This window comes from Rattus norvegicus, chromosome 7 (genome assembly GCF_036323735.1).
Source record: "Rattus norvegicus strain BN/NHsdMcwi chromosome 7, GRCr8, whole genome shotgun sequence".
Lineage (NCBI taxonomy): Eukaryota > Metazoa > Chordata > Mammalia > Rodentia > Muridae > Rattus > Rattus norvegicus.
The window spans coordinates 113,487,136-113,607,191 of record NC_086025.1 but is presented as its reverse complement, the minus strand read 5'-3'; the positions used below and the strand labels follow the sequence as shown (position 1 = coordinate 113,607,191).

The 120,056-nt window shown below is 49.8% G+C and overlaps 3 protein-coding genes, 4 non-coding genes and 1 pseudogene across 12 annotated transcripts; 5 read left to right on the top strand and 3 right to left on the bottom strand.

Moving 5' to 3' along the window:
* Positions 1–19,840: 19,840 nt before the first annotated feature.
* On the bottom strand, positions 19,841–51,035 carry Tab1 (TGF-beta activated kinase 1/MAP3K7 binding protein 1). Of its 2 annotated transcripts, none has more exon segments than NM_001109976.2 (11): positions 19,841–21,496; positions 22,665–22,821; positions 23,800–24,022; positions 26,010–26,154; positions 27,939–28,050; positions 29,161–29,274; positions 31,509–31,647; positions 32,110–32,196; positions 33,011–33,164; positions 33,464–33,600; positions 50,989–51,035. In NM_001109976.2, coding segments are annotated over 11 exon segments (1,509 nt in total). In that variant the 5' UTR covers positions 51,022–51,035; the 3' UTR covers positions 19,841–21,288.
* Positions 30,399–30,528, top strand: Snora24 (small nucleolar RNA, H/ACA box 24). Its single transcript, XR_005487665.1, has one exon. It is a non-coding gene; the product is annotated as a small nucleolar RNA SNORA24 (small nucleolar RNA).
* A 7,772-nt stretch (positions 51,036–58,807) lies between the features above and the next one.
* On the bottom strand, positions 58,808–59,661 carry Ube2s-ps3 (ubiquitin-conjugating enzyme E2S, pseudogene 3; annotated as a pseudogene).
* A 4,612-nt stretch (positions 59,662–64,273) lies between these two features.
* Positions 64,274–90,946, bottom strand: Syngr1 (synaptogyrin 1). 2 transcript variants are annotated; one of them, XM_006241971.4, is made up of 4 exons: positions 90,777–90,946; positions 73,108–73,345; positions 72,053–72,198; positions 64,274–70,692 (listed from the first exon to the last, which is right to left on the bottom strand). In XM_006241971.4, exons 1-4 carry the CDS (start codon positions 90,873–90,875, stop codon positions 70,600–70,602), a joined length of 576 nt encoding a protein of 191 aa, XP_006242033.1. In that variant the 5' UTR covers positions 90,876–90,946; the 3' UTR covers positions 64,274–70,599. The 2 variants fall into 2 exon arrangements, with proteins under 2 accessions (XP_006242033.1, NP_062039.1); NM_019166.2 differs by having other exon boundaries at positions 67,551–67,926; positions 90,777–90,926.
* An 8,130-nt stretch (positions 90,947–99,076) lies between these two features.
* Positions 99,077–115,249, top strand: Rpl3 (ribosomal protein L3). 4 transcript variants are annotated; one of them, XR_010052961.1, is made up of 11 exons: positions 99,077–99,231; positions 99,978–100,170; positions 100,844–101,012; positions 101,755–101,890; positions 102,177–102,363; positions 102,847–103,007; positions 103,659–103,760; positions 104,033–104,128; positions 104,240–105,237; positions 111,159–111,327; positions 115,219–115,249. XR_010052961.1 is itself a non-coding variant. In NM_198753.3 (10 exons), exons 1-10 carry the CDS (start codon positions 99,229–99,231, stop codon positions 104,526–104,528), a joined length of 1,212 nt encoding a protein of 403 aa, NP_942048.1. In that variant the 5' UTR covers positions 99,202–99,228; the 3' UTR covers positions 104,529–104,587. The 4 variants fall into 4 exon arrangements, 2 of the variants coding, with proteins under 2 accessions (XP_063119390.1, NP_942048.1); XR_010052962.1 differs by having other exon boundaries at positions 104,240–105,011; positions 105,102–115,249; NM_198753.3 differs by lacking the exons at positions 111,159–111,327; positions 115,219–115,249 and having other exon boundaries at positions 99,202–99,231; positions 104,240–104,359; positions 104,484–104,587.
* Positions 99,643–99,706, top strand: Snord43l1 (small nucleolar RNA, C/D box 43 like 1). The gene has a single exon (XR_005487657.1). It is a non-coding gene; the product is annotated as a small nucleolar RNA SNORD43 (small nucleolar RNA).
* LOC120094021 (small nucleolar RNA U82P) lies at positions 101,700–101,754 on the top strand. Its single transcript, XR_005487712.1, has one exon. It is a non-coding gene; the product is annotated as a small nucleolar RNA U82P (small nucleolar RNA).
* On the top strand, positions 103,864–103,957 carry Snord83b (small nucleolar RNA, C/D box 83B). Its single transcript, XR_005487707.1, has one exon. It is a non-coding gene; the product is annotated as a small nucleolar RNA U83B (small nucleolar RNA).
* Positions 115,250–120,056: the final 4,807 nt, after the last annotated feature.

Here is a 120,056-nt window from a genome sequence, read left to right as displayed (position 1 = left end):
TCCTGAGTGAGCAAAGTACAGAGGCAGATGTCCCAAGAGTATCTTGGAGTCAGATAAGGGATCTCTGGTGTCTTTGAGTCATAACCTCCAGGGTGTAAGGTAGACCATCAAGTGGGGCCAGATAAGGGTATTTTCCTAAAATCCAGGGGTAAATGCTCAGGATTTGCCTGGGAAAGCTCAGGGAGAAGACATAGATGATTCATAAGAAAATTCCCATCAATCCAATATCCCAAGTTGTACAAATATTAAAAGACCCCCAAACATGCAACATGTGGAGACCCAAAGGAAATGTGGAAGACGGCACGACAGTGGTCATAGCGTGTGGCTCAGCTCTGCTGGATCTTGGTCAAGGAGATGGGCTGGCTTTATGACTTTCGCCTTTCCCATTAGACATGACTGTGCCAATACTTCTTCCCACAAGGTCACACCTCCTCATCCTTCTCAAATAGTACCACTCCCCAACCAGTAAGTGTTGACGTGTGTAAGCTATAGAGACCATTCTTATTCAAACCACAGTAGCCTCTGAGACTCCAGCTATCTGTTGCCAACTTCTGGGTGTCAATGACTACCCATCACCTCAAAGACCTGATCTTCTGGAAGTCTTCCAAAGCTGTAACGCCTCTCAAAGCTAATTCTCGCTCCATTGGCATCCAAACGCCTTTGAGAGCTTCGAGATGTACATTCCCAGAGCTGTATCCACTCTTGGCTGGCACCCCACTGAGAATAAAAATCTGTCTCATATAAATACCATGCTGCTTTATTACCATCTGCCCACTCTGTTCTTTGAAGCGGGTGTGGCGAGCGAGGTCTTAGTTGGAAACAGGAGACAACTCCACAAACCTCCTCACTGGGTGTGATCAAGAAGGCATCTTCTAGATCTTTTACCCATGCAAGTCAAGTTGTATCCTTTCCGGAAATGGCCCTCACTTACTGTCCTTGTAACCACATTTAATAAATGTTTAAAGAATATTTATTGAATGCCGTCTGCCTGCGAGGTTCAGTGCCAGCCCCTCCCGCCATGCCTGTGGCTCCTTTCCTTGTGGCCCTCACCTTCAGCTGCCACAGCAAAATCTAACCAGCAAAATCTTCCCAGAACGCAGGCAAGCTCGGGGAATAGCCCAGGGAATAGCCCAGGCCAAAATCAGCCTCCAAAGGTGGCAAGAAGGTCCAGCAATAGCGTAGTGAATGAAGGCGTGTGTACACACACACACACACACACACACACACACACACACACACACACACTCACATACATGTACAAAGTGTAATTAAACTTTCGTTTGCTTTTGAGAAAGGGTCTTACTATGTGTGGTGCTTTGAATATGCTTGGCCTATATAGAGTGGTACTGTCAAGAGGCGTGGCCTTTAGGACGAGTGTGCACTATGGAGGTGGGCTTCAGAAGTCTCCTCCTATGCTCCAGCTCCACCCACTGCAGATGAGAGCTTCCTCCTAGCTGCCTGAGGATGCCAGTCTTTCCTGGTTGCCTTCAGATCAGGGTGTAGAACTTGTCTCCTCCAACATCGTGCCTGCCTGGGCACTGCCATGCTTTCTGCCTTGATAATGGACTGAACCTCTGAACCTGTAACCCAGCCCTAATTAAATGTCTTCCTTTGTAAGAAAAGCCTTGGTCATAGGGTTTCATTGCTGTGAATCGACACCAACTAAGACACTATGTAACAACTTTGGCTAGCCTGAAACTTCCTATGTAGATTAGGCTGACCAGGAGCTCACTGAGATCTATCTGTTTCTGCCTTCTAAATATTGGTAAGGTAGACTGCCATTACAGTCTTCCGTGGGTTCCTAGCTCTGCCACAGAAGGGCTCTAATGCACAGCCAGGTAGGGGCTAGGAAATATGCCCCTCCTTCAACCGGTAAGTGAGGTCAAAGACAGGAGACAGCTAAAAGCAAACACCAAAAGGGAGGTGGTAGCCTGGTGTCTCTGTAGTTCAGTGCTTTTGGAAAGGTTCATGCCAGTAGGTTCTTGGGAACCCAGAGAGAGAGAAGGGCCAGGTCAGGAAGAACAAGAGGGCTCAGATGGGGAGTTGGACAAATAATTCCTACAAATGGAATGTAACCTCGATCCTATGGGCATCCCACACTGCCCGGTGGGACTAACATTAGCATGTCCATGCTCAGGCAATGGGCAAGTATCCAATGAACGGGAACAGGTCATTAGCCAGAGGTGCACCTTGGAGAACACCTAGAACATCTGGAGGGCTCTGCCCGCAGATACCCTAAGTCCACAATGCTTGTTTAGATCCCTCAGTTCCAAGCTGCCGCTTCTAGAAGCGTCCTAGCTGGGAGGAATAAGGCAGCAGGAAGGCTACACGGGGTTGTCCAGGCCTTCTCCTTCCCCACAGAGGGCTCCACTTTAACAGGAACCAAAGTTTTGTGGCACATAACCTCTAACTTCATAAAGTAACTGAGTAATTAAGGTTTGTGAATGGTCTCTATTGCTCCCGATTTAATATTTGTAGAAAAGATGAAATTATGTGCACCAACAAGCATTTCTACTTAAGGCCACATGAGCAAAACTATTTTAGGATCTCGTTAACTATGTAGCTATAGGCAAAGCTGTGGCCCTTGGTCTGCTCCACACTAGACCATGGGAGAGGTCACGGACAATTAAATCCTACACTTGTCTCCTTCTGAGAGGTAGAGATAGTAACTCCTACCAAATGGGGTCCCTGTGAGCATCTTTCTGTATCGTGAAGCTGCCCTCTGGAAGGTCAGTGTTCCCCCTCGGGGATGGAGAAGGGAGGGAAAATGTAGGAGCACTGGGTGCTATGCTGAGAACCATTCATTTATGTATTTACTTGGTCATCCACATTTACCAAAGGCCTCTTCAGTATGACACTGACTGACTATTGAAAACACATTAAAAACAAACATACCAGGGCTGGAGAAATGGTTCATTGGTTAGGAGCTGCTCTTCCAGAGACCCAGATTTAGTTCTTGACACCCAGGTCAGGCCACTTACAGCTGCTTGTAACTTTGTAACTCCAGCTCCAGGGGATCTGACACCTTCTTCTAGCCTCCTCAGGCACCAGCACACACAGGTGTGTACACTCACACAGGTACAGACACATACACAGAAGCACAACTAAAAAGGGTCCACATGTAGACAAAAGCACACAAACACGCCAAAGCAAGATGCACATGCTCTGTGGATGGACAGAAAGGATCGGGACCCACACTGGTTTCCCTGATACCGAAAGATTCAAGCTATGTGAACAAGAATTAGTCAGTGTAAACAAACTGTACCTCGATGTGCCCCTCTGAATAAGGGGCTTCTCTGGCACTCCTGGTATGGGTTACTATAAGGACACCGTATACAACTATTAACATTTTCATGGTCAGGGGCTGAGGCGATGGCTTAGTTGATAAAGAACTTGCCGTTCAAGTGTGAGGCTTGCCTAAGTTTGACCCCTAGTACTGATATTATTAAAAAATAAATAAATAAATAAAGCCAGTCCTAGGGCATGCACACTGCCTGTAATCTGATGCTGGGGAGGCAGAAACCAGTGGGTCCCTACAACTTGCTGGCCAATTGGCATAGCCAAGTCAGTAGCTCCAAGTTCAGTGAAAGACTTTATTCCAAAAAATAATGTGGACAGGTTGGAGAAATGGCTCAGCAGTTAGGAGCACTGAGCGCTGTTTGGTTCCCAGCACTCACAGGATGCTCACAACCATCTGTAACTCCAGTTCCAGGGGATCCAATGCCTTCTTCTGGCCTCTGGGAGTATCACACAAACTCACAGTGCAGACATACATGAAGGTATGGGTGCTCCCATACACACCACTTAAAAATTTTAAAAAGAGAAATAAAGTAAAGTGGGGTTGGTTGTTGAGGAAGCCACACAATGTTAACCTCTAGCCTTTACATGTGTGCGTGTATATAGACACAACAACATGAATACATTATACTTATGCATATGCAAAATTCCATGAGAAAGTTATACACGTCTGAGGATGTTTGAGGGCACAGATATCAGTAGCAGGAGTGGGCTGGTCTGACCTGGGGTTGAGGGCTGGCATTGTGAAAGAGGTATATGAGGAAGTTGCTGATAGATGATCAGGCATTGATGGTTAGAAAGAGGTAGTGAGGGGTTGGGGATTTAGCTCAGTGGTAGAGCGCTTGCCTAGCAAGCATAAGGCCCTGGGTTCGGTCCCCAGCTCCGGGGGGAAAAAAAAAGGAGGGGGAGGAGGGGGAAGAGAGGGAGAAAGAGGAAGAGGAACAGAAGAAGGAAGAAGAGAAGGGTAGAGGAGGAAGAGGCAGCGGCCAGGTCAAGATGGAGGGGACCCTTGTGAGAGCAGCTAGAGCAGAAGAGAGTCAGGTTCAGCGATGTGGGGGAATCTCAGGAAAGAGTCCCTTATCTCTTCATCCACTCTCCTCCATGGCAGATCAGGTCCCTGGGGATGAAATTCTGCCCCCAGCCCAGAGGCCTGGACAATCCCTTCTGGTAATGCTCTTACCTATGGCACTGTCTCAAAGCTCCCCAGATTCTTCTCATCAATAGCCCCTGGCCTTTTCTCTTTCATCAACCGCCCTTATTAGGCACCACCTGGATGCCCATCCAGGCACTGAAGCCGATGTGTACCACCTCCCACCCGCCACTGCTCAGAAGATGTACAACACAGAAACTGACCAACACTAATTATCAGGGGTTTTATTTCACCAAATGTCCAGATGTCGGCATACCGGTCGCCCCTGCCCGAGTGTGGACACGGAAAGGCAAGCCAAGTTTCACGCTAAGAAGGCACAGGAAATGGCCAGCAGAAATCATACTAAAGTGCCCAAATGACACCATATGCACTGTCCCCACTTGAGAGTCAGGGAAGCTGAGGTCACAGATATAGTCACAGATTGAGAAGTGGCAGAGCCACCATTCAAACCTGGCCACTGGTTGGAGAGTCAAGGCATTAAGTAATTATGCCTGGGTCCCTGGCAGCCAGCACAGGGCTGGGCAGGTGCAAAGTGCCCAGGGGAACCTATTAACCTGCTAGATCCTAAACTGAGAAAAGGACTTATTTTCTCTTTAGCCCTTACCCCTCACCTGAACACAACGTGTTTCTTGGCCTGAACGTCTGAAGAAACTTCTGAAGGGAGCCTGGGTCTCCAAGTAGAGAGCTAGATCTGGCTGAAGGAAAAGGGAAAGTGTCATACAGTACTGGGGACAAAGATGCTTTGTGTGCACAGCACGCAGGGAGCAGAGCAATAGGTGTGTCTCAAGATGAGCTGTACGGTGGTGGTACCCAGAGGGGCCAGAGGACTCTTCCCTGTAGAACAGCCTCCTGCCAGCCACTCCTCACCCCTCACCTCTCACCTCCTCCTAGAACCCCAGAAGAAAGTCCCTTAGCTCTCCTGATCCTCAGCACAGCCTGTCCCCCTCATGAGACTGGCCTCACAGCCAACTGGCCTCAGATGGCCTCATTTTACAGGTAATAGCACCAATGCAGCAGCCAGCAATTTCCCAACGTGGTTCCGGTGTCAGGCATCCTTACGTGCCTCGTCCTCCCAGTCCTTGCCAAAATTCTGGGGAGGACTCTCTCCACTTCACAGAGGTGAAAGCTGAGGCTCGGAGCACCAACTTCCTGAAGTGAGATGCTATGGCAGAAGGGGTAACGGATGGGTACTGACCACAGGACACACAGAGTCTCAAAAGAGGCAGCCGGGGCCATTTGTTCGATCCCTGCTGCAAACAGCTCCCAGCATCCCCAAGAGCCCGGTGTGATCACCCACGGCTTCTTCACCTGGACTCCTGTTCTGAAACCTTGGCTTCCCTCTCCAGCTGTTGGCAATCAGGCTTGCCCAAAGGAACCTAACAGCAGTTTATGCCAGATGTGTACAGGTTGTGCTAGGTGCTGCCCATAAAATGGGCTCCAATCACCCCAGATCTCTCTCATCTCTGTCTCCCTGTGTCTGCCTCTTATCTATCCCTCGTGTTCTCACCCTGAGGCACACTGAGGCACCAACCTGCCAAAAGTACCCCCCACCTCTCGCTGCATTTATCCTATCACTGGTGTTGGGACTCGGATTCGAACCATGGTTGTTGCAGCCATATCACGCAATACTAACTACTGTACAATCACAGCCAGCCAGCCACACATGGTTACCCACTTTCAGCTCAGTTCTCATAGTGGCTCAGTGTCCCACCATCCTACACACCATCTCTCAACACACCAGAGATTCACACCTCTAGGTCTTTTCTCTTACTATTCCTTCAGCCCTGGGAACTTTTCCACCTCCCAGTAGGTTCTTTCTCCCTAGGGCAAAGAGCCCCTCTTTCTAACTTTCCCAGAAACCCTGCCTATCTCCTTAGCGTTGGGCAGCACTAAGAATCCTAGAGTTGCCAGCTCCGGGGAAAGAGCCTTGTCTCGCTCTCCCTGCCATCCTCACAGCAGGCTCAATGCCTGGACCTTTAATAACTGTCCCTCCAGGTCAATCCCCCATGAAGGCGTCTCTGCACCCATGTCCCAGAGATGATGGAGGACCACAGAGCAATCCCAGTAGGGGAAATCTTCCTGCCTACATCCCCACTCTGGGTTCCGAAGGTTAAGGAGCATCACCAGATCTCAGGCCATCAGAGCTGGCTGGGGCGCAACATCGCCGCTTGCTGCACCCCAGCTCAGGCGCCCTCGCCACTAGCACAACCAAGCAAGCTCCCCTCCCCACCCCACCCCGGTTCTAGAACTATTTGTAGATATTTATAGCGCTCTCCCCCAGCCAGGAGCCCTCCTCCGCCCTGGGCAGTGCAGCGCAAAGAGACGGAGACCCCTCCCCAGTAGAAGGTGGGGGCCTCTCATCCTAAGCTTTTCCCAGTTTCCCACTAAGGCAGCTGTAGTTACAGCTCCAGCCACAGCCCCCACACCCGACCAGCACCCCAACCGCGCCTGGGCCTCGGCCAGCCGCCGCAGCAACTCGGGGTCGGGGGTGGGGAAGGCAAGAGCTGAGGCCTCGCGCCCCCAGCCCCGAGCCGCGCCGGAGGTGGAAGGGAGAGTGCAGCGCACAAAGCATGGCTGGAGCTCCGCGCCTCGGGACGCCCCCACCCCACCCCACCCCCGTCCAGCCAAGGGAGGGGGTCGCTGCGCAAGGTTCTGCCCCGCGGCCAGGAAGAGCTGCGGAGAGCAGGCGGGTGGGGGCAGGGGGCGCCGGCTAAGCAGTCCCCCCACATCTAGCCCCTCCTCGGCCCCAGGCCCCCGCCCCCGGTGCTGCGGGACCAACACGGAGGGGGGGCGGTGGTGGGGACGCGGAGGCGAGGCCTGGGGTGCGGGGACGAAGCAGAGCTGCGGCGCGGGTCCCCAGCTCCAGGGTCAACTCACCCATCGCCCGCTGGGTCTCAGCAGCGGCGGCAGTAGCAGCGGCGGCGGCGGCTCCGGGGCCCCCGGGGTCCCCGGCGGGGAGATGCTGGCGTCCGCCGCAGCCTCTCCTCGCCCCATCCCGGGCTCCGGCGGCGGCGGCTGCGGCGGGCGCCGGGCATCGCAGGCAACGCGGCCCGGGCCCGGCCGATCCCCGCCCCCCACCCCACCTCCACCCGGTCCCGCGGGCCCGGCGCGGCCGCTTGACTGCACCCCGGGGCGGTAGCGGGGGCGCGGCGGCGAGGCCGAGCGCTGCGCTGGAGGTGCCCGCTCCCGCCGGCCCCCGCCCCGCCCCCGCGCGGCCGCGTCCCCTCCCCCGCCAGCCGGGCTCTGCGCGCTCGGGGCCGGGGGGCGCCTGGACCGCGGGCTCCCGCCGCCGCCCCGCGCCTCTCGTGTGTGCAGCGATCGGACGCGCGAGTGTGCGCGTGCCCTGCCTGTGACCGTGCGTGCGCCGGCCCACGGCCCGGGCGTCCAGTGCGGGTGTGTGTGCTTGTGAGGCGGAGCTGGCCAAAGTGCTTGTCGGGCTCTGCGTGTGAGTGGACCTGCGTGTCTGTGCTCTGCAGCTTGTGGCAGGTTGGCCCTTGTGTGCATGGAGTGTGTGGCTAGATCTGTGCTGTGGCGTGATTGTGTGCATACTGTGGCTGGGGGCACAGGCCTCCTGTGCGGTGGTGTGACAAGGTCCTGACCGATGCGATTAAGAGTACACCCCAACTGGGCTGGAGAGATGGCTCAGCCGTTAAAGGCTAGGCTCACAACCAAAAATATAAGAGTACACCCCAACGTAGCCCGATGCAGAGGCCTGGTACTAGGAAGTGTATAAAACACTGGATTGTCACAATGTCCATGCTGGTTTGTGTCTTGCTCAGATGTGTTGGCCTCTGTACATCCTTCTGCCCCCAACCCCCTTCATCAATACACAAAGCCACCCATGAGGCTCAGATGGTGAAGGGAACGGGAATGTGATGAATCTGGGATTCATCCCTAGACTTGGAGATTTATTTCCCCACTCTTCTCCCCGCCCCCCCGGATGCTCACAACGGGCAGTCTCTAGCATTTGGGTCACCCGTGGGAGACTTTTATTTATTTATTTTGGATTTTCAAGACAGGGATTCTCTGTGTAGCCCTGACTGCGCTGGAATTCACTCAATAGACCAGGCTGGCCTTGAACTCACAGAGATCTACCTGCCTCTGCCTCCCTAGTACTGAGATTAAAGGAGTGCGCCACCACTGCCTGGCTGAATGTTTAGCAATTATGTTATGTGTGGGTGTTTTGACAACATGTATGTACATTTTGTGCATATGGCGCCCATGGAGGCCAAAAGAGATCATCGGATTCTTCATAACTGCAGTCACAGATGGTTGCTTGTAAGCTGCTATGTGGGTGCTGGGAACTGAACCTAGGAACTCTGGACAAGCAGCTCCTAACCTCTGAGCCATCTCAGTAAAGCCCCTAATTAGTTTTCTTATTCATACCTTTTTAAAAGATTTATTTATTTTATATGAATGTTTTGTCTGCATCTATGCCTGGTGCTCATGGAGTTCAGATGAGGGTGTTAGATGCCCTGGAACTGACGTTATGGATGGTTGTAAGCTGCCATTTGGATGCTGGAAACTGAACCCCAAGTAGGTCCTCTGAAGAGGAACCAGTGCTCTTAACTGCTGAGCCATCTCTCCAGCCTTCGGTTTTCTTCTTACTATTATGTAAAGTAATTTTATTTCTTAAGAACTATTCATCAAGAAAAATTCATGTCACTGGGGCAAACTCATTTCCACCTGGCAAGGAGAACCCTTTTGATATATTTTTTTTTTTTTTTGGTTCTTTTTTTCGGAGCTGGGGACCGAACCCAGGGCCTTGCGCTTCCTAGGTAAGCGCTCTACCACTGAGCTAAATCCCCAGCCCCCCCTTTTGATATTATAGTGAAAAAAAGTTTTTAAAAACTTTTGTTGTAGGGGTTGGGGATTTAGCTCAGTGGTAGAGCGCTTGCCTAGCAAGTGCAAGGCCCTGGGTTCGGTCCCCAGCTCCGGAAAAAAAAAAAAACAAAAAAAACTTTTGTTGTTCCTGGCATATGTGTGCATGTGCGTGTACTGGCTCAAGAGACCATGTTTGTTGCCTTAGAGAGTGCACAGGTGAGAGAACACCTTTTGGGATTTGATTCTTTCCTTTCATAGTGGGTAGGATCCACGATCAAACTAAGATTTTCTTGGTCAGGTTTTCTTGGCAAGTGCCCACTGGCTGAACTACCTTCAAAGATCCCTCAGGTTTTTACCATTTTGTTTATCTGAGATAAGGTCTCATGTGCCTCTGACTGGTCTAGGACTCAGTGGACACCCAAGGATGACCCTGAGTTCCTGTTCCTTTGGCCTCCACCTCTAGACAGCAGTGATCACCTATGCCTGCTTTCTATGTGGTGCTAGGAAGCTACGTCAGAGTGTCACAGGTGCCAGACAGGTGCCCCACTACCTGAGCAGCAGCCCCAGTCCCATGTCCCTTAATTTCCAAATGACTTTAAGTGAATAGATTATTGTAGCACGCAGTCTGGAACTGAAAAATTATCAAAAATGTGGTTTCCAAATGGTAATTTTCATTGTAAAGGAAGTCTACCCACGGCCCCCACCTCTCAGTTCCCTGTAAGCCTCAGCTTTATGATACAATGTTTTCTTGTAGGGTCCTCTCCAAGGCCAGAAAAGGGCCTTGAATTCCCTGGAATATGGTTCTAAGCCGCCTACATGGTTTTAAGCAACTATGTACGTGCTGGGAATCAAACCCAGGTCCTCTGTTAAGACTAACAAGTGTTCTTAACTGCTAAGCCATCTCTCCAGCCTCACTTTCTTTCTTTTTAAATATTTACTTTTATTTATATTTATATTTGTGTGTGTGTGTGTGTGTGTGTGTGAGAGAGAGAGAGAGAGAGAGAGAGAGATTGAGATTGCAGGTGCCCTCAGAGCCAGAAAAGGACATCAGACCTCCCAGAATGGAGTTAATGCCAGGTATGAGCTGCCAGATACAGGTATTGGGACTCGAACCCTGGTCTGGAAGAATATCAACTGCTCTTTTTTTTTCCCCTGGAGCTGGGGAACGAACCCAGGGCCTTGCGCTTGCTAGGCAAGCGCTCTACCATACGGCTGAGCTAAATCCCCAACCCCAGCAACTGCTCTTTAACCATCCCCCAGGACACTTTTCTTTCTAAATAATTTTTAACTCTTATTTTTATGATTTACCCAGACATGTGTATGTGCCTTACGAATATAAGCAATATATATGTGGGAGTGGGATCCCCATCCCCAGAGCCCTGCTGGATTGCAGGTAAGCCACCTGACCTGACATGGGTGCTGGGACTTGATTTCAGATCCTCTGGAAGAGCAGCAGATGTTCTTAACCACTGAGCAGTCTCTCCAGCCCTGACACTTTTGATATGAGGCATTTTGTGACCTAAAAACTAATACACCACCTCTACACCTTGACTCGTTCTCAGGGTGGTCAACTTGTCTGAATGTATTTATTTATTGTGGCGCTCAGGATGGAACCCAGGCCCTCCCATATGCCAGCCAGTTGCCATAGGTTATATCCCACACACAACTTGCATGGCCTTTGATTTCAACATAATGCAAAATGCTCCCATCCCCTGTCCTGAGCCTTCAGTGTTAGAAGGCAGCGAGAAGTACACTCTCCCAGTGCCACTCCTGCAGTTGTGTAGATGACAAGAGATGGCCATCTGGAAGGTTCTGGAGACCTTCTGTTTGCGCTTTCTCCCCTACCCCCACCCCCACCCTTGGGTCTTTGTTTTCCTCCCTTTTCCAGATTCCCAGGCTTCTTGGGAGGCCTCTGGGAAGGAGGAGGAGCTGACTCGGTTAGGGTCATACCAAAGTACGCCTCCGTTTCTCAGGGTTTCTGTGGAGGTCTTTTGGGACAGTGTGGTGAGTACGGATTTCCCCAGCTCTTCAGAGATAGCAAGTGACTTCCTTGGCCACATTCAGCCTGTCCCGGGTATGGCCCAGGATAGCAAAGCCCCTCCCCGTCTCAGCCCAGGCCCAGTGAGAGGAGGAGCTCACCTCCCCTGGAGCTGGCAGGAAAGAGAGCCTCTAGTTCCCCTTCCTCAGACCCCTTTGAGTTCCTTCTCTTCAGCAAAGCAGCTGGAGGCAGGAAATATGGACTTATTAAAGCCTGGGTTCTAGTCCTGCCCCACTGTGAACCCTTCATTGTAGAGTAGCAAGCTTGCACGGATCTTCCTACAGGCATCAGCAGCATCTGGCTACCCCTTCAGTCACTTCCTGTATGTGGGTAGGGAGGGGCTTGGTAGGTGGTCCTCCTCCCCTCCCCCTCCTCTAGGGACAGGCTGGTAGACTTGGAGGCTGTGGGAGCTGGAGTTCGGAAAAGGCCAGATACAAGATTATCCTGCCCCCAGCGTGTTGCATGGTGTCACCTTACAGCTCAAGCCGGCTCTTTTCTTTCTAGAACTGATTTGGCTCAGGGAACAATTGCTAGGTCTGTTAGTCAGGCATTGGCTCTGCCTGCTAGGCAGCTGCATTCCCCTCCCTGGGTCATCTTACCTGGCCTCTGGCTCTATCCTTCAGGATCTAGTCTAGATAGCCCATCTTTCTGAAGGGCTTTCTAACTTCCAGAGACCTAGCCCAAGTTCTAGTTGGAGAATCCCCACCTGGGTGACCCTAAACAAGTCGCTTCTCTGCAAGCCTCAGTTTCCACCCTGGTCAAGCCTGGGGCAATGGATAGACAGGGATCCGTTATTGTAAGGTATCCAGGAATATTCCAAAATTCTTGGAAGTATGTGTGCTTATAAGCATATGTCTGCATGTGCATGAACTCATGGGTGTGACTTAGATCTATGTCTAATACAAAAATACAAACACACACGTAGACATAAGCATACTCAGTGTTTGTGTTCCTGGGAAAGGCTCAAGACTATCGTCAAATCCTCAAAGGAGTCAGGACACGCATTTAGGAATCCTGGGCTCTTCAAGCATCTCAGGGACCATCTTAGGCTGATCCAACCCCTGGTGCCTAGGCCTCCTACTCAGCCTCTGCTCAAACCCCAGTCTTCCATCATTCTGTGAGCATAGCCTCCCTGGGCCCCCTGTCTACCCTTCTCTTCTTCTGCCTTCTCCCCTCCCACTTCTCCTCCCCCTTGATGGACTTTTCACCTGCAAGCATAGCAGATAATTTACTGGGTTCCTGTGGCCTCGCCTGCCTGCCTGCCTATCTCCCCGCTGGGAGGCGGGGACCTTTGCTGACTTTGCTTGTACCCAGCACAGCCTGGCACATATATACCACAGGAGCCAAACCCTGCCAAATGGCCAGGAGCCTCAGGCGCCCTCCCTGGTTGACTTCTGTCTTCTTTTTGAGAAAAACCTCTCACCAGAAGGGTCTGTGGGGACTACTAGCAGGAAAGGGCCCAGAGAAGAGTGCCAGCCCCTTGGTGAGGAAGGCCTCTTCACTGGGAAGTTCTCTCAGTGGGCCAGGGTTGGTATGTGCTGCCAAAACACGACCTGGGATGACAGTATCAGTACCCCCCACTCCCACCCTGCTCTATCTTCAACTCCAACAGGGCACTCTGGCCCTGGGCTTTTCTGAGCAGCTCCAAAGATCCCACTCGGTGACAGGAAGAGACCATTGAGTGTCTGAATAGCAGAGCGAGGACTACAGGCCAAGTTCTAGATCCTGAGCCACCAGGCTTTAGCCACCAGGACAATTCCACAGGGACTACATGTCAGCTCGGACTCTGGGCTGTCGTGGGAGGGGATGAATGAGCCTCCTACCTGTCACCAGGAAAAAAAAAATCTAGGTCTTTAAGAGAATAAGAAAAAGGGAAAACAGGGAAGCAAGGAATGCTGGGTAGCAGCTCAGCCTGGCCTTGGAGGTCGGCGCAGACCTGGAAATAGCATTGGAAGGGAACAGCATTCAGGCTGAGGAAGATCATAAGCAAAAGCAGGGAGTTCACAGTGCAGCCCAAACCACAGCCTGGAGATGGGGTGTGGGGGTGTGGGATGGGTGCGGGGATGTAAGGAAAGGAAAAACTCAGGTGGAGGATCCAAGGAGCTCTGAGGAAGCTCCAGATGCCAGAGTGTCTTCAGGCAATTGGAGATGTCCCCTACTGGCCTTAGTGGGGTGAGGACAGATGACTGTGAGGACAGGGCTGGGTCATACCACTGTCTCCATCTAAGCTGCTTCTTGCCTCAACACCCTTGGAGGGAAGCAGACACACCCACTGCTGTATGTATGCATCTGCAGGCACCCAGAGACCCATCCCCAACCTGCCCCAGATGTAAAAAATGGCTGTCTCCGTACTCATTCTGCCTCATAGTCACGTAGCCTTGTATACACAAATACCACATGTGCACACCCAGGTCATACCTCTGAGCCCACAAACCCCTGCTGGGCACTCCTTAAAAACCAATACCACAACATTCCACAGAGTCACCACAGGGAGAAAAGGGCTTGAACCAAGCATGAGGACCTGACAGAGGTGATACAGAGTTACCCAGAATCCCTCTTTTGCCTTTATGTCCCCCTTGGATACATAGCAATGCCTGCTTCAGAGAAGGGGCCCCACAAGTCAGAGGTGAGGATGCAGGCCACCTGAACTCAGGTTCAACAGTTGGCTGGCCAGTGATGTCCGATGTCCTTTCTTTTGGTAACTGAGCTGGCCCTTACCCAGTAGTCTGTTGTCTCCAGGAACAATGACTAGGCTGGGCTTGAAGGTAACCTCAGGAATATCCAGATTTTGCTTATCTGAGCCTGAAAACCACGGGCTCAGAGGTGACCTGTGTGGCTCAGAAGCTTCTCTGGTCCGTTTGGTGAGCAAAAACATAATGTGCCAAGTGCTGCTTCAGTCCTGGTCAAGGGCCCAGGCCATGTATCTGTAGCCCGGATGGAGAGGAGAGCTGGACGCTCAGCTGAATTCATCCATAGATCCAAGAGCAGCTACAAAAAGGCCACAAGGCCTACTGTCTGTCTACAGCCAGTTCGCAGAATGACCTATAGCATAGCACAGCACAGCACAGCACAGCCCAACTGTAGAGTAAGAAAATGCATTGAGGGTGGCCAAGATGGCTCAGCAGATAAAGGAGTATGTCACCAAGCCTGGAGACCTGAGACCCACATGGTGAAAGCAGAAGGCTGACAGGTGCCCTGATTACCATGTGATTCCACACAGGTGCTGAGACTGATGTGGCTACTTATATGCACATGGGTGCCAGTGTTCACGTATGTTCAAGACCAGAGGCATAGAACCTCCCTGGAGTTAGTTACAGATGGTTGTGAGCTCTTGTACCTGTCACATGGATGCTGTCATCGGGAGGCACAAGTAGAAGAGGGTCTGTTGAAATGGCTGCCTACCAGCTCCCCTGCCTCCTGTGGGCCATGCTTCCTATGGTTTCTCCCAGAACCTGGGCTGTCTGTGACTTGATCTGATCATTATAATGAAGTGAGAGTGACCACAACATTCCTAGGCCCCAACCTCCAAGCCTCAGGTGACTGTTTTCTCCAGGAAGAAATGAAGCCATGTGATCCTCCTGCTACCGGGGAGAGAGTTCAGCAGTCTGACACCACAAGACAGGTCGAGGAGGGTGTTGAGATGCCAGTGTGCAGAGCTGAGCTCAGGTTGGCCCAGGGTGATGCTCTAGAAATAGGAGCAATTTCTGCTATCAGCCATGTGGCCACTTGCTGTTTCACAGAGGGGAGCCAACAGTCCTATCCCACCATGATGGCCGTATCCTGTAGTTTCTCTACCAGACATGGCAGACACTGGCTACTTTCCCTTGCACTGACTAAGGATGGTGCAGTTGCAGAGAGAGAAAGCCATTCTGTTTCAAGAAAACAAACAAAAATCTCCCTTAGGGCTTACCCAGGTATAGACTTCCTATGGACCTTAACCAGAGCTGCAACAAGGGTTACAGTTGCGGGGACAGGATGCTACTTTGTGCCAAGACTAAACAGGAACAAAGGAACAAAGACCCTGCTTCCCAGCCTTTCAAGGATCTCCTCTCCTGAAGTATAGGGTGCAGCCCCATGAGAGAAGGTTGAGACTGAAGGAGCTTCCAACCCAGACATGACCCACTGTGACTCAGTACTGTTCTTGCATGCGTGTGCACGCACACACAAACACACACACACACACACACACACACACACACACACACACACACAAACCTCTTTGTGCTTCCCTGTTCCAAGGGAGAGGAAGGTGAGCCAGGCTGACCCTCATCTGCAATGCTGCCTCCCCACCTAGAAGGCAACTATTAAGAGCTCAGCTAGAGCAGGGAGGGATGACTCCTTCCCTAGACACCAGCATCCATGAGAACCTCCTAGGCCATCATGAGAGCCAGGAGTCCACAAAAACAAACACACAGAGAGAGAGATAGAGGGGGGGGGGAGAGAGAGAGGGGGGGGGGGGGCGAGAGAGAGCACTATGCAGGAAGGAGTGATGCTCATTCCTTACCTCTCTTCCCACCATGCATTAGGCTATCTCCTTTGAAAAACCCTGAAACATCTGGGCTGAGGGGAAGGTGAATTCTCAGGGAGCATTTGGGGGTTTTTGTCGTTTTTTAAGACAGGATTTCTAATAGCCCTGGCCATCCTGGAACTTATTCTGTAGACCAGGCTGGCTTCAAACTCCCAGAGATCTGCCTGCCTCTGCCTCCTGAGCGCTGGGTTGAAAGCCATGTACCACTGCACCTGGCTCAGCAAACATCTATTTTTGTGGGACCTGGGATTGAACCCAGGGCCTTGCACGCAGACAAGCTTTATCACCACTGAACTTATCCAGTCCTTTTATTATCTTTTAAAATCTCTTTTGATCGTGTACTGAGGAACCTGTCCAGAGTTGGTTTCTTCCTTCAATGTGTGGGTCCCATTGATCAAACTTAGATCTTCACACTTGTCAGCAGACACATCCACCTGCTGAACTATCACACGATTTTGTTAATTCAAAAGGGCTGGCCTTGAACTTGATGTACAGCCAAGGACAATTTTCAGTCTGATCCTCCTACCCCCACCCTTTGGGTGCTGTTTTATGAGATGCTGAAGTTTGAACCCATGGCTTTGTACACGCTAGGCAAACATGCCACCCCTAAGCTGCACCTCCTATTTTTATTTTACTCAGGGTTTCCCTATATAACTTAAACTGGTCTCAAATCTGAGATCCTTGTGATGTGGCTAGCTTCCTGGGATTCCAGGGGTGTATTGTCTTACCTGTGTTCTGTCCCTTATTTTCCTTTAGAGATAAGATGGCCATCATCGAGGTCACGTACATTATCCAAGATCACTCAGAGGCATCTAGGTGAAGAAATCCCGAGCACCAAACCAAGATGGCAGGCAGGAAGGCGGGTACTTGTCTGCCCATCCTTCTTATATACCTGCAGATGCTCCTGGGTCTTGCTGAAACAGCACTATCCTCTCTGATGGCTTTGCAGATCCAAAGTAGAGCCAGGAAACCTATATTTTTAACAACCACCCACTTTTGGTTGCCAAAGGACTTGGCTGTGTACAGCCAGGCTGGGGCCAACATCACAAGCCTCGCTCCCGTTAATGCCAGCTGGTATGCACCTGCTCATGCCCCGCCTACCACAGACAATCCCTTCCAACCTCCACAGGCGGCTGTGAGGCACTCTTCTGACATCAGCCGGAATGGTCTCCTCATCCCTCACCCAGCTTTGACCTGAGTTACGCACTGCAAGCTCCCAGCAGCCACCAGGAACACGGGCATTTGATTGACATCACCGGGATCCTGAAGTCTTGGGCATCATAAACCAGGGTAGGGTAGGGAAGTGTTATGAATGGGTTTAAAGTGTTCATCTTGGTACATCAATTTATCTGAGACTTTTTGTTTCTTGAGGTCGTCGGTCAGAGAGAAGGCTCTACAGGTTGTTGCCAATCTTGACCATGGGAGTTTAACCCTTAGGACCCACATGATGAAAGGACAGAACTGACTCACACGAGTTCTCCTCTGACCTCCACATGTGTGTTATGGCACATATGCCTCCACACTTATACGCCTAATAAATAGGCAAATGTGAAAATCATTAGAAAGTTCATGAAACATCTAAAACTCTTGGCAGGGCACGGCAATTTTCTGTAGGTATTTGCAGTAGCCACATTGTGGGAGGTGGCTACAAAACTATAGTGTCTACAGCTGTCACTTTTATCTTTTTAAAACATGGTCTCATTACGTAAGCTTGATTGGCCTAGAGCAGCGGGTTGGGGAAGACAGACACAGGTTCTAAGTCCTATTCCTGCTCCAGGCCTCCAGACCAACACAGTAAGAGAGAAAACTGGCTCAGTCAGTCTCCAAAAGCAGAACTGCACCCAGCCCATGGGTCAATGGTGGGAAAAGCTGGCTTCAAGACAGTCTGTCCTCTATGAGGCCCCCATGTTGTTGAAATGTCAAGAGCTTGTTTGCGTGGGAACAAAACGCATGCTCATGCTGAGCTTGTTGGGGGAGGGGCGGGGGGGGGCCCCACGGGGTGTCTTGCAGTGATGTGTTCTTGTTTGGTTTCCAAATAGGGATCCAGAAGGAAGAATCGTGAGATTTCAGTGTCGCCAGAAAGATTTGGGAGCATGGCCAAAGGCGTCCATCTGGACTTCAGCTTAGAAGCCACTGCCCCTAGATAAAGCTGCAGGTGGTACTGCCTAGCACCTGTGCAGGTGACAGTTCTGGCTGAGCTGCCACTAGACATGTCTGGGCTTGGCACATGGTAGATCTTCTCTGACACTCTTGTGACCTGTCCCTGGCCCAGGTGGCATTGCATGGCAGGGTGTGGTCTTGCCTCTCACTGTAAGACTACCCATGTTGGTTAGACAGTCTTATTAGGAAGCCCTCCTTACCTCATTTGGAAAACTAAAAGGAAACCAAGACTCATCTCCAGTGCCTGTCCAAGGTCATACAATGACAGCTTCCCTTCATTTGCTCTAGCTGCTTAACCCCTGTGAGGGATGGCTGTATGCTGGGCACTGACCTTACAGCAGCTAGGTATACAGTGAATTTATGGGTGGGGCAGGCCTCCCACAGGAGCTGGCTTTTATGCTGAACCCCATGTGACAAGGGCACCCAGAGTACTAAGAACACAACTGATGGGGCTGGAGAGATGGCTCAGCGGTTAAAAGCACCCGACTGGGGCTGGGGATTTAGCTCAGTGGTAGAGCGCTTACCTAGGAAGCGCAAGGCCCTGGGTTCGGTCCCCAGCTCCGAAAAAAAGAACCAAAAAAAAAAAAGAGCACCCGACTACTCTTCCAGAGGTCCTGAGTTCAATTCCCAGCAACCACATGGTGGCTCACAACCATCTGTAAAGAGATCCGATGCCCTCTTCTGGTGTATCTAAAGACAACTACAGTGTACTTATATATAATAAATGAATAAATCTTAAAAAAAAAAAAAAAAACACAACTGATTTTCATTGAAATCCAGGCAGGTCTGTGACCACTGCCACCCATGTCAGGCTAGTGAGAGAAATGGAAGCTAGACCTGGCCCAGGAAGCCTGGTGAGAGCCAAGGGCTGTAAGGATCTGACTGGGCCCAGGGACACACTCACTCCAACTAGTGTGATTCAAGCAGGTGCCTCAGTTAAGCCAGGGACTAAGTTCTGTATAAAGGACTGACACTGTGAGCTTTCCTGTCTGATCTAGCCTTAGGAAAGGTAAGTCGGAAAGGGGAGAGGGCCCTAGCTCAGCACTGGCCATCTGCCTGGCTGTGACACCGCTCTGCCTAGCTTTTGGGAGTCTTTTCTGGTCTTAATACCGAGCTCCTCCTGAAGTTTAAAAAAGACTCCCAAACTCTTCTAGCCTGTCCCAAGCCATCTCTCATCAAAGGGAGCCTGGGCCTTGAGAACATCCCACCCTCACCTGCACGACAGGTACACATAGAATAAGTGGTACAAAGTCAGAGTGTCCAGTGCCTCAGCCCTGTGGGACAAAGCAGGCCCTGAATGGCAGGTCTACTGTCTCCCTTGAAGGAGTTGAGGGTCACAGTAGTCCTCAGGACACCTGAGGGCCGAGCTTGCTGACAGGGAGCTCTGCAGAGGGGAGGATGTGGGGAGCCCAGTGACCATAGTGGACAGAGCCCAGCTTGTTCTTGGGCAGAGAGCCTTTCAGCCTGTAAGCAATCGGTCCACAGAGAGGGATGAGTAAGTCCTCAGATGAGGAAGAGGAGGCATGCTAAAGAGATCTTTCAATCAAATAAAACCAACCAGCTGGGGGTGGGGGGTGGCAGGTGAGGGAGAGACAAGGCCCCTGACCTGTGACCCAAGCCTCATGCAGTTAGACACCACCCCAACCCCTGCACTCACTCCCTGGGGAGCAGAAGAGCACTGCCCTCTTTAGCTCAGACAGCAGGCCTGTGAGGGCAGTAGTGTCTGCAGCTAGGAGGTTCAAGTTCAAATCCCAGCACTGCCACTCAACCAGTCTGGCAGGTCTGGTTCTCAAACTTCCTGAGGCAACCACCTCCTGGGTGGCTGGGTTACAGACAGACAGGATGACACATGACATCTTTACTGTACTGCATTAAGAACATGGTTCTATTTCTAGAGACCAAACAGCACCACATCCCCAGGGGAGGCTCTCCATTGTCCCAGGTCTTTGTGCATCGGCTGAAAGCTGCTCACCTGAAGGGCAAGGTGACTTCCTAGTGGGAAGCAAGAAGGCTTCTTCCTCTTCTCCCCACCATCCCACGGTTTCTCCTCAGCACTGAGCAAACAGCCTCCTTACGGAAATGGAGTCTGAGTGAGACATGCTCTAAACTGGCCTTTGCCAACAGGAGACACTGGACTCACCCGCCCACTAGCTGCACCGTAGAAAGGGTTGCAGAATACCAGTTACAAGGCTACAGATTTGAGCTTGGACTCCAATCCTGATGGGAGGGCTCAGGTAAGGGGGAGCACCCAGCCTGCTTCCTCCTCTGAGCATAGGGGCAGCCACACTGCAGGCAGCTGTAGTGACCTCCTGTCTGATGGTAGGAAACATGTCAACAGGTCCAAGTCAGAGCCTGACAGGCACAATCTTTCCCCAGCATGTCCACACCATCACATCTGATGCCCTTGGTCTTTCTGGGTGGGCGACTCAATCTCTTCCGTCTCACAGCCATCTTCTACTCCTCTTTCAGCAGAACCCAGAGCCAATCAGCTTCCTCATCAGAGTGAAAGCTGTTGACTCAGCACCCCTATCACCGGCTTCCCAGTACCAGCTGGGAGAAAGGCACTGGCTTCTGACTTGGCCTGCCCCACCCCAGGGCAGGATCTAACAGAAGCAGACACTACAGCACTTGGGCCTGTCCTGCCATCTGTACCCCACTGGGAAGCCAGCTCTCTGGGTTAGCTCAGCTGCCAGCTGGCTGACCTGCAGCCCAGGACTGACATTCCTTGGCCAGCTCTCTCTGGTCCAGTCCTTCCTTGTCCTGCTCCCCTGTGACTGTTGCAGGCCCCTCTGCTTCCCTAGACTTTTCCAGTGACATCCAATGACAGGCACCTACTCCCATTACTCTGTACTCTGGATCTAGGAGTTTAGGCTGAAAGATGGGAAAGGGATAACCACCCAGAAGCAAAGGGCACTAGCTATTCCAGAGGAACTCAGCTAAAGCAGAGGCCACAGGCTATTCCAGGGGAACTTGAGGCAGGTAGAGCAGCCTCGAGGGAGCAGTGTCTGTCTGGCCTGTAGTAGATGGGGTCCACAGGATGGCTTCCTTCTTTGAACTTGTCAAGAGGCACTCTTGATGGTTTGTAAGCCACCTGCGGCTTTCCCGTTGGCCCTGCCTAAGGTTGCCTGTAGTCTGGACTCTAGCTTCCTGTGTGGAGCAGCAGTGCAGTCAGTACTCAGGCTGCAGTACATCAGTGACACACTGCCCACTGGTTCCACGGCACCTGCAAAGGTTAAGAAGCTTGTCTTGTCTTGTCTTGTCTTGTCTTGTCACTCGCCCTCTGAGGCTAGACTAAGGTGCCGTCATCACACTCTGCTCGCCATGGTCCACGCTCCAGAGTCGGTAAAACTCAGCAAAGTCCACATAGGGCTCGACCCTGCCATCCTCTCCAGGTGGAAGTGAGTGAGCCGGTCTGGAGCGGAAGAGGCCCCCGTCCGAGCTGGAGCTGCTGCTCTGGGTGTGGGTGTTGGTAGACTGCAGGGTCAGAGTGGGGCTCTGGCTACAGAAGAGGGGAGGCAATCAGTCTGGGGTAGCTGCCTCAGGGGCCGTCAACTTCCCACCCACCCAGTGAAAAGAGTGGCCCTTTAGGCTCAGGCCTCTCTGCCAAATATCCATAAAAGCCAGTGGGGTGAGATGGTTTTAAAAGACAGGCTGACCTAGGTGACAGAATAAGGCTCAGAGCCAGAGGAAGAGACCTGTGAGGTTCAGGCAGTCAGACAGAGAAGCATGAAGTTTGCCTGGTTGGCTGTGTGGACACAGCTGGCGGTTCCCTGGGGAAGCATGGTGGGGGTTGGGGGGAGGCTATGTTGACTGTCCTGGGGACACCACACGGCTACCCATGATGCCCAGATGTCTACACCAGGCCCTCCTATCCAGAGAGGTGGTGGTGGAAACAGCAGCAGCAAAGACTTGGGGACAGATGGGAGGCCCTCTGAAGAGGCAGAGGAAAACAGGGACACTCCCTCCCTGCCAGCCCTTCTAATTGGCCACATCCGGCTAAGCTCTATCCTGAAGAGGGGCTGGGTGGGGCAGCTGTATTATTCCACCAGTGCAGGGCTGGAATGTGGAAACCAGATCCCCCTGGAGAGGTGGGGTGGGGGCAGAGTACACAGTCACAGAAATGAAGGGGGCGGTAGATAATAGACCTGTCAGGCAGGTCTGCACCATGCCCTCCTCTCAGACCATGCCCTCTACCCTCCGTGCTCCTTAAACTAGACAACTGACAGCAATGGTCCGTCACAGTGAGGGAGCCGCAGCTCTGAAGACCCAGTACAGGCCAGGCAATGAATCTGGCCAACTACAGATTCGTGAAGCCAGTGACCCTGTTACAAGCTCCAAAACAGAAGGAGCAAACCAGAGAAGCTGCCATGGATGAAAGCTGGCCCGAGACATCAGTCAGCCACCTTGCTCCTTGCTCGGGGCCCCTTGTCCACCTTGCCCTGAACCTCCACTTGCCCCAGGTCCTGTTCAACACCTACTAGAATTAACAGTATTGCTCCTTCCTACCTGTGTCTAATAAGACTCCCTACCCAAAGGGAAGGGGGGAATTGGAGGTCAAAGACCCCAGGGTCCCCACACCCCAGGCCTCTTACCCACCCTACTGAGCCCTAGGCCTTGGCTGTACAGCGGTTTGTCCCTCTCCAGGTACCTAGAGTAGGATAGCTTACTTAGTGAGAGTAGGAGTGGCTTCATCCAAGGTGGAGGCACTGTGAGAGCCGTTGACCATCTGGCCCTGAGAAGGCATGACGAGGGACAGAGTCACACTGGTCTTGCTGGTGCTCTGGGCACTTGAGTAGGGCACAGAAACAGGGTACACACGGCCCCCTGCAATAGGAAAGAGGGCAGGGGAAAGGGAAATTGGTCTGGAGGAAAGCAAGGTAGTAGGCTCAAGGCTACTCCTGAGTGATAAGGGTTATCTCTCTCAAGTTCCACTGTGGCCCTCCACTCTTGGGGCAGCCCAGGGTAGATGTCCCTTGGTAGAGTCTCTTCCAGAACAGCAGTGGGACCTCCCTCCAGCAAGGAAGCCCACTGGGGATCAAGGTGGGGGTGGAATAAAATGCTGGGTGGGCTCAGAAGGGTTACTGCACAGCATTGCATGTGTGGACAGACAGACACCTTAGTACAAAGGGCACACTGTTTCTTGTTGAGGCAGGCCCAATGAAAATATGGTTGTAACAGCAGGCCAGGAGGACTCACATCCCCAGTGTCCATGGGAGAACAAAGCCATGGGGAGGAGGGAGCTCCACGATTTGTTTGTTTAAAGCAGAAAAGGAAATGCAGCCCTTGGACCAGTACAGAAGGTCTTGCCTCTGCCCAGGCAACTTGACTCAAGGACTAAAAAGGAGAAAGGGAAGGAGCGAACTGTCTCCACAGCCCCAAATGGTCAGACAGTGCCAGGTTCTGGGGTGGACCATCTGTCCAACACCTGACCTCATCCAGGTCCCTTCATGCTAGAGCCTTTCTCCTTCCTGTTAGGGTTGCTAGTAAAGGTGAGAAGTGACCACACTGACCATAGGCTAACAGGGACTCCACCATCGATGGTGGCAGCTGTCACCTCTACCATGCCTTTGTGACTGATGTGCTCATGCAGCAAGACTTCCAGGGTGGCCAGAGCAATTGATCCTTCTTTCAGAAACGGAATAAAGATTTGCAGCTCAGAGTCAGCCTGTGTTGAGCAAAGCCAGGCCACTGGCTCCCTCTGCATTCCAAGCAGCGAGCTCATGTTGTCAGCTCATGTTGTGCTGCCCCCAGCCCAGGACTCATCTCAGGTGCTTCTACCTGTACAGTACATTGCATACGTACCTGGGGCCGGGGTGGGTGTCGGCTGGCTCATTTCACCTAATGGATAGCCAAAGTTCCTCACCAGCAGGGTCATGTCTTCATGCCGTGGGCAGAACTTGGCCCGCTCCCCACCGCTGGCAAAGGTGTCACTGTGGATACGCTTTACACGGTCTACCACAGCCTGGGCAACTGCATCGAGGGAGGTCTGCTTGGCAAATTCGGTGTCAATCATTGCGGCAACCTCCTGGGGTGTGGAGGGAGAACCTGATGAGGAAAGGGGGCGGGGTAGGGGGAGGGGGGATCCCAAAGGCCTGTGTAGGAGACTTAGAGATCGCTAGCCCAGCAGGTGAAGGAAGTCTCTGCCAGTTGAACTGTAACCTGAGCTTCCCAAGCCGTTAGGGATAATCCTTCTGGAACGCATTGATTAGAAAAGGTGTGGGACCTTGTGTTCTCTACTGGCTTCCATACCTCACGGGGTTACATCCACCTCAGTGGGTTGTCACCAGGGATTACATAACACATGGGTACAAGGGCACTCTGAGGACTGCTAAGAAACACAGGGAAAAGGTTTTGCCTTCTTCCCTGGATAAAACACCCACACTACATGCAAGGCATTTTGCCAGGAACTGCCCTCCAAGATGTCCTGCGTCTGGTGTATTCTAGAACCTAGTAGATGCTTCTACTGTGAAGACCAAAAGTGAAAGAAAGAAAAAAACAACAAAAAAGAAAAACAAACCCACACTGAAGGATCAAAAGCCCAGCCAAGTGTGGTGATGCATACTTGCACCCCGACACTCAAGACGCAGAGGCAGGGGGATCACTACAAGTGCCAGGCCATACATAGTAAGAACCTGTCTCAAAGAAAAAGAAAAAAGATAAAGAACAAACAAAACAAAAAGATCAAAAGTACAAACTCAAGTCTCTACCTGAGCACTGGCTGTAGCTCCTGGAACCAAGAGCCCAGGGGAAGGGAAGGGGGAAGAACCTGAACCCGGTGCTGAAGCCTGGCTCTGTGGCTGGCAGCCATACTGCCTGAGACAGGACCCTAGACCTCGGTGATGATAACCACTGGGCCCTCTATGCTCCAGGCTGCTGAAATGAAGGATAAAATAAAGTGGGTGGGAAACCTTGAACACGGGTCAGGTGACAGCCAGGCTTTAGTGAGTGGAGGAGGCAGAGCTGAGAGCCAGGCACACACTTGTAATCCCAGCACGCAGAAGGCAGAGGAGAAGAATTCCAAATCTAAGGCCAGCCTGGACTGTATCACCAGTTTCAGGCTAGTCTAGGCTACAGAGTAAGACTCCATCTCAAAAAGAAAAGAGAGGGGTTGGGGATTTAGCTCAGTGGTAGAGCGCTTGCCTAGCAAGCGCAAGGCCCTGGGTTTGGTCCCCAGCTCCGAAAAAAAGAAAAAAAATAAAAAATAAAAAAGAAAGAAGGGGTTGGGGATTTAGCTCAGTGGTAGGGTGCTTGCCTAACAAGTGCAAGGCCCTGGGTTCGGTCTCCAGCTCCGAAAAAAAAAGAAAAAAGAAAAAAAAAAAAGAAAAAAAAAAAAAAGAAAGAAAGAAGACCAGAAAAAGATTATCTTCTTACACGTACAAGAACCACATCCAGAGAAGACAGACAATACCTGAACTCGGACACACAGCAACCCGAGGTACAGGCGGCCAACCTCCGAATGCTAGGCAAGCACTGTGGCAAGGCCTGTAAACTTGAGAAGCTGGGCAAGAGATGCTGTGCTTGAGGCCTGCCTGGGCTACACAGCAAGTTCAAGTCTATCCCAGGCAACTGCTTTTCTCCAAACATGAAGACAGAACAGAGGCGTGGGTGTAACCTGCTGGAAGAACGCCTGCCCTGCAGCCTCGATAGGCAGAACACACAATCCTGTGACCCTGCTATCTTTAATGGCTACTGTCTCTGTAGCTCTAAGGCATAGAAAATCATGGGGGCTCCCACTGGTTGAAGAATTGAATCCTCTCACCCATAACCACAGAGGGAGACTCTGTCACAGAGGAGGCAAAGACAGCCCCTGAGGTCCCAGTAGGAAGGGGAACTGAGCCTGAACCCAGGCACGGCTGTGGGCAGCAGGTCACTGCTCTTCCCTGCAGCCCCAGGGTAGGTTAGTTCCCAGCTCCCCTTTGCTTCGGGCCCTGGCTTCGGGCTCTAAAAGGAATGTCTGGTGACAGGATCTGAGAAGCAGGGCCCCAGACACCGGCCTAGCCTGCTAAGCTCACCTGGTTGGCCTGCCCAGGCCCATGGGCTGCCTCCAGGGCCTTGTACAGCCCCTCCGACATCAGTACCAGGAAGCCCGTCACGCCATCCAGAGGCTGTGCGCCGTGGATTTCGGGCTCTGCGATGATGGGTTTGGATTTGGCAGTGCTATGGGAGAGAGGAGGGACGGCTTTGTGTGGAAATCCCCCAGTGGGCACTGCTTCTGCTGCGGGTAAGAGTCTACCTCACAACATAAAAAATAAAGCATCTGACTTGCTAAGAGGGAAAGGGACAGAAGGAAAGAGAGAAGCAGACTAGACCTGTCTTCTGAGGCTGTCCACTAAAGTAAAGCCCCGGGGCCACGCAAAGAACAGTCAGATGCCAGATCGGCCTCCACTCTGCACTTCGGGCACAGCCGATCAGAATGGGCACCAGGAAGGCTGTCTCTAGTTGCTTGGTCTTGGATAAGGTCCCATATAGCTCCGCAGAGCTCCAACTATGTAACCAGGAGTAACTTTGGGCTCCTAACACTCCTGCCTCTACCTTTCAAATGCCGGATGGCAAACTTATGGTATGATTGCCCCTGGCCAGGAGGCTATCTCACAAAAGCCTGTATGTCAGATGGGTGATGTGATGATGCCTATCTTCCCAGTGCTTGAGCAGCTGTGACAGGAGGATGAGAAGTTCAAAGTCAAGATAGCACAGGTCTCAGTCTGGGTTACTAGTAGAAAGCCTCTTTTGGAATAAAAATAAATTAAAAAAAAAAGCCCATCCACTTGCTATAACTTGGACAAGATAGGTGTCTATTCCAATTAAGATCCCATATAGTACACTGTCTGCATGGGATCAGGGCTGATGAGTATCAGTCATTAAATGTCAGAAAGCTCTAGTGCACACTCCCTGTGAAGATACTTTTGACCAAATACTGAGGAGGAAGTCTGGAAAAATCCTGAGCCACTCTCTCGGGGCTGCTCAGGTAGATGCCAACACAGCCCTCTGCTGGAATCAGGGTGTCTGTTACAAGGCAGGACAGCAGCTCAGGGCAGGTGTGCAAGGGTGGAGGGACAGACTCCGCTCATGACCTGTCCTACTAAAGGAGCCGCCATGACAGTCTGATGTTAACAAAGTGGCTCAGAGAAGCGAGAGGGTAGAGCCCAAGGAGTTTGTGTGTGCACCTCAACTCTCACGACGCACACAAGCACACAGTGCATGTGCAAAGACACCTAGGACTGGACAGATATGGGCTGTTAGCCTCTGGGTGAGAGAGGTCTGGTTTGAGATAGAAGGCCGTATGCACCCTTTCTGAAGTGCTCTGTCACAGACCTCCTACCCAATAAAGTAAACTGAACCCTGCAAATTAGGGGCAAAGCTTTTAAGTACTGGATGTTCAGACTCTGGGAGGGGAAGGAGTGTTAACTTTGCCAGACCTGCTGTGACACAATGTTGACCTGGCATCACATAGGCACTCATGAGGCGGTCCTCACCCAAACTAGACAGCAGTAATGGACACATGTTCTAAACTGAAGATGCCTGGGTTCAGCACCTGCACTATGACTGGCCAGACTCCTGAATGTCTCCATACCTCACTTTCCTCTCATGGATAGGCTTGTGGGGCAATGACAGCAGGCAGTTTAGAGGGCCTGAATAAGCACTTTGGATCCATCAGTTCCTTTCATTCTGACACCTCATGCTATTGCTGGACCCTCCAGCCAGGACCTGTGGCGCTTTTGCTTCCTGGACTTGTTGAACTTCCACCTTGACCCTTGTGGGCCTAGCTTATAGGACCAGCCTGTTGACCTAGACCCTACTCCATGCCCAGCTCTTGGGAGGCAGGCAGTATCTCACTGGGCCTGGACTTTGAACGGTAGCCCTGCCACTGCAGTCGGGTGTCTGCTTCTAGCCCAGGCCCTCTGGTCTCACAAGGGGCTAGGGCTGCAGAGATGGCCACCTACCTGAGCAGGTCAATGTCAGTGTAGCCATATTTGACCTTGTAATCCCCAATTCGCCTGGTGCTCTCCTGTCCACAGATGACGCCCACCTGCTTGATCTTCCCTGCGTCTAAACCTACCAGAGAGAGGACAACATGATAGGCCCATTTTCCCTCAGTGAAGAGTTTAAGGGAGATGTGGCTGTGACGTCCATGCACATGGTGAGTGAGGACAAAATAACAGAATGGAAACAGTTCCAGAGCACCACAGAGGACAACCCACGTGTCCCATGTCCTCAGTCCCCCATCCTTTTTCTTTTTTCTTTTTTTTCGGAGCTGGGGACCGAACCCAGGGCCTTCCGCTTGCTAGGCAAGCGCTCTACCGCTGAGCTAAATCCCCAACCCCTCAGTCCCCCATCCTTAACAGAACAACCCTCACTCGGGCCCTGCTATGGTCTGGAGGTGTCACGTCCCCTGGGCTCATGTGTCTGAACATTTACTTCCTAGTTGGTGGTGCTGCTCTGGGACCCTTTGAATATGGGGTCTGGCTGGAAGTAGGACGGTAGAGTGGGCTTTGCAAGGTGTAGGTCAACCAGCTTCTTGTACCCCTCTTCTCTTCCAAATTTGCTAAGATTTAATAATTAGCTGTCACAAAATGCTGCCACCACCAGTGGTGGCTCGGCTGCCATGCTTCCTTGTCACATGGATATTTAGAGCTTTAAAGCATGAGCCAAAAAACAAAACTAACAAACAAAAAACCCTTTTCTCCTTCAGGTACTTCTGTCGGGTATCTGGTTACAGCAGTAAGGAAAATAACTATAACAGGCCTCTCCCTACAGGCACAGCAGCACTAGCCTGTACAGTCCTGTCTGCTTGTGCCCAGAGCCCAGAAGGCAGCAGTGTCTGCAGAACTGGGAGGGAAGGGAGGGAAGGCAAGGCAAGGCACCAGAGACACTGGGATTGCAGGACTTCTCTGCTCTCTTGATCTCTATCAGGAAGAGGGACATGTGCCTAGTATGTGCCAGGCATTGAAGGGAGCCCACAAACATTAACTCTCTGAAGGGGGTTCACTACCCATACCACACAGATGAAGAGTTTCCCAAGTCTCAACTGTCCAGCAACGGATCCAGCCTTGGCACCGACCCAGTCCTTTAGCCTATACTTCCTTACCAGAGGAGGGAACAGAGGGAGCCCAGGAGCCAGCCTCACTGTCCCCACAGGTCCCTCGGCCCAGCCTCTCTACGTACCCAGTTGTGAGAGACGGAAGAGCTCGTCCTCATTCTCGGCGGTGTGGTCCACGTTCAGCTGTGTGACCTGTAGCCCGTCCACGGTGGATCTGCACAGAAGGGCCCTGTTCGTACCTGCAGCGTGATTTGACCAAGATTAAGCAGAGGGAAGAACAGGAGCCACTGACACAACAGAAAGACAAGCAGATGTCGCACACACTAAGGGGCTCAGAGGACAGGGGTAAATCACCAGGCAAGGACAGCCACCTCAGCAGGGAAGCAGGTTTTGAGCTACAGTGTGATCACAGGACTGAGTTCAATAAAAGACTTTTCCTCAGGGGTCCATACCAAACCTTCAGATTATCTTGGCACAATGTCTGTGGTGGCTTCAAAACAACTTATGAATACGGGGCTCTGGATGAAGCCAGACTGCACAGGACAGGAAGTGTTGGGGCTAGAGTGGGGCATGGAGATGCACTAACTACTTATCAGCTGTTTTATGGTTTGCAAGTTGATCCCTAAGAAAATTTTAAGAGGAGGAAGGGAGTCAGGGACACCATGAGTGACAGCTACTGAGTCCTTACAGTGACATGTATCACACACGTTCTTGGGTCCCCTGATGGCCCCTCCTTTGGTCTTAAATACAAATGTCCCCATCATCCAGCTTCCTGCTGTTTTTAAGAATTCAGAGCAGGTCTTCACTGCAAGCAAATTGGCCTTCTAAAGAAGCAGCCATGGGGCTGCAGATACTGGGCCCACAGATAAACTAGGCAAACATGGGATGTTGAACACGCAGGGCTGTCTCTTCAAAGGGAGAGTTACATAAGCTGCTTTTCACCCACAGGCCTGGGAACAGAGGTGTTAACAGCCTAGGTGACCTCTGTGCTATCTGTATGACCAAGATCACACCAGATCCTCCTGTAAGGCCTGAAGATCTTAACACATGTACTTATCTATTTATAGAAGTGACGTGTACTTTGAAGGGTTTCACTGTGTATGGTGCAGGCCTTTAAACCCAGCACTCAGGAGGCAGTGGGAGGGATCTCTGCAACTTCATGGCCAGCCTGATCGAAAGAGTGAGTTCCTAGACAGGCAGAGCTATGGAGAGAAACCCTGTCTCAAAAAAGGAAAGGAGGGGGTTGGGGATTTAGCTCAGTGGTAGAGCGCTTGCCTAGGAAGCGCAAGGCCCTGGGTTCGGTCCCCAGCTCCGGAAAAAAAAAAAAAAGAACCAAAAAAAAAAAAAAAAAAAAGGGAAAGGAATCCATGTATCTTTGGGACCTGCCGCCTGTGGCAGTTTCCCTTCCTAGCCATGGAAGAGCATGTTCTTGTTATTGGCAAAGCTGTCACCATTTCATTGGTACTACATTCTGAGTTAAGCAAGTAACATTCTAAGAAGAAAAACATAAGAAAAAAAGGAAAAAAAAAAAGGAAAGGAAAGGAAAAGAAGTAAGAGTCTTGATGTAATTATGTCTTATGGCACCCATAAAACTATGTGATACCTGGAACTTATTCCAAATTGTACTCTGACTAAAATAAACTGCCTACTGTCTGTCAGACTCTAGCCCACTGGGTCTCAACCTTCCTAATGCTCCTACTCTTTAACACAGTTCCTCTGTGGTGACCCCCAACCATAAAAGTATTTTTGTTGCTACCTCATAACTGTGATTTTGCGACTGTTATGAGTCATAATATAAACATCCATGTTGGGGTTGAGGATTTAGCTCAGTGATAGAGCGCTTGTCTAGCAAGCGCAAGGCCCTGGGTTTAGTCCCCAGCTCCGAAAAAAAGAAAAGAAAAAAACAAAACAAAACAAAAAAACATCCATGTTTTCCGATGGTCTTAGGTGACCCCTGTGAAAAGGTCATTTGACCCCCAAAGGGGTTGAGAACTGCTGCTCTAAATGTCTGAATCAACAGCAGCTACTAAATCATGTTGAGTTGGATTTTCTTCTTGCCTCACATGCCAGCCCTACTGTATGCAGAGACACACACCCCCTCCCCCAGATGGCCCAGCAGTTAAGAGCACTGGCTGCTCCTCCAGAGGACACAGTTCTATTCCCAGGACCCATGTGGTGGCCCACAACAGTCTGAACTCCAGTACCAGGGAGTCAGATGCCTCTGCAAGCACCAGGCACACATGTGGTAGAGACAATACGTGTAGGTAAAACACCTATACACCTAAAATAATTTAAAGACAAAAGGACAGACACAACTAACTCATCACGAGCCAGGACACCCACCTGCCTACTGCTGTCCTTCTACCTGGATTGACATAGACAACAGAATGAGGAACAGGCCCAAGTCACCCTGGGAAGCTTGGGGTACGCACAGACAGAAAGCAGACTGGTATGGGGCAGGTTGGTAGCTCACCAACATTGGCAACGTAGAGCTTGTTGTTGAGAAGGACCGCCACAACAGCCATGGCCCCTCCCGAGATCTCCTTCTCCAGTGCCTTGAGTCTCTCCAGGATCTTCTGATACTGAGGTAGCAGCTGGTGTTGGGGCACACCCTGCAAACCATCATCAAGAGATCAGAGCATCATGGGGGCTTGAGTACCACCTTACCATCCTCTCTTTCCCTTTAGATAAAGTATACAAGGCCCTTGAGCAGCCAAGACAGACAGATGACCATAGGTGTGGCCAGGCTGGATACCTGTAGGCTGCCCTGGGAAGGTCACTGTTGCTTTAACTAGGGGCAGCCTGAAGGTGACCCTGGCTCTGGACTGAACCAGATCACAGAACCTGGACAGGCCTTTCCTTCCACCTATCCTGCCATCTAAGGATGAGCCTCCGAGAAAAGCTGCCCACTGCTGGGCTGGAGTCTCTACAGGGACATACCCAGTGCCACCCCAGCCTGCCCATCAGGATGCTGCCTCATGATTCCTGCTGCAGGCCTTACTGTGCCTGTGGGTGGCAAGTGATACAGAGGTGAGTGCTGGCACCCAGCAGTACTAGTACAGACAGTCGGTTACCTCCGGCAGCTGGGACTGGAGGCTTGCTTTCTCAGCCAAGGCATCATCGATAGACTCCAGGAAGCTCCTCTCCACCACATCGAAGGCCTGAAGAGACACAGGGCAAGGCAAGGGTTGGCTCAAATAACGCCATCACCTCCTGTTAAGATGTCCCTATGGAGAGTAACAGATCCATGGCATTCATGGATGGCCTCGTGTGACAGGTGACATATCATTTCTGCCTCATATGTGTGCCTTTCTGTCCACTGTTTGACAAAGACCTTTACCTGTGGGACGGGAAAAGGTTGCTACTTATGCAGCCTGCAAGGAATGAGAGAGAAAGGGCCAGGCCCTGCGCTCAAGAGTGTTGGGTGTGAACAGCAGTGCTCCACATTTGGGTTCATGTGAAGTGAGACAGTCCAGGAGTGCTTGGTCACTGAGTCTGTAGGGGCATGACAACCTCGGGCCTTGATCAGGACTGGCTGGACACTGGTGAAGCAGAAAGCTTCCTCCTGGTCTAGCCTCTGCAGAGCTCCAGTCTAGAAGCACTGAGACCACAGAGAACAGAAAAAATCTAGGGCCAATTTCTCAAAGACCAAGAAACCTTCCTAGGTAGAAGAAATAAAGAAATCTCAAACAAAGGTATCTATCTCTACACAGAGCCTCTGTTCCCAGTGCTGCCTTCTCCCAAGTCAGTCCTGCTACCAATGGAAAAGCTGCTGCTCCCTGCCTGTCCTGGACTCCTTGTGGCCAGGAGCCCCTGCCACCATGAAGTGTACCCAGAAATGATCTTGGTAGGGGATGAAGAAGCAGGCAGTCTTCAGATCAGCCTGTCTACACTTACAGATGCAGGGCCCAAGTTCCAGGGAGTGGAGGACACACGAGTCAGTCAGGCTGTTGTCACCTAGCCCAATCCTCTTACCTGCAGCAGGACCCGTCGCACATCAGCATCTGTGTGTTCGGTGTTGAGCTGGCCCAGCAGGAGCTCTGCAGAGAGTCTCTGCGCCACAAAGTTGGTCACGCGGTTGCCATCATAGCCATTGAAGACCCCATACAGGAAGCAGTTGTTTTCACTTCTAGCAGAGGGAGGGTGGAGGGGGAGGGCTGAAACCAGGGGCATGCAGGTGGTAGAGGAAGAAGGAAAGGAATTGGGGAGGGACTAAAGACAGGAAAGGTTTCAGGCACACATCTGGGACCCTGCACTGGGTCCATCATCTCACCAGGAATCTTCCCTGCCAGCCTCGTCCACCCCTGTCCCACAGCAGTCGACACTTCCCATGGGCCCTACTGCACAGGCAAGCCTCATACATGCAGGTAGCAGGACAGTATCTTCTTGCTCATGAACTGACTTCCTCTGCTCAGCCCACCCACCTACCTGAACTTGAGCCAGTTGTCCTCCGGAGGGTGACTCTCAGTGCCCTTGCCATCAGCAGAGTAGCTACGGTTGGAAGCTGAACCAACGCCGGAGAAGTGACAGAGTGGCAGGTCATCTGTCCAGCTTGGCTGCTGCTCCTGGGAAGCATCAGGAAACTGAAAACCACCTTCTTCCCTCAGATCCCACTGCGCCTGCTTCTACAACAGGGGCAAAGGCAGGCCTGCAGGCCACAAGATGGTTACGTCTGGGAAATAATGTGTGTCTGAAGGGACACTGACAAAAGTCTTTCCTGTTTTTATGATGCATCCACAAACTGGCTCCCTGGGGAACCTGAAAACTACGGCATTCCCAAGTGGGGACTTGGCTACTTAGAAAAGAGAGCAAGCGACGCTACTGTAACACACGAATAAGCCCAACTTACAGGAAACTTCTCCACAGAGGTCCTCATTGGACAGCATAAAGGAATCTTTGGGTGCTGCTTCCAACTGTGGACTGCATGCCCCACCACACAATGCCTGACCCGTGTGCAGCTTGCGCTGTCTGTGCTATAAACAGCTTCCCGCACACGTTCTCAGGAAGGTAGCTTCGCCCTGGCCTTCAGAAACTCCAGCCTGCGAGTCAGTCTGTCATACTCCCCAGTTGGAGGCCTTCACTGTGTCCTGTCTCCTTCAAGCTGCAGCTTGAAGTCCTGTGCACCCCCCTTTTTTTGTTGGGCAAGCTTTCTGGGACTGTCAACTCGGGGTCACTGCCTTGTGTATTCATACCGCACCCTGATTCCATCTCTCTTACCGCACTCACCCTTTCCCATCAGATTTGGATCTCAAACCAGTATGTTTTGCTTAATCACTGCTGAGATTTACACACACCTATGCATGCGGACATGCACACTCACACACGTCCAAGTCTTGGCTTAAATACCCCAATTCTTCTTAATTTTGTAAGGTTCCTGGAGGCGGCCCCTAGGCATCAACATTTTCTCTTGGAACGTAAGCCTTATGTAAGCATGATGCAGTGATAAGATACAGTGCAATGGATGTCCTCCTGGCTGCACGACTCAGGACTATCTGATCCCATAGCCGCTGGGGCAGGCTCCTTCTCAGCACGTCATGCTCATAGGCATTAAACATGGTAAGACCCCACTTCTTTGAGATGTAGATCTTCTGGCAGACAGGGAAGCTGGTCTTGTGTGGGGCTTCAATTACATGTTTTCTATCCCGTATCTTGGGAAGGATGAACCTGAGGACCCAGCCAGTGTCCTGGAGGTTCCCCAAAGCACCTTGCATATGCAAGCCTAGCCTGTGAGAACATAGTATCAAAGACAAAACACCCACTGGGAGGCCATCTCAAATGTCCTGCAAGCGCCTGTTCAAGACGGGTGTCAGAGCTGTATGTGGTACACATACATACGTGCAGGCAAAAACACATGGATAAAGTAAAAGTACTCTGAAAAGAAGGAGAAGTTGGAAAGTTTTATTGAAATATTAAACAATTATGACCACCAGCTGCAACTTCTTACAAGTTAACAGTAATGATCTTTAAAAAAAAAAAAAAAAAAAAAAAAAAGATGTAAAACAGCCGGGTGGCGGTGGCAGTGGCGGCACTCGCCTTTAATCCCAGCCCTTGGGAGGGAGAGGCAGGTGGAGCTGAGTTCCAGACAGCCAGGGCTACACAGAGACACCGTCCTGAAAAAAAAAAATAGGTGGGGGAGCATAACACCACTGCAGCTGGCTGCTCCAATCAGCTATGGAAAGTCTCCGGCTACCTTCTGTTGCAAATTTCATCTGCTTATTTACATGGCAATGAAAGTCGCTAGATAGACATGCCTCCCAATTATAATTGCTTTTATGCCACACACATCGATTTCAAAGCTTTTGGAGCTACTACTGCAGGGTGTAGGAGTTTTATTTTGAATGTTCATGTAGTAAAATCGATGTCTTTGGGTATGCAATCATGCTGGTACCTTCACAGGACACAGAGCGCCCTGCTGAAGTCCTTGGGAGTTGCTCCACCCACCCAGGCCTGCTGCATTGGCCTGCTCTCCATCCTGTGGTTTTTTGCCTTTTTAAGAATGGCATGTGTCAAAGCGTGTGGTGTGCAGCCCCGAGAGAGAGGCTGGCTTCTTTCGTGCATTCTGCCCCTGAGACTCAGCCGCACTGTTGCTTGTGTGCGTTAACAGCTCGCTCATCTTTCCTGAAGCATTTGTCATTCTCCTTTCCCACTGTTGAATACAGTAAGTAATCTGCTTATCCCGGCATCCTCCAAAGCACGTCTGTGCTATCCACAGTCTTCAGTATTTAGACCTGCTATAAATGTTCATGTCCAAGCGTTTGTCTGAATTCTCTATTTAGGGCTCGGGCTGCTAGGTCACGAAGATCTACTGAAAGGCTGACAAGCATAGGGCACACAACCATACATGCAAAAAACAAAAGCACCAGGTCCAACTAATGGTTGTTTAGCTTTTTCTTTAATATTTCTTTATTGGGCCGGGAGTGATGGTATACAACATTAGTCCCAGTATTTGAAAGGCAAACCAGCCAGAGCTATACAGTGACCCTATCTCAAATAGGAGAGATAGGTTTTTAATATTTTAAATTTACATATTTGTGTACGTAAGCAAACATCCCATGTGTGTGGGTGCTCCTGGAAGAGGGTGTCTGATCCCCTGGGAGTTAGAACTCGAGGTGTGGTGAACCACTGGACACCCCTGCCAGGAAAGAAACTTAAGTCCTCTGAAGAGCAACAAGGTTTTAACTAGTAAGCCACTTTCTGGCCTCTGGGTGTTTAGCTTTAGAAGAAACTGCTAAACCATCTCCTAGGGCAGCGAGCACTCCAAGTGGACAGCATTGTGTTCATCTATAGGTATCCTCTGTCTGCCCTTTACCTCACTGTAAGGCATGCCTGATCGCAGGGGTAATTTGCATGTTCCTGATAGTTAATAAACTGAACGTCTTTTCAAGTGTTCACTCGCCACCCAAGGTTCTCTCTGGCAAGTTTTTATTTTCTGCCTCCTTTTAAATTGGGCTGATTAACAACTGAGTTTGGAGAGTTCTTTATATATTTGCAGTAGAGTCCCTTGTTGGCTACATGATTTTAAAATGTCTTCCCAAGTCGTACTTGCCTCATATTAGTTTTGGTAAAATAAACCTAAATTTTTGTGATTTCTATTTTAATGATTTATTCCTTTCGTGGTTTGTGGCTACCCTTCCCACCCCCAACTCCCAAGTCAGCATTTCTCTGTGTAGCCCTGGCTATCCTAGAACTAGCTGTGTAGAACAGGCTGGCCTCAGAGATCCACCTGTCTCTGCCTCCCAAGTGCAGGGATTAAAGGCATATTCCAACATTCACACCTTCTTGGTTTGTGCTTTGAGAGTCACGCCCAAAGCTCTTATGCAGAGCAGGTCACAAAAGCCTCACATTCACCTGAAGTTTTACAGTTCCATGTCTACACCTGAGACCTCTGTTGAATTAATTTCTGCAGAAGGCAGCTGTAGGTTGATGCTCCCCTGCAAATGGCTGCCTAGCCGTTCTAACACCACCTACTGGAGAGCAGCTTCCCCCAGTGAGTTACCATCACACCTCTGCAAAACGGTCCTGCTGTTTCTGGACTCTGTTCTGTTTGTCTCTGTGATGAACATTTTCTCTCCAGCTTTGCGACAGTGAGCCTTAAATTCACACAGAGCAGCGGTTCTCAACCTTCCTAATGCTGCAACCCTGTCATAATAATGTTATAGTGATCCCAACCATAAAAATATTTTGCTGCTACTTCATAACTGTAATTTTGCTACTCTCATGAATCACAGTGCAAATATCTGACACAGAAGCTGTCTAATGTGACCCCTGTGGAGGTTGTGACACACCGGTTGAGAACCACTGACCTAGGTGAATTTCTTGAATATATTTTCTTTCCAAGAGTGTTTTGGCTAGTTTAGTTTCTCTACCTTTCCATCTAAATTTTACACTTACTTTGTTCACATGCTGCGCACACACACAAAAAGTCTTGTTGGGAATCCAGGCATAGGGATACATGTCTATAATTCCAGCATTTGGGAAGCTGAAGCAGTAGGATCACAGTTTGAGACCAGGCTGGGCTACACAGTGAGACCTTGTTTCAAAAAGAATGAATAAATAAGTTTTTTAAAAAAGGCTAATGGGGGGGGGGGGGGTTGGGGATTTAGCTCAGTGGTAGAGCGCTTGCCTAGGAAGCGCAAGGCCCTAGGTTCGGTCCCCAGGTCCGGAAAAAAAAAAAAAAAAAAAAAAAGGCTAATGGGATGTTGGTTGCAAGTACTTGAATCTCTGGGCCAGCCTCTGAGCTCTGATGTTACAGGAACTTGAGTATTATACGTAGAAAACCTAATTGTTAGAAAACACACAAGTTTGGAAGACACTGCCTTTGTCAGATGCAGTGAGGTGTGTCCTGTGGAGGTGCAGTTTGGGTGCCTCTGAAAGTCTCCACACACAGGAATCTTAAAGAATGGAAAGACCCTGCCCAGTTTAAGACGAGGTGCTTGGGAGAGGCAGAGTCAGCTGGATGGCCTTGAGCTGCCCCATCGAAAGGTGAAATGGCTCAGCCCCTTACTGATTTGGCTTGCAGATCCCTCTCTCTCCTTTTAGGCTTGGAAGAACCTTCATGGAAGGAGCTTGGGTAAGAGATAGGGATTTTCTCTTTGGGCTTGCAGGAACCACAGAGAAGCAGCTGGCAGGACACAGGTTAAAAACAAAACAAAACAAAACAAAAAACAGCATTTTAGGAAAGATAGCTAAAGAGCCCTCTTGGGTTTGGAAGAGCTCAAGAGAAAGGTAGATTAGCTCAGCAGAATGACACAGAAAGATTTCTAAAGAACTAACAGTTCAGTTGTAGGATCAGGCTCGTAAATAGATATCTGATACAGTGAGGAAAATAAGCTAACTCGCTGACCTGACACCTTACTTTACGCCTTTACTGGCATAAATATTGGATAGTCTGATACATTAATTACACTCTGACATCTCGAGCACACCAATCTTCTGTCCATGAATAAGATGTGTCTCCGCCCATTCGTGCTCCCTTCATGGGACGTTTGCTTCAGTCAGTTTGCCACAGGATCTGAGGAACCACTAGAGCCTTCTAGTAGTCTTTCAGAACAGACACCATGTCTAAAAGCTACAGTGTCAACGAATAAAATGACTGAAATCCTGCTCAGCTCTAGTGACGTGACATTGGGTCAAGGGAGGATGAAGGACAAAGTGCTTCCTGGTAACAGAAACACTTTCCAGCTCTGTTCTTGGCTCTGACACACATGGGAAGGTACCTCGATTAGCCATACATCTTCCATTTTCTCCGAATGTTCAGTTAACATACACACTCATTCAACAAATTTACCTGCTGGTGCTTAAACCATTGGGCATCACACTAAGTCCCAGGAACTACACCACAAAGTAAAACAAGAAAACTCACTGTTTAAAGCCTCCCTTCTAGGGGAAGAAGATACCAACCACATAAGAGTGAATTGGCATAACAGCTTTGGCCAGGGATATGGGCTGCAGAGAAACACTACGGAAACCAGACAGAAAAGTGATGGGTGAGCTTGGTGACTAGGCAGTAAGAAGAGCAGGTGACCTGTAAGCCAGACCTCAGTGGCTGAAATACTGGTCTCTCTAGAGAACAGGGATGAGCTCTTCAAGCAAAGGCAAGATTCTGAGGTGGAAGAAGAACATGCTTGACAAAGGGAGCTGAGGGGCCGGTACGGTGTCTATGGTGAGCGTGAGGGAAAGCAGCTGGAAACCTGAGGATCCGGACAGATGTGCACACCAGCTTGGAACAGTGCCAGACTTTGTGGGCCATGGTAAGGAGGTAACATCTAGGGGATTCATTTTTCGGGAACTCATGTCTTACCAACCATCTCTGCCCTTAGATTTGGTGATTATGTCTCTACTCCAGGACCCTCACTCAGGGCTCAACCAACCTGATAAAGGAAGTTCCTTTTCTAGGCTCTGTCTAATGCCTGTGGTGGGAAGAAACTAAACCAGAGACACACATAAACACATGGGCAACTTTCAGCCAGGAGTATCCTGTTGTGTGAGGAAAGATGGGTGAGAAGGTACTATTCAGCACCCTACAGGCTGTAGATGGATCCTGTCTGCATGAACGATGAACTAATTCGATAACACGAGAAGTGCAATCTGATGTACACCCTCATTTCAACCCGCGCTTCCTGTCTTGCACCAAGACAGACATAGGTTTCCCAGGACTGGGACCTTTCTAACATCCATAGTGACCGGCAAGAGTAAGTATAGTCCAGGCAACCCATTCGTGTTAGAGATACAGTATTAAGAAGGCTAGTGGCTGGGCCTAATAGTACACACCTGCAATCCCAGCAGCCTGGCGCTCAAGTTCATTCTGGAATACTCAGTGTGGACCAGTGAGATGGCTCAGTGGATAGAGGTGCCCACTGCCAAGCCTGACAATTTGAACTTGATCCCAAGCTCACGTAGTAGAAGTAGACAACCAACTCCTCCAACCTTCACATGCACGCACGTGCACACACACACACACACACACACACACACACACACATAACTAAAGAAAAAGGCTTGCTCTTACCATGTGCAAATGACGGACAGGCACTTGATTGAAGGACTTGCCTTGGTCTTGCTTAGGAAGCAATGCTTAGTGGGGACCCAGAAAGATGTGATGGGGTGGGAAGATGTTATATTGACGACCAAGGCCAGATGGGAATAACAAACTCTCCAGAAATCAGAAACCCGTGAGCATGACGACATTAATGTACGTAACTGGTACCCCGACCTTAAGTAATTACAAGTACTATCTGGAGACTCCTACACCAAACTACATTTTTAAAAACTCTCTTTTTCAGGGGGCCGAAGAGACAGAGAGTTAAGAGCACTGGTTGGAACTGGAGAGATGGCTCAGTGGTTCAGAACACTGACTGCTCTTCCAGAGGTCCTAAGTTCAATTCCCAGCAACCACATGGCAACCATCTGTAATGAGATCTGATGCCCTCTTCTGGTGTATCTGAAGACAGCGACAGTGTACTCATATACATAGAATAAATAAATCTTTAAAAAATTAAAAAAAGGGGGCTGGGGATTTAGCTCAGTGGTAGAGCGCTTACCTAGGAAGCGCAAGGCCCTGGGTTCGGTCCCCAGCTCCGAAAAAAAGAACCAAAAAAAAAAAAAAAAAAAATTAAAAAAAAGAAAAAGAATTCTCTTTTTTTTTTTTTTTTTTTTTTTCCCCCGGAGCTGGGGACCGAACCCAGGGCCTTGCGCATGCTAGGCAAGCGCTCTACCACTGAGCTAAATCCCCAACCAGGAATCCTCTTTCAAGAAGGGGGAGGGCAGGGTCTGGCTGGCTGGGCGGCGGTGGCCAATGCCTTTAACCCCAGCACTCAGGAGGCAGAGGCCAACCTGATCTGCAGAGTTCCAGGACACTCACAGCTATAGAGAAATCCTGTCTTGAAAAACAAAATAAAACAAGGTATTGGCTGCTCTTGAAGAGAGCCAGGGTCTGATTTCCAGCACTCACATGGTGGCTCACAACCCTGTGCAACTCCAGTTCCAGAGGCAACAACTGGTACCCTCTTCTGGCCTCTGTAGGCACTATACACACAGTGCAGACATAATTAGAGGTAAAGCACCTACGCACAGAAAATAAAAATAATTCAGGTGGAGGATGTTGAAACGGCCTCACTGTACAGCACTGGAACTCCTTCTATGTAGACCAAAAATTAGCCTTGAACTCAAAGGAGATCTGCCTGTCTCTGCCTCTCCTCTCAAGTGCTGGGATTAATGGTGCCACTATGCCCAACTCTAAATCTTTTTTAAGTTTTTATAATGTTGATTCTGTAAACTATGGAGAATTACCCCTTTACTAGCTAGCAAACAGTAATTTTCAAGGCTCCAGTGCCACTGTGCACTGCACTTAGGAATAGTGTTTGTTTATCTTGAAAAAAACACTCAAGAAACAAATTAATTTAACACTTTTTCTTTTTGTGTGTGATGGGGTAAGTTTATATGTGTTCCCATGTCCAGGTGTGGATGTGACAAGGGGCTAAGACTGACACTGAGTGTCCCTCACTGAACCTGGAGATGGACAATTCCAGCTACACTTGTTAACTAGAGATCTATTGTCTCTGTTCAAATGTATGGATTACAGGTCGGCCAAAGAGCTATCTGGCTTTTACATGGCCTTCTTTCTGAGAAGTCCAGCAGGTCAGTGTCCCCCAACCATAGTCCTGCAGAAAGCCTTTTAAACTTACGTTCACATAGGTCAAATGAGACCTCAATGCTTTCCTTCTAGCCTTCCAGGGTGTTGACAGCTTTGAATCTCACCCTTTGACCGGACAACAATCTCACAACAGCTGTCTAGCTTGTTCAGATAAAGCCTTCCACACAGCACTTCAAATAACTTCTAAAAACCTGCCCAGACAAAAGCTATGGGGAGCAAACTCACTTCTGGCAGGGGGGATCCACATCAAAGGCTTACCTTCCTTGAAAAGCTGAACACAGAGCTGGGTGTGGTGACACCCTTTGAACCCAGCACTTGGGAGGTGGAGCCAGGGTCTTTCTGAGTTTGAGGCCAGCCTGGTCTACACAGTGAGTTCCAGGATAGCCAGGGCTATGTAGAGAACTTGTCTCAAAAAACAAACAAACAAACAAACAAACAAAAAACCCCCAAAATAAAAAACAAAACAAAACAACAAAAAAGAAAAAATACAGGTGGGCAAGATGGCTCAGTCCTTTGTTTCCAAACCTGAAGACCCATGTTTGATTCCCCCAAATCCACATGGTGGAAGGACAGAAATGACTGTAAGTTGTACTCTAACCTTCACACGAATGATATTTATTCACGCACCCCTTCCCACCCCTCACACACACAAAATAAGTAAAAAAGAAAGAAAGAAGGAAGCAAAAAGACATCAAATGAAGGTCTCAATTCTACAGTCACAGGGATGAGAGAACCCTTAAGCCAACATATGCTAACGCACCTTGCTAAAAATAAGTCCCACTTATTTTACACGGGCTGTCTTTAAACATCAAGTCCTGGTCTGTTTGCCTTGGCTTATTAGTAAGACAAAGACAAATTTTACCCAACAAGCACAACAGAAAGCAAGCACAGGGAAGCGAAATTCCCGTTTGTATTTCTCAGTCTTATCTACACCCAGTCCCTGCTCCAATCCACCTGGGGAGAGTGGTGTTTCCCTAGTCTCAAGGAGCCACACCGTCCTTAGTAAATTATACACTTCCAAGTTTACATATGGCCTTGGCCAAAAGGCTGAGATCAATCTATGAGCCATCAATCCACTTCCAATTTTATCTTTAAACTGTCAATTTCTTTTTCAAAGGACTTCATTTTGAATGCAGACTTGTCCAGTATTGTAGTAAGTGGACAGCTATATGGCTTATGGTATACAGAAGACAGAAGGTGGAGATATACTCAATCTGTCTAAGCCAGGCATAGACTCTAGGAGAGCAAGTGCTCTTAACTGCTGGGCCACCTCTCCAGTCCCTGTGTTTTAAAGGAGATTACTAGTATTCAGTATTCAGGGAAAAGTAGAAAGATCACTACCACGAGTCCAAGGCCAACCTAGCTCAGGCTAGCCAGCTAGTCTTGAAACTGTCCCCTGCTGGAGGAGAGGGTGTTCAGTGGTGCTCTTCCAAAGGATCAAATGTTCAATGCCTAGAACACACAGGATGGCTCACAACTACCAGTCCAGAGAATCTGATGGCCTTGGTGGACTCCAGTAGCACCTGCACCTGCTTAAAACCAAAATAAATCTCTTTTTTAAAAAAGAGAAAGAACACTTGCCGGCTGTGGTAGCACATGACTTTAATCCCAGCACTTGGGAGGCAGGGGCAGGCGGATCTCTGTGAATTGGATGCCAGCCTGGTCTATAGAGTGAGTTCCAGGACAGTCAGGGCTATTACACAGAGAAACCCTGTCTCAAAAAACAAACAAAAGGGTTGGGGATTTGGCTCAGTGGTAGAGCGCTTGCCTAGGAAGCGAAAGGCCCTGGGTTCGGTCCCCAGCCCCGGAAAAAAAAAAAAAGGAAAAAAACAAACAAACAAACAAACAAAACACAGAGAGAGAGAGAGAGAGAGAGAGAGAGAGAGAGAGAGAGAGAGAAGAGCAAATTTCATAAGAGTACTGGGAGCACAGAGAGCAAATTGAGCCTTTCTCTTGATAGCACCTGAGATCTGAAGGGAACTGAAAATCAAATGCCTTCCCAATGGCAGCCATTTCTATCTATGTTGCTCCTCCAACACATCCCAACCCACACAATGGAGACACCGGCTCTGGAGAACACTGCATAAGATCTCAGAGCCTACTTTCAATGGCTTCTGCATGAGGACTAGGCATTTTGCGCTCAGGTCACTAGGCATGTGACCTCTGGCCACTGTCATACTTTAGTACTGCTAAATGGTTCACTACTTGAAAGCTGTATTCGTCAGCTGGGTTTTGTGTCAACTTGACACAGATTAGAGTTATCAGAAAGGAAGGGGCCCTAGTTAAGGCATTTTCTCAATTAGTGATCAATGGGGGAGGGCCCAGCACATTTTGGGTAGTGCCATCTCTGAGTTCAAGCAAGCCGGCTGAGTAAGCCAGGGAAAGAAAGCAAGCCAGTAAGGAGCATCTGCATGATCTCCTGCCTCCAGGTTTCTACCCTGTTTGGTTTCCTCTCCTGGCTTCCTCCAATGATGAACAGCAATATGGGAGTGCAAACCAAATAAACTCTTTCCTCCCAACTTGTTTTTTGGTCATGGTGTTTCACAGCAATTGAAATCTCAAACACACATGTAATACACTGACCTCATAACAGTGCCCTAGTCCTGTGACAAATGGGTAGTTCTCCTATACTGTGGGTGCTGCTTCAATAGGAGGCCCAATGACTCAGACACAAAGCCTCAGCAAGTAGCCAGCCAACGCCAGGAGGTTGTGTCACTGTGAGCCAGGAAATATTTGGTCCTCCCTGACTTTACTGACCCACTCAAAAGCATTCTTGCTATGTCGTGGCTGAGTGAGCTTTGAGCGTGTTCTATTCCTCTCCTATTTTGCCAGGGACTATCCACAAGAAGCGTCTACAGAGGATTCTATTAACATGTCTGCCAAGTCCCATCCTTCCTCCACACTGCTGAACAATTTCTGGAAAGGTCACATATTTGCTACTCACACAAACCACCCACTCCTCCACCCAGGCACTAACTGATGCAGTCTTTCTCCCACGTCCCCAAATGCCAAGCCAAGAGCTCAGGGGGCGCTAGCCCTAGGGAAGCTGAAAAGGGGGTGTTTCACACTCCAAGCCCTCAGCACGGAGCAAAACACACACACACACACACACACACACACACACACACACACACACAGAGAGAGAGAGAGAGAGAGAGAGAGAGAGAGAGAGAGAGAGAGAGAGGAGAGAGCGCACAGTAAGCACAAAAGCCTGATTCTTTCCTCATTCAAAAGAACAGTTCCTAAAATTCTACAGAAAGTGTGCTCCAGGCCACATCAAAGGCCCTAATTCCTGATGGTCTTGAGGGAGCAAGCCCCCTACAGTCCTGCTGTGCTTTGAAAAGCTAGTGACCCGTGGTGTGTGTGTGTGGCCTCAGAGGCTTCACACACCTGTGCGTGTTTATTTAAGCATGAGTTCCTCACATTCTCTCGGACTCTTATCGAAATCAAGGTCTGCAGTAACAGTCCCCACCCGACTCATCTCAAAACCCTGGGAAGACAAGTGGACAAAGCCCTATTCCCTGTTCAGGCCACAGTTTGAATATCAAATTATGGTATGAAAAGGCTGAGTGTTTCTGTGGTGAAAGCAATCCATTGCCACAGAGACCAAAAGGAAGCGTGGAAGGGCGAACAATGTCCCTGGGAAGATGGCTTAGGGTGAGGGACAGCAGTTTCTCTCTCCAATAAACCTTTTGTATGACCCACTTCTCTGAGGCCAACTCCCTCCAGGCTCCCACTGCCCTCCAGAGCTTCCTTCCAGAGCCTCCATCAAATACTCTCTATGCTGCTGTCAGACTCCATGACGCATGCTCAAAGGCTCCTAATAACTGTGGAGTGGTCTCTGCGATCAGCCTGGACTTCATTCCCAGTAGCTGGTGAATGGCTAGTAAACAGCTCAGGTATGGCCAGATGAACTTCCTCCTTTCCTTTCTTTCCTTTTTTGCCTCTACTGTTGAGGATGAAACTCAAGGGTTTGTGCACACTCTTCCATTGAGCCCTATCACCAGCTCCGGATATATATGGTGTGTGTGTGTGTGTGTGTGTGTGTGTGTGCGCGCGCGCACAAGCAAGTGTGTGTATGTGTATCCTGAATATATCTCCCCCCTCCCCAGTGGGCAAATTTGTTTAGAGACAAGGTCTCATATAGTCAAATTCAAGCACCTTGCCCTCTTGCTCCAGGTTTCCAAGTACCAGGATTACAAGATTGTGTCATCACACTGTTTTATGAGGTGCTGAAAAACAAACACAGGACTTCATGTACAATATACAAACTACCAAGTGCAGTCCTGTACTTATCTATTTTAAAATACACTAGGAAAAAATACATAGGTAGCTCTTGTAATTTCATAAATAAAATTTCTCAGGACAAATCTAAGTCTAAAAGTGATTTCAGATTGACATTCTTTTCTTTTTTAAAACTTGCTTTTTTTATATTTTGGGGGACACCATCTTACTATGTTGCCAAGGTTGGCCTCAGATGCCTGGACTCAAGTAACCTTTCCAATCCAGCCTCCTGCGTAGCAGGTATTACAGTCACAGTGACAAACCAAACTCATTTTGCTTTTGTTTGTTTGTTTTGAGACAAATTTCTCTGTGTAGCTCCATCTGTCCTAGAACTTACTCTGTAGACCAGGCTGGCCTTGAACTCTCAAAGATCTGGCTGATTCTGTCTCCTGAGTGCTGGGATTAAGAGAGTGTGCCGGGGTTGGGGATTTAGCTCAGTGGTAGAGCGCTTGCCTAGCAAGCACAAGGCCCTGGGTTCGGTCCCCAGCTTCGAAAAAAAGAAAAAGAAAAAAAAAAAAAAGAGTGAGAGAGAGAAAGAGAGAGAGAGAGAGAGAGAGAGAGAGAGAGAGAGAGGGCCACCACCACCTGGTTACAAACCAGCCTCAGAAGGCATTCCTTTTCCAGGGCTTCTTATCCCAAGCATGGCACAATGCTCAGTGAAAACCTTGGAGTCCTTGGCACGTCTGCCTCAGCCACACAGCTCACAGGCAACTCCATTCACCAGCAAACCATACTACCTCTGTGTCCAAAATGTAGCCATACTGTTACCTCCCACCCACACTATTATCCCAGCCAGTGTCCTCTCACACAGGACCGATGGCCAGCAGGCCCTAGGCTTCCACTCTTACTACTCAAACCCAAGTGGAGTTTTTTCTCTAGTCAAAACCCAGATGTTGTCAGGTCCCTGGTCGGAACCCTCAGAAGCTTCTCCTTGTCCCAGCAGTCACTAAACCAACAGAGTCTTCAGACCAAGGCTATCGCTTCCCCATGGTGTTCCAACCACATTGGCCTCCTGGTGACTCCCGAATATGGCAGGCTCTCACATACTCTCTCCCCCACATTCCTACCTCAGTCTTAACAAATGTTGAGATATTATTCCCGCCTACCCTGTTGAAAACAGCCCATGCCATCCTGTTTCTAGACCTTACGGTTCATTAGATATTATTAAATTATACATAATCTGTATTTGCTGTTTAGCACTTGTAACACTGAATGTAAGCTTCACAAGGGCGTGTCCCCCCAGTCCAGCACAGTGCCCGTCACGGGAGGAATACTCGAGGGACACTTCAAGGGATCAGCTCACTCACAGCAGCACTGAAGACAGAGGTGTGAGAGTGTAGAGGGCACCAGGTCCTTGTGCTCAGAGATAAGCATGAGGGAAACCAGGAATGCTGAACACACAGGGCTGTCTCTTCAACAGAGGGGCTGCATACCTGTTGTTGCCCAGAAACTGGGAATGGATGTAGTTACTGGCCTGGTGGCCTGTACTGTCTGTTAGGCCAGACCACAGCTGAATTCCCCCAGACTACTGTGTTTATCCCAGACTCCTCCTCCCTAGACCTTCATCCTGAGCAGTTTCCCAATCAACAGAACCCATCCTCCGGGATTGTGCAAGAGTTTCGGAGCAGCCACTCCTTAAGCATTGCTGTGATAATTGTAGCCGGGAAGCTTCTTTCCAAAGCTCTACTGTACTTACATTTGTCTAAAATAAAACTGCTCTGCTCTAGAAGTTTGACCCAACCCAGCTACTGATTCCTGTTGAACCAGATTTCCTTCTTGCCTCTTGTAGACACTCAGATTGTTACTCTGGTTGCCCTGGTGTTTGCAGAGCCCCCACAGCTGACTGTTACCAATCTAGAATTGGAGACATTGTGGCAGTTCACTTAATAGTATCAGTCCTCCTGGGAGTCCTTCTGGACTGGGGAAACTGCTGTAGATCCATATGGGACTTACTTGCTTTTTTTTAGGCTGCGAGGGCTGGGTTCTTTTAAAGCAGTGGTTCTCAACCTGTGGGTCTAGACCCTATTGGAGGTCACAGGGGTCCTATATCAGATATCCTGCATGTTATATATTTACATTATGATTCATAAAAGCAGCAAAATTAGCTATAAAGTAGCAATGAGATAGTTTTGTGGTTGGGCGTCACCACAACATGAAGAACTATATTACAACATTAGGAAGGCTGAGAATCACTGTTCTAAGACTTTCTTTAAAACCACTTTTCTTAGCTAAATGTAGTGGTGTATGCTTTGAATCCCAGCAATCCCGAGCAGATCTGGGAGCTCAAAGCCATACACTAAGCTGGAGGTCAGCCAGTGCTACACAGTGAGACTTTGTATCAAAACAATCAATCAAGCAAATTCAGCATGAGAGAGATGACTTAGTAGTTTGGAGCACTTCTGTTTCAGAAGACCCAAGTTCAGTTGCCAGAATCTTACAACTTACAACTGTCTAACTTCAGTTCCAGAGAATCTGGAACCTTCTTTTGCCCTCCACAGGCACCAGGCACGCACCTAGAACACTTACATGCAGGCAAAATACTCATGCACATGAAACTTAAAAAATAAAAACAAAATCAACCACACAGGAAGCCCTCAAATTCAGAATCCCAAAAGACAAATTCTTTTAAAGTACCACACTGACTAGAGAGGTGAGGTAAAATCCCTTAGAATGCCTTTTCTTCCAGGTACTTTACCAACCTGCCCAGAGATGCCCTTTCAAGACCCACATCTGCCCATTACCAGCCTATCACTACCCTCAACACCCAGACCCATCTCACTAGTTATATGAGACACGTGGACTGTACAGACCCCTCACCTACATGTTTAAAATTTGTATTTCCCTTGGGTATCCCTAATATCTTGCAAAAACTGAATGAAAAAATTAAAAAGGAAAGGAAATGACTGCTCCTAGGTATGAGTATGGTAGAAGAGAAAGTTTATTACTGTTGAAACACGGGAGAGCAGAGTCAGAAATGCCTAAGAGTCCATTGTAGACACGACCCTAAGTCTTGGGGGCAGGGAGTATAAAGGGAAGGGAGAAAGCAGAGGAACAGCAGTCAAAAGGGCAAAGGTACAAAGGAGGTTGGTAACCAAAATGGTTGACTTATACAGGAAGAGCAGCCTGCCCACCTGGGCTAAAGAGTTCTGGATAGGGGCTGAGGGATGCTGGGAGAACCTGGCAGCCAGGTTCACTTTGATATGTTAAATTGGTAGCTCAACTATTTGTCCCAGGGTTTTTGAGACTTAACAACATCCTTTGAAGCCTCTGCAGTTCTCTGCTGCCTGACCAGGGTTCCCTATGGAAGTCCACACTGACTGTACTATGGTGGATGCTCCTTTTCCCAAGCCGGACTGAAAACTCTGTGAGAATGAATACTCTGCTGATTCATCTTCCCAAGAGGCCCAGACTAGAGCTTGCAAGGTCATTTGCAGAACAGCGATATTGGAAGTGCTCTCACCAGACTCAGGACAAAGGACAGGTCACTGAGCCCTGCCTGGCCAGGACACCAGGATTTTTCTAAGGAGGGATGTCCTGAGAATGAAAGGGGCCTTATATAGTTATCTTTGCCTGCTCCTTCCCTAGCATCAAGATACTATGAGTTAAAAGTGTCCCCTCCCCTTTAATTAAGTCCACCAGCACACAGAGAATACATTCTCTGGGGCTGGGAAAAGTCTACATCCTAGCCTAACTGGTGTTCTTTGGGTTCCATCACATCCAGGAGACAGAAGATAGTTGACCCAGTTGACCTCTCTCTTGTTAGCAAGCCAACTCAGTACGCATCAGTCACTATTTTTCCCAGCCCTTCTTTCACTCAAGGTCACAATCATATCAGTGTTCCCCAGATGCTTTCTATAATGGAGACATTTATACAAGAGCCTTGCCCTCTGGGACCTCACAAAGCTGAGAGCCAAACCTCTCTCCTTGCAGAGTTTTACAAAAGGCCTGACAGGCACACAATAGTGAAGGGAAGGTCATGCCTCTCTTCCTCCACTTGTCAATGCCTCAGACCTTCCAGGGCGGGCAAGCTACTTCCCCTCATCCTTGAAAAGGCAAGGCCTAGTTCCTGACCAATTGTCTCATTCTGTGATGGACACTCAACCAAGCATCTAGCACGCAAGGGTGTCAACACGCTAAGAGGCCCCTGTCTTCAAAAAATCGACATTCTATTCATGGAGACACAGAACATCCAAAGGCAACTCCCACAGAGCGCCACGGTAGGGAAAGCCAGAGGATCAGCACCCTGTCAGTACTGATCCAAACAGTACTCTGTGCTAACATACATGTGTAACTTTACACACGTGTGAGAAAGATGCAGTGGCAGGAAGACTACATCAAACCGTGAGGATCCAGACTATCGTGTAGGGTGTAGGGGTGTCTGGAGCCAAACCTCACTTTCACCTTAGAGAAAGACCCGAGTGAGGCCACATGGGACCCGGTGAACTGGGAAGCAGAGGCAAAACTCCAAGCCATCACTTCTTTGAGGAGTCTATACCTTAGGGGTATTTCTGGATCCAGATTAAGTAATTTTAATCCTGCCTCTGCCGCTCAGCAGCTCCCTGATCTCGGTTTCCTCATCTGTAAAACCTACGGTAAACCTATAGTACTTAGCCATCCTCTACTGCTGCTGCGAAGCTTATGAATGTGAGGCGGTCCACACAATGCCAGAGATACAGCGCGCCTTACACAAGCGGGGGCGGGGGGGGCGATTTATTATTAGTCGTGTCCGCCCTCCGGATGGCCCGCTCGGCGGCGCCATGTCCCTTTCCGGCTTGAGGACGCTCCCATTCCGCAGGACCCCGGCGCCCTTGACCCTCAGAGGCCCGGCTCTGTGGCGCGCACGCGCAGAACTAGGCGAGGCTCTAGACTGGAAAGGGTCTTGCGCGCGCTGCAAGCACCCTAGGGCCTCTGGGGCGAGGGGTCCGCACTCTGCCATCTAAAGACAACAGCTTCTGCACCCGAGGACACACCCGAGCTCCCAACCCTCCCAGCCCAGAGAGCGGGTCGGTTTCCTCACACTCTGGAGCAGGCTCCTCCTCTGCGCCGCCATCTTGGAGGACCCCGCGGCGCGCCAGTCTCTCGGAGTAGCGAAATGGATGGCTAGAGCGGCTTCGACTGACCCAGAGATTATCCACAGCGCCCCCGGCGGAGAGGAGGCGCAGCACAGGAGCCTTGCGCAAGCGCGGTTTTTGCCCCCACCCATCCTCTGCGGAAAGAATGCTAAACTCCTTCGGTCTACTTTCTTCGAATTTCTTGTTTCCTGGGGTCTTTATGGGTGTGCTTTCTCCCGGATTCTTTTCGATGGGGATCCTGAGATCCTATTTAAAGCACCTTTGCGAGGAGGGTACAGGGGAGAACGATTCAGTTTACAAGAGCAGTGGGTGATGGACGGTCCGATCTTATAATGGGGCCACACAGAGCCAAGCTAGCTGACATTAGAATTGGAGAAGACTACAATTCCAAGTAGTTGTAAATTCTCGGAAATGAAATTTATGGATGGAAGCATGGAAGTGTGGTGTTAGTTGGCAATGTGGAATTGCAGGCCCCTAAGCGTGACAGGCCAGTGCCCCAAAGCAAGAGTGTGTTTGTTCAAGAAGCACGTTGCAGAAGCTCGACATGGAAATTCACACCTGTAATCCCAGGGTTTAGGAGGCTGAGGCTGGGGCTAGCCTGGACTATGTTACGCAGGAGGTTAACTCTAGAAGGGCTCCCAAAAGTAAAACATAAAGAATATGGTGCTCAGCTTCCTTGCTTAATCTAATTAATTGATTATTGATTACCATATCCTGCCTGAATTTGTCGTTTCCCAACAGCACAAAAACCAAGACTTCCAGCTGGGAAGCCCAGTAGCACTGCAAGATCCTGTCTCAAAAACAGCTACAACAGTCAGGAGGTGGCTGCCCATACCTTTAATTCTAGCACTTGGGAGGCAGAGGCAAGCAGATATCTGAATTCAAGGCCAGCCTGGTCTACGACGCTAGGACAGCAAGGGCTACACAGAGAAACCCTGTCTGAACACACACACACGGGGTTGGGGATTTGGCTCAGAGGTAGAGCGCTTGCCTAGCAACTGCAAGGCCCTGGGTTCGGTCCCCAGCTCCGAAAAAAAGAAAAGGAAAAACAAACACACACACACACACACACACACACACACACCAGCTACAAAAGAAGCATGCAGATCACAGAAGGTCGGCCCTAAGACTGAAACCGAGATGGAGGAGGAATGAAGAGAACGTGGCTTCCCTTGGAGGTCGAATGGAAAGTTACTGGGCTGCACAGGGTATGGTGGTGCATACCTTTAATCCCGACTCTGGAGGAAGAGGCATACAGATCACTGTGAATCCAAAACTAGCCCAATCTAAATAGTGAGTTCTGAGACAGTAGGAACTCGGCAATTAAGAGCACTGACTGGGGTTGGGGATTTAGCTCAGTGGTAGAGCGCTTGCCTAGCAAGCACAAGGCCCTGGGTTCGGTCCCCAGCTCCAAAAAAAAAGAAAAAGAAAAAAAAAAAAAAAAAAAAAAAGCACTGACTGCTCTTCCAGAGGTCCTGAGTTCAATTCCCAGCAACCACATGGTGGCTCACAACCATCTGTAATTCGATCTAATGCCCTCTTCTGCTGGTGTCTGAAGACAGCTACAGTGTACTCACACATATAAAATAAATAAATAAATCTTTAAAAAGAAAAAGAGGGCTGGAGAGATGGCTCAGCGGTTAAGAGCACTGACTGCTCTTCCAGAGGTCCTGAGTTCAAATCCCAGCAACCACATGGTGGCTCACAGCCATCTGTAATGGGATCCGATGCCCTCTTTTGGTGTGTCAGAAGACAGCTACAGTGTACTTACATATAATAAATGAATAAATCTTAAAAAAAGAAAAAGAAAAAGAAAAAGAAAAGGAAGTTATAGGTTATTGAGCAAACTTGACATGAGCTCACTGGTTCTCTGACTACTGAGAACTGTTTAAAGTTTTATGGCCATTAAAATGGGGACAGAAAGATTCAGTATAAAGGACTGTTGCATGCAACAATGACAGTGTTTGACTTGGCTGCTGGTAGAGGGTGGATTTTGCTTAAGTATAAAATGAGTAGGGTTTGGGGTAGTTTGAACTGTGTCCTGCAAAAGTTCAGCTTTTGGAGACATGAACCTAAAACTCACGTTGGTGGTAGTTGGTCATGGTAACTGAGGTAGGGCCTTTGGGAGACAGACAACTTAGAATAGAATGGAGTCAGAGCTCCACGACATTAGTGACTTTCTAAAGAAAAGAAGAGACCAGATGACAGGCTTGCTTCTTTTTCATTTTTTTTTTTTTTGTTTCTTTTTTTCGGAGCTGGGGACCGAACCCAGGGCCTTGCGCTTCCTAGGTAAGCACTCGACCACTGAGCTAAATCCCCAGCCCTTGCTTCTTTTTCAGAAGCAGGAAGACATCAGGTACAGATGCTGTACTATTGGACTTCCCAGCCTCCAGAGTTTTGAGCAAAACAGAAGTTCTATCCTTTATATATCATCCAGTCTCACCAAGCATAGTGAAGACTTGCCTGTAACCCTATCCCTTAAAAAGAGACAGGAGGACCAGAAGCCTGGACAACTACATGGCATCTTTTTTCAATAAACAAACAAACAAATAAAATAAATAATCCAGTGTCAAGTGATTGGGTTGTTTTTTAAAAATATTTATGTATTTATGAATGCGAGTACATTGTAGCTGTCTTCAGACACATCAGATCCCATTATAGATGGTTGTGAGCCACCATGTGGCTGCTGGAATTTGAACTCAGGACCTCTGGTAGAGCAGTCAGTGTTCTTAACCACTGAGCCATCTCTCAAGCCCACACTCAGTGTTCTTAACCCATCTCTCCAGCCCCCAACTATCAAGTATTTTATTAGAGTGACATGAAATGGCCTAAGACAGTGGTGATGGGAAGAGGTTTGTCAAAGGTCCCTGCAGATTTTTTGCAGGCTCGGGTAGGTTTATGGAGGGAGAAAGGCATGAGCATGAGTTCAAGGCTAGCATGCTGAGTTTGGTGTGGTTCTGAGATGAGACATCAAGTCAGGAGGGGGCTAGAGCTCAGAACACAAGCTGAGCATGCAAAGACCACACAGAGGAGCAGCCGAAGAGGCAGGACGTTGAGAGTGGACAGGGTCCAAGGGGAACTGTGCAAGGACTCGAGCAACAGTGGGGGGCCTTTTGGGAAGATCAGATTGGCACATAACTGGATTCTATTTAGAGGCCCTGAGCTGAGACCATTCAGGTGGAGGACACAGCCCTCATGCTGTGAGTGAGTAGAGGACAAGTTGGGAGTAGAGATCCAGAGACCTGGAGAGTGGCCATTCTTCAGCGCTTAAGGATGGCGAATAGGAAACAGAAAGAGATCACAGGATTGGAGGGTTTTTTCCTTTCTTTTTGTTTTGTTCTGTTGTTGTTGTTTTGTGTTTTGAGATGGGGCTTCTCTGTGTAGACCAGGCTAGCCTCCCTGGCTGGCCTAGAACTCGTTCTGTAGACCAGGCTGGCCTCCAATTCAGAGATCCACCTCCCTCTGCCTATCTGGTGCTTGGATTAAGTGTGCACCACTACACCCAGCTTTTTTGTTTGCTTGTTTGTTTTGATCCTAGGTTTTCTTTTTTAAAAAGATTTATTATGTATAAGTATGCTGTAGTTGTCTTTGGACACCAGAAGAGGGCATCAGATCTCATTACAGATGGTTGTGGGCCACCATGTGGTTGCTGAAATTTGGACCTCTGGAAGAGCAGCCAGTGCTCCTAACCACTGAGCCATCTCTCCAGCCGGATCCTAGGTTTTCTTAGGGCTTAGCAAATGTCTGCAACATCAAATTGGTGAAAGGCCCCAGCAGAAGGAAATCAGTATGTTGGTAAATGAGAAAACTAAGGTATATCAGTCTCATGGTCCCCAAGTGACTAAGTGGGGAGGGGGACTATAACTTGGGGTTCACTAGCTCCCTTCAATTTTCTCTTCACACCTCTAAAATGGATCCTGTTTTCCCCAGGACAAACGGATGTGTCACCCTGGGGTTGTTTTTGATCAGTTCAGGAACCGCTTCTGCTGCAATTGCTGGTCCTGATAACCATCTAAACTGCCAGCGCTGGCTCAGGGCCTATCACGGGTGTCCAGACCAGCAAACTGCCTTTGGTTGTACACATTTTTCCTGGAACATCCAACGACTGCGTCATGACCTCCCCAGCCCCGGCAGCATACAAAGCAAGAAACCTTGCAGCAAGTTTGGCCTCCTCAAATCTCAGGTGGGCTTTGCAGGAAGGCTTGGCAACCCCTCAGGTCAGAAGTTACACCTAGGCCCTCTGTGCTCCCAGCCCACCCTCAGAGTCTAGTCAATCCCTGACCTGGTATTTGCTGCTATTACAGCCAACACTCCAAGCACATGTTGCCTTGAGCAGATGATATACGGACCCTAAAGAATGAGAAAAAATAAAAACTTGCTGTCTCTACCCCATCCTCATCTTCCCCTTGGAGTTCTTCATTTTGTCTAGGACTGCACACAGGTATGGTGGTAGCTTTGCTGCCCAATAAGAGGGCAAGTGACACTGGACACAACATCTTCCCTTTCTGTAATTTCTCTGTTGCAGAATTTTGCCCTGTGGTTGCATAGCCTTAGTACTGGTCATTTTATGTTTATTTATTTTGGCTTTTCTTTTCTTTAATGTATCTGAGTACACTGTCACTGTCTTCAGACACACCAGAAGAGGGCATCAGATACCATTTCAGATGGTTGTGAGCCACCATGTGGTTGCTGGGAATTGAACTCAGGACCTCTGGAAGAGTAGTCTGTGCTCTTAACAGTTGAGCCATCTCTCCAGCCTCTATTTTGGTTTTTTTGAGACAGGTTTCTCTGTGCAGTCTTGGCTATCTTGGAATTCTCTTTGTAGACTAGGCTGGCCTCAAATTCATAGAAATCCACCCAACTCTTCCTGGGATTAAAGGTATGCACCACCACTGTCCAGCTAATGCTGACCACTTTAATAGAAACATCTATTTCCTTTATTATTGGAGGTCTAGCAAACATGCTTCCAGTACTCTAAGCAGCCCAAGGAAGTGGAAATTTAAGGGTTCTTTGGAAATCATTTGGCTGGTGTTTTGCTAGAGCAAACATGTGAAGGAACGTTTAGCTGAAGTGGACATAGGTGAAAGGCTAAGGCAGACTCGTGAAGGACTGCTTCACTGAAGTAGGAGAAAGGATGTTCTGCTAAAACAAGCACATGAAAGGACACGTGATGAAGGATTCTTAGTTAGCAACACATGTATCAGTCCACCTTACATTGCATAATTGAGTTCCATTTGATGGGACTCCATAGAGAGAACCGCACCAAAATCTTCTGGTGATGTGCTGCAGTTCTTTGCCACTTCCTTGGACTTGGGCTGATTGGCAAAGTGATGTCAGCTGAGACAGATTCATGTGCTAAGGCAAGATAGGTGGTGAGGCAAGGCTCGTGGATGGCATGTGATGTTTGGAGGGTATAAATAGGACTCAAAAGATAGTGGCTGTGGCTGAGCTTGGCTTTCTTATAGGGCAGGCTGTGCAGTCCTTGTTGGTCCTGTGTCTTCATTGATCTTCGCTTCCCTGAAAGGAACAGGCGAGAACTTCTTTCGGCCTTCCTGTTGGTCCTGGTCCCTCCTGCTGGCTTGCGCTGAGGCTAAGGCCTGGCTTTCTCTGCTAGGTAGTGCCACCCCTGCTGACTCACGTTTACTATCTCAACTGTACCCAACTAGATTGCTGGTCTATCCGTGAAGTGTCTGGGAGTGGAATGAACTGCCTCTGCTGACCTGTGAACTGAACTGCTGACTTCCAGACAACATAGACGGGAGGTGCTCCAAAGAACCATTTCTAAACGGGTCCACTTCCCTTGTGTCCTTTCTTTCCATTACCTCCAGTGGGTGGTGGGCTACAACGGAGGTTAAAGCATTTAAGAACCATCATTAAGAGTAGGCTTTGAAAAAATTAAAGTTGCAGCCCCACAGTAACACGATGATCTATATGAAGAGGACTTAACAAAGGAAAGGACCAGGAATGGATGGAGCTAATGGGGTCACGGCTTGATCCCTGAGGGATCTGGGCTGGGCTGGAGATGGAGTTTCACATGTCAGGACTCTTTTGTTGTCTGTCCTTGAATTTTTTTTTCCAGAGCCAGACATGGCGGTACATGCCTATAATCCCAGTACTTGATTGTGAGTTTGAGGCCAGCCTAGGCTCAAGGAGGTTATATCTAAACTATTTTTCTCCAATTACCAAAAAAAAAAGTAATCAGGCCTTTGCTCTCATGGGGCCTACAGTCTGGCAAGGAAATAGAGAAGACTGCAGACCCTGTGAAGGTACCATGGCAAGAGACTAGGCTCAGGAAAGCCTCCGTAGGTGGCGTCTTACCTGAGGCCTGAAGGGTACACAAAAGGGCACAAAGGGCGCATTAGTGACATTTCTCAATGCTGTGATAAAAACACTTAACAAGAGCAACATGAGGAAAAAGGAGTTTATTTGGCTGGCGGTTTGGGGCATGGTCCATCGCAACAGGAAGCAGGAACTGCTGCCCACGTGGCATCCAGACTCAGGAAGCAGCCAGATCACTTTTTCCTTTCAGGGACCCTAGCCAAGGGGATGGCACCACCTACATTGACGTTGAGTCGTCCTTCAGTTAAATCTTTTCTTTTCTTCTTCTATGTATTCCTGGCTATTCTGGAACTTGCTCTGTAGACCAGGCTGGCCTCAAACTCAGAGGTCCTCAGAGATCCACCTGACTCTGCCTTCCCAGTGCTGGGACTAAAAGTGTGTGCCATCACTGCCCCTGCTACCAATGATGATTCTTAATCTCATCAGGTTGACAATTAAGAGTGAGTATCAGAGACAGAAAGAGTTCCCATAGAAGGACTATCAAGAACACTGGACTGGTAGACAGTGTACTTGTATGAGTACTGGTAGGGTCAAAGAGGGAGCCCTGGGATTAAAGGTGTGCCCTACCGGGGCTGGGGATTTAGCTCAGTGGTAGAGCGCTTGCCTAGGAAGCGCAAGGCCCTGGGTTCGGTCTCCAGCTCTGGAAAAAAAAAAAAAAAAAAAAGGTGTGCCCTACCACACTCGCTAGATCTAAAATTAGTATCTTATAAAGCAGCAAATTGTCAGGTGATTGAGGCATATACTTTTTTTTTCCTTTTTCCAGAGCTGGGGACCGAACCCAGGGCCTTGCGCTTGCTAGGCAAGTGCTCTACCGCTGAGCTAAATCCCCAACCCCGTGGCATACACTTTTAATCCCAGTACTCAGGAGGCATAGGCAAGCAGATCTTTGTGAGTTCAAGGCCAGCCTGGTCTACATACTAAGTTTCAGGACAGTCAGAGCTATGTAAAACCATGTTTCAGAAAACCAACCAAACAAAAAAGCAGTGAACGCTCATAACTGCCGAGCCATTTCTCCGGCGCTTTGTTCCCTTTCTGACACAGTTACATTTATACGTTTACACGGCCACACCAGTGTTTTCCCTATGGTCTCTTCTTTCTGGGTTAAGGAGGAAAAAAAACAAACCTCCATACTTTAAACTTATATAAATGTTCATGTAAGTGATAATCTCTGCTCTGTTTAGAATTTAAAACTTACAACAGTGTGTGTGTGTGTGTGTGTGTGTGTGTGTGTGTGTGTGTGTACAGACATTCATGGGGTGCATCTTTGTGGAGGTCAGGGGATAACTTCTGGGAATCAGTTCTCTCCTACCATGCAGCATCTGGGGATTGAACTCAGGTCATCGGTCTCAGCAATAAATGCCTTTACACACTTGAACCATCTTGCCAACCCTCTGTTTGAAATTCTCTCTTTTTTTTCCCCCTTAATTTTTCTTTCTTTTTTTTTTTTTTTTTGCTTTTCCAACTTTTTATTTAGAAAACCAAATCCAGGTTCTGGTGCCCCCCATCTCCCTCCCCCACCCCAGCCATAATTTAAATAACTTAGAGACAGAGTGGGAGGGGATAGAAGAGAGGGAAGGAGAGAGAAGAGCCCCACTACAGTCGCCTCAGTGCTCGCTTCTTGTCCAACTTTTTCTTGGCTGCCAGCTTCTTATCTCGCTCACCTGCATGTTTCTTGGCCATGGGACCCTCAGCTCCTCCTAGGACCCCTGGGGTCATAGGGTCAGTGGAGGAGGCTGAAGCCCCACTGGCCAGGTCCTGGGAAGCCTCAGCCCTCCCACTGCTGGTGCTACATGCACCCCCATGGATCTCTGTGAGCAGACGGCCCCCGGGCAGCATACTCCTCGTAGTTCTCCAAAAGCAGGCGGCCTGCCTCCTCATTGAGTGCAGACTCTGGGTTAGGATGGATCAGCAGGCACTTGATGGTCAGGGCCCTCGATTGTAACCTGCAGGTCGGTGAGATCCTCCTCACCTGGGAAGACTTTAATGCCATCGGGTGGATCTGCTGTCAGTGTTGTCACCTCCTTGTACACTAGGCGGATGATGTGGGGAGGGAGATTCTCTACATTGGAGTTCATGACTTCAACAGGCCGGGGGCGGGTCCCCCCGGCCCCCTTCCTGCACTCCTCGGACCGCCGGCCGGGGCGGGGGGCCCAACTGCGGGCCGCTGTGGCCCTAGGGAGGCCCCCCGAGGGCCCGCTCCGCTCCCCACTAACTCCGACGCCCGCTACAAAACGCACGCAACGTTACGTCTGCCCGTCCGTACTGAGCCCAGATTTCTTTTTCTTTATGTGCTGTTATGTCTGTGTACCATGTGTGTGCCACCTGGCCATGGAGGTCAGAAGAGGGTATCAGTTCCCTTGAGTTGGAGTTACATACAGCTATGAACCACATATGGGTGCTAGAAATTGAACCTGCAGCCTCTGAAAGAACAAGGGCGGGAGAGATGGCTCAGTGGTTAAGAGCACTGACTGCTCTTCCAGAGGTCCTGAGTTCAAATCCCAGCAACCACATGGTGGCTCACAACCATCTGTAATGAGATCTGACGCCCTCTTCCGGTGTGTCTGAAGACAGTGACAGGGTACTCACATAAAATAAATTAATTAATTAAAAAAAAACAAAAACAAATGCTCTCAACTGCTGAGCCTTCTCCCCAGCCAGCCCCTTTTTGGAATTTTTAATGGATCTATTTTTTATTGTTCCCTGCAGAAAGCCAAGCTCCAGGAGATTTCGTTTATCCAGCAGTCTTCATTCCTCCACTACATCAAAAGGCTATCTTTATTGGCTTTGCAATGTTTGCACACTAGTCTCTTTGTTTTAAAGGTTCCCACCTCTGCAGGTTAAATTCTGATATTAAACACAGAAGGCTCAGATGTGAGTGATCTCAGTATGTCTCCATTGAATTGGAGCTCAAAGAAAATAGGGTTAGGACTAGCACCAGAGGAAGCCATTTTGATTCTGGGGGCACTTGGTACTGGTCCATTCCCCTTTCTCCACGTTTACCTCTAACCAGAGGCACATGGACTTGCAGCTGCTCTTACTATGAGGCAGTAGTCTTCAGTGAGCTCAGAAACACCAGGTCTACTCCCAGCATCTTTGTTCTCTTCCCTCCCCGGCCATCTGCTGTCATTTCCATGGCTTCAGTGTAACCCAACAGAGTGACAGGTATGCCTTGGATCTGGATGGCCTCAGTGGAAGTGAAGAGGCCAGGACACAAATGTCTGGCAGAATATGTGCAGAGACCAATTGTGAACCATGAAAGGGAGGCCGAGTCCCGCTTCAAGGATTCTGTCCCAAGCATGAAGATGAAGCCGCCATCTGCTTCGAAGGGGAGGCTGGGGAGCTTTGCCAAGGAAAACATCAAGAATTTGATCTTAGCACAATAACTTGCAGATGTGGTCTACTGCCTCATAGTAAGAGCAGCTGCAAGTCCATGTGCCTCTGGTTGGTGGTAAACGTTGAGAAAGGGGAATGGGCCAGTACAAAGTGCCCCGAGAACCAAAATGGCTTCTCCTGGCCCTAACCCTGTTTTCTTTGAGCTCCAACTCAACAGAGACATACTGCGATCACTCACATCCGGCCTGGGGCTTGCTGAAGTAGGCAGCTAAGGATCAAGCACAGACAGCTACACCCTAGAACAAAAATAGCCGGCCGCGGTTTGACATTTCTACCACCACTGGGCAAATGGCTTCCTAAAATGTGCAGCCAGGCTTGCGTGTTTTCCTGGTTCGATTCCTTTTTCCCTTTTTTGTTTTTTTTTCAAAACAAGGTTTCTCTGTGTGATCCTGGCTGTCCTTGAAAGCCACTCTGTAGAGCAGGCTGGCCTTGAACTCACCTGCATGTTTCTGAAGTACTGGGATTTAAGGTTATATGATACCAGCACCCAGCTCCTGGTTGACTATATATAGACTATATATAGATTGTAGATTAGCTCTGGCCCTGGACCAGTGAGATGGTTTACCAGGCAAAGGCACTTGCTGCCAAGGCAAACGGCCCAAGTTCAATCCTTGGAACCCACATTATGGGAGACGAGAATTCAAGTTTTTTTGTTTTTTTTTTTCCTTTTTCCAGAGCTGAGGACCGAACCCAGGGCCTTGCGCTTGCTAGGCAAGCGCTCTACTGCTGAGCTAAATCCCCAACCCCGAGAATTTAAGTTTTAACGAGAGGGCCCACACCTTTCTAGTGACTTGGCCCCTCTCTGTGAAGAAGTACTGGGTTTGAAGCTTTTGGGATGGTGGTACAAGTCTTTGGTCCTCGTGACTCTGGTCATTCTTTCCACTTAATAAATGGTCAATGTTCACGAGCTCGCTCTGTAGACCACGTGGTCCTAGAACTCAGAGATTCGCCTGCCTCTCTCTCACAAGTTCTGAGATTAAAGGCGGTATCACCCTGCCCAGCCACAGAAAAACTTAAAGATTTGACTGCAAAGCTGGCCATGTGACCCAGATAGCAATGTCGCCTGGCAGGCACCAAGCCCTGAGTTCCATTTCTAGCCCTGCATGAGCCATGCTCCTATAATCCCAGCGCTTGGTATGTGGTGCCAGGAGCATCCGAAACTTAAGGTCATCTTTGGGATCATCAAGAGATGGCTCAGTGGTTAAGAGCACTGACTGCTCTTCCAGAGGTCCTGAGCTCAATTCCCAGCAACCACATGGTGGCTCACAACCACCCGTAACAGGATCTGATGCCCTCTTCTGGTGTGTCTGAAGACAGCAACAGTGTACTCACAGACAAAAAACAAACAATAAATAAACAGAGTTTTAAAAACTCTATATTGGGACAGGGAACCATGGGACCAGATAGGCTGGTCAGGAAGTGTATAAGGGTGGGAAAGAGACCTAAGAACTCACCTTGTTGTCCCAGAGGGCACCGCCCGCCCATAGATGGCCCAAGAGAAGAAGGGGACTAGTGAAAAGCCTGAGGACTTTGAATCATCGAGGGGGAAATAGCTTCTCATCTGGTCTGAAATCTCTCAAATGTTTTAAGTGGTGTTTCTAGGGTTCCAACTGGGACACAGCTTGTGGAGGCACCAGAGGTGGGGAAGGAAAGGGAACAGAATGATAACAATGAAGTGAGAAATTTCCACCAATCCAGACACATAGAGGACTGGGAATCTTCACCCTAAGGGTAGCTCAGCAATGTATGTGAGGCCCAGGGCTCTGTCCCCAGCACCAATAAGCACAGGAACAAAAACACCTTAACTAACCGGGCCAAGGATATCCAGCAAAAGAAGCCAAGTCCCCAGTAGGTTTGAAAGTGGGGCACGCGCAAGGCCCTGAGTTCGGTCCCCAAAAGAAGAAAGAAAAGAAAAAAAGAAAAAAAAAAGTGGGGCACGGTGTGGGGAAGTCACATGACCCTGTGCCATAGCCCAGCTCCTCCTCTGTAAAGTGAGCCCTGTCATGGATGCCGAAAGATGTGACTTTGATCTTTGCTTTCCAAAGTGTTCAGCATAGCTCTAGCCTCCAGCCAAGTGTGGCTACCTGACAAGGAGACTAAAGGAAGAAAATGAAAGCCCAAAATTGAATAAAGGAAAAAGGGAGGGGCTGGAGTTAATATTCTGAGCTGGGAAGGCCACACAGCGTCCTCTCAGAATAAGTCTGGTACTTGATTCAGTTCTCTGCCTTAGCCATTCTGAAATTCTAAACCGCGTGCATGCATGTGTGTGCGTGTGTGAGTCTGCATGTGTGTGTGCACGCAGGTGTGTACTCATCTGATTTTGTATCTGGAGGCCCTGAGGTCTTTGGCGTTACGTGTACTTCCTCAGGAGCTGCTTGCCTTCTTTTTAAAGACAGGTTCTTTCACTGAGCCTGGAGCCTTCAACTAGAAAGGCTGGCCAGCAAGCCCCAGGTTCCTCCTGTCACCATCTGTCCACAGCCCCGAGAATACAAGCCCTGAGAATGCTCACCGTCACGCCCAGCTTTCTTTGTGGATACATGGGACAAACTCAAGTCTGCAAGCTCACACAAGCACTTTACCAACTGAGCCCTGCCCTCTCGCCAGCTTCTGCTTTTACCCTTTCACTTGTATTTTTGTAAGTAAGCCCAGTACATAAAGCAGTAAGACCAGGAGCAGAGGAGATACGGCAGATGGCTCTCAGCAGACTCAGGGCAGCCAGCATGGTGGGTGGTGGGCAGCACAGGTGTATACCTGGCATGCAAGCATATGGTTGGGCAGTCTGTGCCACTATGCCACTGCAAGAATGGGGAGCCAGGATCTGTACCCAGATGGACAGGAGCAAAGGAAACAGTGGTGGCTAAAGCCCATCAAGGCCATGGCAAGAGAAGGGACTTCAGGAGGAAGAGCCTGACCCAGCACTTAGGACAGACGCAGCATCAGAAAGGTTCAGTTGGCAAAGTACTTATTATTTAAGTATGAGGACCCGAGTTTGGATTCCCAGCATCAACATAAAAATAGAGAGGTGCAGACAGAGGATCCCTGGAGTTCTTCCAGTATTGATCAGCCAGTCTTCGCAGAACTGGTGAACTCCAGATTCAACAAGTGTGGGGCAGCGGGAGACCCTGTCTTTTTTTTTTTTTTTTTTCTTTTCTTTTTTTCGGAGCTGGGGACCGAACCCAGGGCCTTGTGCTTGCTAGGCAAGCGCTCTACTGAGCTAAATCCCCAACCCCGGGAGACCCTGTCTTAACAAAATAAGGTGGAGGGCTGGCCGTGAATAGAGGAGCTTGCTGCAACACACACACACACACACACACACACACACACACACACACACACACACACACACACACACACAGTCCAAGGTCACTACAGCTCTATTGAATCTGAGGCCAGCCTTGGATCCATGCTACTTCGTCTTGGAAAAAGCAAGTTAAGCAAACAAGAGAGAGGGGATAAACTCCACTCAGGACATCAAAGAAACACAGCGACACGGCCCACTGGTGAGTTGAGTCTTCACTTTATTACTATGTCACCAGAAGTCACCACCTTCACTTGGTCACAACAGATGGATGGATGTCATAGAGGAGGATGCCTCAGGGCCACTGGGTCCACTGGAGAGGCTTAACCAGGTGGGGGAGGGTCTAGAGCAGGGCCCAAGTTGGGGGGCTGCCCTTCACCACACACACGCACGCGCGCACACACACACTCACAGATATATTGTGGAGCCTTATATTATACATCTTATATATAGAAAATATATATATTTATACTATACACAGGCAGTAACGCTGCGGGAGGGACCAGGGCATGGGCACCGGGGGGTGGGGTGGGGGTGGGAGGAAGTTATCAGGTCAGGGGGTAGCACTGGGAGACAGCTAGCCCAGTTCATCCTCCATAAACTCTGGGGACTCCTGCTCATACTCTTTAGGGATCAAAGGATTTATGGGTCAAGGTTAGAGGTGCCCCAGGGATAACAAGTGGGAAAAGCCTGGAACCCCAAGTCTTTGAAAATCAAGAATCATCAGGGACAGATGGAGCAGGAGACTGGTGCCAGTCCCCTGGAAATTAACCCCTCGACTGCTACATCCTAGACAGACTGGGTGCCGCCCAGGCAAGATGGCCTGTGACCACGCAGGATATGTCATCTCAGAAGGCAGAAGATGGGGCTCCCAATCTCTCACTCTATGTATGACTGTAAATGAAATATGATTCTCTCAAAGGGTCCCTGCAGTGATAAACTCCTGTGGAACCCACGTTTCTCAGACTTTCTTTTGTGCTTGACAGGGAAAAGGGAACCCCAGTTCCATAGGGCATGGCTGTGGGGAACCCTCTCCAAGGAGAAGAATGTGGGAAGAAAGCGAGGCTGTGGAGAGGGAAAGGAAATCCAGGGTGCTGCTGGCCTTGGGTCTTCCAGGGGTTAATGCTATGTCTGTGGGGGTGTGACCCTTCCCAAACTACTGAGTCTGAAGCCTGGGTCTTACTCAAATCCTCTTCCGGCCACTCACCCGCTATCTGGTACCATGATGGTGGCATGCATGGGACAAGGGGAGATGCTGAAGTCCCACCCCCCTGGTCCTGTAAATGTCTCCAGCCTGAGGACCAGTAAGAGTCTGTGACAGATGCCCAAGGCTGGGCAGAGTTTAACCAGCACCCTGCCCTCTGCCTGACATCACCTGCTGTCTGTTGCTGTCCGGGATGAAACGGATGGGCAGTCAGTCCTTGAGTCTCTAGTGCCCACAGGCAGAGAAGGCTCTGGGTTGTGAGTAGCAAAGACCAGGACTGTTCATGACCTATGGTGGCACAGCAACACTACTGTAGCCGTCTCTCCTCTGGTCTGGTGTCACTTGTTACTCTCCACCATCCCTAAGCTGTCCCTGCTTGAGCCACCTGTGGGGGCATGGAGCTGTACACAGCCCCTTCCCAGGTGGGGAACATGGAAGTTAGCAACAGCTCTCTCAACACTGTGAACCCCTAGCAAACTTGGAGATCCCAGTTTGGATCCAATTTCTTTTTTTTTTTTTTTTTTTGGATCCAATTTCTAATGCTAACTCTGTTCCTGGTTCTGGAAACTGTCCTGAGGACTAGGAAGGGTTTATTTCCCTTCCTGGTTTCCTCTTCTGCGCAGGAGGAGCAGTGGTGCTCCTAGGCCTCTGAAACTCTTGTCCCCTCCCTGACTCTTCCTTAGGCCAGCTCACGACATGTTTCCCACTGTAATGGACCCTGTGTCTGTATGTGCTTCAGGCTCCTACGGGACAGGGACCACAAACACCTTGGTGACATCACACCAACATAGGTACCAGGAGAGCAAATCTGCCTGGCAGAGTCCTGTAGGGCATGGGATAATGTTGTGGGTCACCCAATTGTTAAAAGTGACCCACAGCCCACTGACCTACTTCCCAGGAACCAGCTTGTGTATGCTGGGCACGCACAGGAGCATGACACAGACCACCTCCCTCTGTGTTCCCTCTATCCCAGGGAGGGAAGCACCTTGTATGAAAATGCCTCCTTGCTGTCCCCTTAGGCCCCACCTACTTTCCCTTCTGTCTTTGAGGCAACCCCGAGCTATTCTCTTTCCTGAGGCTGGAAGTCTCTCTGCAGCGTCTCACTCCTGCCTCATTTGGGGTAGTGTGGCTGCTTTCAAACTGACCCTGTAATTGAAAGCTCTTCCCAGGGTTGGGGATTTAGCTCAGTGGTAGAGCGCTTGCCTAGCAAGCTCAAGGCCCTGGGTTCGGTCCCCAGCTCCGAAAAAAAAGAAAAGGGAAAAAAAAAAAAAAAAAAAAAAGAAAGCTATTCCCACTGCTTAACCCCTGAACCTTTGCTGACCCAAACAAGCAGAGAGAGGACAGTGTCCCAGGTGATGCTGGGGGTGCAGCTACCTGCTGGGTGGATGGAGCCAATAAACTTAGGATACAAGGTCATCTTTACCATTTACTGGGACCTTGGGTCCATCTCCACCTCCTCCTGGCCTCCTGTCTACCCAGCCATGAGCAAAGGGCTCAGTGAGCCCTCCAAGAGGCAGAGATGGCTACCACTCCTCCGGGAAACTGCTAAGGGAGTTGCTGGCACACCCCAAAGGAGTTCCCCACGGGACATGTTGAGCACGGAGCAACACAAAGGGACAAGGGTAGTTTGAGGGAGCACTCTAGGAGAAGACCAAGACTGAGGAGGGGACCTGCACGAGGAAAGCAGCTGAGGCAGAGGAGGTCCTCAGTTTGAGGCAGATCATGGGGTCTCTCTGGACTCATGTCTTGAAGCGATGCCCTGCCCCCGCCCCCACCCCACCTCAGCAAACACTGAGTGACAGAGCCTAGGTGTAGGAACAGGAAGTAGAGAAGGCTGGCAGGAGCTCTATATCTGACCCATCTTGATGTGGCCTCATCAGCAGCCGCTTCAGTGACTTTGAACAAAGTGCCTTGATCCCTCAGACCTCGGTTTCCTCAACCATAAAAGGAGATAACTCTGGCAATCCCAGAAGGGGATTCTGGGTATGATGGCCCACATCCTGTGATTGACCACACTCACTGTGTGGCTGAGCCCCCTGCAGCCAAACTTCCCAGTAAATGTCCCACCTCTCCTGTGTCTGGAACAGGGTCTCCTCAGCTTTCCTTACTCCTCTCTATCTTTCTCCCTCTCCCCAGCTGAGCAAGACCTGGCATACTGTAGGTGCTCAGTGAATGCTCAAGGACACAATGAATGACTGTAACCCTGGGCCCCACCTCTAGACCCCTCCTGGGCACACACTTGCACACATATGTGGACACACCCCATCATTCCCCACCCCAGCTGCACTGGGCCTCAGTGGAATCACTTGGAGGCTGAGCATGTGCGAGGCAGGGTCACCTGGGAGGGAGCAGGGTGCTTGGGAGGGGAGCTAGGATGTAAGGGCAGGGGCAGGGTAGGCGGTCACTGTCACCACCATCAGGGGGGGCTCAGTAGCCCTGCGACTGGTAGCCCTGGGGCTCAGCATCGAAGGCGTTGGCTGGATGCTGGTAGGTGCCACCCATGCCAGTAGGGTCCGACCCAGCACTGGGCTCCACGTAGGGTGCATAAGGCATGCTGGAGTCCTGGCTGGGATCCATGTAGTCCTGGGAGAAGAGGGCCGAGTCGGCGCCAATCTGATACCGCTGGAAGGCTAGCACGGCCTGACCCGCCTGGGATGGAGCAGGCGGGGACGGGGACAGGTGGGGACGGGGACAGGTGGGAGGGATGGTTAAGGGAGAGACAAACAAAAAGTATTGGGTTAGTAGAGGTTAGTTGACAGGATGCAGAGGGTTACAGACATTCAATGCACCAAGCTTGACTGAGGGAAAGGACTGTTCACGCAGCCACCCCTCCAGAGGTCCAGGACCTTATCAGTCATCTATAAAGAGCCTCAGAGGTTGCCTGCCCATGCATCCCAAGACAAGACCACTCCACTATGGAGGGTTAAGAAGGGTCAGAGATAGGGGTTGGGGATTTAGCTCAGTGGTAGAGCACTTGCCTAGCAAACGCAAGGCCCTGGGTTCGGTCCCCAACTCCGGAAAAAAAAAAAAAAGGTCAGAGACACACAGCCTGCTCCCGCCTGCTCCCGAACTGTGTCCTCAGGGATGTTACGTGGAATGGGAGAAAAGGGTACCTAGAACAGAGATCTCTTCACAGCTTCTAAAAGCCATCTTTCTGTTTCTCTTATAGCTAGGCACGGTCACATGGGCTAACTCCCAGCCAATGAGATACAGCTGTGTTCTTTGTCCCACTCCCTGATCTAATGCATAGAGAGCAGATGGGCTAGCTGGAGCTCTAGCTGCTAAAACACACCAGGGTGGAGGATGGGTAAAAGATGGGGGGGGGGGGGAGGAATCCCGGATCACCGAGGACACTACAGCCACTATGCAAACCCTACTCAATCTCGCCAGACCTGGAGTTTGTTATTATTTGAATGGAAATCACTGGCCACTGAAACTAATTCTAGCTGAAACACTTGGGACAAGTTTGGAAGACAAAACAATAAACCACATTTCAGGATCAGGGCGTTCATCAAATCCTTGACTGTTCTACATCCCTGGGTCCTGTTTCTCTCAGCACAATCTGGGAAAGGTCTGACTGCAGCCACGTACAGGGAGAAGACAAGGGTGCTGACCTCGGGGACTTAAGAGCACATTAGATGAGCTCTGTAATTCAGAGAAAGCCTTCCCTACCTCTTGCCAGCCTACACTCCTAGGTCATGAATTGGAAGATGAAGGCAGACAGGAGGGGGACCCAGGGCAAAGAGTCCTGAAATTCAGCCCCAAACCTGGGGGCCTGAGGAGTGATCAGAGCCCTCTGGGGCTGCGGTTAGAGGGCAGAAAGCAAACAGGATGCGTGCTAGAGAGGTATGGAGACCAGGCTTCACTCCCTGACTTCATGATGCCCACACAGAGGCTGGAGAAATGACTTCCACAGACCCTTCCGGGGAAGAGTGCGCTAGTTAAGAGCAGTGGTTCTCAACCTGTGGATCGCGACCCCTCTGCAGGGTCACAGATCAGATATCTATGATCTGATTCATAACAGCAACAAAATTACAATTATGAAGTAGCAACGAAAAAACTTTATGGTGGGTGGGGTCACCACAGCAGGAGGAACCCTATGAAAGGGTCCCAGCATTAAGAAGGTTGAGAACTAGATCTAGAGGCACTTAGAACTGTGTCTGTGGCTCTTCTCCATCCTGCCTGTGTCAATGCCTACTTCGGTCAGCCAGTACAAGAGACCACAGACAGGAAAGGAGAAGGACCTGGCCCAGCAGAGCCGTGAGAGGGATGCTGAAGGATTCTGCTCCGTGTGCTGGGACCTGCACTTGATGTGACAGCAGGCCGTCTGTCCTTGCATGCCTCCCGTGTCTGCAGGCTCACTCTGCATTCAGTACAGCAAGGCAGAGGCAGCGCTCTGGGGACCACTCATACCCACCGCATCCTCCACCCCTGCAGGGAACACAAAGCGGGGGCTGTGCTGCCCAGTATCTGGAAGCCAAGGTCTTCGGGCAGAACAAGTAGTTACAAGGAGGGCTTATGGAGATGTACCTCACTGGAGGAATGAATGAGTGAATGAATGAATGAACGAACGAACAAACGAATGAATGAACAACAGAACTGACATTTATTGAGCATCTCTGTGCCAAGCCCTGTGCTGGCCCTTACTCAGTTGCCTAGAGACGTTGATCCATTATCAGTCAGCCTAGGAAAACTGACTGAGATTCAGAGTGGTGCAAGGGGGTTGGGGATTTAGCTCAGTGGTAGAGCGCTTGCCTAGGAAGCGCAAGGCCCTGAGTTCGGTCCCCAGCTCCAAAAATAAGGAAAGAAAAGAAAAAAAAAAAACCAGAGTGGTGCAAGAATTTGCTCTTAGTCACACGGCACAGGAGAACTGAGCCAGGCCAAAGGTCCTCCAACATTCCAGGCTAGCGCTCTGTAGGTAGCCAGCCCAGGGAGGCACTAGGCTAGTCTTTCACGCCGTGATCGTGAACAGGTTTATCTCACTGTCCATAGCTCAGCCCCTTCATGGAGGAACTTCAGACCTTTAACAGCCCACCCCACTTTGTGGGAGTTTGGCTACTGTTCCCTCCCCAGACAATAGGCTCCAGGGGCCAGGGAGCTGTCTAATCAACACAGGCACAAAATGGCTGCTCAATAAATGTTTACTGAAGGAACGAAAGCACAGAGTAAACAAAGGAAGCAGTACAGCATGAGTGAGCCAGTGGTGAGCCATGCGAGCTCCTCCAGACAGCCTCATCCTGTCCTAGTGGGCAAGCATCTCCAACACTGGGACTTCCTGCAACTGGGCCCTGCTGACAGTGTGGACTCCCTGTCCTTCAGGGACTATGGTTGTGCTGAGGCAGGGAACAGTGTGTTGTATTCCTCCTGGAAGGTAAGGTCCTTGAATCTGCGTACGGCCAGGGCTGCAGTCAGGCTCTGCCAGAGAGAGCAGGGTGAGGGCATTGAGGAAGCGGAAGGGCAGAGCTGCCTCAGAAAGGACCAGCTGTGCGCAGAAGTACCAGGCCATTGGGTGTCTGCCTTCAATCCAATTGCTATGTTCTTATCAGTCACACCACCTCAGCCAGAGGCAGGAATGGTGGAAATCCTACTTTTAGGGTACCTTCTTCCCAAATGAGATCTCCTGAGGCCACTTTGATCTTCCTGCCAAGTCCTGAAGATATCAAGAGCTCTATGGTGACCATGGCTGGCCTCTGGGGACTGAACCACAAAACTCTAGCTCCCAATACTAGGGGAAGTAGAGTGCCCCAGAAGGTGGCTCTTAGGGTCCTCAAAAAGAAAAAGAAGTCTGGGCCAGAGAGATGGCTCAGTGGTTAAGTCTCCCTCCCAGAGGTCCCGAGTTCAATCAATTCCCAGCAACCACATGGTGGCTCACAACCACTGATAATGGGATCCGATGCCCTCTTCTGGTGTGTTTGAAGACAATGACAGTGTACTCATACGTAAAATAAATAGAAGAAATCTTTAAAGTCACCCAGGGAGAGTGGGGAGAGGGACTGTGCAGTCCAAGGGGTTGCCTGAAGAACGTGGAACTTACAACGGAGCAGGAGAAGGGAAAGAGGGAAGTGGGGGTCTGATGACACCCTAAACTCTCTCAACGGGAGGGAGATTAGGAAGGGAGAAAATGGATATGACCTAGACCCACACAGAGGGGCCAGCAATGCTGTGGCACATGGAGCCCTGAGACCTTGGGCTAGCCCTGAAAGGGCTCCAACATGTTTCCCTCATATTTGTTTTGGTTTTTGGATTTTTGGTTTTTTGAGATAGGGTTTCCCTGTGTGGCCCTGGAACTCATTCTGTAGACCAGGCTGGCCTCAAACTCAAAGATCCACCAGCCTCTGCCTCCCAGTGTTGAGATTAAAAGCAAACACCAACCTAAAAATGCTGGACCTAAAAATAAAATTCCTTAAAAAGACAAAAAATAAACAAGTACACCGTGAAGTGACTGAGCCCCAGTTTCCTTGTTTGGAAAGCACAGCCCTTTAGGAAACGTCCTCCTGGAGTGGGGAGACCCAGGAGTGAAGATTCTGTGCGTGAAAGAAGAGCAGCAAAGGAGAGCAGCAAAGGCGTGGTGTGTGGTCAGAGACTAAGGCAGGAGGCTCTTGAGCTCAAGACCCGCCTGGGCTACATTGTGGTGTTTAGGTCACATCCATAGGAAAGCTATGACTAGCCCTGCTCAGGGAGACTGCAGGTGGCCCTGGAGCAAGGTTCCCTCCAGGAAGCAGGGCTCAGCCCATCTACTCAGCCTCAGTGGGGACTCTATGGAACCCATACTCACCCACGTGAAAATGGAGAAGAACGAAAAGGCGATGGCAGCCCGGGCTGCGTCTGTCCCTTCGTTCAGAGGGTTGTCCTTGGGCTTGGAGACTTGCCACTGGTTGGCCAGGAAGCAGAAACCCACGAACCAGAAGAAGGCCCAGAAGGCTGGAGTGCCCAGGGCCAGGCCGGATGTCAGTGACATACAAAGAGAAGGGGGAGAAAACAGGGCACCAAGGAACAGAGGGGTAGTTCAAGAGCGTGTCTCCATGCTCCCTGACCCCCAAATAACGAGCTAGGGGTTGGAGTAGAGAGGGGGAACCAGGAGAAGGCACAGACTGGGAATGACACACAGCTGGGGTCGGGGGAGACCACAGAGAGGGCAGGTCGAGCCGACTCACAGGGCCAGCAGTACAGGAAGGAAGGTACAGAGGCAGCCATATCTGGGGCATCTCTTAACGGCTGCCACCTTCCTAGCTTAGTCTGCAAGACCAGCGGCTAATGCACGGGGCAGGATGCAGTGACCCTGCTCAGAGTTCTAGAGAACTGGGGGAGGGGACAATTGGGACAGGACAATAGCAGCTGCACGACCTGAGGCCTGGACCTCCGCTTCCCACGTGTGTGCAGCCCCCCTAGATGGAGCCCCTCTGAAGCTGAGGTGTGTGAGTTAGGTAGAGGGGCAAGACTTTCTGTGGGTGCTCATGGTCTACCAGAGCTGTCCAGGATAGAGTGGGCATGTACCGGCCTGCCCTTAAGAGGAGCTTCTGGGGACATTCATTTAGTCCTAGCTCTTTCTAGAAGGTCAAAGGGACCCCAGGCCTAGAAGCCTTCGGTCCCACTCATGCCCAAGCTGAGTCCTAAGCTTAGGAGACTGGCACAGGCTGGCAATTCTCCCCAAGACCAATGGAAGGGGGCGGCTCCAGTCTCCCCAGGGAGGGGTACAGGAGAGCCCTGAGACCAGAGCTGACCAGCCCCTCCCCTTACCAACCATGGCCCCTACACTACCTACACTTCAGGGGAAGGTGGAGGAGAGAGCTCTTGACATGCTGTTAAGGGCCACCCCCAAAGAAGGCTCACCCGAGACACCGATGTCAGACAGCACGGCTTTCTTGCGGTCCTTGACACTGCTGATCTGCGGGAAGTACACATCAAGCGCCAGGTAGACCAGGCAGGTGAGGAAGGCCAACACGCCCACGGTCACGCCGTAGCTGCAGGCATTGGGGTTTCGGTTGTAGATGCAGAACTCCTCCTCCTCCTCCGGGTTGTTCAGGTAGCCCTCATTCACAATGGAGCCGAAGACCACAATGGAGAAGACCTGCAAGGAGAGGAACAGGTGTGAGCAGCGCTCCCCGTTCCATGGTGAACACGAGGCCAGTAGGTATGAGGCCAGTAGGTAAGACGCAGTGGGCCCAGAGAGGGACGGAAACTTGCCTGAGGCCTCACAGCACAGGCAACATTAACCGTTTCCAACCCTGCTGCAAGGGCTTATGGGCATCTGACTGCACACACAGCCTCTCCTACCACCTGACACCAAGGGTCCCAAATTGGGGTGGAACTCAGGTCCAATCCCCTGTCCTCCAGGTCAACTTCCACAGTTCCTGACACCTGCCCAGCTCCACAGTGTGTTCCTCTCCGAACGGCCTAGGCTGTTCTGACCTGTTGTCTCAGCCCTCAAGTCCCAGTCCTACCCCCAAGGGAACAAAGAGACAAATCAGAAACTCCTAGTGGTAACAATCCTGCCAAGTGCATCCCACGGTTCATTTTGTAAGTCGTAGTCGATCCGGTTCACTTCAGCTGCATGGGCAGGCTGTAGTGACCCAGCCTCCTGCTGGTCACACCCCACAGTGGCTGGAAGAGTGATCTGCTTCTAGCAGACAGTGTGGTTAAAACTGTGTCTGGGCAGCAGGCAGTAGTGGTGCACACCTTTAATTCAAGCACCTGGGAGGCAGAGCCAGGAAGAGCTCTTAGTTCGAGGTCAGCCTGGTCTACGGAGTGAGTTCTAGGACAGCCAGAGCTACACTGTGAAACTCTGTCTCGGAAGAACAAAAAATAAAAAACAAAAGTGTCTGGACTCGTGAGGCCCTACTCTTTTTCTGAGGAGCTACAGGTAGCCAGTGGTTGCTAGGGGAAGGGAGGCCATCTTCCTCATCAGGCAGGGCTGGTGAACTGTGCTTGGTCCTACTGTGCTCACATGAACAACTTTAAATGGAAAGACCCAGCTCAGGGGTTAAGAGCTTGCCACTCTTCCAGAGGACCCAGGTACAATTTCCACCTGTAATTCCAGCTCCAGGGGATCTGCTGCCCTCTTCTGGTGTCTGTGGGCACTGCACTCACATAGTATAGTCACAATGCACACATTCACATAAATAAAATATAAGTAATCAAAGATGTGAAGGTAAAAGCTTGTTGGGAACAGGGTGTTCAAGAGAAGGGAGATGAAGGAATATGTGGGAGGGATATGATCAAAGCACATTCTACAAGCGTGACATTATGAAAGTGACAAGGGATTGCTTCTGGTTCCCACTTGGCTCACTCTCTGGTCTCCTGCCCCTGCCTGCTCTACTGGAAGCCACCTGCTGTGTTTCCAGCGCACCAGGCACCACAGACACCCACACAGCAGGGAGCAGAGAGAAGTCTCTAGCTGGCAGCCTGAAGGAAGCTGAAGGCCTCCATTGGCAGCCTATGTCAATGGAGTGGGCTGAAACCAACCAGTACTGTTTTGGTGAACTTGATACCCATGCATCCGGAGGAGAGCCATCACATGAGACCACCGCCCGGGTGGATACTGTGACTCTAGCCTGTGAGAGACCTGAAGGCAATGGCACCCACCCAGGCAGGTTCCTGACCCACAGGAACTGAGGTAATGCGTGACCACCGTTTTTTGGTTTTTTTGGTTTTTTTTTTTTCCTTCTTTTTTTTTTCAGAGCTGGGGACCGAACCCAGTGCCTTGCGGTTGCTAGGCAAGCGCTCTACCACTGAGCTAAATCCCCACCCCACCCCTTTTTTTTCTTTCTTTCTTTTCTTTCGGAGCTGGGGACCGAACCCTGGGCCTTGCACTTGCTAGGCAAACACTCTACCACTGAGCTAAATCCCCAACCTGTGACCGCCATTTTAAGGCCGTAAGTTTGGGGCGCTGGCGTTAATGAATGTGCCTGAAGTTGCACAAATGGTAAGTGACAGAAATGGGATCCAAACCTAGGGGACCTGCCTGTCACCTTCTTGGTTCCTCCTTGGATGGGGAAAAGGTCAGATCTCAGAAAGACACTGAAAAGGCTTGTATGGCCTGAGGTGAGTTGGAAGCAGAACTGGAGGAATTGCTGTTGTCCATTTCCACTTGCCGCTGCTTTGCATCTGTGTGTGTACACATGCGTGTATAAGTGCACACATGTATGTGTAGGCCAGAAGTCAATGTTGGGTCTTCCTCTGTGTGTGCTCTACCTTACTCTTAGAGAGAAGATCTCTCACTGAACTTGGAGCTCACGGATTCGGTTAGACTGGCTGGCTGGTGAGCCCTAGAGATCCTCCTGTCTCTGCCTACCCAACACTATTACCACAGGCTCAAGCCGCTGTGCCCAACTCTCAGATGAATGCTGGGGATTGAACTCGGGTCCTCATGCCTGCATAGCAAAGCTTACCAACTGGGACATCGCCTCAGCAGCTGCTTCCCACTTATTTAAAAATGTATTTTACGTGCAGGGATAATTTGTCTGTGCACCACAGTGTGCAGTGCCCACTGAGGCCAGAAGAGGGCATCAGATCTCCCTGGGAAGGGAGTCACAACCATTTGACTGTAGGAGCTGAGGGTAGAACCTTTGCCCTCTGGAAGAACATCTGGGGTTCTTATTGGATGAGCCATCTCCTCAGCCCCCCTTTTCATTTTCCTATAAAGAACCATCACTTCAGGATCAGCCAGGCATGCTCTCGGCCTCAGCTGACACCCAGGAGTATTAAAGAAAGGGGGATACAGACAACGAGGGAAATCCAAGAACCATTCACAGTTTTCTTGTCTTCCTGTGTGTCTACTGCATCACTTGAGAGTGGTCCGATTTAGCTGTAGCCTCGTGACTGCCTCGTGACATCCCCGAGAGTGCACTGCGATGTTTGAATTCTATCAAGTGCCTGTACTTTACATGATGCTGAGGGGCGCGGGGGCGGAGCAAGGCAATAGGCAGCAGATGGGTACACGGGTTTGGAGGATTCACACAAGCTTTCCCTGAGGAAAAACAACGAGCTTGAGAACACTGGCTCGGGACACTGAAGGAAGATTGTGGCCTTAAATGTACATCAACGGAGGAGTGAAAGCAAACCCCACAGCCCTTTACAAGGTGGACTGTGATTCAGCCATTAGAGGGGAGAACTGAAATAAGCAAAGAGAGCAGACACAAGGGCTGGCGGTGGGGTGGGGGGGAGTGCAGAGGTGTGAGAGGTGTGCTGACTGGCATGTGTGAGGTCCTGGTGCCAGAGCTAAAACTAAATCTCAACCTGGACACGAGGCCACATGTTATGTGTCTCGCCCCCCCCCCTTCTCCTTTCCTCCTTTCCTTCTGACAGGTCTCACTCACTATGTAGCCCAGGCTGGCCTAGAACTCACTGTGTAGACCAGACTGGCCTTGAACTTAAAGAGACCCACAAGCCTCTACCTCCAGTGCCTCGAGTGCCACATAAGCTGTTTTCAGCACAGGCAAAAACAGCAACAGAGCAGGGCAGAAGGCAGGGGGTAAGGGCGATGGCCTGGTGGGAACTGGGTGGCGCTGCCCAACCTGAAAACACTAAAGGCCACTGGATTTTGAAGGGTTAATTTAAAGGGGGGAGGGGCGGTGTGGTCTCACACACCTTTAACACCAGGATTTGTGAGGCAGAAACAGGGAAATCCTTGTAAATGTGAGGCCAGCCTAGTCTAGACAGCAAGTTCCAAGACACCCCGGCCTACATAGTAAGATCCCATCTTGATTTAAAAGGGAGGGAGGGAGAGAGGGAGGGCGGGCTAGGTTTTTGGTGAGCTACAAGATACCACAGATACCCATACAGGATATTCTGGCCCACTGGCTCTGCATCTGGCCCACGAAACCCAGAAGGTGATTTAGAATGGCCCACAGACAGAAAAGGAAAACTGAAACTTGGAAGGCACCCAGCCTCCGGAGGAGGACCAGGTGGGAGGAATAGAGAGGCTACCACTCTACCTTGTAACATCAATATGATGGCTAAGCAAGACTGAGTCCAGGCTGGTACTCGGGGGAACAGGAGGGAAGCGGCCTGCGATAGGGTTTCAAAGACTATAGGTCAGGGGCTCCTGGGCTACCGACTCCCCAGGCAGGCAAGGCGGGCTCTGAGGGACAGCTGCCTGGACCAAGTGCCACTCAGTCTCCACATACTGCCATCTGGGTCTGGCAGCTGAAACGACCCAAGGCTTCTAAGCAGCAAATGGGCAGGTCCTGCACATCACCAGATATCACCAAACCAGCAGAATGGAAGTCTTTGATTAGAGAGATTTCAGAAAAGCCTGCTGCAGCCAGATCTGAGGCTTGCTGTATGCTGGACAATGAATAAATAGTCTTGTAGAAAAATTATCTTCTGGTGAGATGGCTCAGGGGATAAAAGCGCTTGCAGCACAAGCTTGGTAACCCGAGTTCAATTCTCAGGACCCACATAAAGGTGGAAGGAGAGAAACAACTCCGCAAAATTGTCTTTTGACTTCCACCTGTGCACTGTGGCACACTTGTGTACACACACACACATACACACACATGTACACGGGGGATGTAGTTCACTGGTAGATCAGGTGCTAACCATCCTGGCACTTCAAAACAAAACAATACCAGCTTCTCGGCATGGGGAGGTTTGCACACCAGAGCAGGACATGCCTCACAGGAGTAAAGAGAGGTCTTTCCAAGTTGCTTTCCTTCCCTGGAGGCTATGGGCAAGAAGGAACAATGGCAGAGTACTCTCTGGAGGACACTTCCTAAGAGGTGCATGTTTCCTGTGTCCAGAAAATACACCACTGCTGCAGGCGCTAAGAACAAGAGTGGGCCCCACCTCTCAAAGGCAAGGAAAATGGACTCTTCAAGGGCTTGGAGAAGGAGCTGGGAGGGGAAGCAGGCAGGCGGAAATCTGGGCCGTAGGGAAAGCTGAAGAGGAACCATTAAGACTGGGTCTCTAGGGCAAGGGAGTCCTTGGAGAGGCTGAGAAAAATGTGCTGGAGACATGTGTCCCCAGGAGGGTGAGGAAAAAGATCAAAACACTCTCAGAGGACAGAAATGGGAGGCCTGTGGCCCCATGGTGGCAGCAGCAGGCTCCGGCTCTGGTCAGGCACTCACCACAGGCTTCTTGGTGCCTGGAACCTTACAGAAACGGGCATTTAGTGCACTAAGACGACCTTGCTGTGGGGAGTGACCCTGTGGGGTACAAATCTGGTCTGAATCCCTGCCTGGCCTTGGGTCTTTAGCTATGCAATTTTACCTGCCTGAACCCAAACTCAAGGGGAGCGACAGTCCAGGGCTCCTGACGACGACCGAGGGATGAAGGGGTGCCAGGCCCGTGTGGGGATGACCCAGGTGAGCATCAGAGAGAAGTATGCTGGACTGATGTATAACAAGGGGAATGGATGCTTAGGCTGACGGCAGGTTGTGGGGAAGGTCAAGAGGATGCACCAATGGTCAGGGAAGGGTCCTGAGATCAGGCCGTTTGAGGTGGGCTAAGAAGCCAGCCCAGCAGGGATCTGAGGCACACATATCCAGGCAGAAGAATGGAAGCAGAGAGGCTGGCCGAGGCCCAAGGATACAGTGGAGGCGTGGGGAGGATGACTGAAGCCGTTAGAGGTCAGTGTGACAAAGGCTAATGGACTGTGGGGTGGCCATTGTCTCCGGCGCAGTAAGCACAGGATTCTAAAAGAGCTGGGTGACAAAGTCTGGCCCTGAGTCACAGAACTCTTCTCACTGGTCCTGTTACCTCCAACGTGTCACCACCCTACAGTTGGAAGGTCACTTTTGGGGTTCCTCTCTACTGTCTGGATACATCCTGAGTTTCTAGGTATAAAGGCCACCTGGGTCCCCGCCCCCTTCACCTTCAGCTAAGAGCTTCCTCCCTTCTTCCCTTCCCTGGACCCCTGTAGGCCTTCTTCCTTGGAGACTGTTCCTGGTAAAGGTCCCGCCTCAAACCTAACATTGATCTCTGTGACAGGTGCAGGGAGAGCCCACAAACTTCAGGGGTGCACTAGTCGGGGAGATGACCACGTCCCACGGATCTGCACCGCATGGAGCGGGGCCTGGGAGGCCTCTCCCTGGAGGTCAGTGTTTTACTCATTTAACAGCAACGCCTGAGCACTTCTTGTTTTTTTGTTTTTTTTCTTTTTTCTTTTTTTCGGAGCTGGGGACCGAAACTAGGGCCTTGCGCTTGCTAGGCATGCGCTCTACCACTGAGCTAAATCCCCTCCTGAGCACTTCCTATGTACACCTACCTCAAAACTACAAGGCAGGCAAGGGCCGTGTTCATGCCGAGGGAGACAGATATGTACCTAAGTTCTGAAACACACCATGAAGAAACACTAAGTAGTGTGAGAGAAGACAGGCTGGGTGGCCAGGTGGACCTCCAATGAAGGGACCCCTTAGCCAGGCTGCAGCCAAGTCCCCAAAGCCATCGGATATCTCGAACATGGTGTCTCAGGGAGGAGCCACAAGTACAGAGGCCCTCGGGTGCAAATGAGTTCAGTGTGTTAGGAGGGAGGTGAGGAGCTGATGCAGAGCCGGAGGACATCTGGGAATTAAGGTCACCAAGGCAAGCAAAGGCTGGGCCCCTGGCCTCTAAGGTCAGGGTGGTTTCGGGAATCAATGCGGACTCAGAAGCGGTTCAGTAACAGGCCTGAGTCTGCAAAGAACCAACCGGACGGCGGAGACTGCAGGGAGCCCCCAAGCTGTCCAGGCTGGACAGACCAGGGAGCGGGGACGGCAGTGGAGGTATGACCTGCAGAATCTGCCCGGCTCCCATGCAAGGGAGAATATGAACCCGAGAGTGGACTTGATGATAATCAGGGAGAGAGGTGTGCACCTGAAAACACCATACCCTACAGGGGACAAGAGCCTACAGATGGACCAACTGCCTCCAAGGACCTATAACCACTCTCTGGAGGTCTCCAAAGCCCCCTACAGGACTCCTCACCGATGATCTAGTTTTTCATCCAAGTAGGATCCTCCCCCACCGCAGTCCCCAGAGCAGGGGACAGGGCCTCAGGAGCCTGCTGCTCTGCCTCACAGATGTGGAGAGAGGACAGGCCTACAGTGTGTACTGACGCGCGCGCTGACCCACCAGAACGCACTCACTCCAGTCTTGGGACTGGGACTGGGAGGCTAAGGAGGAGCCATCACTGGCATGCCAGGCTCTCTGAATCCAAAGCTGGTGCCCTGTGCCAGGCAGCCTCCCTGGGTAGCTCATTAAGGCCAGATCTGCAGAGACTGCAGGGAACATACGGAGTCGCGTAAGCAGACACCAGACAACCGGAAACTAAACCAGAAGGAAACTCTATATGGATCCAGTGGTGGCCAGGACACTGGGGAAAATACACTGCGGTTGTTGGCTGTGCTGTGGGGAAAATAAAACGGTCTCACAGGTACAACCAGGGCCCAGAAACAGCAGAGCACCCAGACAGCAGGGCAAGACCCAAGGGGGCCACCTGATAGCAGGGGGCTCTCCTTCTCCACACTAGCTTGAGAAAATGGCGGGGAGGGCTGATGATGGCTCAGCAGATAAAAGTGTTTGTCACCGAAGCCTGGTGGCCTGAGTTCGGTCCCAGGATCCACATGGTAGAAGGGGAAAACTGAAAGCTACGCTCTGACAGCTGTGCCCCCTGAATAAATACAGTAAGAGAATAGAAGGGAGAAGCCTGGATAAACAGCCTCTGCCATGGTTTCCATCTTCTTCGAAATCTATCCATCCTGTCTTTAGAAACAGATCCCAGATGGCGCTTGGTGTAGACCCACAGCCAACTCAGAAGCAAGCCAGAGGAAAGCGCAGATTGGAGGAGAATTTCAGGATGCTGGGCTGCTAAATTCAGAGGTGCAGAGAGAATCAGATACCCCAGAAGTCCTGAGCCTCCATGACTCCTGCACCCTGGTCAGCCAGGGGGAGGGTAAGGATGGCACAGCCTCAGGGTGCTGGAGAATTCTGCACATGCAGTTCCTCTTTTAAAACATGGCTTCCTTCCTTTTCTCAACTAACAGAAGCAAGGCAATGCCTTCTCTATGAGGATGTGGTAACCCTAACAACCTTCTGGTCCTCTCCCTACCCTGATCTTATGAGCTAGGATGTTTACGGTTTATCTCCCATGAAACCCTGTACCAGCCTGCAGCCCGGGAAGCTGAAGCCAATCGATGTACCCCACAGCCTCGGTCATTAATACTTATCCAGACACCCCAAGGAAGCAACTGCAACCCAATAGGGATGCGAAGCTTCAGCAGGAGGCAGTGGCGTGGCCTCTGCCCCAGCCTGCCTTTCTATAGAACTCCGTGTCCTAGCCTGCTGCTTCCAAAAGGGGCACATTCCAGACCCAAGCTCCAGGGAACCATGACAACCCCCGTGTAACCTGCCCACCTCTGAAGGGACCAAATGGTCATTGTATTTAGAGGACAGAGCCAGGAGGCCTGGGCCTGAGCCAGCTACAGGACTCTAAGAACAGCTCCCCTCCCCAACCCCATTCCTTAGCCAGCTTGGGACTGCATAGGCTATTGTGCCTCAGCAGCTCCAGAAGCCCGGTGTATCCCATGTATGGGTGCCCCAGGAGGCCAGAGGATGACGTCAGATACCTAGAACTGGAGCTACAGGCAGTTGTGCTGGGACTGAATTTGATTGGGTCCTCCAGAAGCGCAGCAAGTACCCTTAACCTCTGGCACATTTCTCCAGCTTTCCCCTCCCCTTTTTTTCCTTTTTGAGACTGGGTCTTAAGTTAGCCTGGTACTGCTTATGTAGCCCAGTCTGCCTTGAACTCACAACAGCCCCCCTGACTCAACCTCCTGGTATAGTGTCACCACACTAATCTGAAAGGATCTTTAGATAAATGCCAGGTTTACCCAAATTAGCTGTAGACACACACATACACATGCACGCATGCACGCACACACACACACACACACGCACACACACTCACACTCGGTCCCATCTACCTACTACCAGATCCCAGACCTGGGCTAGACCTCACCTCCAATCCGGGCATCTGGCCTCTTACTTCAGCTTCCCTGCATAACTCTGTGACACTTGGTGCTACCACCATGGATCCAGGCCACCCCCACAGATCTTCAAGCAATGGCAGCAGTCACCCTCCTCTTTTTTGGTTCTTTTTTTTTTTTTTTTCGGAGCTGGGGACTGAACCCAGGGCCTTGCGCTTCCTAGGTAAGCGCTCTACCACTGAGCTAAATCCCCAGCCCCCACCCTCCTCTTTAAACCAAGGTCAGGGCATGTTCGTTAGTCCCCAACTGAACTGACACCTAGGAAGTGAAATCACCATAGCCCTTACCCTCTTTTCTGGCTCCTTACCAAGTTCAACCTCCCAAAGCAATGAAACCTCAAGGCCTTTGCCCTTGGCTGTCTGTCCCTTGACCCGGGATACCTATCTTTCCCCCAGATCTTCCCAGGGAGGCTGGCTCTGCTGCATCTGAGCAGCCACAGGAAGCCCTCCAGACAGGACTCTCAGATCCAGGACAGCTTCCAAACAGCGTCCTCTATAACACTGTTACGTAAGTTATTTCCTATAGCTCAACTGTGGGGTTCAGTCACCCTAGGCCCAGCAGGAAGGTCAAGAGAAGCCTGGAAGGGAGCAGGAGCCAGTATGACAGGCACAGGCAGTGCAGGGTTCAAGCAAAGATCTCCTCAGTATCCCTTGCACCCACCCGGTGTAAGTGCTGCCCCTCTAAGCCTTCTTCTGTGAGCTGGACCTGGCTCAGGTCAGCATCTGGACTGAAGTAAGCCCTTCCCTAGACCCAATCCTGCCTCCAGGGTCCCGGACAGGAAACCATACTGAGATGAGTCAGGTTGCCAAGGGCCCTACTACAGACAGGTCCACAGCCCACAAAAATCATGTGAGGGAAGCAGAGAAGCCAGCTCAGGGACTCGTGACAGCCCCAGCAGCAGCTCATCTGCCTGGAGGGCTTGAGCCTCTCCTCCCTGTAGCCTTGGATGTGGCCAATGAGGATTAAGTGGTAATCTTCCCAGAGGCTATCCTCACATGGGGAGAGGAGGGGAGAGGGGGGTTGGGCAGAGCAGAGACTAGGTCTCATTGGGTGCTGAGATGCTCCCCCCTCAAGAGGCCCTGAAAACATGGGGGCCCTGAAGCCTCACCAGGAAAGAGAACCCAGAGGACTGCCTAGACTGGCCAGCACCCCTCAATCAGCACCACCTCTGCCCCTTTTGAAAGGAAGGAGAAAGTGAGGTGCAGTTACCACCTGGAGAAGTTGTCCAAGCGTCTGATTCTACCACAGCTGGATCTAAGTATCCAGCCTGCCCAGCAAGGCGAATCCACTTCAGAGATGGGGCGACTGACCCTCAGCTAGTGAGGTCAGAGTTTTCCCCTCAGCTGCTGCCTCTCTCATCAGATGATGCCTGCAACCTCGTCTGACGACACAGCACGCCAGCCTGACATTGCCTTTCTCCTAGCCCTGGCTCCCTTTTGGAGACCAAGTGGAAGAGGCTGCAGCTTTGCCAATTCTCAGCGATCTGCCCATGTACACGGGCAGTGAAGAGTCAGGGAGCAAGCTGGAGGACCCAGAAGGCTTCACAGAGGAGATGGCAGTTCTGGTAAAAACAAAGGGCAGCATAGGAGAAGTCCCACCTCACAAACCCACAGTGTGAAGCCCTCCCAAGAAACCACCCCGTGCTTCTGGGAGACTCCCTGTCCCCAATGCTTATAGCCAGATTCAATTCAATCTACTGCGACATCAGCTCCCTCTAGCTGGCTGGTTCTTATCCTGCCAAACTGGGGTGCACACCTCCTGCTGGCCCTTCCTTCACCACCACCACATTTTTTTTTTTTTTTTTTGGTTCTTTTTTCCGGAGCTGGGGACCGAACCCAGGGCCTTGTGCTTCCTAGGTAAGCGCTCTACCACTGAGCTAAATCCCCAGCCCCACCACCACCACATTTTAACTGGATTCTGGATCATCCTTCCCTCACTAGTGTGAAAGCCTTCATTGCCTGGAGCAGGTAGCCAGAACACACTCTGAGTATAGGTTAAATGAGACGACTGAGTGCCCACATCCTACGCATCTGGGTTTACTATCAGGGCATGCAGAGGCCCTCGATGCCCGCCAGGCACCGCGGAGATCCATTTATAACCGTCAGCCACAGGATTTGCCAATGTGAAGGTCGTGCATGAGCCTGACCAGAGGGAGAAATGAGGTAGGAGTGAACCTGCAGAACTGGACTGAACACACTCAGCCCTACTAGGGACCAAGGAAACGGGGAGGGGAAAGGGCCCAGGCCAAGAGCAGAGTGGGAAACCTGGGGGCTGGGGGGCAGGGAATTCCAGATGCAGACACAAGAACTTAAACATGTGAGAGAAACCTGGCCATTAAACAGGGAGCTGGAGGGGAATGAGGGCACTCGAGGTGGGGGTGGGGGGCTGCTGGAGAGATGGCTCAGTGGTTAAGAGGACTGCCTGCTCTTCTAGAGGTCCAGAGGTCCTGAGTTCAATTCCCAGGAACCACACAGTGGCTCATAACCATCTGGAATGGGATCCGATGCCCTCTTCTGGTGTGTCTGAAGACAGCTACAGTGTACTCATATACATGAAATAAATAAATCTTAAAAAAGAGGGAGCTGGCCCAGCGCAGAATGCAGTTGGGGAGTAAGACTGGATTTAATCCAGCTATGGCAGGTGTGCAGAGCGGGGAAATATAACTACTGAGGGCCCAAAGCGGAGAGACAAGAAAGTCCAGGGATAAGGGTCACAGGGAGGACCTATGGCTCAGAGGTCCAGGTAAATCACAGGACACACAAGAGGGCTGAGGAGAACTGGGCATGGGATGAGGATGCACACAGCCTGGGGTGTGGTTGGGGGTTGTGATAAGCAAGAGTCTATGGGGAAAAGAGAGCAAGTAGTGAAACAAACAAATGACCAGGCCTGAAGACCTGCAGACCAGGGAAGGTATGAGATGGGTGGGGGGTGGGGGGTGGGGGGTGGAGGAGCAGTCATCACTCTGGAACTGGTCTGTCAGAAGGGAAGGGAGGTTTCAGAGTGGCTGTGCAGTCCGAGCTGAAGCAAGGCCTAGAGGTGTCTTGAGAGACAGGGTTCTGAGCCTGCCCACCTCAGGTCTGACGAAGGGAAGGTGGAAAAAAAGGCCCTCACAGCTTTGGGGTACAGGGTTAGGGGACAAGCCAGGTTACAGTACAAGGTACACAATGAGGTCCCAGGTTGGGACTTCAGGAGTGGTACACAGGCTGAAGACGCAGGGCACAGGCCATGCCCACTTGCTCTGTGATTGCAGGCTGGGATATCCTTCTCGGTCCCAGCCTGCGCTGACAGCCTGGGGCTGTGCCAGCCACAGTACCTCTTCCTCCAGGCCACTTCACTGGCACCTGCCTCCTCAACAGAGGAGATGAGCCATGCCTGGAAAAGAAGGCTCCCCCAGAAACATGGGCGTGTGACTACCCTGCCAAGCTCCAGCAACATTCCGGTCTGCTCACACGTGTGTGCCAACGAGCCTCCCTCTGCCGAGGTGTTTGTGTGTGTGCACACCCATGGAGGCCGGATGTAAGCATGGGGGGGTCCTTAGCTGTTGTTGCACTGTTGGCAGGGTCCCTCACTGATTTGGCTAGGCTGGCAGAGCTCCAGGGACCTTGCCTGTGTATGTCCCCACCCAGTGCAGGGGTTACAGACACATGTTATTACATCTGCTCGGGATCCAAACCCAGGTCCTTAGGCCTGTACAGCAAGCCCTTAACTGGCAGAGCCATCTTCCCAGCCAAGAAGGCAATACTTCTTTAAGGATGGGCATACACCATGGGGCTAGAGAGATGGCTGGAGAGACAGTTTTGAGCACCAGTTGTTCTTGCACAGGACCCAGGTCTGATTCCCAGCACCTACCTAGTGGCTCACAACCATCCATAACTCTGGTTTCAGAGGATCTGATGTTGTCTTCTGAGTTCCACAGACGCCAGGCATACAAGTGGTGTATAACATACATGCACATAAGGCAAAACGCTCATACACATAAGTAAAGTCTAAGACATTGCCCTCTTAATGAATGGGGAAACTGAGGCTTACACAATATCTTGCTCTGTCGCATGGCCAAGCAGGGCTGGAAGAGGCCGCCACAAGGCTTGCCACAAGGCTTGCCCTGTACCCCACATTCATTCTGTCCCATCAGGAAGCAGGTTTTTCAGGTCTGGCTTTCAAGCCTGGCTTCTCCAACTAGCCTGTCATCGACCCCTCCCTTCCCTCCCCTGGCTTCTCCTCCCAGTCCTGTCATCCATCCCCCCCCACCCCACTTTTCCTCTCAATCCCCCCACCCCACCCTCTGCCTTTGTTCTATTCCCCCCCAGGCTCACTTTTATTCCCCTGAGTCATGGGACAGAATCATGGGGCTAGCCTCTCCCAGCACCTCCAGCTGGCTTTAGCTGCTACTTGAAGTTGGGGGATAAAACTGGGCTGTGCATCTATAATCCTAGTACTTGAGAGACAAGAAGATCCTAAGTTCAAGGATATCCTGGGCTACACGTCAAGACTGTCTTAAGCTAAAGTTAAAAGGTGAGAGAGAAGGTTCAGTGGTTAAGGGCACTCACTGCTCTTCCAGAGGACCTGGGTTCAGTTCCCATTACCCACATAAGGTGGCCCTATAACTCCAGGAGATCTGATACCTTTAACTCCAACTGCAGGAGTTCTGACACCCTCTTCGAGCACCCACGCTCATATGACACGCACACACAAACATAAATATATACATAAATAAAAATTAATCTTTAAAAAAAAAGTAAAAAAAATTAGCTGGGTGTGCCTTTAATCCGAGCACGAAAGAGGCAGAGGCAGATGGATCTCTGAGTTCAGCCAGGGCTACACAGAGAAACCCTGTCTCGAAAAAAACAAAACAAAACAACAAAAAGTAGAAGGTGCTGGATAGAGAGACTGCTCTACAGTTAAGAGTCCTTGCTGCTCTTCCAGAGGACCGATACTCGGTTCTCAGCACCCAGGTTAGGAGGCTCATGCCTAGAACTCCAGCTCCAAGGTTCCAGATGATCTCTTCCTCCTCAGTCCCCCGCCCAAACCATGCATACATATAGACACATACACATTAAAACATGAAATGAATATTTTAAACATTTAAAGGAACCTGACTGAAGATGCAGTTTGGCTGATGGAGGGCTCGCCTGGCACGTGTGAAGCCCTGAGTTCCACCTGTTACCTAATGAAGCCAGGTGTAGTAGCACAGTCTATAACCCCAGCACCAGAGGTAGGGGGAGGCAGGAGAATCAGTTCAAGGTCATCCTCAGCTACATATCAAGTTTGGGGCCAGCCTGGGCTATATAAGACCCTGTCTTTTAAAAAAAAGGGGGGGGGGAGGTTGGGGATTTAGCTCAGTGGTAGAGAGCTTGCCTAGCAAGTGCAAGGCCCTGGGTTCGGTCCCCAGCTCCAAAAAAAAAAAAAAAAAAAAAAAGAAAAGAAAAAAAAGGATTGGGGAGGGGGGAAAGGGGATAAGAAACAGATGGAGTTAACAGCTTGCAGTTGTCCTGGACGAAGTCCCAATTCTGCCTTCCCCATCAAGTGCAGTCTGGCCTTGCCCAGCCTGGGGGAAGGATTGACAGCCAAGAGTTGAGACGGCTACAGTCAAGGGACAAGTGGGTCCTGGGAAGCCCTGCTTCTGTGCCATTGGGGTCAATGTGCTCCAGGGACCCAAGGTTCACAAGGCCCAGGTCGAGTAAGGTAAGGGTCTGAAGGCAGTCTTTTGGAAAATCAACAACAAAAGATCAATCTGGTACAAGTTCTACAAACACACAAGACTGTGTGTACATGGCACTGGGACCGCACCATGCCTGTGGCAGTGTCCTGGGTGTCAGGGGTCCCAGCTTGTATGGGACTGAGAGGCCTGGGAATCTGGGTCCATCAATGCTAAAGCCAGGAAAGTTTGAGCAAACCTGAGCAAACCAGTCACCTTAGACCCAGAGCCCAGGCTCTCTTAGCTCCGTGGGAAAGTATGGGGCTACCAGACTCCACAGTAGATGCAAAAACCTGAGGACGAAGAGAAGGCATGGGACCCACTCCAGAATACGTTAAGATGTCTATACAGCACAGACTATTCAAAAATATGGAACAGAAACAACACAGCACAACATGAAATTTCCCATTCCCCCCTCCGCCCCCCTCGTTCATTCTTTCTCATCCCACCGTCCACTCCCACCAGAGCTGACGATAGAGACCAGGACCTTACACTTGCCATACCCCCAGGCCCCTCTTCACCCGAAGTGTGTACTTCAATGGTATTATCAACCCCATGTTGCTGTCCAGTAATAAGCAGGTATTACTTTAATAATCAGAAAGGGGGCAAAATTCTTTATCTTCCTTTAAGGCAGTCACAGGTAGCCCAGGCTGGCTCCAGTTTGCTATGTAACTGAGGCTAGCCTTGAACTCTGAGCCATCTGTCTCTACCTCCTAAGTACTGAGATTACAGGCATACACCACTGCTCAAAACCTGTTTTGGTTTGGTGTGGTTTTGGTTTTTGTTTTTGTTTTTTGTTTTTTTGTTTTGTTTTGTTTTTGTTTTTGCTTTTTTGAAACAAAGTTTCTCTGTGTAGCCCTGGCTGTCCCAGAACTCACTCTGTAGACCAGGCTGGCCTTGAACTCCGAGATCCACCTGCCTAAAGCATCCCAGGTGTAGGCATGAGCCACCACTGCCCAGGACCAAAGCTTTTTTAAATCTAGGTTTTAAAAAACATTTTTTTCTCTAGCTTATAGAACATCCCATTGCTAAAACTTTAAAGCGACTGGGGTCCAGGTGTGTGAGCAGAGCTGGGAGGTCTGGAAGGGCTTTGGGCTGGGGCTGAACTTGATAACTTTACAGCCTTTCCAATCTGGAGACTACAGAATTTGCCATCCCCCTGCAGCAGAAGCCCAGTCCTCTGGTGGCAGGAAGACTTGAATTCCAAGGCTCGTCTGCCGTTCCCAAGATCAGTGAGTGGGTGCTAGACCTAGTTAATTTTTCCTCCTCCTGGCGGGCATGTCCTCCTTTTACCTGGACCTAAAGTGTAAGCCCTCTCTGTGTCACTAGAATCAACATGACATCACCTCCATGAAGCACAGCAATTCCACAGCGAAGACCCCTGTCCTGGCTCCCTCCCTAGTAGGACTGTGGGTTCCCTGAGCGTCAGGGCCGAGCCTGAGTCATGCTGCCTTCCCTTCCCTCCGGGCCAGGCAGACTCAATAAAGCTTCACTAAATGAAGCCATCAACAGTAGAAATGACCCAAGCATAAGGAACGCCCACGCCCCTCACAAAGCTTGAGTTTCTACCTCCCAGCCAGGGGCCCCAGAGAGGTCAGAGGAAGCAGTACGAGGTCAACCCACCTGACCAGGCAGGTGCCTCCAGGGTTCCCACTTTACCTAGAGCCTGCAAGGGCTTCTTCTGCAAGCTGGGGAGGGCCAAGAATAAATAAATTCGGTGTCACAAACCCTCACGGATATATATAGGCTGCACGGCCATAAGGAGTTACAGAAACAGGGCTCCCCACAAGGAGGAAATTTAAAGGATTCCTAAGACCAGAATAAATCTCAAGCCATCCCGCCCATCAGATCCTGATATGGCCCTGAAAACCAGGAAAGGAGTGCACTTCAGCAAGCCCAGGTCACAGCTGACTTCGGTTACTAACCCCTAGGGGTCCCTGACCCTTGTCACCAATGCAGGCTCTTCTGGTCTTAGTCAGGAATGGACCCCAGACCTGCATAGGCAAGACCCTCCACGAAGCCAGCCAACCCCAGAGGGCACCAGAGCTACAGGCCTCCTTACCCTAGGGCGCAAAGCCCCCTGTGCCACCCTTCAAGCTGTTTCTGCCCCCTCCTCCGCCCCAGGTTTGAGCTGAGCCCCATTCAGCACTGGGGAACCTGCACGGACTAGGTGGGCTAAAGACTGCGAACAGACAGACCTTCCTGTTCCCCACTGCGTGGAAGGGACCTTTCTCCAGACAACATTTAGAATCTATTCAGGTGTTTGCTGAGGATGAGAGAGTTGCGGATTCATAAAATGTCAGAGCCCAAAGGGGCCTCAAGGAAGCTCCTCCCACCCCTATAAATCGAGAAACTGAGGCATGACATAAGAGGTGACGCTCCCCACCCAGCTTGGAACTGAATATCTCGTATCCCTGGTCTTTTTTGGGGTGGTTCCGTGCCCAAGGTCACGCGGCAAAGCAGATACGGGTCTCGGCGGAACCCAAGTATCCAGGCTCCAGACTCAGAGCTCCGCAGCGTACAGGGTGAGCAACAAAACCTAGTTCCCAGTCCTCGCCCCGAAAGCGCGCGGCAGGTGCAGCAGTGCGCCCTAGAAAAAGATCCACGCCCTGATCCGCGCCCCCAATAAACGGCCTTGAACTTGGGCTCAGTCTCCACGGGCGCACGCGAACCGAGTCGCTAGATGCTGGGCAGCGACAACCTGGAGGTCTCGGCGATGGGGCTAAGGAGCTCGGTGGCAGGGGCCAGGATCCGCTTGGGTCCGCAGGGCCGCCCGGGCCAGGTGAGGTCGCGCCAGTTCCCGGAGCCCCGCGCCCCAGCCCGCCTTGCTGTGTCCTTACCCAAGACACGACGCGCAGGATGGTATGTGGCTGTCGCACCAGGGTGTAGGGGTCGAAGGCGCCCCCGGCTTTGCCCGCTCCGTACGCACCCCCTTCCATCGTGGCTGCACCGCGCGGCGCCCCCCGCTCGGCGCGCGCCACCGGCCCGTGCGCGTGCGCGGCGCCCCCGCCCCCCTCCCCTGCGCTCGGCTTGTGCAGTCCGGGGCTCCCCGCCAGGGGGCGATCGTGCACCGCCCGTGCAGCTCTCCGAAGCTCGCGCTCAGAAAGCGCGTGCAGCTGGGGTCCCAGTGTGGGGCGCGCTCCCTGCCAGCGGGATGACCTTTTTGCCAAATAACGCGTAGTCGGGGTGTGGACGGAGAATGCAGACGCATCTCCGCCTTCGGGAGCCCTCCGGACTGTAGCGCTATTCAGGAAACCCTTATCGTTATATATTTATTTATTTACTCATTTATTTGCCTCTTCTCTTTCGCTGTCTGCCCCAAAATTAAGGAAAGGGGCTCCGTTTGACTGTATATGGCTCCTTGAACCCGTCGCTGAATTGCTGGCTTCAGGAATGATTCTCTCTAAGAGATCTGCAGAGCCTCCTCGCCCCCCCCCACCTTGCTGCCTAGCTCCACCGATGACGTCATGCACGCGCACCCCCACCTGGAGGGAGCTGTAGGGAGGCAAAAACTGGGAGAAAAACAGACCTTGTGAGATTCTCTCCCCCTTCCACCGCAGCTCCCTACCCCTTTCTTTAATCCAGTAATTAATTGTACTTATTTCTTCCACTGTCTCCTCGGTCTGTGGGCTCCTGCTGTTCAGGTTTTGTTTATATCCAAAGGCCTCACAAACATAGGTGGTCAATAAATACACCCAAGCCTCACCCTCCCACCAACCCCAACACAGTTTGACCTTTAGGGCTCCTGGGGGTTTTTGTTTGTTTGTTTTTATTTGTTGTTTTTGTTTTGTTTTGTTTTTGAGATAGGGTCTCTTGTAGAGACTGGCCTCTGGAATTCACCCTGTGGAAGGGGATGGTTTTGAACTTCTTTCTATTCCTCCTGCTTCTTCATCCCTGTGAATGGAGTTTCAGGCCTGTGTTACCATACCCATGAGAAATCTTAGAGGCGGCTATTAAACTATGATCCTATAAAACTTCTAGAAGAAAACAAGAGAAAAATCTTTATAACTTTGTAGATAGGATGATTTTTTCATTTTTTTTAATTTATTTTATTTATATGAGTACATTGTAGCTGTCTTCAGACACACCAGAAGAGGGCATCCAATCCCATTACAGATGGTAGCGAGCCACCATGTGGTTGCTGGGAATTGAACTTAGGACCTCTGGAAGAGCAGTCAGTGCTCTTAATCACTGAGCCATCTCTCCAGTCCTTTTTTCATTTTTTTAATCTTTATTTTGTATTACTGTTTGCCTGCATGTTCATATGTGCATCATGTAAATGCAGTGCCTGAAGAAGTCAGAAGAGGGTGTGGGATCCCCTTGAACTCGAGCTACAGACTTTTGTGGGTCACTGGGTGGGTACTGGGAACCAAACTCTGGGCCACTGCAAGAACATGTATTATTATTAGTAGTAGTATTAGTAGTAGTATTAGTATTAGTATCACCATCATCTTATTTTTATTGCATAGTTTATGTATTTACATTTCAGAGGTTACCCCCTTTCCCAAGAACAAGTGCTCTTAAGTGCTAAATTCACTATATGGCCCGGGCTCAGTTCAAACTTGGGACGATTCCATGTACTGAGATCACAGACATTAGCCATCACACCTAACAAAGCATTTTCTCCGAGAAGCAGAGAAGCACGAAGTTCTATGCCACAATGTAGGTGAACACATTCTTACCTTTTCATGATCTATCTAATGACAATAAATTCACAGGGTGGAGCAGTTTCAATATCCAGCAAGCTAGATAATCCCACCCACACCTTGGTAATCTAGCCAGGTGATCTTTATTCCAATCTTTTTTTTTTTTTTTTTTTTTTTTTTTTTTGGAGCTGGGGACCGAACCCAGGGCCTTGCGCTTCCTAGGTAAGCGCTCTACCACTGAGCTAAATCCTCAGCCCCTCTTTATTCCAATCTTAATTACTCATATTAACACCCTCGTCACACATCACACCGGAAACCAGTTAACCGACCAATCTATCTACAGATATGTGGTTTACACAGAGACTATGCGGTTTCAAAGGCTACTGCGTAGTTGACAGTGGTGGCACACACTTTCTTTTTTTTTTTTTTTTTGGTTCTTTTTTTTCCGGAGCTGGGGACCGAACCCAGGGCCTTGCGCTTCCTAGGCAAGCGCTCTACCAGCTAAATCCCCAACCCCGGCACACACTTTCAATCCCAGCAAAGGCAGGTAGATCTCTTGAGTTCAAGGCCAGCCAGGGCTACACAGCGAAACAAAAACAAACAAGCAAAACAAATAAACAAAAGGCAACCAACGGCATACTTGCAGAGGTGTCAGAAGTGGGCCTACGGAAATGCAAATAGATCTGCTGATAAGACAAGGAACCAAGCCAGCATCAAGGAAGACTGTATTGCTGAGAAATCGCTGGAGTGTCAGCCTTGGGAGTGTTAACTCCAGGTCCATACTGCCAGGGAGTAGACGGGCACCAGGAGTAAGCCATGCCAACAGCAAGAGACTGGGCTGAGCTTTAAAACCAGGAACATCTGTTCCAATTATTTTTAGTTGAAAATTTCGAACATTTTATTTATTATTTTTATGCATATAGGTGTTTTGCCTGAATGACAGCGTGTGTGACCTAAGTGTGCGGGGCCCACAGGGGCCAGATGAGGGCATTGGATTCACTGGGACTAAGTTACAGACCATTGTGAGCCACCCTGAGGGTACTGGACAAGCTGCCAGTGCTCTTAACTGACGAGCCTTCTCTCAAACCCCTATTTTTAACTTGTTATCATTATATTTATCATCTGTGTGGAAATCTGAGGGTAACTTGTGATAGTTGCTTCTTTCCTTCCACTAAACGAATCCCAGAGTTTGAGCTCAGGACATCAGGCCTGGCAGTGCCTCATATTTATTTTTTATTTTTAAAAGTTGCACAGGTGGTGAATGTGAGTGTCTTCATCTTGCTTTGTTTCTACTTTGAAAATAAGATGTCAGGCTGGAGAGGTGGCTTGGCGGTTAAGAGCACCGACTGCCCTTCCAGAGGTCCTGAGTTCAAATCCCAGCAACCACATGGTGGCTCACAACCATCTGTGCCCTCTTCTGGTGCCCTCTTCTGGTGTATCTGAAGACAGCTACAGTATATACTGTATATATATAATACATAAATAAATCTTTAACAAAAGAAAATAGAATCTCACTATGCAACACTGGCTGTCCTGGAACTTGCTCTGTAGATCAGGCTGGCCTGAAACTCACAGAGTTCTCCCCAGTGTTGGGAATAAAGACATAGACCACACATCAGGAAGAATATAGCAGAGTATAAGGAGCCATCTGGGTGTCTTAACACCTACCCACTGCACTCCCACAGGCATTCACTGGGATGGGTCCTTTTCGGTCATCTAGGGATAGATGTGTTTATCATATCTTGTTGCCCCTGTGAAATAGATATGTGATATCTATCAGGTCCTGGTCCAGCTTCCTGGCACACAGCCCCTAAAGCTCTTGAAATCACTGAACTGTTATGTCTTGTTATATAATAATAAGTATACTGGAGCCATGAGCCTACACAGAGGTTGTGATAACCTTTTTTTTTAAAGATTTATTCATTTATTATATATAAGTACACTGTAGCTGTCTTCAGATACACCAGAAGAGGGCATTGGTTCTCTTTACAGATGGTTGTGAGCCACCATGTGGTTGCTGGGAATTGAACTCAGGACCTCTGGAAGAGTAGTCGGGTGCTCCTAACCGCTGAGCCATCTCTCCAGCCTGCCAGGTTGTGATAACCTTATACCAAAAGACTTCTGGGACGACATTCTTACAGCAACTCTGGCCACCATCAGATTAACCTCATTTTTGTTATTAAGCACTTTGACAAAAGATTATAGTTTTGCAGTATCTTATATAACCCTCCTTATTTCTGAACCAGGTTGGCTCTAGTCCTAGAACTTGGGAAGTGGAGACTAGAGAATTATTTCAAGGCTAGCTTCAGACTTAAGTTCCAGTGTCAGCCTTAGGTACTTGAGACTATCTTAAAAGAAAATAACCAACCAACAAACAAAACCATAGACTGATGTGATGGTTTGTATATGCTTGGCCTAGGTCATAGCACCATTAGAAGGTGTAGGAGCAGGTGTGTCACTGCTGGTGTGGGCTTTGATACCTTTGTCCCAGCCACCCAAAAGTCAGCTTTCTTCTAGCTGACTTCCGAACAAGAGGTGGAACCCTCAGCTCCTCCTGAACCATGCCTGCCCAGATGCTGCCATGTTCCTGCCTTGATGATAATGGACTGAACCTCTAGAATTGTAAGCTCCAATTAAATGTTGTCCTTTATAAGAGTTGTCTTGGTCATGGTGTCTGTTCACAGCAGTAAAACCCTAACTAAGACAACTGGAGAGAGGACCCAGAGATTAAGAGCAAATGCTGCTTTAGCAGTGGGCCAAAGTTCAGCTCCTAGTAGTTACACTGGAGCTATACACATAGCCTATAACTACAGCTCCAGAGGGATCTGTTGCCTGTAGACTCCTTAAGTACCTACATTCAAGTGCACATACTCAAACACAAACACATACATCTAAAATAAGCAAACAAATAACAACTTCATTGCTCCTGATCATGGATTGGTCAGGATCCAAAATCCTGTTTTGCGAGAAATTCCCTGGGAAGATGTGAATAACTATCTATCACTCCAGAGATAACACAGATGATAGACCAGAGAAATGATTCCACCAAAGTCCAACTTGATGAAGCAGTGAGTTGACTGAAGTTACTACAGGAGCTCAAGGACAGTTAACTCCAGCACCAAAAGCTCACTGGCAACCCTGGAGCTCTCTGCACAGCACCAAGGCAGCTCTACAGGTAGAAAAGTCTCTCCTCAGCAATTCCTAGTTCATATAACCTGTGAATCTGGTAAGCTTCGGGAACCTCCTGAGACTTATGAGTTGCTTACTTTCTGAGACTTAGGAACCTCCCTTGCAGGACAGAATGTTTCAACTGGAGGAAATTGCTATGGTACAATTCCTAAAGGTCTGTGTTTTCTCTTTATAGCTGTTCTGTGGGTCTGCATCTGCCTGGTTCCATTCCGTGTCTCTCAGGAAAAAAGAATGGGAGATGTATCCAAATGCCTGGATTTTGGTATCAAACATAGGGCTTCATGCAGGCTAGGCAAATATTATATCAACTGGGTCAAATTTCTATCCCCAAAGTCCTAATTTTCTAAAGGTGTTAATTTTAAATTTTATTTATTTGAGTCTTACTATATAGCTTTGGCTGGCTTGCAGCTACCTACACAGACCACGTTGGCCTTGAACTCTCAGAGATCTGCTTGCTCTGCCTTCCAAGTGCTGAAATTAAAGGCATGTGGTCCCTATACACAGCTTGAAGACTTGATTTTTCTAAACATATTTTAGAATTAGTTTAAGAGCCTTCCCCTAGTCTCATGTAGTCAAGGATATCTTTGACCTACTGATCCTCCAGCCTCTCCTACCAAAATTGCACTAACTTGCCTGTCCTTAGTCTTCATTGTTAAAGGAGACAGCCTTGAAGACAGAACAGAATCAATGAACTTGAGGCCTTCCACGTGGCCAGGAAGAATTTGTGGACAGAGAACAGGATTAAATATCAAAACCTGATCCCCCCAAAAGTGGTGTTACTTTGTTTTTCTAAAACATAAAACATTATGATTGGTTTGCATTATGGGGTCATTGATTCCTTTAACTGAATGGAGCTTGGCTACTGTAATCAATCAAAATTCAGGTTTACTTCAAATATACTAATCTTTAATACGTTTCACACAAATGACTCATTGGTTGGGTCCAGTTAAAGAGCCTACTCAAAAATCAACAGCTTCTTACATGTGGCAGCTTAACAACTATCTGTAACTCCAAGCTCTGACAGCCTCACACAGACATATGTGCAGGCAAAAACCAATGCATATAAAATAAAAATAGATAAATTTAAAAGAAAGAAGGAAGGAAAGGCTGGAGAGATGGCTCGGTGGTTAAGAGCACTGACTGCTCTTCTAGAGGTCCTGAGTTCAATTTTCAGCAACCACATGGTGGCTCCCAACCATCTGTAATGGGATTCGTTGCCCTCTTCTTGTTTGTCTGAAGACAGCGACAGCGTTCGCACATAAATAAAAAACAAATCTTTTTTTTTTTTTGGTTCTTTTTTTTTTTTTTCGGAGCTGGGGACCGAACCCAGGGCCTTGCGCTTCCTAGGTAAGCACTCTACCACTGAGCTAAATCCCCAGCCCCATAAAAAACAAATCTTAAAAAAAGAAAAAAGGGCTGGAGAGATGGCTCAGCGGTTAAGAGCATCAACTGCTCTTCCAGAGGTCCTGAGTTCAATTCCCAGCAACCACATGGTGGTTCACAACCATCTGTAATGGGATCTGATGCCCTCTTCTGGTGTGTCTGAAGACAGCTATAGTGTACTCATATGCATAAAATAAATAGGTCTTTTTAAAAAAAAGAAAAAAGAAAAAAATCTTCTTTGGACTGGAGGAATGGCTCAGTAGTTAAGGGCTCTTGCAGAGGACCAAGGTTTAGTTCCAAGCACAACAACCATTTGTGACTCTGATTCCAGAGGATCCCACACCCTCTTCTAATCTCCCCAGTACTCTGACCCCTTCAGTACTGCACTTAAGTGGTGTACATGCATAAATGAGGAAAACATTCATACATATAAAACTAAAAAAGAACTTACTAAGAATAGTATCCTTAAGTAGTGCTCCTCCACTATCAGAATTTTTTAAATTTCTTTTTTTTTTTTTTTTTTTTTTTTGGTTCTTTTTTCGGAGCTGGGGACGGAACCCAGGGCCTTGTGCTTCCTAGGCAAGCGCTCTACCACTGAGCTAAATCCCCAACCCCTTAAATTTCTTTTTTAATAAAACTATGTTGTACTAAAAATAAATTCACTAAAATTCTTGATCTGGAGAAATGGTTCAGTGGTTAAGAAAACTTGTTGCCCTCTTTTGCTGCTGTTTGGATGCTCCTATGTAGTAGGAGTGTGCGAATGACTTGGGGCCCCTATTTGCGAGCGATCAAGATGCGGGAGACAAAGGGCGGTTATGGTGCTGGCCGCAGGCCGTCAACTCTGCAGAAGTGTGGTAAAGGCTAGCTCACCGGCCACCATGTGAAATCGATACGATGTGAGGCCGCGCCACGCCTTGGCCACCGCAGGGTCAGATGGGAACGACTGAACTCGTGACTGTTGAAGAGTAGAAGACATATTAAGGTACGGTAGTAATGGCTGAGAACTTCCAGTCACCTTAGATCTTCATATCTAAATTTTGAAAATGAACTTTATGTCAAATAAAAGGTTGCTTGGTGTGTAATAAAAAAAAAAAAAAAAAAAAAAAGAAAACTTGTTGCCGGGTGCTGAAGAGATGGCTCAGCGGTGAAGAGTACTGACTGCTCTTCCAGAGGTCTTGAGTTCAAATCCCAGCAACCACGTGGTGGCTCCCAACCATCTGTAATGGGATCCAATGCCCTCTTCTGGTACTTCTGAAGACAGCTACAGTGTACTCATACACATTAAATGAATAAATAAATCTTAAAAAAAAAAAAGAAAGAAAAGAAAACTTGTTGTCATCCCACGGGACCGGGTTTAGTTCACAGCATTAACAACAGTCTATAACTTCAGTTCCAGGGGGATCTGACAGTTTTTTGATTTCCGAAAACGCCAGGGACGCACATGGCTCACTTACGTACACACAGGGAAAAAAAAACTTCGCACGTTTGTAAATCTGAAAATTATGAACGGGAACGGCATCTGGGGACTGAAATGGCAGAGACAGGACTCGAGGGAGATGTACCCAAAATCATGGCGTATTAAAGGCAAGTCATTGTCAAATCAAAATCACTGGTTAGAAAAAAAAAAGCAGTTTCATTCAGCCTTTCTATCTTAAGAGCTCTCAAGAGCAATACAGTCAGTTGTATCACACTAGGCCTGCTTCAAAACGCCGTTGTTTCGTTGCTGTGTGGGACCGAAGGGACTAGCACTGTGTGATTCCGTTCTAGAGGTGACGGGAAACACAATGCCTTCATTTTTCTTCCTCATCAAATTTGGCTGCTGCAGACCGCCGTAGATTCATTACATTCAAAAGCGTTTCGCTAAGTTTGAACCCAACCACCCTCCGTACAAACGCTATTTGTCAATCCCGAGGGGGCGGGGAAACGTGTGTAAAATGATGTTCCATTCGTGCCCTTCGACCCGACGTCCACTGCGGCAGCACGTTCGCACGCTGAGAAGGCGGAGCCATCGAGTGGCTTTATATAGCCTGCACCAGCGCCTGCTCGATCTCTATCGGCGGCGTGTGGCGGCGAGATGGTATGTACGACTGTGATGCTTTCCTCTATAGTCTTCCGCTGGCCTGACTGTATCGGCCTACCATCGGCGCCATCCCGGCCTCACCAATACTGAGAGGTTATTCTAGGGAGTCAGTGGACGGGCCGCGACCATCCCTATATCCAGGGTCCTAAATGGGTTTATAGAAAACGTGTGGGACCGACTTGGGCCTCTGGGACAGCCATTTGATTGAGCGCAATCCTAAGGGACTCTAGTAGAACTGGCTATTTTGTGGCCTATTCGAGGTTTGGGCCCATGGTTAGCCTGGTAGGGATGGCCGTGGGCTTTTCAGGAATGCATTGACTAAACCTGAGACGTTTTGCAACTTTGGTCGAATCCACCTTGGAATGTGGTTCCAAGAAAGGAAGGAGGATCTCTGGAGTTCCCAGAAGCCACAAATGATGAATCCTTTGACGGGCGGGCAGAATCTCTGTGCTGATTGTCATGTTCTGATCTGGCTTTGGGAGTTCTAGAGGCCTACTTGTAATAGGCTGTGCCTTTGTCGGCCATGTTGCCATTTAGTGGTGACTCCTGAAAATTCACCCAAAGGTAACTTGTTTAGGAGATTTTAGTATCGTCACTTAGTTGTTCGTTGAAACTCTAGAACTAAAGCATTTAGTATTGTTGCAGTCTATCTTAGGACAAAAGTGGAGTCCTCTTTTGCTTAATGGTAAGAGATGGGAAAGTCTTCTCACAGCATTGTTAGTGATTCTCCCGTTTTACCTCAGTCTCACAGGAAATTCTCAGCTCCTAGGCATGGGTCCTTGGGCTTCTTGCCTCGGAAGCGCAGCAGCCGGCATCGTGGAAAAGTGAAGAGCTTCCCTAAGGATGACCCTTCCAAGCCTGTTCACCTCACAGCCTTCCTAGGGTACAAGGCTGGCATGACCCACATTGTCCGGGAAGTTGACCGGCCAGGATCTAGTATGTACAAAACTTGTCCAACTTGGGGTTGTGTGTAATTATGCCTGTAGTTACAGTAAATTTGCAAAGAACAGTAGGTGACCTCCATCCGATGGTGCTTTGTGCTAATCTGGAACAAAGGCTCATTTACCTAGGAATCAAACCCAGGTCCTATGAAAGGATAGACAATATTAGACTCAAGAGATCCCTTGAGGGGCTGGGGATTTAGCTCAGTGGTAGAGCGCTTACCTAGGAAGCGCAAGGCCCTGGGTTCGGTCCCCAGCTCCGAAAAAAAGAACCAAAAAAAAGAGATCCCTTGAGCTTTGATTTTTGCCTACTTGCAACTTTTTCTAGATAGTTAGCAACTGTATGTTTGACAAGTTATGAAGAGACCTGAACTAAGGCCTGTGACGAAGCTGCGCTTTGAGACAGTCTGAAATGAAAACACATGGCCTTTTGCTGCTATTACAGCGCTGGTAGTCAGCACCTGGCGTACTGCCTGCTTTAGATTAGCTGCATTCCTGATGTGTCTTGGGCTCAACTGTTAGAAGCTTCCACTTGGTGGAGAGTCCGGATGAGAAGAGCAGTCGTGGAAGGTCCAGTATTAATGGTGCAGAGGCAGAAGGCCCTTCAAAGTAGACACAAAGTCCTCGGGTATTTGTGGCCTCACTGATGCCTATGTCTGTCTTTACAGAGGTGAATAAGAAAGAAGTTGTGGAGGCTGTGACCATTGTGGAAACCCCACCCATGGTGGTTGTGGGTATTGTGGGATATGTAGAAACCCCACGAGGCCTCCGGACCTTCAAGACTGTATTTGCTGAGCACATCAGCGATGAGTGTAAAAGGCGTTTCTATAAGAATTGGTAAGAAACTTGACTCAGCCCAAGGGCTGCCCCAGAATTAAGGGACACTGAGATGGGTCTTAAAGATTTTTATTTATTATATACAAGTACACTGTAGCTGTCTTCAGATACACCAGAAGAGGGCATCAGATCTCTTTACAGATGGTTGTGAGCCACCATGTGGTTGCTGGGAATTGAACTCAGGACCTCTGGAAGAGCAGTCGATGCTCTTAACCACTGAGCCATCTCTCCAGCCCCAGGGTTTTTTTAAGACCTTGGCTTTTTTTGAGCCAGAACCTGAGTGTTACCCTTGGGTGTTGGTTAGCTGAAGTGTTAGTGTAGCTTTGGATCTGAAAAATGGCAGGGCAGCTGGGAAACAGACACATCATTTTGCATTTAGACCTTAGTATTAGATGCTGGCCTTTAAACCTTGTCTGTACTAAGTCCCCTGCCTCTGACCTGGGTCCCTGTTTCCCAGTACTGTGAGATGTTGCCCCTCTCACAAAGAAGTTCAGTACCCTGGAGCAAAAATTGTGTGTTGTGTATATTTGTGGCTTACATTAACCTGTGAACCTCTGCTCAGCTCCGCTCGGCTCTGCCCGATGAGCTTCATCCAGGCTCCGCTTGCCGGTGGAAAAGGCTCCTTAGAAGCCGGCAAAGAGCCCCATCCCCAAATGGTGCCAGTCTGCCTTCCTCTCGCCCACCGAAAGGGTGATGAAGGCCTGCACCAGGCCCCTTCCCCAACTGTGCTCTGCTCCTGAAGGCACAAATCTAAGAAGAAGGCTTTTACCAAGTACTGTAAGAAATGGCAAGATGACACAGGCAAGAAGCAGCTGGAGAAGGACTTCAACAGCATGAAGAAGTACTGCCAGGTCATCCGCATAATTGCTCACACTCAGGTAAGCATTTTGTGGTCTGAGGATTAGATACTACTGTTAATCTAGACCAGCAGAGGGCGCTGTGGCACCATAATAGGCTTGATTCCAGGTAGTTTAATGCATGTCTGACCAGAAATGATGGTGTGAGCTTGGGCCATGTATTTTCTAAACACTGCTGGTTAGGAACTGTTTAGTAGCTCATCCTGACAGTCTGCCAACCACTGGCAAAAGGCTTTTGGCTTTGAGCTTCCAGGTGAAAGCTTTCTACTGACATCAACCTGATCTAAGCTACATCTGCTTCTTTTAGATGCGCCTGCTTCCTCTGCGCCAGAAGAAGGCACACTTGATGGAGATCCAGGTGAATGGGGGCACTGTAGCTGAGAAGCTAGACTGGGCCCGAGAGAGGCTGGAGCAGCAGGTCCCTGTGAACCAGGTGTTTGGGCAAGATGAGATGATTGACGTCATTGGCGTGACAAAGGGCAAAGGCTACAAAGGTGAGTTTTGCTGTAGTTTCTGTGGGTGATAGTGTGAGCAAGCCCATGGAATGTGCTGGGCCTGTAGAAGCATTCCCTCTGCCTGCCTTCTGAGAACAGTCCCTGGTCAGCGTGGCCAGCTTTTAGGGAGTGAACTTAATGCCCTTCTGAAGAGAGATGACATTTAGAGGACCCAAAGCCAGGTGGCCAAATATGGTTAATTAAAACTGCCTCAATCTAATAAATACATGGCAACTTGGTCACAGTTCATGTATATAGCAATACATATTGCCATAGGTACTGCAAATGTAGATATTTAGGGAGACACCCGTCTGATTTTACTTAAAATAGGACAGAAGTGTGGAATTGGTATTGAATTGATAGGCATGTTTACCCGTTGTTGGTAATTGAGTGTAATCAATAACCTAATCACAAGTATTCTAACTCATAGAAAAGACAGGACTGCCCAGCTGCCTTATGATAGAGTTAACATATATTTTCCAGGGGTGACCAGTCGTTGGCATACAAAGAAGCTGCCCCGAAAGACCCACAGAGGTCTGCGCAAAGTTGCTTGTATTGGAGCTTGGCATCCTGCCCGTGTAGCCTTCTCTGTGGCTCGAGCTGGGCAGAAAGGCTACCATCACCGAACAGAGATCAACAAGAAGGTAAGGCTAACTGGGATCCTGCATGTCTCTCAGATAGATCCATGAAACGGTCTTTGGAACCATAGATCTAGGGCACTGCCTACCTTTAATTTTTGAGCAGCTTTCATGTGTTTTGAGATAATGGCAGCATAGGACAAGTTGTCAGCCCTGTACCTGCCTGGAAGATTATCAGGATTGCCAGGGCACGAGTTGCTACCATACCTACTACATTGAGTTTGTCTCGTGTTTTTTTTTTTTTTTAGATTTATTCATTTATTATATATAAGTACATTGTAGCTGTCCTCAGATACACCAGAAGAGGGCATCGGATCTTCTTACAGATGGTTGTGAGCCACCATGTGGTTGCTGGGAATTGAACTCAGGACCTCTGGAAGAGCAGTCCGGTGCTCTTAACCGCTGAGCCATCTCTCCAGCCCTTGTCTCGTGTTTTTTTTTCGGATCTAAGGACTGAATCCAGGGGATTTACCACTGAGCTTCCAGGAGACCCAACCCCGTCTCCTGTGCTTTAAGATAGAGCAGCCTCTTAACCTGTGTCCCCAGGTGTTGGGACTACATGCCTGTCATTCAACAATTGTTTCTACTAGTTGCCAGCATTTCGGTGCTTCTGCTGGTTCTTAGGACAGCCTTTTCAATTGTTATCTGTTCATACAGATTTACAAGATTGGTCAAGGCTACCTCATCAAGGATGGTAAGCTGATCAAGAACAATGCATCTACTGACTACGACCTGTCTGACAAGAGCATCAACCCACTGGTGAGTGCTGGCAGCTGACCCCTGGGATCAATGCTTGCCACCCATGCTCCTGCACAGTAACTAGCTGTGCTTGAGTTTTAGGTGAAAAAGATGTTCAGGCTTAGCTGTTCTGTGATGAGACTCTGGAATGTGCGCTGGGCACAGCGCCCGAGTGAGACTGAGGAACCATTCCCTGTTGCCTTCCTTCTGAGAACAGCACTATTGGTCCTGGTGGCTCTGTGATATGGCTAACTGGCCTTGCTGACCAATACCTTCTTTCTGTGATTCTCTAGGGTGGCTTTGTCCATTATGGTGAGGTGACCAATGACTTCATCATGCTCAAAGGCTGTGTGGTGGGAACCAAGAAGCGAGTGCTTACTCTCCGGAAGGTAAGACTGATCCTGGGCTCTGGGGAGGTGGGGGGGCTAAGCTGGGGAATTGTGGAGCTGGCGCTAGGTGTCAGGGTGTTGTCAGTCACTGACTTTCATTTTGGCCCACAGTCCTTGCTGGTCCAGACCAAGCGTCGGGCTCTTGAGAAGATTGACCTGAAGTTCATTGACACCACCTCCAAATTCGGACATGGTCGCTTCCAGACCATGGAGGAAAAGAAAGCATTCATGGTAAGGACCTCCCCAGGCCCTGGGGCACGGGGCACCTGGCACCTAGCTGCCTGGTGTTGTCTGGGCTGCTGGCCTCCTTTGCTGTGTGCAGGAATAATGAAGCTTTGCTATTTCTCCTCCACAGGGACCGCTCAAGAAAGATCGCATTGCCAAGGAGGAAGGTGCCTGATGCCAGGAGTACTTTGTGCAGCTGGTGGGGTCTCATCAATAAAATATTTTCAATTAACATTGGTTTCTCTCTTCCTTGAGCAATGGCCAGCATGGCCTAGTTTCTTGTTCTTGGTTTGAAACAGTTTTTTAATGCAAACTTACCTGTATCACGTCTTCTGTATCCAGCACTGTACAGAACTTGGCTAACACTAACTAGCCAAACTCTACTGTTCCTTAGGTGGTATTGGTAAGGCCCTAGGCCTGATAAAAAATTAGTATACAAAGGGTTTGATATATATACACACACATATACATACATATATATACATATATATATTTCAAAGATGTTTAGGTTGCTATGGACTACCACATTATGATGCAGCATTGTCTTCATTGTTCTGAAGCTGCCCCTTAGCTTCCGGACTCCATAGTGCAGCCTTACATGGGAAGAGGCTTCTTGGGTCCATGCCGAAGTAGTGATTTAGACGGCTTTACACCTGGGGTGGGTGTGGAACATGATTAAAACCCAGCTCAGCTGTGAGGCCAGCTTCCTGGGATCTCAAGCAAGCTCTCCCCTTGTTTGGGTTCTTAGGAACCTACTAGGCCTGAAGGAGGCGCCCTTTTGTCCGCTAATCCCAGTAGTATGGCTCTCAATGGCCTCATCTCTACGTATGTGGCCAGTATGATCAGGACAGACCTCCAGATTTAGGGGCACAAGTATAGAAAAGGTAACGTGTACTTAGAAAGTCCTTTGGAGGGGGTTGGGGATTTGGCTCAGTGGTAGAGCACTTGCCTAGCAAGCGCAAGGGCTGGGTTCGGTCCCCAGCTCCGGAAAAAAGTCCTTTGGAGGAGACTGGGGAGATGGCTAAAAGGTTAAGAGCACTGACTGCTCTTCCAGAGGTCCTGAGTGTAATTCCCAGCAACCACATGGTAGCTCACAACCATCTATGATGAGATCTGATGTCCTCTTGTGTGTCTGAGGATAGCTACAGTGTACTTATATAATAAGTCTAAAAAAAAAAAAGTCCTTTGGAGAGCGTGATCTTTTTCCGCAAGCTGACTACCCTATCAGTGGACTTGTTTCTGCTCTGCTACAGGTAAGGTTACCTTTTGAGACTGCAGCGTCTTCAAGTGCTAGAATTAAAATTTGTATATCCTGCATCTCAGGATGTGGGTATATATTTAGTAAAAGCACCATGTGCATGGCTGCAGAGACAAAGAATAGGTGATAACCTGGGGTTGTGAGCCACCATGTGGACATTAGGAACTAAACCATTACCCTCATTTTCAGTGTCAGAAGGCTGGCCCTAACCCAAGATTGCAGCCCCAAGATAATACCAGGCAAGGCCAGGTTAGTCTTTGGAAGGTGATGTTTGCTGTACACCAACACTGTGGCTGAAGTACTGGAGAAACAGACTTGAGGCAGTTTCTCCCTTTCTGTGGGGAAGCAGATTATAAATGCGGAAAAGACCAAATAACAGGTCCCTGGCTGACCAGTGATGGGGCCTGAGTAGAAGACATCAGGTGAAGCTCTGGTATTTCCTCAAGGAAATAGCAAGTGCAGAAGCTCTGTGGATTGAGCTCTTGGGACTGAGGGAGGAGAGCTGAAAAAGTCTGTCCTTCAAGTTACCTGCAGGTTCCCTTGGACAGAGCTTGGTGCACAGTTGGTGCTCAAATTTGTGAAGTACAACATCAGTACCGGGGTGGGAAACTCCAGCATTTCTTCAGGTCACTGGACTAGAGTGACTGGATCATGGCCTCTCCCCACCCTTCCCGGGGTAGGTCCTGGAGGGTGTGTCTCCCGTGCCTGTGGCTGGCTTGTTCCTTTCAGGCTTTCCTCTCACCAGAACCCGCAGACAGGCCTCTCACTGGAATCCTGTGCTGACAAAAGGAGTTTCATTCCAATCTTGAAAAACAAAAATACCTGCTGAGAATCTGCCACGAGTGTGAACAGGGGAGTGGCGGCGGAGTCGTCATTGCCTTAAAAGGCACAACAACCCGTGTCTTCAACCAGATCCTAGGACTGCCCAAGGAGGCAGCCTTGGCCAGCTAGCTGCCGCCTGGGCTCACCACAAAGTGCTATGACCTGGATCCTGGTGACAGTCTTAGGGCGGTGGATGGCTCCAGGCTGCCTCCTTCCCTAGTACTACAGAAAGTCATTCTGCCAGCTCTCAGCAAGCAATTACTTGTCTGAGGCTTTGTGGTTCCTCTACCCAACCTTACTTCTACTGAAGGCCTGCTTGCCTCTCTAACAAGGGCCCGGTCCTTGGTCCAGCTGCTGGCCAACTCCTAAGAGCTTCATAATTCCTTCTCCCTGTCTGGCTTGAGATTCACACCCTCAGAATCCTTACGGCCACTCCTTGAAATGGGTTCATTCCTACCCCACAGTGATAACACATGCAAATCTGGAAGAGGAGAAACAGTGTGCTTAAGGGTACACAGTGATCAGCTGTGGGGTGGGCACTGCTGTGACTGAGCCCAGGCACCATGAAGACCACTCTGCTAGGAGCAGCCAGCTGTAAAGCCTACCCGCTGGGGGATGGGGGAGACAGTTCGCCTGGTGAGCTGTGTATGACCCCTCTGGCCAGGCTTCTTCAGTCTCTACAGCTGTTGTTTCCAACTCATACACAGGCCTGCTTCAGTGCACATATGATCCTGACAGCCCATAGAAGGAATCTGAGGCAGAGAGAGGCTAACTGTTCCTTGGTGTAGGGAAGCTGGAGGCAGATGCTGCCCCAGGAAAGCACCTGATTACTGTGTCCACCGCCCACAACAAACAGAGCCACTAAGGCTCCATGAGGGAGAGAGGGGTGTGGTTCCCAGTAGCCGCTTGAATCTCTCTACCTTTCACCCTCCCTAAGATCATCCGTGGGCTACGTATGCTTCCTTCACAAATGGGGGTGATGGGGTACTCACCCCTGACAATAGGCATAGAGGAGTCAGATATGACAGTGGGTCCCTGAGTGGCTCCGGGTCACTGGCCTTCGTGTGATTATGGAGAAGAGGGGAGACTCCCTCTCCCCTCGTGAGTTCTGCTCAGCCCGGCAGAGTCAAAGGCTGAGGGAAGGGACTAAAGAGAGCTGAAGCAGTCACTTCCCCATCCCTGCAGCCACCACCCACTGGCCAGTTGGCTCCTCAAGCAGGCTGCCGGTCCAGCAGCACCCAGCCTGGGACATGACACAGGATACTAGGTGACAGTGGCTGACCTGTGCTTCTGCAGGTTTATCCTGTCATTCCACAGATGACAATCTAAGCAAAGGGGCCACAGTCCCCGCGTACACACCATATGCACCTTGACACCGTCACCACCCTCCTTTCTTCACACCAGACCTCACCATTAAGGCATGTTAAACAACCAAGTCAGTCATCCCTGGTAGACCTGGCCCTTCTGCTGGAGAGCTGCGGGTTCCCAGCTCACCTCTGACCTCAGTTTTGGGTCTTGCACTGGGGAATCCCAGCAGCCCAAGCCAATTGAAAATGGCAGAGTAGTTAGGTAGGTGGTGTTCATTTTGTTTGTCTGGTCTTTTTGTTTTGTTTTTTGTTTGTTTGTTTTGTTTTGTTTTGTCTTATTCTGAGACAGTGTTTCTCTGTCCTGGAACTCCTTCTGTAGACCAGACTGGTGTCTGCCTACTGAGTGCTGGGGTAGTAAGTGTTGTTTCTAGAAGTCAAGGTTCAAGACATAGAGCAGGAATTGGGAGGGAGTCAGACCCAGGCTTGGGAGAATCTCTTTCCTGTAAACATTTTGGTACTGTTTTCCTCTAAGGCAAGGCCCTCCTGGTTGAAAGGCCTTCCCTGGTTTACATTTTTCATGTCAACATTTACGAAGCACCTACTATGTGTTGGTTCATGGCATGCCCTTTAGCCCCATTCCAGCTCTCTAAATATTTGCTGGATGTCTGAACAGTCTTGTAAGCAGGTGACTTGGTTCTTCTGGTCTGTAGAAGCAAAGCAGTGAGAAGAACCAAGCTAATGCGCCTGGGGATAACGAACAGCTCTGCTCAGCCTTGCACCCCAAAGATCTTTATTTTCAGATGGGGTTACCCAGGCTGGCCTGGATCTCACAATGTAGACTAACCTTGAATCCTGGTCTTTCTAAGTCAGCTTCCCAAGTGCTAGGGAATCCCAGGCGCATAGTACTGTGCCCAGCTACAACCCAGACCTTTTGATTTGATTCATAAAACAAGAGGCAGGGGGTTGGGGATTTAGCTCAGTGGTAGAGCGCTTGCCTAGAAAGCACAAGGCCCTGGGTTCGGTCCCCAGCTCCGAAAAAAAGAAAAAAAAAAACAAAAAAAAAACAAAAAACAAGAGGCAGTCTTAGGGGCTGGAGAGATGGCTCAGTGGTTAAGAGCACTGACTGCTCTTCCAGAGGTCCTGAGTTCAATTCCCAGCAACCACATGGTGGCTCACAACCATCCGTAATGGGATCTGATGCCCTCTTCTGGTGTGTCTGAAGACAGCTACAGTGTACTCATATACATAAAATAAATAATTATTAAAAAAAAAAAAGAGTCAGTCATAGGCAGGGCCCAGGCACTCCACTTGGCAAACTAATTCGATGGAATGAGTACTGTGCAGTCAGGAAGCTCTGACACAGAATGGCCTTTCCGTCTTCAATGGACACTGTACACTGGTCACAGCAGCCTGAAGCTACATTAGTGACTTCTACAGCTTATACCTGCTGCTTGTCCTGTTCCATGGCCTGTTCACCAGTAGAATGGACTGTGTTAGAGCAGTTTATGCAGGCACATAATAGGTATGGTCAAATAATGTGCCTACTGTGTGTTTAAGTTCATCAGCTTGGATAAGCTAGGGTTTTGTCGTTGTTATTGTGTTGTTGCTGGGTTTTGTTTGCTTGAGATAGTCATATAGTCCAAGCTAGCCTTGAACCCCTTATGTAGTTAAGGAAGACCTATAACTTTTTTTTAAGGATTTATTATTTATTTATTTATTTATTTTTTTTTTTTTGGTTCTTTTTTTCGGAGCTGGGGACCGAACCCAGGGCCTTGCGCTTCCTAGGCAAGCGCTCTACCACTGAGCTAAATCCCCAACCCTTATTTATTTATCATATATAAGTACACTGTCGCTGTCTTCAGACACACCAGAAGAGGGCACTGGATCCCATTACAGGTGGCTGTGACTCACCATGTGGATGCTGGGAATTGAACTCTGGACCTCTGGAAGAGCAGTCAGTGCTCTTCACCACTAGAGCTTCTGATCCTCTTCCACAAGCAGAGAACCAAGTACTGCGAGTTGTTCTCTGATCTCCATCTGTGCATTGTGGCATACCTCAAACATGCACGCGCGCGCATGTGCACACACACACACACACTTAATAATAATAGTAATAATAAGCAGAAAGCCAGGTGTGGGAACCAGTCACCTCCTCCCCGCCCAGATCCAGACTCTACATCTCAGTCTACACAGAGCCTTCTTCCCAAACCAGGATGAGCTGGGTGATGAGAAAACCCCGGCCTGGTAGGCCACACTTGGCTCATGTCTCACGCTGTCCCATTTACTTTTCATTTCTGGGGAGGCAGATGCTAAGGGAACCCCGATCCCAGAGCAGAGACCTAGGCCCGAGTGAGGGCAGTTTTTCCTAGGCTCATGCACTAGGGGAGGGAAGCAAGTAACCCACACCCTACAGTTTGGCACAGGCTGTTCCCTTGCATGCATGTTCACCCTCTTCCACACTGGCAAAGGGGCTCACTCTGATGACCCCTTGGTGGCCCTTCCTCCTGAAGCCTGCTTGAATGCTCACTGCTCCAGGGTCACCAGTGGGCTTTTGTTCTCTGGGTCCCTTCACCTTGTGTGATGTCTGTCTTTGTGCCACCACACTTGCTGCTGTTGGCTCTGGGTCCCAGCCACATGCCACCTCCTGGAGTTAGGGCCTATTGTTCTTGTACCCCCACCCAAAAAAAAAATCCTCTGAGGGGCTGGGGATTTAGCTCAGCGGTAGAGCGCTTGCCTAGCGAGCACAAGGCCCTGGGTTCGGTCCCCAGCTCTGAAAAAAGGAAAAAAGAAAAAAAAAATCCTCTGAAAGATCTGTGGACTGAGGCATGTATAAGGTAGCTGAGGTGATGTTGTCCCCGCCCTAAGCTATGGCAAGCTGACTGCGCCTCAGGGCCTTTGTGCAAAGAAGAGGCACTCTAGGCTGCTCCCTGCTACCCCTTCTCTCCCACTGCTAGCGCCTGCTTCTTTCTTCTCATTGCTCTCCTATGAGGCAGGGCCCTCTGTTTTGGTCACCATCCTCCAAGCTTCGAAGAGACAGACTTGGGAGTGGAAAAAGAAGCTGTTGGGAGTGCGTGAGAGAAGGGGAAAGCGCCCAGCCACAGTGACTTCCTCAAAGCAAAATTAGGAAAAGATGAACTGAAAATGGCTTGGGCTGCAGAGTGTTCTCCAAAGCCATCCTGCGGTGAGGGGTTGGGGGTTGGGGACGATGGTTGTGTCTCAGGAAGACAGGCCCATCCTGTCTCAGTGTGTCTGTGTGACTGGGGTCAGTGGGGGCGTTGCCTCCGAGATAATGGGCTTCTGGACCTCGGAGGAGAGGGTTAGGTTGTCATCTCTAGCTTAGATGCCCTGTGACTCCCAGGGCTGTGGGGTTTGTTTCCTCTGTCCTCCCTTCCCCTAAAAGGCCCCATTCCCACCTCAGGTACCTACTGTGTGATCTTGAGCAAGTGACTGAACCCCTGGAACTGGGTCTCAGGCCCAATCTAAGACCTGTCAGGCGGAGTTCCAGATGGCTCCGGGCACACAACCCTGCCCCCAGGGAAAGCAGAAGTGTGCTGTATACTGAGCCAAGGGCTTGAGAGAGACACCAGGTAAGACTCCAGAAGGGAGTTCCACAGGGAGAACTCCAACTGGTCAGTGGAAGAGGAGAGAGGGAACTAGGGAGAGACAGCAAGCCTCCAGGCTCATGGGACTTAGGCATGAGCAGCCACAGGAGGGAGCTTAGACCTCATCCTGTGGTAGCAGGGAGTCATGGGAGGAGTGTCAAAGGTGTAAGGTGCAAAGGGACCCGACCCAGGGGAGGATGAGGCATGAGGGCTTCCTAGAGGAGAGGATCTGAAAGTGAGCCTTCAAAGGAACAATATGAGAATGGTGGGTTGGGTATTGTGGCACACTTCCGTTGCCATACTTGGAAAGTGGTAGCAAGAGATCACATCAACATCATAAGGAGTTCAAGTCCAGCCTGGGCTACATGAGATCCTGCCTCAAAATAAAGAGAGACGACATATAATTAACCAAACAAAGGAAAAACAACCTCTAAGCAAAGACAAATCGTGAAGAGCAGAAGCACGCTGGCACACTTTGGGCAAACTGCTGCCCCCTCTGGTTTTAATTCCCACCTGCCTTGCCAGGGGCTCTCCTGACCTGTTTCTGGTTTTGTTTTGTTTTTTTGTTTTTTTTTTTTGTTTGTTTGGTTTTTTTTTTTTTTCTTTTCTTTTTTTCGGAGCTGGGGACCGAACCCAGGGCCTTGTGCTTGCTAGGCAAGCACTCTACCACTGAGCCAAATCCCCAACCCCTGTTTGTTTGTTTTTTAATAAGTTCTTTTCTATCAGAAAAAGATTTATTGTCCTTTTATGGGGGGGTGCTTTGTTTCTTTCTTTCTTTTTTTTTTTTTAAGATTTATTTAATTTATTTATATGAGTACATTGTAGCTGTTTTTAGACGCACCAGAAGAGGGCATCAGATCCCATTACAGATGGTTGTGAGCCACCATGTGGTTGCTGGGAATTGAACTCAGGACCTCTGGAAGAGTAGTCGGGTGCTCTTAACCACTGAGCCATCTCTCCAGCCCTTCTTTCTTTCTTTCTTTCTTTTTTTTGTTTCTTTTCTTTTCTTTTTCTTTCCTTTCCACTCTGGCTGTACTAGAATTTGTTCTGTAGACCAGGCTGGCCTTGAACCAGAGATTTACCTGCCTCTACCTCCCAAGGTCTGGGATTAAAGGCTGCACTACCATTGCTCAGCAATTTTTCTCTTTCTTATTTCTATGGATGTGGGTGTTTTGACTTTATGTATGTCTGTTACCACAGACAGGCCTGGTTTCTGAAGAAACCAGAAGAAGAAATTGGGTCCCCTTGAACCAGGGTTACAGATGATTACAAGCCTTCGTGCGGGTGCTGGGAATTAACCCCATGCCCTATCTGCCCTATGGAAGAGCAGCCAGTGCTCATAGCCATTGAGCCATCTCTCCAGCCCTTCTCACAGTTTGAATGCTGGGTACTCAGGGATAGAGATAACTGGAGTCTTCCAGAGGGTGAGTCAGATTCTGAATTTAGCCAGAGACCCTGCCTTCCTGCCTGTCTCAGTTTTCCCTCTGCATCAGCCTAGGGTGAGGCGGGGAGGATAATAATGGTGGATTGTCAGAAACCATCTAGCCTCGGGGGCCAGATGCCAGGGACTCTTATCCATTCCTAGGAGGGTGGGCCTTTCCTGCCAGGGGAAAATTCCAGGGGAAAGATCCCGCCACCCCCAGTGACCACACACCCTCCGCCAACACTTTGGCATCTGCTCCATCTGCTCTTTCCTTCTCTCCTGGCCTCTCAGGTAAGGAGAGGCCTCCAGCAGCCTGGATTTGCTCACGAATGCCCTGTCTCTTTCCTGTCCTGTCCTGTTTGCAGCCCGGGCTCAAGGTACTAGCCTGATGTTCCCAACCAGCACATGTCCTGTCTTGCTGCAGCACACCAGTCTGCATGGCTGGAAGGGTCAGGGGGCTCCTGTCTGGAGCACAGGAGATTACGATTGGGGGTGGAGGGGTTCAGCTTCTAAGGGCCTTGCATTCCAAATCCCAGCCCCCAGATTTCTGTTACTCTAATCCTTGTCTGGGTTTTAGACTTGACCTTAGCTGGAAGGTCAGGAAAGGAGCAAACCAAGCTTCAGAGAATATCTGAATCTCGAAATTCTCAGAGATAGAATGGAAAATGGTCCAGCAGTCAATGGTCCTTCCTGGAATGTTCTGGTTGGGAAAACTTGTTGGCTCAGTGGTTAATAGCACTGGTTGCTCTTCCATAGGACCCTGGTTCAATTCCTAGCGCTCAGATGGCAGCTCACATCAGTCTGTGACTCCAGTTCCAGGGGATCTGATGCCTTCTGGATTCTGCAGGCACTGTATACACACACTGCACACACACAGACACACACACAGACACACACAGACACACACAGACACACAGACACACACACACACATATATATAGGCAAAACACCCATACACATAAAATATAAATAAATTAATTAAAAAAATTTCTGCCAAGGCCACACTGCAAGTGTGGGCAGGATGATGGTATCTGTGACGGTGGCAAGCCAGGTACACTTGTGCGGGCATTGGTGATAGCTTGGGTGCTGACAGCTGGGCAGGAGCTGTTGTCTGAACCTATCACACCTGGACCAGACCCAGGAAGGGGAATAAAAGGGACAAGGGTGTGGCCCAGAGACAAGTTCTTTTCCTTGGGATCATCCTGTTCTTCCTCCTCTTTCTCCTTCCTCCCTTCTGTCCTCTCCCTCTTCCCCCCTCCCTCGCCCTCTCTCCTCCCTCTCTTTCTTTTTTCCTTCTTCTTTTTTTTCTTCCAGAGCTGAGGACCGAACCCAGGGCCTTGCGCTTGCAAAACAAGCGCTCTTCCACTGAGCTAAATCCCCAACCCTTCCTCTCTTTCTTTTTAAGTTTATTTTTATTATATGAGTGTTGGCCTACTTGTGTATATGAATGTGCAGTTTGTACATGCCTGGTGCCTGAGGAGGCCAGAAGCAGACATCAGATATCCTGGGACTGAAGTTACAGATGGTTGTGGGTTACTATGTGGATGCTGGGAACCAAACCTGGGTCTTCTGGGAAAAAGCCATTGCTCTTAACCCTTGAGCCATCATCTCTTGAACCCCTTTCTCTCCATTTATATATTTATTTATTTATTTATTTATTTATTTATTTATTTATTTATTTTTGTTTTGTTCTGAGATAGAATCTCACTGTGCAGTCCTGACTGTCCTGAAACTTGATCTGTAAACCAGACTGGCCTTCAGTTAACAGAGACCCTTCCAAGTGCTGCTTCTGTGCCTGGACCCTTCTTGCCACTGCATGTAGAATGGCTGAGCGTGTCTAGAGCCCTCTTGTAGACATCTCTGAATTACTGGGGTCCTGGGCACAGCTAGGGGGTAGGTTAGCCTTGTCCCATTGAGGGCAAGAGCAACCAGAACTTTCTGGGCCCAGCCAGGAGTTTTCCTATGGCTGTCATATTAATTAACCTTTTGGGGGTTGCCCTTTCCCTGGTCGTTGGTGTATGGTTACAGACTGATGCCATCTTGCCTGCCTCTTGCTGGGGTTGTAATTTCCTCCCCCTGCTGCATCCCACACTTGCCTGTCTTCTTTGCTCCGTACAATGTCCCAAGCGTCCCCCTGCTCCAGGGGTGCTCCCATCCCTTTTGGCCCCACTTGGCGGCTCTGCACAGGGCCGTGGGAGCTGGAATTTGGAAGAGTTCCTGGCATATGCTTACTGTTGTATCCTGCCAGCCTGCCGGGGCGCCTCCTCTGACTCCCGGGCCAGGAATTCCTCTTGATTGCTCACCACAAACCCTGGGGCAAGAGGTTGCTGCGAGAAGGGCTAGGCAGAGGCTAGAAGTGGGGATCGAAGGAGGGAAAAGAGAAGCTATGTCCTGGAGATACTTGGCAGGTGGGTTGGAGAGAGACAGTTTCTGACTTTGTCCTTCCCTCCTAGGTCGCCATTAAAGGTCTTCCATGGGCACAAATGACCACAGCTTGAGTGTTCTGTACTCTCCTATGGAAGCCATGATTTACCCATCCTACACTTTATTGAACGTCTACATTCCAGGCCTGCAATGAATGCTGGGATATAGACCGACAGAAAGAAACCTTGTCCACACGGGGTCGCTTCCCACGGCAAGGACACCCTGTGTTGGGGAGACGTGAGGCGAAAAGCACTTAATAGGACGATATAGCCAGTGGGTACTGGAGAGGGCAGAGCTTGCATCATGGGGGAGGTGGGACCAGAGGGTCTCCCAGAGAAGGCGCCTTGTCTAGAAAATGAATGGTGAGGGTTAGGAAGGAGACACAGTGTCCGGACCAGTCCCAAAGAAGGCACACATGAAGGCAGAGACCTGAGGGTGGGAAGGTTCCGCTGGGCAGGATTCAACGGTTAGGTTTTTTTTAATTTTTTTTTAATTTTACGTGTTATTGGTAATTTTCCTGCGTGTATGTCTGTGCCTCCAGTGCATGGTGGTGCCAGTGAAGGCCAGAAGAGGGCGCTAGTTCCCCTAGAACTGGAGTTGCAGATGCCTGGGAACCAAGAAGAAGGCAGTGGGTGTTAACTGTTGAGCCATCTTTCCAGCTTCTCTTCTACTTATTATTATTGTTGTTGTTATTATTATTATTATTATTATTATTATTATTATTATTATTATTATTATTATTATTATTATTATATTTTTATTTACTATGTATAGTGTTTTGCCTATATGTATACATGTACACCAGAAGAGGGCACCAGATCTCATTACAGGTGGTTATGAGTATATGGTTGCTGGGGATTGAACTCATGATCTCTGGGAGAGCAGCCAGTGCTCTTAACCTCTGAGCCATCTCTCCAGCCCACCAGCCTCTCTTTTAAGTTTAGAAAGACTTATGGGATATTGATGGAGGATGGACTGAAGAAGGTTGAGAGGGGAACAGGGTGCAGATTACAAAGAATGAAGGATGGGCCCAAGGGACAGAGGTGGCTACTCTGTAGGTCTCTAGAGAGAGAGCCCTGCTCTTAGCTTTGATGTGGCATAGCGTGCTGGCTAAATGTCTGATCCATGGTGGGAGGGAGGCAGTGTTGCAGCATTTGCCGCTTGCTGTGGGGTAAACATAGCACTCTCGCTCAGTGTGCTTTCCCACACCTGTAAACCCAGCACACAGGGGCTGGGGATTTAGCTCAGTGGTAGAGCGCTTACCTAGGAAGCACAAGGCCCTGGGTTCGGTCCCCAGCTCCGAAAAAAAAGAACAAAAAAAAAAAAAAAAAAAAAAAAACCCAGCACACAGGAAGTGGATGCAAGAAGAGCAGGAGTTCAAGGCCAGTTCTGGATTACATGAGACCCAGTGACACAGTTGTTGGGGGGAATCTAAAATAGGCCAAACATCATGGTGGCATACACTTTTAATTCCAGCACTTGGGCGGCAGAGGCAGGAGGATCTCTGAGGCTTCTCTGGTCTACACAGCAAACAGAACCAGCTAAGGCTACATAATGAGACCTTGTCTTAAAAAGAAAAAGCAGGGGTTGGGGATTTAGCTCAGTGGTAGAGCGCTTGCCTAGCAAGCGCGAGGCCCTGGGTTCGGTCCCCAACTCCGAAAAAAAGAAAAGAAAAGAAAAGAAAAAGCCTAAACTTAGCTAGGTGGGGAGATGTGCACCTTTATAGCAAGTTTCAGGCCAACCAGGGCTACACCAGAGAAACCCTGTCTTGAAAAAGCAATTCCATCAATCAAACAAACAAAAACCAACCTGAAGTTTGGTTTGAAAAGTGTATTGTGATAACGCTCGCCAGTGACAGAACATCTGGAGAGGTGAGTGAGGGTCTGAAGTGATTTTATTTTATTTTGTTTTATGAAAGATTTTTGTTCTTGTTTTTGGTATTTTATGTGTTTGGGTGTATTGTTGTTGGTCTACCACATGCATGCAGTGGCCAAGGAGGCCAGAGGGGGGCGGCCGACCCTCAGGAACTGGAGTTACAGCCGAGTGTTTGCTACCATTTGAGTGCTTGAGTTAAACCTGGGTCCTCCAGAGAGCTGTTAGTGCGTGTAACGGCTGAGCCATCTCTCCAGTCCCTGGACTGCATTTTAAAGCCGGAGAGGCACTTCCAGGCTCCACCAGAGTTCCATGAGTATGAGGAGAAAGTAGAGGGCCATAGTCCCAGAGTGCTGGCCTGGAAAGCAGACCTTGCGGGGAGACTGGCTTCTAACCTGGGCCTGCCTCTGATTTGCTGTGCAACCCAGAATACCTTTCCCACCCAATGGCCTCTGGTTCTCAAGTCACGTGACCCGCTCAGCCCCCCGACTAGGGCTGGTGATGTGGCTTGCTTGTTTTCTTTTCTTTTTTTACTACTGATGTGTTTGTAGACACCCAGTTGGCTTTGCCTCAACTTGCTCAGTCCTCCAGCTGTGCTAATGATGTCACCACTGGGGAGACAGTGACTTCAGGTGGGGTTTACCCTGCTTCAGGCTCCTCTGGCTCAGCGCCAGGAACACTTCTTCCTGGGAGCCTTCAGGGGCTAGTCTCTTTTCTGGCTACCTCTCAGTAGGTTGTATGGGTGTGGGGTTCGTGTTCTGGGGACAAACAGATCTTCCCAAGCAGTCCTGGAGCGCCCAGAGGTCAGGGTAAGGCAGGACTTCTCCAGGGCAGACATGGACCCTGTACTCACACCTGGCCGGCTGTGTGACCTTGTACAAGTCACTCTCATTCTCGGGTCTATCCAAAGAGAGGGCTCTGGGCTCCTCCCGGTGAGAGGAGGCAGGAAGCCTGAACCAGAGCATGTGGCTACGGAAGCTCGAAGCAATGAGAAATGATTCCATCAATGTCGTGGATAACCCTGGAATGACTGGACTTTGATGGTTCCAAATGTTACCCATGCTCAGATGGGGCACGGTTGTTGTCTCTAAGCTAGTCCTGGGCCCATCTGCCTCCCACCACCTCTCTGAAGCTGCTGTTGGCACAATTAACTGTGGCTTCCTCTTCTTCTTTCCTTTTCCTTCTTTGCTTCCCCCTGTTTCTCTCTCTCCTTCCTTCCTATCTTTTTCCTTCCCTACCTCTCCCCATTCTGTTTCTCTGTTTCTCTCTCTGTTCCCTCTCCCCCTTTTTTCCGGACAGGGTTTCTCTGTATATCTCTGGCTGTCCTGAAACTTGCTCTGTAGACCAAGATGGCCTTAAATTCGCAGAGCTCGGGGGTGGGGATTTAGCTCAGTGGTAGAGCGCTTGCCTAGCAAGTGCAAGGCCCTGGGTTCGGTCCCCAGCTCCGAAAAAAAAAAAAAAAATCGCAGAGCTCTACCTGCCTCCGTTTCCCAAGTGCTGTAACCAAAGGCGGGCACCACTACTGTAGCTTCCTAATGGCTGGCACTGCTCTCTGCTGGCTGCTTAAGTTAAACCACACCAGTCTGTAGAGTACAGAACATGACACCCCACCCAGTGCAGGGAGCCATTGGGGATGGAGCAGCATGTATATCCTGGTGGCCTCTCACTTGGGCCCCCGTTTCTGTGAAGGTCAACAGAAGTCTGGGCTTCTGGTGAGAGAACAGAAGTGGATACCCATGGGGCAGGGGTGGCTACCATTCATCCTAGTGCTATCTCTCAAGGGAAGAAGCTACAGGGACCAGTTTTTCAGGCAGGTGGAGTTAAAAACCACATCATCTTGGTCTTGATTCTTCATGTCCCTCCGTACATCACCCTGCAAGAAATTAAAAATCCCAGCTGCACACGCTTCCTATTCTAGGGTGAGCAGGAACCAGGGCATCAACCTGACACAAGTAGAAGTGGACAGGACTGAGCACAGGATGCCCATGATGGGGACAGGAGCACTGGGTGCTGGGGGACACCAGTGCTGGGATGGGGGCTTGGTGCTAGAAAGAGATGGGTGTTGGGAGAGGTGCTGGGCGGGAGTACGCGGTGCTGGAGGGACACCCGTGCTGGGGTGGTGCTGGGTGCTCCGTGCTTCTGGGAGCTGCGTCTGCACTAGGTGCTGCGAAGAACTGCTTGTGGGGAGGTTCCGGGCAGCGGCTGAGTGCAGAGTTGCTCTTCTCCAAGGCAGTCTGATCTGATACTAAAACTACTTAAAGGAAGCGAGAAGGGTTATGGCTCTCTGCTGGAAGACAAGAGTAAATAAGCACAGACTCTGGGAACACGGGCAGAAGGAGTGGCTAGGTCAGGATGAGCCCTAATTAGCCAAGAAAGCCAAGTGAGCCTAGGAGGGGAGGGGGCTTGATGGCTTTGGTACTGAGGGCCTTTGCCAACTAGGGAGCACTTATCCTCTGACACCATCCCGCAGTCCCTAACAGCAGGTCAATACTGTGTCTTCCCAGTGTCACAGATCCTAAGTGGAGCTGTACTGCAGCCTGGCTGGACTTGGCGTCTGTTTCATGGGTGGATAATTAGGCAAGCCTGCCGTGGCCAGCTTGACAAAGCCTGCCCCTCCTTCCAGCTAGGCTTCCTTGGATCCACTTTCTCCTCTGACTGCTCTGAGAGCCTTCAGCCCCTACCCTGAGCCGTTCCCCACAGGGGAGGTGGAAAGAGCGTGGGCTGGGGATTCACGATGTTGACCTGGGCTAGAACTCAGCTGCTTCCTTTCTGGGTGGCCTTGGCAAGGGCTCCCCTTCCTGAGTCACTCTCCTGGTCTGTAAAACAGAGGTATGCACACGTGGGCCGGGCCGCAGGGTCGCCAGTGGCCATGAGGCAAGAGGTACAGGGGAGCCAGGCCTGAGCTGACAAATGATTGTACCCAGCCTGGTGGGAGGTGGGAGAAGGACTGAACTGGGGGCCTAGGGTTTCTGGCACTGTATGTTGCCTGCTGCAG

Coding starts and splice junctions, on each gene's coding strand:
- Tab1 (XM_063263616.1), bottom strand. Junction 32,197..33,010: donor TGCGACGGGTCCTGCTGCAG/GTAAGAGGATTG, acceptor GTGTCTCTTCAG/GCCTTCGATGTGGTGGAGAG. Junction 26,155..27,938: donor ACTGACATTGACCTGCTCAG/GTAGGTGGCCAT, acceptor TCTCTCCCATAG/CACTGCCAAATCCAAACCCA.
- Syngr1 (NM_019166.2), bottom strand. CDS start 90,875: ATGGAAGGGGGTGCGTACGGAGCGGGCAAAGCCGGGGGCGCCTTCGAC. Junction 72,199..73,107: donor GTCTGACATCGGTGTCTCGG/GTGAGCCTTCTT, acceptor TGGGCACTCCAG/CCTTCTGGGCCTTCTTCTGG. Junction 67,927..72,052: donor TCTTCTCCATTTTCACGTGG/GTGAGTATGGGT, acceptor GCTCCATCCCAG/GCGGGTCAGGCCGTGCTAGC.
- Rpl3 (XM_063263320.1), top strand. Junction 101,891..102,176: donor GCATAATTGCTCACACTCAG/GTAAGCATTTTG, acceptor TGCTTCTTTTAG/ATGCGCCTGCTTCCTCTGCG. Junction 102,364..102,846: donor AAAGGGCAAAGGCTACAAAG/GTGAGTTTTGCT, acceptor TATATTTTCCAG/GGGTGACCAGTCGTTGGCAT.